This window comes from Carcharhinus amblyrhynchos, chromosome 24, assembly GCF_965287045.1.
Source record: "Carcharhinus amblyrhynchos chromosome 24, sCarAmb.v2.hapA, whole genome shotgun sequence".
NCBI lineage: Eukaryota > Metazoa > Chordata > Chondrichthyes > Carcharhiniformes > Carcharhinidae > Carcharhinus > Carcharhinus amblyrhynchos.
This window is the reverse complement of record NC_137347.1, coordinates 31,843,077-31,987,255: the sequence shown is the minus strand read 5'-3', so window position 1 is coordinate 31,987,255 and position 144,179 is coordinate 31,843,077. Positions and strand designations below refer to the sequence as shown.

Sequence of the window (144,179 nt, the reverse complement as noted above, 5' to 3'; positions counted from 1 at the left end):
GGAGCGGTCTGGCTACAAGGGCAGTTTAGGGGTATCAGTAATGGGGAGCTACCCTGCCTGATGAGGCATAAAGACACTCTTACTCGGTGGAGGGTGACTGCAATGAAACCTACAACCCTCATTTGGTCAATGCTGTGAGGCCAGAGGGGAATTACTGGACTGGAACTTTAAATCAACTTCTCTGACACTCAGGTCCAGTAATAAGAGCGCATTGATTGCTCTCATGCAAAGCTGCTTAACTGCACAGCATTGAAGACTGCGAAAGAACAAGGCTGCCCTCCAGAGAGTCACTTCAAAAGCTGATTGCATACCTCTCAAGAATCAACTATGTCTTGTCAAGATGAATGTTGTTGCCAGAGTGACTAACTGATGAATCTTGGAGGAATCCAGCATGCCAGTTTAATATCCAGAGTTACATCTTGTTGCACAGTCTGGGGACAAAGGTTAACCCTTTGGAAGACCAAGGCCCAAAAACTTAAGACGAGTCTTTCAATTCAAACCTTTAGCAGTACACAGCACACGTTGTGGAGAATCTCTAGGCAAGGTATGATAGCTGGAGACACTCTCTATGTTTAGAATCATGTCTGGCTCCATGTTTGATGCACTCCATCCAGATGCAGACATTTTTTTCATGAATTCTGTTGGGTGCACTTTAGCATAGGTCTTTTGTTCGGAGGTGTGGAATGGGGTGTCAGGTGTCATGAGACAATAGAGGCTCAGCACTATTCATCTTTCTGGAGTACAGGGGAAGTTATGTGGGGATGTAGCTTAATGTCAGAGGAGGTGCTGTGAGGGAGTACAGAGATTCACAGGTATTGGGAAGCACTGGGTCTGAAATCACAGATATATGGAGCAATGAGGGTCAGAACTCTGGTACAACTCCTCAGTGCTCAGAGTAGTGTTCTTTCTCTTGCAGTGCAAGATTCATTAACATTGAGCCTGTTGAATTGGTCTTTCTACTGATCTGAATTGACCAACAGCAGAGACAATGACACACCGTTGTGTGTGGCCAGGACCAGCAGTGTACAGCTGCTCAAGGGGTAGAGCCACAGAGGAGCAACATAGGAGACAGTACCAGCCAAAAATCTTCTAGCGTTGATATTCCTACTTTCAGTTGTCCAAGTTAGAGTTCTGGAGAAGACTGTGCCTGTCCTGGGGGTCAATGGACCACTTCTGCCACATACTGTATGAGCTGTAACTGCATGGAACTGGAGGATACCCAATGCCTGTGGCCTTTACAGCTACTCTGAACTTTTATGTTAGCGGTTCATTCCAGGCCATCGATCTGGCACCTCCCAGTCAGCCACTCACAAATGCATTAGGGAGGTGACAACTGGCCTTTATGCCAGATGTGATATGTTTATCAACTTTAACTGGGACCAGGTGAGCCAGGATGCCAGGGTAATGGCCTTCACCCACCTAGCAAGGATGCCCCAGGTGCAAGATATGCTAGACTGCACCCACATGGGTCTTAAATCACCATGGCAGCATGCGGTGTCATTCAAGAACAGCAAGGGATCCCACTCCCTCAACATCAACCTCATCTGCGATGACATAATGTGCTTCATGCAGTGCGTGATCAGTTCCCGGGGAGCGCCCATAACACTTACATCTTAGGCTGTTCATAAATCCCAGCTGTCTTTGAGGGAGAGGTCTTCAAGGACAAGGGCTACCCACCCAGGAGGTGGTTGATGATGCCAGTAAGGAGGCCACAAACAATAGTGGAGAATTCTTCAACATGTGGAGAGGGCGATCAAGCTGTTCAAGATGCAGTTCCCTCGGTTTCTGGGATGAGTGAGAACAGCAGGTGGTGAGGTGATCCTTCACCAAAGTTATAAGCTGGTCAAAAGACTTCATCCAGAGTTTCTGGGATGTTAAATTTCTAAATCGGAGGATAACTCAAACTAAATCTGAGGTACTGTAAGCAGAATGACTTTTTGCTCATCTTCTCCAGTAATTTCGTTAGTGAAGGAAGAGCAGAGACTTTCAAAATATTAAGCCCAGTGTTTAGTCTCTGGGACAAAAGGATCAATTGTCCCCAGAAAGGGGCTTTTTTTAAACTTACTGTTGCTGCAGATTTTAAAAAAATAATCAGACCCTTTCCCCCTTGATTCCAGGAGTTGATGACTGTCGTCCTCATTTACCATGTTGCCAAATGTAATAATTGCTAGGCTTCACAGGTGAAAGTAATTTATTTATTTGAAAACTATATACAAAGGAGCACAATGAAGAGCTCCATACTCTTCAACTCACGGGTGCCAACTATCAGAGCTCAACTGATGATCTTGAACTGCTGGCCTTTAACTGCTGCAACGCAAGCTTGGACTTGTGCTCCACCTCCGCAGAATGAGAGTTTGGACTTGCTTACTTGTTTAACCACTGCTTTACATTCTTGGCCCCGCCCTCCACCACCACTCTATGCTCCCAAACTTGGGCCCAACTGCTATGGATCACGCTCTGCTGCACTATCACATGGGTCCTCACACTTTGAATATTAGAAGGCTGGGGAACAGAAACAACAGGATTAAAATGCCAGTGAAAGACCCAAGAACGAAGAAAGCTTCCTTTTCTCCCTGATCAGAGAAGGACGAGATTTCAGGCAGTATCTGGCATATTTGAAAAGAGGGAGTGTATGGCTGAGGCCATTTGAAAGACACAAATACATCAAATCAATGATTTCTAGAGTAAGTGTACTAGGAAGACAGTAAAAAGAGAAATGGTGGGTCAATTAGGATCCATATGTCCTTTCAAGGAAGAAAATGAATCACAAAATTCCTCTGCTGAGTGTTTTCCGTACTTATACAAGCAAATAAAATTGCAATCAAGTCGCTTGTACCAGCTTTTCTTAGATCAATAGGAAGTAGAACTTTTAACTTGCTCTGGTGTTTGGTTCATGTAGCAAAGCCAGAATTAAAATTCAAAATGACTTGATAAAGAACCTCTGGGTGGGGGATTTCCAACCAGCTAGTAAGATTTATAGGCAGAATGCAGTCTTTCAGAGGACGAGGAATCAGTAAAGAGTCAAACAATTATTGGGCATACAAACCAACAGCTTACACATATATGAATGCAATTAGTGAATCAAAACAAGTAATTATCATTTTAAAACACATATGCTGATATTTTAACCGTATTTCAAATGTAAATTTAACAATTTGGTTCAGCAAGGATACAGAAAGGTATGGCGGCCGGAGTCAATAGTTTAAAATCAAAGGTCTGAGAACAGGTCAATCAGCAAGTTTTATTACAGTGGCATTCCTAAGAGGGAACAACATTATGCAACATTAGGAATAGTTCTATTCATTGCCCAGACACAGAATAGATATGAAACCTAGACACAGGAACACATGTCTATTCAACTTGGCATGAGCCAGTGGGAATATTCATGTTGACCTTGCAATAGCATCTGCTGTTACCTAGCGACAGGGAGTTAGTTAATGCCAAGAGGGGAGTATACGTCTGGAATCAGCTGGACGAATGAGATATTGCCATGCTATTAAGTATCTTATGATTGGCCAAGGTGCTTGACAGAGATTTGTATTGATGTATAATTGTTAAATAGAAATTGATTTTAAGCTAATAGAAGGCGGAATTATTGATTATGAGAAAGTATAATTGATCTGTATTTGGCTCTGTAATTCGGTTCTTCCGGAGAGGCTCTGTAGCTCTGTCTATAGAGCTGTTGAACCCTCCGTGAAACTGCAGTTGGCTATATGTTTGTATTGTATTTCATGTTTTATGTTTAATAAATTTGTTACATCTTTTAGATAGAGATACTTGCCTTATGAGTTTTGAATTGTCTTGGTTTAAGATATAAATTGGCCACCTCTTGAAATTTCCCCACAACAATCCTTGGAGAGCATTACTCTCTAAAACAACTGATCATTGTGGAACAGTTCAGATTCCACTGAAGGAATCAAGTAGAAAGTAATCAGTTTGTGGCAACCTTAAAAAGGCTGGCATATCATTGAGAGTTTGGTGAGTCATTTGAAGATAGTCATTAGAAGATCTTTTCACTCAGAGGGTGGTGAGTGAATGGAATCGGCTGCCGTCAGTGGTGGTGGAGGTGAACTCGCTGGGGTCTTTTAAAACACTTCTGGATGAGTATATGGGATTTAATGGGATTGGGGGTTATAGATAGGTCTATGGATTGGTAGGTATTGATGTGATCAGCGCAACTTGTGGGTCGAAGGGCCTGTTTGTGCTGTAGTGTTCTATGTTCTATGTTCTAAGATACTCTGAGATTGTCTTGTTTGTGGTCTCCAAAATGAGGATATACAAAGAAGATTGCCGAAGGTACATGCTTTTAAACTAAAGTCAGAAGTATAAATCGCAACATCAATGGAACTGGTTGCATTGATTGGTCAATGTCAAAACAGACCATCAGCACCTTCTGGATAAAGGCAACAGTGTATTCAGAGACACTTGGCTTAACAAAGGAAGTTCAAGGTAAACTCTAATAATCAACCAAAAGGTCTCAAAGCAACAGCCACGCTATATGCAATTAATCCCAAGGTTGAATTACAAATATATCAAAGTTAGTTTAGGTAATTAGTATATTAGTACGACTTGTACCGATGTGTCAAAGCCAGTCACAATGAGTGACTGGGTTGTCCCCCCATTGTACCAGCCATGAAACCAGATGGTTCAGGTTGTATTTGTGTTAATTTTAAAACCACCATAAATCCATTTTGCATGATAAATATCTACTTCCTTTAATTGAAGATTTGTTTGCTGGGTTACCAGATGTGAAGAAATTCAGTAAGATTGATCTTTCACAAGTCTATTTACAGATGAATGTAGCCACTGTATCTCAACCATAGCTTACCGTCATTATTCATAAAAGGTCTTTTTTAGTATAAAGGATTGTCTTTTGCAATAACATCTGCACGGCTCTATTCCAAAGATCAATGGATCAGATTTTAAGTGGTCTCTCTGGTGTACAATGTTACCAAGATGGCATTCTAGTTACAGGATTCAGTGAACAGGAACACCTGAATAATTTAGAAGCAACATTGGAATGTCATCAAGCACATGGTCTGCGTATCAAGAAAGTGTGACCTTTTCTGGTATCAGTCCAGTATTTGGGTCATTGATAGCAACGGCCTACATAAAGCACCTAAAATGATTTTAGAAGCACCAAGTTCGCCAAATGTGACACAGCTGAGGTCCTTTATAGGATTAGTAAATTATGAGCAATTTGGTCCTAACTTACTACTATGTGCGAAACAATCATGGGACTGAACAACAGGGCAACAACTGATGGCAGCAGGGAAAAAGCTGTTCCATGATTTCAGACTTTTGTATCTCTTTCCCGATGGAAGAAGGTGGAAGAGTGTACATCCAGGGTGCATGGGGTCCTTGATTATGCTAGTTGCTTTTCCAAGGTAGCAGGAAGTGTAAACTAAGTCAATCAATGGGAGGCAGATTTGCGTGATGGACTAGGCTACGTTCACAACCCTTTGTAGTTTCTTGTGTACTCTGACTAGTGCTGAATCTAACTATGCTCAGCTCAAAAAAGCAGTACAGAGTATAATTTTTAGTGTAGAAAGGTTTCATCATTATTTATATAGTTGTCAATTCACATTATTGACTGATCATCAACCCTTAACTACTATTTGTGGGCTGTAAAAAAGCATACCCTTTATTAGATGCTAACTGATTGCAAAGATGGTCACTAGGCGGCATAGTGGCAAGCACTGCACCAGAAGCCAAGGTTCAATTCCTGGTTTGGATCACTGTCCGTGCGGAGTCAGTTCTCTCATGTCTGCGTGGGTTTCCTCTGGGTGCTCCAGTTTGCTCCAACAGTCCAAAAGATGTGCTGGTTAGATGGATTGGCTATGCTAAATTGTCCCTCAGTGTACCTGAACAGGTGCTGGAATGTGGCGACTAGGGGATTTTCACCTCAACCTTATTGCAGTGTTAATGTAAACCTACTCATGACTAATAAATAAACAGTAAGTGTTATCTGCACACTCTTACAATATAAAATATCAGTCAGAGTACTTTGCTGATGCATCATCATGCTTACCTTTACCTATTGAGTAGATACCACCACCTAGTTTTGCTAGCATTCTTTATTTTTCACTTGTAGATTATGTGCCTATGACAGCTTTTCAAACATACCCAAAATGATTCAGTGATGGGGATGGTATTGAAAACGAACAACAGCTGAAACGCATGGTCTCAAATCAGGATGCGGACAATGTGTGTCAAGAAAGTTTGAATTAATCATTCAAGATGGGAGTCTATTGTGGGGAACCCAAGTGATCGTTCTGCGTGGCTAGTCTGCGTGGAAGTGTTCTTGAACAATTACATGAAGGATATCCTGGTATAGCCCGGATGAAGGGATTGGCACCTTTGTTCTTTTTGGTGGCCAGATCTGGATGCTCAGACCAAAGAAAAAGTAGGATAATGAATAAGACATACACCTGCATTGTCTTCTTTACACCTTTGAGAGCGGTGTAGAATGTCATGGCAACAATTGCATGTAGATTTTGCTGTTCTGTTTGGGGGTAATATGTTCTTAGTCATAATTGATGCATGCTCAAAGTAGCCTAAAGTTATCATGAAATCAACTACAACTGAACAAACGATTGAAAAACTTGACAACATTTTTGCAAGATTTGGTAAACTGGAACAAATTGCTAGCAATGATGGTTCACAGTTTGCTTCATAAGAGTTTGAACATTAGGTCAAATTAAGAGATATTCAGTACATAAAATCTATACCTTATATCCATCAACCAATGGATTAGCTGAAAGATTTGTACAATGCTTGAAACGTTCTTTAAAAGTTTCAAAAGATCAAGGTTCATTATCACATTGTGTGAATGGCCTCTTATTACTCATGTGACTAATCATGCATCGAAACGTGTGTGGGTTAGGTTGATTGGCTGCGCTAAATTGCCCATAGTGTCCCAGGGTGTCCAGGTTAGAGGGATTAACAGGGTAAATGTGTGGGGTTGTGTGGATAGTGCCTGGGGTAAGTCATCATTCACCTGATGAAGGAGTAGCGCTCCCAAAACTCGTGATAAACCTGTTGGACTTTAAGCTGGTGTTATGAGACTTCTTAGTGTGGCCACCCCAGTCCAATGCTGGCATCTCCACATCATAGCAGAGACAGCAGCACGAGAGAGAGAGCACGAGAGCAGACAGCAGCACGAGAGAGAGAGCAAACAGCAGCATGAGAGAGAGCGCGAGAGCAGACAGCAGCACGAGAGAGAGAGCAAAACAACAGCATGAGAGAGAGAGCAAACAGCAGCACGAGAGAGAGAGAGCAAACAGCAGCACAAGAGAGAGAGAGCAAACAGCAGCATGAGAGAGAGTGCGAGAGCAGACAGCAGCACGAGAGAGAGAGCAAACAGCAGCATGAGAGAGAGAGAGCAAACAGCAGCACGAGAGAGAGAGAGCAAACAGCAGCACGAGAGAGAGTGCGAGAGCAGACAGCAGCACGAGAGAGAGAGAGCAAACAGCAGCACAAGAGAGCACAAGAGCAGACAGCAGCATGAGAGAGAGCGCGAGAGCAGACAGCAGCACGAGAGAGAGCGCAAGAGCAGACAGCAGCACGAGAGAGAGCGCAAGAGCAGACAGCAGCACGAGAGAGAGCACGAGAGCAGACAGCAGCACGAGAGAGAGCTTGAGAGCAGACAGCAGCATGAGAGAGAGCGCAAGAGCAGACAGCAGCACGAGAGAGAGCGCGAGAGCAGACAGCAGCACGAGAGAGAGCGCGAGAGCAGACAGCAGCACGAGAGAGAGCTTGAGAGCAGACAGCAGCACGAGAGAGAGCGCGAGAGCAGACAGCAGCACGAGAGAGAGAGCAAACAGCAGCACGAGAGAGAGAGAGCAAACAGCAGCACGAGAGAGGGCAAACAGCAGCACGAGAGAGAGAGAGCAAACAGCAGCACGAGAGAGAGAGAGCAAACAGCAGCACGAGAGAGAGAGCAAACAGCAGCACAAGAGAGAGAGAGCAAACAGCAGCACGAGAGAGAGAGAGCAAACAGCAGCACGAGAGAGAGAGCAAACAGCAGCACGAGAGAGAGAGCAAACAGCAGCACGAGAGAGAGAGCAAACAGCAGCACGAGAGAGAGAGCAAACAGCAGCACGAGAGAGAGAGCAAACAGCAGCACGAGAGAGAGAGCAAACAGCAGCACAAGAGAGAGAGCAAACAGCAGCACAAGAGAGAGAGCAAACAGCAGCACGAGAGAGAGAGCAAACAGCAGCACGAGAGAGAGAGAGCAAACAGCAGCACGAGAGAGAGAGCAAACAGCAGCACGAGAGAGAGAGCAAACAGCAGCACGAGAGAGAGAGCAAACAGCAGCACGAGAGAGAGAGCAAACAGCAGCACGAGAGAGAGAGAGCAAACAGCAGCACGAGAGAGAGAGCAAACAGCACGAGAGAGAGCGCGAGAGCAGACAGCAGCACGAGAGAGAGAGCAAACAGCAGCACGAGAGAGAGAGCAAACAGCAGCACGAGAGAGAGAGCAAACAGCAGCACAAGAGAGAGCAAACAGCAGCATGAGAGAGAGAGAGAGCAAACAGCAGCACGAGAGAGAGACAGCAAACAGCAGCACGAGAGAGAGCAAACAGCAGCACGAGAGAGAGCAAACAGCAGCACGAGAGAGAGAGCAAACAGCAGGACGAGAGAGAGAGCAAACAGCAGCACGAGAGAGAGAAAAAACAGCAGCGAGAGAGAGAAAGAAAGAGAGAGCAAACAGCAACGCATGAGCAAACAAATGAAGAGAGCGAGACCTCTTGCTTCTTTCAAAACATGGTAGTAACTGCCTGCTTTTCCCTGTAAGCTTAGCTCCTCAAGCACATAACTCTGTCCATCAACCTAATCAAAATGCTACTCAGAAACATCAGGAGGAAAACCAAGTAAACAAAGGGATTAAAAGATTAAAACATACCCACTCCTTGCTAAAATCAAGCATTAGCTTGGTGCCCAGACAAATCGTCAACATGTAAAACAGAACAGAATTTTAAAAATATCCCTCACAAGAAACAAGAAATGAATACATTTCTTAAAGGCATAGTATCATCACAGTAGCAAGAAAAGTTTTAGCTGAAACAGGTTAAATTTCTTACTTGGACCAAACTGAAGACGAACTGATTTGGCAACGTCATGCTGACCAACTGAAATGATGCCTCAGAATCATCTCCAGAAGTACCCACTTCTCTATTCCCCTGTATTGTGAATATTACTATGGAAGGCTCAGTTGAATCTGAGTTGCCTAATGATTGTGTCTTAGCTATTATACCATGTGAGAATGATGCAGAATTAGTTCTAAGACAAGTGTCTGTTGAAGTTCCAAATCATGCTCCCAAGGTCAAGGGCAGCCAAATTCTAGAACATCATATACAACCAAAGAGGGATAGACATCTTCCTGATTAGCTTTCTTATTGTGTATAATGATTACTGATGCAAAGTATTGTATTATTGTTCTTATGCAAAACATTGTAGTAATTTGTTGTCACGACCACAGAAGTAAAAGGGGAGGGATGTTATTTACTTAAACGGTTGCATAATTGCTTTCAAAGCTGATCACATGATTTGATGGTGACATCATTTGAGTCTTGTGCAGGCTGCTGATTTTAGTTTCCATTTGTACGGAGAATATCTGTTTCAAGATAACTGATGTGTGTTACTTTGAATCTGTGCGTTCAAACCTCGTCTTTTCTATTTGTTTAAAATCCACAACCCCTACATAGTCAGGACATTACAACAAAACATTAATCTTAAACACCCTTACAGAACCATATACTAACCATATACTAACATTTAATGAGGACTCATGAAGGTGATTTCTCCAAGCTTGGTCAAGTCAATGGGTGTCAAAGGCAGAAATAGTCTCAAGTAAAAACACTATCACTCCTTTGTACCATTTTCTTTGTGGTCTATTTCCTGCTGGATGCATCACTATATGAATCTTTACGATCATCCAGTTGTTCAAACTGATTTCCAAACAGATGAGAAGCCCATGTCTTTTTTCACCATACTGATATTTCCTATCACTGTTTTTTCCCATGTCATAACTTTGTCATAAACAACCTTTAAGGAATGTTCTCGTAACAGCATATTCTCATCTATATTACAGTAATCCCTTACTGTTACATTAGCTACTGCTGTAACAAAAAGCATATTAAAAGTTTGTTTCAATCTAATAACTAATTCTTTTCAAGAAATAAGCTTGATGTTTCTTGTCTGATTTACAGTGTAATGTACACTGGATGTGGAATTGGAAATTCATTCTCCTCTAAATGTTATCAGCACCATTGAAAAGAAAAGACAGACATTTGAAGAACAGATTTAAAACAATTCTGTTTACAACTTGGTTGCATTTTCTGCCAATGCCAAGCAGGCAGTTTGAGTCTGTTGTTTTGTGACATCATTTGATGTGATAGAGGGGCAGTGGTCAGAATCAAAGATGGTGCTTCAGAAATCATCACAATTGGGTGACAGCATTCTTTTAATGTGCACTTAGAGCAGAATTGTGAAATGTATGAATCTGTAATCATCCAATTTGGTTTTGCAATTTTTGTACTTTTTGGAAGGTACCAAGGTCACAGGAATGTACAGGCAGACAGGATGGTGGGTTGAAGTGTATCTACTTCAATGCAAGGAGCATCAGGAATAAGGTAGGTGAACTTGGAGCGTGGATTGGTACTTGGGACTATGATGTTGTGGCCATTACAGAGACATGGTTAGAACAGGGACAGGAATGGTTGTTGGCAGTGCCAGGGTACAGATGTTTCAGTAAGAGTAGGGAAGGCAGTAAGAGAGGTGGAGGAGTAGCATCGTTAGTCAGTGATAGTTTAATGGCTGCTGGAAGGCATTTCGAGGGCAATCTGCCTACTGAGGTAATATGGACTGAAGTAAGAAATAGGAAAAGATTGGTCACGTTGTTAGGCCCCCAAATAGTAATAGAGATGTGGAGGAGGAAATGGCAAAGCAAATTATGGATAGGTGTGGAGGTCACAGGGTAGTTATCATGGGTGACTTTATCTTTCCAAATATTGACTGGAACCTTTATAGGTCGAATAGTTTGGATGGGACACTTTTTGTACAGTGTGTGTAGGAGAGTTTCCTGACACAGTATGCGGATAAGCCGACAAGAGGTGGGGCCACATTGGACTTAGTACTGGGTAATGAATCAGCCAAGTGTTAGATTTGTTTGTGGGAGAGCACTTTGGAGATAGTGACCACAATTCAGTGTCCTTCATTATTGCAATGGAGAGGGATAGGGTCATACGACAGGGCAAGGTTTATAATTGGGGCAGGGGCAATTATAATGCAATTAGGCAAAAATTAGAGAGCATAAGATGGGAGCAGAAACTGTCAGGTATGGGCACAAACGAAAAGTGGAGCTTGTTCAAGGAACAAATACTGCGTGTCCTTGAGAGGTATGGCCCTGGCAGGCAGGGAGGAAATGGCCAAGTGAGGGAACCATGGTTCACCAAGGAGATTGAATGTCTTGTTAAGTGGAAAAAGGAAGCAAGCATATGTAAGGATGAAAAAGCAAGGTTCATTGGGTCGCTTGAGTGTTACAAGGTAGCTAGGAATGAGTTAAAGAAAGGGCTTAGGAGAGCTAGGAGGGGGCATAGACGTCCTTGGCGGGTTGGATAAAAGAAAACCCCAAGGCTTTTTACTCTTATGTGAGAAATAAAAGAATGACCAGAGTGAGGTTAGGGCCAGTCAAGGATAGTAGTGGGAACTTGTGCATGGAGTCAAAAGAGATAGGTAAGGCATTGAATGAATACTTTTCTTCAGTGTTCACTAAGGAGAGGGGCCATGTGTTTGAGGATGAGCGCATGATACAAGCTGATAGGATGGAGGAGGTAGATCTTCTGAGGGAATCAGCAATTTTGAAAAACCTGAGCCTGGATAAGTCCCCTGGGCCAGATGGGATACATTCTAGGATCCTTTGGGAGGCAAGGAATGAGGTTGTGGAGCCTTTAACTTTGATCTTTGGGTCCTCACTGTCCACGGGGATAGTGCCAGAGGACTGGAGAATGGCAAATGTTGTTCCTCTCTTCAAGCAAGGAAATAGGAATGATCCTGTAATTATAGGCTAGTTAGTCTTACTTCAGTGGTTGGTAAGTTAATGGAAAGGGTCCTGAGAGATCGGATTTATGACCGCTTGGAAAGATGCAGTTTAATCTGGGATAGTCAGCACAGTTTCTTGAGGGGTAAGTCCTGCCTCACAAATTTAACTGAATTCTTTGAGGAAGTAACTAAGTGTGGGGACGAAGTTGATGTCGTATACATGGATTTTAGTAAGGCGTTTGATAAGGTTCCCCATGGTAGGCTGATGAAGATAAGGCTGTGTGGTATAGAATGAAATTTGGGCAATTGGATAAGTAACTGGCTGTCTCATAGAAGACAGAGGGTGTGATGGAGGGAAAATTTTCAGACTGGCGGCCAGTTACCAGCGGTGTACCACAGGGATCAGTGCTGGGTCCTCTGCTTTTTGTGATATTTATCAATGACTTGGAAGAGGGGGCTGAAGGGTGGGTTAGTAAATTTGCTGATGACACCAAGATTGGTGGAATAGTGCTTGAGGTGGAGGGCTCTTGTAGACTGCAAAGAGACATTGATAGGATACAGAGCTGGGCCGAAAAGTGGCAGATGGAGTTTAACCCTGATAAGTGTGAGGTGATTCATTTTGGTAGAACAAACTTGAATGCGGATTACAGGGTTCTAAGGAATGTGGAGGAACAAAGAGATCTTGGGGTTCATATCCACAGATCTCTGAAGGTTGCCACTCAAGTGGATAGAGCCGTGAAGAAGGCTTATAATGTGTTAGCCTTTATTAGCAGGGGGTTTGAGTTTAAGAGCCAGGGAGTTATGCTGCAACTGTACCGAATGTTGGTGAGACCACATTTGGAATATTGTGTTCAGTTCTGGTCACCTCACTATAAGAAGGATGAGAGAGCATTGGAGAGAGTGCAGAGGAGATTTACCAGGATGCTGTCTGGTTTGGAGGGTAGGTCTTATGAGGAAAGGTTGAGGGAGCTGGGACTTTTCTCTTTGGAGCGGAGGAGGATGAGAGGTGACATAATAGAGGGCCTGTACTGTGCTGCAATGTTCTATGTTCTAATAAATGCTCGTTCTTCTTGATAGCGTGAGTCTTGAAAACAAGAGTTAAGGAGTTTAATTCTAGGCCTGAGAGAGCTAGCAGCTAAAAACACAGGTGCCACTTTAGGAGCAAAGAAAGCTAAAGACGCCAGAACTGTTGAAACATGCAAAACACAGAAGATTTTAGGGATTGGAGGATGTCACAGAGATGGGGAAATGTATGGAGTCTGGGGCAGGTTAATGAGACTTGTAGAGGCTGGAGAAAGTATCAGTGATAGGGAGATTTGTAGAGGCTGGAGAGGATGACAGAGGTCAGGAAATAGAGGAGGGCTCCATGTGGAGTGTCAGAGTGCATCATAGCTGTTCATTGTGCCCATTAACAACTGCATTGTTCAGTGGCCTCTTCTGTCATAAACTTGTGGACAGTCAGTCAAGAAACAGAGAGAGAGCAGGCTTTTCTCCCTCTAAAGCAAAAAAAGGCCAAATTTTGAAATGCATGATCCTTACACTGCCAGCACATTTGTACATGCGTCACTGGGGCACGTGAAAAATGGGTCTAGCAGGCTGTGTGCAGCAGCAACAACATTAGACTCCTGTAATTGTGTAGAGTAGTACACATATTCAGAAGTGCCTTTGGTGGCCATTTCGCACTGGCAGGAGTTAGTGTAACAAATTCTGTTCTGCCTTTGTTAGAAGTAGAAGCAATGAATATATCACTATTCTTATTGACTATCAGTTTCTATTTTAAATTTTAAAACTGAATTCAAATGGTCATTGTTCTCTGGATTATTAGTAGAGGCTTCTGGATTATTGATTTAGATATACAAGATGTAACAGTGAGCCATTAATCCAAGGGGTTTGTTCCTTACCTCCAAGATCTCAGGGTTAGTCTGACAACTGATGGCAATACAGCTTCCAAGAAGCAATGCTGTGATAACTGACCGCAGCAGAATATGGTCTAGCAATCCGCGCAAAACCTTTTGAGAGATTTTGTTTTCCACACTCCACTCATCCTAAAAATGAAACAAACTGAAGTGAATTATCAGAATCTTCTGCATCAATAAGCAATGGAGGATTGCTTCACGCATCTGAATTGTAAGCTCCAAAATATTTTGTAATGTAGTTCTGAATCAAAATGGAGATGGGCTATTTTTGAAACATAATCTAGATCAAGCAATCTTGCAACAAACCAGGAAGTGTACACATGAGAGGACAGATACAGTATTACATCTAATTTAGTTTTCAAATCAGTAAGATACTGAACACTGAATATCAGTTACAGATGTATTAAGTATGCAGCAATAAAGAAATAATAAAAGGTAATACTAAGGTATCACAAGAAACCTACTGGTAGAGTGTTGGAAATTCAAACCTGTTTCAGTCTGAGCGTGACATCTGTATATTTCAACATTACATAATATATCTTCATATAAAGGTGAATTTTAATGACTTACTTCCCATAATTTGTATTAAATAATTTTAGGGTTTATAAATTATTTTTCTATACATCAGTAAAGCCAGCCACACCCTCACATTATCTTTCCAGTAATGTCACTTTTCCTATAAATACTACTTTACCAAGTGAAATCTCTAGTTATAAATGTTTACCAATATGCACCATTCTCTTCTTTCAATAAGGACAGTATTTTTGGAGATGTCTGCTTTTGCAGAGCAAACTACCCACTTTCACCGATAAAACTTATTAACATCTTGAGACATCTGAGGAAGGGGTATAGTGCACATTCACAAACAATAGCTTTTAAAGGGATAAATTATGAAGACAGATTGCATAAACCCAGATTGTATTGCCTTGAATTTAGATGGTTGCGAAGTTATCTAAATGGTATGTTTAAAATTATAACAGGACTAGATAGGGTAGATATAAATTGGGATCATGATCAAGGGGCCGCAATTGTAATACCAGAGCTAGGTCATTCACAAATCAGGAAACAATTTTTTTTTTCACACAGGGAAGTTGAATTTGCTCTCTCAAAAGGTTCTGGATAAAATATTCAAGGCTGTGATTGACAGGTTTTTGAAAAGTATAGGCATCTAGCAATATGGGTAAAAGGCATGTGTGTAGAGTTGAGGTTACTTTGGATAGGTTTTCTTTGATAACCAAAGTTCTCAATGGTGGTTGGATGTATTCTGGAAGTTTCAGAACATGAAAAAGTGCTACCACTGGGTTAGTAATCAAACCATTCCAGCCTCACCCTCCCACCATTGATTACCTGACACACACCACATTCAGCGCCCCAACCTCCCACATCCAATCGAGAAGTGAGCAGACTCTTGTTTGAGTATCTAGGTTGCAGTTCAGTAAAAGACATGAGTTCTGCTTCTTCATAAACTACCTTTGTTTATTTGATCCAACTCCACATACAATTCTCCACCAACACCCAGTGCCACCTATAGCCCTTTTATATATCAGTGATTTCTATTGAATAATTTACATCAAATAAGGGTTTAATGGGAAGGTCTACGAATCCAGTTGCCCCTTCCTGGGAGGAAAAACTGTATTTTGATGAATACTGTTTCCACAGAAAAAGAGAAGACACCAAACACATTACTCCCCTTGTTTGTACTTTGAGGAATGCACATTGTCAATGTGACTCTCAATGGGTACTTTACTCCAATCTCCAAACCCCAAAATTTCTGTTAATATCTGGGATATATAAAAAGCCATATCCACTGCCTCTAGAACGCTTAGTGTCAGCAACCAATGTAGTTTTTGCCACTCCTTATTTTCTCTGTTTCCCACACAAGGAGGCAACATTTTCCATTCTCCCCCCAAAAGAAATATTATAAAATCTCCCATGCTTAAAAACCATCACACAAATTGGCATAGAATGCCAAGTTTCAGCACCTGAGATCACCCAAAAACAGGAACCTCAACACACACTGCTGTATTTTTAATTTGGCCAACGTTTTGTTTGCTCTCATTATGATTTCCACTGTAGGATCATTCATTTTTGTTCTCAACTCTAGGACATCAAAACCAATGTCCAGTCTGGTTTGTCTACCTAGCTAATTCAGTGTCCAAACTTTGGAGTTCCTTTTTTTCCATCTTAAAAACCACTGTGTCCTTTTGTAAAGCCCTACCACAACTAATTGCTATTGAGCTGATACTCTTCAAATAAGATTGCTGACGTAAAGTTACATCTGACTCAGTCTGTCCAATTTCTAGCCTAATATATTTGAAGCCCTGAATTCCTTCCTCAGCCCAGAACTTAGTTTCAAAATCCCTACTACCACCCCACAAAAAAAACATCGACACACATCATAAAGATACCAGAAAGATTTCCTTCATAGTGCCAGTAAAATGTCACAGGATCAGCTTTCAACTGGCAACAGCCTAACTTTAACAAAACTGACCTTACTGAAAAATATCAAACTCCAGATGCATCATTTAGCCCATATATACATTTATTTAACTTTCAGACTACCCCCTCCTGTGTTAGCTGCCTCTTTAGGAGAATGGAGAAAAATGTCGCTCTGTCTGTCCTGCAAAAAGACAGTTTTAATATCTATAGATTTGCATTCCCATTCCTTTGTAGCTAACAGAGCTGCCATAAGTGAACCCACTCTTAAATCCACCTTTCTAAATTCTCTTCAAATCCCCTTGCCACAAGTCTGCCCTTTGCCTTATAGTTCCATCACGAAGCACCTTTTCCATGCAAATTCATCTGTGAGCTAAAGCTCTTTGTCCTTTGTCTGGTACTTCCATGGATACCCCAAATTCACTCCAACAAGATGCTGTTTGGCATCTTTTACAACATTTTCATCTAATTTATCGGAAACCATCAAAATCTCGCGAGCGTGTGGACTTCTACTCCTAGTAGCATTCGTAGTCTTACCCATATTCTGAGACCTTGTCAAGCTACGCTACTATCCCATCTGTTATCTCATTTTGTACTACCACTGCTTGACTTTTCCCTCCCATTGTGGGATGTTCTTTCAATTGTTCTCGATCTCTTCTAGGTTGCAGTTTGGTAAAGGAGACAAGAGTTCTGCTTCTTTATAAACTACCTTTGTTTCTTTGATCAAACTCCACATACAATTCTTCACGAACACCCAGTGTCACCTGTAGCTCGTTTATATATATCAGTGACTTCTTTTGAATAATTGACATCAAATTAGGACTTAATTGAAAGGTCAGATAACTCATTCCTAACATTGCGGTGGGTGGACCTGGATGCTTTGCACCAGAAAGCAGGCACACTCATAAGGACAGGGTCTTCTGATTTTAATCAGTATTCACGGACAGGAGGGTGTGACCATGGAGCTATGTGCTCATAGTTTTATCCTGCTATCCTGAGATCCCCCCAACCTTTCTGGTATGCCTTCTTTATTCGTACAAGATGTGATGTTGTCTACAAGGATTGCAATGACTGATAATTTGAGACACTTTAACCACTGCCCCTTGACATTCAATGGTGTTGCTATCACTGAATCCCCACTGTCAATACCCTTGGGGTTACCATTGACCAGAAATTCACCGGGACTCACCACATTAATACAATGGCTACAAGAGCAGGTCAGAGGCTAGGAGTACTTGGCGAGTAATTCACCGGACTCCCCAAAGCCTATCCACTATCTACAAGGCACAAGTCAGGAGTGTGATGGGATACTCCCCACTTGCCTGGATGGGTGCAGCTCCAACAGCACTTAAGAAGCTTGACACCATTCAGGACAAAGCAGCCCGAATGATTCGCACCACTTCTACAAACATTCACTGCTTCCACCACTGATGCTCAGTAGCAGCAGTGTGCACTATCTACAAGATGCACTGCAACAATTCACTTTAGATAGCACCTTCCAAACGCATAACCATTTCCACCTCGAAAGACAAGGGCAGCAGATACATGTGAACACCAGCACCTGCAAGTTCCTCTTAAAGCCACTCATGATCCTGACTTGGAAATATATCGCTAGGTCAAAATCCTGGAATTCCCTCCCTGATGGCATTGTGGGTCAACCCACAGCACATGGACTGCAGCAATTTAAGGAGGCAGCTCACCACCACCTTCTCAAGGGCAACTAGGGATGGGCAATAAATGCTGTGACGCCCATGTGTAATGAATGTAAATGCACTGGAAGCAGTTCAGAGATATTGACTAGACTAATACAGTGAAACCCCAATTTAGTGCGAATTTGGATATAACACGATGAATCATTGGGCCCTTTTTTTGTTCTTTGATGTCTGCTTCAGTCCAGAGGGAGAGCTTGGACTTCTTTTCTCTGGCTAAATCAAATGCATTCTGTCCATTGCCAAGCTCATTCAATCGCCCACAAGCCTCAGCACCAAAACATCTTTTAGCCCTGTTTGACAGCCCCTGCCACCACCAGCTGGAGGAGGAAGGCTAACAAATGCAAATCCCTCTAAAGGCAAGTCCAAAGCACAGAATGGGACCCGGACTGGAACAGATCCGGGACAAGTTAGGAAGTAATACCCTTAAACTTGACAGCACCTTTGGCGATCAACCATCTCTGAAGTGAGCGATCAGAGTAATAATCTCTTCCCTTTTCACCCCAGCTTCTCAAGCTAATGTTTTGTTTATTAAAAAGCTTTACCCCGATTTAGTGCGACCTGCTTTTTTCATGATAACATTTCATGGACCCCAACTATTGCGTTATAATGGGGCCACACTGTACCTGGAATGGGTGGGTTGACTTTTGAGGAAAGGTTAGTCAAGCCAGACTTGCATTTGCTAGTGTCTGGAAGACTAAGAGATAATTTGATGGAAGCACCAATCCTAAGGGGTCTTGATAGGATGGGTGTGGAGAAGATATTTCATTTAATGGGATAATCAAGAACTAGGCATCACTGTTTAAAAATAAGGAGTTGCCCATTTAGGAAAGAGATGAGGCAAAATGTCTTCTTTTTCAGGGTAATGGAATCCTGTTCCTCAAAAGGCAGTGGAAGCAGAGTTTTTGAATATTTTAAGGCAAAGGTGGGTTGTTGATAAGCAAGGGGGTGAAAAAGTATTGGGGACAGGCAGAATAGAGTTGAAATTACAATCAGATCAGCCATGACCTCACTGAATGACTCAACAAACTTGCCAGCTGAGTGGCTTACTCCTGCTTCTAATTAGAATATATGTATACTGAAAATACTTCAAAGGTGTTCAACAGGAAATTACAAAGCCCAAATGACAGATGAGCCCAAACGAATAGATAGGAAAAATGGTATTTCACACAGGAAAGTAATTGTGAGAAATATTAAAAACCGAGGTGGATTAAACACAGGTTAAATAAGTTCCAACTTGGGATAAAAGGGTGTTCTAATGGAAGGGACCCAAAGGATAATGACATATAAAAAATAAGTTGCGTATTGGGTGATAAGGCAGAAATAAAGTCTCCGGGCCTGCTAGTTGCAGTTGCGAATTGCAATGGCGTGAAAAAATTGGGCGTCTACTCAAAAACAGATTTTGGGCCAGGTGCCAAACCCGTTGCAATATGCCCAGCCCACCTTGCCGGCCCCAATCAGATTCCCACTCATAGTGGACAGGAACTTGATACATATTCACATTCACTACTTTAAATACAATTATCAGGTTTGAAGCCCAATTCAAACGGCAACCACTATTCACCTGTTTCCCCAGCAGGACCTGCACCAGGCAGCCTTTTGTACGGGTGTGTTGAACTCCCGAGGCCTCCCTTCAGGCCATGCACCTTGGCCTGTCAGAAGCTGCTGGTGTGATCAAATTCACCTGGGGAGTGGCTGAGGGGGAGGGGGGGGCGGAGCGGGTGGCGGCAGTGGCGAGGAGAGAGATTCTGTTCTGCATAGGTGTACAATCAGCCCCAATGTATACACACACCTTTGATTTGAGGTTGCTGAGGCTTCCAAGTAAGCCAAAATATTGAAATCTTCTGCTGCGCTTAAAGCCTTTGACCCGTACCAAATTCAATGTGCAGTGCCTGTGAAAGATTCAGCTGCCAGCTCAATGGATTGCTATCAGTCAGTACTTTTTATTTCCCTTCATGGTTAAATGCACCCCATTGATTCTAATTGCAATATTGACTAGTCTAAGCCTGATTGACAGTCTGTGGTTTAAGTTCCTCTTTGAAGTGGTTTGCAAAAGGGTGGGGAGGGAGGTTAAAGTGACCTGGCCACTTCAGAATTTGCACAACAGACAGGTGGGAATGCAGATATTGATCACAGGGCTGCCAGAAATCACCATGCCAGAGTGATCTTAAGTCTGCGCGGGCTAGAAGGGACAGTCCAGCCATGACACTCTCATCCCAGCAGACAGCGGCCCTGCCCCCAGCCTGAGCACCAATCCCCAGGACTCGAGGGACCCTTCCTCTCCAGCATGGCATCAGCAGAGGGGAAAATGGCCACTGGACCTACCTCCTTGAGCCCCAGTGGAGCCCAAGGCGCCATGTCAGGGGTACTGCGCTGTTAAAACTGCCAAGGTGCATGGCCTGAAGGGGCTGAGTGGGGAATCTGAAGTGGAAAGGTGCGAGGTGGAGGGTGTTTGAGTAGGGGTCTAAGTAGGAGGGGGGAAACTAGTAGGAGGTCTGAGAGGGAAGGCTGGGCTGAGTGGGGTGGGGATTGGGACAGGTCACTCTCATGCTGGTGGTATGGGGTGGGGGGGTGTTTACCTGTTACTTGTGAGTGGGTATGGGAGGATTTGGTAGTCAGTGTGGAGATGCCCATCTCTTTTTTTGTGGGAGGCGTCAGAATTCCACCTGAATTAATCCACCTACTATTAATGTCAGCAGGCAACCCTCTAGGTTTCCACTAGCGTGGGCATAAGTATTAGAAAGGTGAAATGATTAAATACAGCCTGCATTGGGAATACTTAACATATCCCAAACCAGTACATAATCAATACTCTTACAAGTGTAGTTACTGTTGTAATGTAGGGAAACATAGCAATCAACTTACAGACAAGGACCCATAGCAGCTTTGAAATAAATGATTAATTAACCTGGTTTGGAGACAAATATTGGCCAGGACAATTCTGCTCTTCTTCACATTGTACTTGCAGGCTTTTCCATTCACCTGAATAGCCAGATGGGGGTCCAGTTTAATGCTTCACCCAAACGACAACACCTCCACCAATGCAATATTTTCTATTACTACACTGGAGTGGCAGCCTATATTTACATTCAAATGTCTTAAATGGGACTTCAACCCTTGACTGTCTGACTTAAGGCAACAGTGCTAATGCTGGGCCAAGGCTAACATCAAACAGAACAGAAGATTAGAAAAGCAAAAAGAGAATATACTTTACAGGAAACTGTGGATGAACAGATAACCTCAACAATTCTTTCCCTGCAACTTCTATATTTGCAACCTCTTCCGACTGTACAATCTTCCAAACATTTTCTATTACCCCCAACTCTGATCTCTTGTGCATTCCCCATTTCCTTCATTTCACCAATGGTGATTATTCTTTAATCACCTGTGCTTTAAGTTCTGGAATTCTGTCCCTAAATTTTCCAACTCTCTTCTTTAAAAAGCTCCTTAAAACTTACCACCTTGACCAAGCTTTTAGTCACCTGTCCTAAAATCTCCTTTAGCTCAGTATCGATTTTTGGTTGATTTGGGTTCTAAGAGGCAACTTAGGATGATTTACTATTGCTGTTATTGGTTCAAATACATGACTCTCTGAAAGTGAGAGTGCAGAGAGATAAAGCCATGAAAAGGCAATTGAATTTGGATTTTTAATTCAAGGTATAGGGTAGAATAAAGAAATGACAATGAATTAACACAAAATATTGGCTGAGCCATTATTAAGTTAACAGTTTCATGCAGTTTTGGGTATCTAATTGCAGAATTTACATTAACTCAGCGTATGCAGCATGGATTCAGCTGGATGATACAAGATACGGAAACCTGTAGTGATAAGAAGATATGAAAACCCAGAGAAAAACAGAGAAAGCCAAGAGAATATTTAATAGAGTCGCTTTTAAATTATGAAGAATTTTGATTATTAAAAAAGAAAGGTTATTTTCTCTCATTGGGAAGTTGGTGACAAGAGGTCACTCATGATTTTTAAAAGGTTACTAGGAATCTGGAATGGGTTAGGACAGATTTTTTTACATTGTGTATTTTTGGACACATTAAGTGTTTAAGACCTAGGATGAAATCTTGTGAATCGACAGTGTCTTGGTCGCCAGCTGGAGAACCAGCGAGATCCTTGTGTTGCTTGTTTAGGAAAGGTCCATCACATCTTGTGCCACTCGTTGACAGGCCAGCAGCAGGCCTTCTCTTGGGATCAAGATACCCAGGGACAAAAATCTCACCTGCAGAGAGCTGCCATCTAATTAGAGGCTGCCAGTTCTTCTGGACTCAACAGCACAACAGGGAGGCAGTGACTGCGGCTGACACTACACCCACCTGAGGCTCAGATTGTGGTGGTACTCAGGCATGGTGAGTAATGATTGGACTGGAATTACAAGATGAGCACCATGGGTCTTTACTGGGATGATGGCAGGAAGGTGGATAGATGCCGATCCACCAACCTTCAGTTCAATTAACTGCTTCCCTAACATCAAACTCAGAATCCTTACAGTGTAGAGGGAGTCATTCGGCCAATCGAGTCTGCACTGACACTCAGAGAGCATCTTATCCAGCCCACCCCATCCCCATAACACCAATAAGTCTCCTGACCTACACATCTTTGGACACTAAAGGGCAATTTAGCATGACCAAGTCACCTAACCTGTACATCTTTGAACTATAGGAGGAAACTGAAACACCCGGAGGAAACCCATGCAGGCAAGGGGAGAACGTACAAACTCCGCAGTCACTTGAATCTGGAATCAAAACCGGGTCCATGGCACTTTGAGGCAGCAATGCTAACCACTGTGCTGCCCATCACCATGGGGAAATGCACAGGATTCCACCCCTAGACCACCGTCACTTTGAAGAGAAATTGGATAAATGATAGAGGCAGAGGAAGATAAAGAGCTATGAGTCTATCATAACTTTGGATTCTTCCAACAAAAAGCCAGCAGCCAGCGTGGGCTCGATGACTTTCATTTGAGCAATAAATGTCATGAAAGTTCCATGTCTTGAAATTACTTTGTGCTTATAGTCAAAACAGTTTGCTTTCATCAGTATATAATGTATTTGTCAAAACTGTAACAATATCAGACTGTAACACATTAATGTATCTATCACATTACCACACTAGAGCCAGCAGACCTTGGAGTGGTGACATACCTTCGCCTCGACGACATCATTGAAATCTATTTTCAACTCTGTGATAATGACTTTAGGTCCCTAAAAGAGATAAGAGACAACAATTTTGCTGTTGTTAAAATGTTAATCACATCCTAAAATAAATATTCCATTGTGCTCTAAATTTCGACAACTTTAGTTGACTATCCATAACATATATCATAAAGTACCTCAATAGCAACAGAATTCCATCCTCCCTTGTGAATCTGCAGCACCTTGAACAGCCTTGCCATCTAACATTCCCATCTTGAACATTAGAACTGAACGAACTGCAAGTCGTGTGTAAGATATGAGCCATAACCTTAACAGAATGTATAAAACTTCAATTCAGTGCAGTAAAAAAATTGTTACCCAGTGATTACCAAATCACAAAGAAACAGGTACTTGTGTGTGGAGTGCGCTACATGCAGCGTGATGGAGAAACAGTTGATCCATGTGGAGTTTGCATTCTGGCCATGTAAAGACATTGGCCAGGAATTGTTGCTCCTGGTTTCGTTGGGTGGGTTTGGTGATGGGAACAGAAAATCTCAAGATGTTCAAACTACATTTCACATTGACATAAGTGCATCACACAATTGATCCTGCCACCACCACCTCACTCCCTGCATCCCCCCTCCCCGCGCGCCCCCCCCCCCCGACAAATATGTAATGGGATTCCTGACGTTTACCATTTGGAACATCATTTCCATATATTAGCATCTCATTATCAGTCCTCTGTGCCTAAATGGTTGCCCAAGGCATGCAGCTGGCGAGCAAACTTCTTGGAGGAGCACAGGTGGAGAGCGGGAGCAAAGGGGCCTTTGTAAATGATATCTTGATCTTCATAAAAACTAATTTGCTGGCGGGGCAGGCTCAATCATTGCCACCCTTTGCCATTTTCTTTTCAAAGTGCCAGACGAAATGACAGTGAAAGTCACTGGTCAACGCCACTTTGCCTGCCCACTATCGGTCTTTGCCAATATTCAGGAAATTTCCATCAACTGGCTAACCCACTGGATTACACAGACCAACTAAAGGAACAGCTGCTATGCAGCCAGACACATCACATTGGTCCTTTATTCATTCATTCATTCATGGTAGCTGGGCCAGCATTAGTTGACCAACCGTAATTGCCTTGGACTGAGTGCCATTTCAGAGGGCATTTAAGAGTCAACCACATTGCTTTAGGTGTGGAGTCACATGTAGGCCAGACCAGGTAAGGATGGCAGATCTCTGAAGGACATTAGTAAACTAGATGGGTTTTCATGACAATCATCACTGGACTAGGGCGGCACGGTAGCACAGTGGTTAACACTGCTGCTTCACAGCTCCAGGGTCCTGGGTTTGATTCTCGGCCTGGGTCACTGTCTGTGTGGAGTTTGCATGTTCTCCTTGTGTCTGCGTGGGTATCCTCCAGGTGCTCTGGTTTCCTCCCACAGTCCAAAGATGTGTGGGTTAGGTTGATTGGCCATGCTAAGAAATTGCCCCTTAGTGTCCAGGGTAGCAGAGGTTAGACAGATTAGTGGGTATAATATGTAGGGCTATGGGCATAGGGCCTGGGTGGGATTGTGTTCGGTACAGACTCAAAGGGCCTTTTTCTGCACTGTACGGTTCTATGATCTATGACTTTTAATTCCAGATTTAATTAAATTCAAAGTTCATAACTGTCATGGTGGAATTCAAGCTCTGGTCCCCACAGCATGGGCCCCTGGATTACTAGTTGACAATACCACTATGCCACTGCCTCCTTGTGGTTTCCAGCTTTACATGTCTCCTGTACAGGATGTTTTACTTCAGTGTTTCCATAATGTAAATCAATTTCTAATAATTAAAAATGAAACAACGTCTGACAGCATTTATTTAATATGTTGTAAAACTGCATCCTACTTTGAAATGCAAGCAAAAACCATTTGCTTTTTAACAGCTTATAGAAAAATAATTACAACAAAGAGGTCAGGATCAATCAGTACAGGGAAGCCACAGTTACTTTTAAAAATTTATTTTAGAGATTTCTCCATCTGTTCTGGTTCTGCCAACAGTACTTTCCCACAATGGGTTTCCCGGTGGCATGGGGTGGAGTCAATGAGAAATCCCATTGACAGTAGCAGGGACCAGAAAATCCTGCTGCCGGCAAACAGCACACCGACTCCTGCTATGAGAAACACGCTGCGGGAGGCCAGAGAATCCCTCCCCCACCCTACGTTTATTGGCCATTCTTAGTGGAAAGGTAATGGTACGACTCCTTTTGAAGCAATTGCCTGTGTATTTGCATTGTCTACCAAGTCACTTCAGAGGGATGTAAGGTTCTGACAGCTAGGTTTTCTATGGATCAGACTGGATAGGGCCGAAGTACTGCAGGACATTCCAAGAACTTTCATAATATATTCTCTTGTGGCAATATGCATGTTATCAGACTACTAGATTCAATTTCACAATTTATGGTAGGATAATCTGAACTCATAATCTATGGAGTTACAATACCACAGACAACTGTATAAGTGGATGTGTTTTGAATATGTTAAAATCAGGCTCAATGAAGTCGAAAGCACATTACTAGTGACATTTAGCTCAAGGAAGGCCACAAAAGATTCAAGGACACAGTTTGAGAATGGTGCGGACCACAAAGTGATTGTTGCAGCATCCAATTATCTTCTTTGTTACAGCTTCGTGAACAGACTGAATCTTAATAAATACATGATAACAAAATATAACAAGAGAAGCTTGAAATTTCCCCCTTTTGCAGGGGCATCAGAATTCTGTACTGCTAGCCACTATAAGCTACAATGTTGTCTATTAATACCCACACCTACAGCTCTCGTATCAGTTCAGATACCAACACCTCAAAAAGTACAGTAAATTTGCGGAATTACTACATGAAACATGATACCCAACACAGGCTTGATGCCAATCAGGCACAGCCATCATGGGAACTGATTTTAGAAAACAGATGTTGGTAGAGAAGTGTTTCTTATTGATTTGAGAAGAAAATTATGTTTCTTATCCTTGAAAAATTAGGTATCACTGATTTAATAACAATATAGCTACATGTAATTGTGTTAGGGACCAGATCAGAAACTCCAAGGTATACTATGAAGTTAACCCAGACCCTAACTTTTCCTTTTGATTTTGGCATTGGGGTGAAAAAGGAGGCAGAAAGCAGAGAATTACAGACTGGTTAGCCTAACATCAGCAGTAGGGAAAATGCTAGTGTCTATTCTAAAGGATGTGATAACAGGAAATTTAGAAAATATCAATGGGATTAGAGCAAGTCAACAAGTATTTATGAAAAGAAAATCTTGTTTGGCAAACTTGCTGGAGTTTTTTTTAAAGAGATAGCTAGGAGGATAGGTAAGGGAGAACCAGTGGACGTGATGCATTTGAATTTCCAGGAAGCTTTTGATAAAGTCCCATATCCTAGAGGTTAGTGTGCAAAATTAGAGCACATGGGATTGGGGGTAATATATCGGCATTGATTGAGATGGGTTAGCAGACAGGAAACGCAGTAAGATTAAATGGGTCCTTTTCAGAGTGGCTAGCTACTGCTGAATGGGGGACTGTAGGGATCAGGATCCCAGCTATTCACAATATACAGCAATGATTTGGCTGAGGGAATCAAAAGTAACATTTCCAAGTTTGCTGACAACCCAAACGTAGGTGGGAATACAAGTGGTGAGGAGGATGTAAAGAGGCTTTAAGCTCATTTAGACAAGTTGAATGAATGGGCAGATACAAGACAGATGCAGTAAAACAAGGCTAAGAATGAAATTATCCACTTAGGTAGGAAATACAGAATAGCAGTGTGTTAGTTAAATGGTGATGGATGGGGAAATGTTGATATACAAGAAGGATCTGGATATCTTTGTATACCAGTCACTGAAAGCTTGCATGTAGGTGCATCAAACAGTTAGGAAGGCAAATGGTCTAAATTTCACCTCTGTCCCATCCATCTCCCCCTCACCCAAAATCTTTATCTGTCACAACTTATCCTCTGATTTTAGCTTCTCTGCTTTTGACCACTCATGCCCTTCATTCTCTTTGTGGACTGCCATTAGCAGTCTTTTCCCATAGTTTTTGTGGCTATGACTCATCTTTCATTCCCTCACCCTACAGTACAAATATCGTCCACAAGGGGTCTTGCTACTAGATTGCCGATTATTCCCTTCTCATTACCCATTATCCAGTCTAGAATGGCCTGCTCTCTAATTGGTTTCTCAATGCATTGGCCCAGGAATTCCTGTTCTACAGTATTGTGACTAATTTGATTTGCCCAATCTATATACAGATTAAAATCACTCATAATTACTGACATTCCTTTATTGCAGGCATCTTTAATTTCCTGTTTAATGTCATTCCCAACATCACAGCTACAGTGTGGGGGTCTATATACAAGCCCTACAAACATTTTTCTGCTCCTTGGTGTTTGATAATCTACATTCCAGAGTATTGAATGAAGTGGTCTGAAAAATAGTGGATGCATTTTGATTTGATCTGTCAGATGTATTAGTATACAGCAAAAAGTATTGTTTCTTGCGCTCTATACAGACAAAGCATACCTACATAGGAAAGAAGACAGAATGCAGATTGTAGTGTTACAGTCATAAACTAGGGTGCAGAGAAAGATCAACTTAATGCGAGGTAGGTCCATTCAAAGGTCTAATGGCAGTGGGGAATAAGCTGTTTTTGAGTCAGTTGATACATGCCCTCAGACCTTTGTACTTTTTCCCCTAATGGAAGAAGGTGGAAGAAAGAATGTGCAAGGTGCGTGGGGTCCTTGATTAGGTTGACTGCTTTACTGAGGCAGCAGGAAATGTAGAGAGTGTCAATGGATGGGAGGCTGGTTTGAGAGATGGACTGGGCTTTGTTCACAATCCTTTATAGTTTATTGTGGTTTTGGACAAAGCAGGAGCTATACCAAGCTGTATTACAACCAGAAAGAATGCTATCTATGGTGCACCAGTAGAAATTGGTGAGTTATAACAGATATGCCAAATATCCTTAGTCTCCTGAGAAAGTAGAGATTTTGGTGGGCTTTCTTAACTATGGCATCTGCATGGAAGGACCAGGACAGATTGTTGGTGATCTGGGTATCTAAAACCTTGAAGCTCTTGATCATTTCTACTTCATCCCCATTGATGTAGATAGAAGTATGCCCTCCACTACACTTCCCAAAGTCAGTGACAATCTCCTTCGTTTTGTTGACAATGACGGAGGGATTATTGTCATCACACCAGTTCATCAGATTCTCTTTTTTTCCTTGTACTGTGTCTTGTCATTCTTTGAGATCCAACCCACAATGGTACTGTCATTAGCAAACTTGAAAATCAAGCTAGAGGGGAATTTGGCCATACAGTCAGAGATGTATAAGGAGTATAGTAAGGGGCTGCGGACACTGTATTACGGAGCACCAGTGCTGAGGATGATGGTGGAGGAAGTGGTGATGGCAATCCTTACTGACTGCAGCCTGTGGATTAGGAAGTTTAGGATCCAGCTGCAGAGAGCGGAGTCGAACTCCAGGCCACGAAGTTTGGAGATGAGTCTTGAAGGAATAATGATGTTACAGGCTGAGTTGTAGTCTACGAATAGGAGTCTGACATGTGTCTTTGTTATCTAGGTGTCCCAGGATTGAGTGTAGGGCCAGGGAGATAGTGTCTGGTGTGGACCTGTTGCAGTGGTAGGCAAACTATAGTGGATCCAGGCAGTCTGGGAGGCAGGAATTGATTTGTGCCATGACTAACCTGTCGATAATAAGTACCAGTACCACCAGACGAAATGCTACCTGGCTTTTCTTTGGTACCAGGATGATGGCCATTTGTGGTCATCTTCCAAGATTCTAGAACTGTTCCTCCAGGCTGGTGGGTAGTTAATACAACCCCACTATTTAAAAAGGGGAAGTAGAGAGAAAACAGGGAATTAAAGACCAGTAAGCCTGATGTCGGTTATGGGGAAAATTCTAGAATCAAAGATTTTATAGCAAAACACTTGGAAAACAGCAGCAGGATTGGACAAAGTTAGCATGAATTTGTGAAAGCAAAATCATGCTTGACAAATTTACTGGAATTCTTCAAGGATGTAACTTGTAAAGTTGATGAGGGGGAGCCAGTGGATATGGTTTATTTGGAAATTCAGAAGGCTTTCAATGAAGTCCCACATAAGAGATTACAATGCAAAATTAAAGCAAATGGGATTGGGGTAACAGTACTAAAATGGCTGGCATACAGTAAACAAAGAGTCAGAATAAACAGATCATCTTCCAAAAGGTAGGTAGTGATTTGTAAATAAATGAATTAGATGAGGGAACTAAATTTGGATTCCCCAGTGCTTGTGGGAGAAGGGGGAGGGATTGGGGGGGTTGAAAAATTGTTTCAGGTGTCAGTTTTCTGAGGAACAGATGCAATATTTCACTGGTAAAATCATGTGGACTCTAGAAACCTGAACAAGGCAAAAATTCTGGAAACACACAGCAGATCAGGCAGCGTACTATTCCACATGAAATGGTTTTATTGTCCATCCCAAACTACCTTTGAACTGAATGTATTTCACAGGGCATTTTAAGAGTCAACCACTGTGGGGTCTGGAGTCACATCTAGACCTGATCAGACCAGGCAAGGACAGCAGATTTCCTTCTCTAAAGGTTATTAGTGAACCAAATGGGTTATTACAGCAACAGTTTCATGGTTTCCATGAATCAAATTCCATCATCTGCCATGGTGGATCGAATATAGTAAGAACCAATGATGAATGGCCTGAACACAGTTTCTCTCTTCATACGTGCTGCTAGGCCTGTTGAGTATTTCCATTTTGTCTGTTTTTGTTTCAGATTTCCAATACTTGTGCTCTTACAAAGTTCAGGTTTGATCAACTCAAGTATTAACACAAATTAAATCATCTTGCTAACAGTAATTTAACCACATATAACTGGGTAAATACTTTGATATGCTGTAGAGACAATCAGCAACTACTAAGAATGCACGACATTATACTATTCAGATATGAAAAACAATTGAACGTAAAGTCACAGGAACTTTAGATTTGTTAGACCAGTATATGACAGGTGTTAAAACCCAACAGAGGAAACTAAAGCTGAGCTTCTTGGAATGAAATCTCCAGTGCAAATTTATATGTAGAAGTATCTAAAATTGTCAGAATATTATCAAACGTACATAAACAAAATCATGTTGAGGATTAGTTATTAAGAGTTTTGATTTTTCAGGAAAGCAAACATCTGAGTTCAATTCATCATTATAATAATTGCCCTGGTTTTATTCAGCCCCCTCTACAATATTTATATTTGGTAAATGATGAGCACTCCAGGGTGCTTCAAGATTAGCAGGGAAAGAGACAATAATGTATTTATTTAAAACAGTACCATAACTTTATATTTCATAATACATTGGGCAGCACAGTGGTTAGCAGTTTTGCCTCATAGCTCCAAGGACTTGGGTTCGATTCCTGGCTTGGGTCATTGTCTGTGTGGGGTTTGCACATTCTCCTTGTGTCTGCATGGGTTTCCTCCAGGTGCTCTGGTTTCCTTCCACAGTCCATAGGTGTGTGGGTCAGGTTGACTGGCTGTGCTAAATTGCCCCTTAGTGTCCTGGGATATATAGATTAGCAGGATTAGTGGGGTAAATGTGTGGAGTAGTGGGGTTAAGCCCAAAGTGGGATTGTTGTCGGTGCAGACTTGATGGGCTGAATGGCCACCTTCTGCACTGTAGGGTTTCTATGATTTCTATGATTAAAAAGCTTCCTAAGATTAAACCATCTTTGTGTTTGTTCCAACAGCATAAATTGACATTTTCTTTCAATCAGCCTGCCTAAATAGCAAAAATTAAAAATAAGGTTCTGCTTGAGATAGTGTTTACTGCAAGTAACTAAACCTGATTTTTCAAACTGAAGGAAATTGGAGCATTTTCAGAGCAGACGGTGTCCCCACTTACACGTTGTTAGGTAGCATACACCCAATAAGTGAACACAGTGTTTCAGCCAGTACCCACATGTCAAATCCTAAAGACACATCGAAAACAGCCATGGGGCAAGGACCAACAAATGTGTTGGACATTCATACTCTCAGAAAAACTTCTGAATCCACAGTTAATGTGACCAATGCATTTTAGACCAATGATGGCCTTTTATCTTCAGCCCTATCTGAAGACTGGCATTGGGACCCGCACTAAGAGGCTCGGACTGGATTTATCCTCAGCAAACTACGTGCACCGGTGGGTGGCGGGGGTGGGGGGCGCGGCCTCTTCACACCTTCAACAACAATCACCACCACCATCACAGAAAGCTTGGCTGAAGCATGGGGTCGGAGATATGCAAATTGAAGGACGGAGAGTGTAACACTTACTACGAGGACAGATCGTCTCTTCAGGTTTTGCAGCCCGAGTAAGTTCATGATTTCGGCGGGTGGCTTTCCGTGGCCTGGAGCACAGCCACCGGCCTTGTCCTTCCCGGTGCTGCGCTCACATCAGCCGCCCACCGGAGGAACATGCCACACTCCCCATGACGTCACACAGCCTTCCCTGTGACGTCAGATGCCGCACGCTCTAAACCCAGCGAGGCTGCGCAAGGCGCGAGTTCCCACTGCGCGTGCGCAGTCTCCACGCCGTCTCCCAGTCCGCCCATTTTGCCGAGAAATTTAAAAGCAAAAACCGTTGGTGACGGTTGGCGGGTCGGTAATGTCTGCTGACTGAACAGTAACGTTTCATTCATTGATTTTTTTCTATCTTCCTCGCCCCGTCTTTCCTAATTCAAGCGGATGGATTACTCGATCCCACCCTCCACATCTCGATCCAGTACCTTCCGAGGCAATTCCGGGTTGAACTGGTGAGTAAAACCTCCCAGTTGAGAGTCAACCTCATTGCTGTGGGTCTTTGGTGTCACACGTCGACCAGGTAAGGTAGTGAACAAGATGGGATTTTACCTCAATGGGCAAAGGTTTCATGGTCATCAGTAGATTCTTCATTCCAGATATTTTTTATTATTGAATTCAAATTCCACCATCTGCTGTGGTGGGATTCAAACCTGAGTCCCCAGAACATTAGCTATGTTTCTGGATTAGTAATCTAGCAAAATACCACAAGGCATCACCTCCCTCTGTCAGCTGCAACCAACATTGACAACTAAATGTATTTTAGTCAAATTAATTTTCAATATGTGGATATTGCTGGCAAGGCCATCCCTTATTGCCTCAGAGGAGGTGGTGCTGACCACCATCTTAGAATCCTAATTGTGAGTTCCTGGATTTTGAGTCAATCACAATATTTGTTCAAGTCAGGATTGTGTATGACAGCGGCAATTATGTTACCATGGACTTGCTGCCATTGTCTTGTTAGTGGTAGAGGTTGTGGTTGGGAAGATGCTGCTGAAGGAGCCTTGGTGAGTTGCTACAGTTCATTAATGACCTTAGGAAAGGAAATCTGCTGTCCTTACTTGATCTGGCCAATAGGTGATTTCAGACACTCAGCAATATGGTTTACTCTTAAATGTTCTCTGAAATTGGTTTAGCAAACCATTCCATTGTATCAAACTGCTACAGAAAAGTCATTAGGAATGAAACAGGGCAGACTACTCTTGATAATAGCCAATTGATGAGGAAAGGGAGGTTCTAAGGGTCAACTCCTTTTCCTGCGTACCGCCTGAATAGGGAAACAGCAGCATGCCAGGGCAACTGGGAGGATACTCCTGTAGTTTACTGTGATGGGCTAGCCCAACCTGCATATCACCCAATGCGTTCTTAACCTTACTCCGGCATTTCGTCTCATGATGCTTCCTATCCCAAAGCTCACACTCCAATTTCAAAGTTTCCCAATCCTTTGATTTCCCATCCACACATTTATCAATCCCTCTTCTACTTACATTATCCCTCCAACTCATTAATAACGATTGCTTGTGGCGCCTAATCGACTCTTTTTTCCATTTTGAAATTAAAGTTTTCCACAATTACAAGTACAATTTTCCAATTTTTATTTAAGGTCTGTATCAAACCCACTGTAGTAAAATCACAATTAGGGGAAGAACATTAAAGCAAATAATAAGGAAATATCCACGCAACCACTTTATTAAACACACACAGAAACACATGGAAGCTTCCAACATGCATTCCAAAATGGATTAAGTTGTCTTCATTCGTCTTTCTTCCAAACTGTAATTAAGCTCAAAACAGAAGTAAATTCAAGAAATCTTATACTTTAACAGTTTTAACAATTTCTCAGCTCCTTTGAAGTTAAACTGAAATGTAAAGCATTGCATTTATTCCCCACAATAAATACTCCACAAAAACAAACAGGCTTTAACAACGCGTGCTCTCAATCTAATGCAACAACAATCACCTACATTTGACAAGTAACCAGAACACACAACCACACTGAAATACAAAAACTAAAATTGCAACAGGGTGTGCTTTGTGATTAGCTCTCCTCCAGGTTTGTAGTTGATTCACTACTTGCACACGCTTTAAATACACGCTCCTATTCTACCTTATGTAACTCCCTTTTCTGTTAGTTTTTTTGACTTTATGTCCTAAAATTACTGCAAGTCTTATAACACTAAGATCCATTCTGTCTGGGACAGAATGGGATTATTCTCTGCTTGTTTCAGCAGAAGGTGGGGGAGTAAGTTCACACAGATGGACTCTTCAAACACTTAGGAATAATTCTTTCATCATCAGTTCTATCAAGAATACATTTTCAAATTAACAAAAGTCTCATCCAGAAAATCCAAAATAAGATTTATTTTTATCACCTTTAAATATCCCTACTAAATTAAGACCCTTGCACATTCTTACAATTCTGGCACCGTAGAACAAAACATTTCACAAGAGCACACAACTGGATCTTATCATTTGGAGCACAGATGCACAAAGAAATACTGAAAGCATTCTAATATGCAGCAATCCACATGATTAATTATTTCTACAGCTCTGCCTTTGCAACCAACACAGGCAAGTACAAAATCAAATCTACTGTGTGCCTAAATGGTTAACTCTCCTTATAACTTTTCAGATGCAATGTAATGCCATCTTTCCCACATGGCATGGCTCAAATCTGTGTCCAATCCCTACATAATTTATTAAACTCTAAGCAATTCACTTTGGCTACACCACATGAGGCTCTCAATCGCACAATTACGCCCTCTCTCTCTACCATACCGAGTCAGCCTGCTTGTTTCTTTTTAACCCTTTACTGATGGGAGCTCACTGGGTTCTAATAAATCTGGCCATGTTTGATTCGGGTGCCTCCTGTTGTGACAAATTCCCCTTCTCCCCCAAACAGTTATATAGTCATGCACAATTCCAAATACATATCCACTATTGGTGTAAATGTTCTCCCTGCACCTCAGTAAAAGCCTGTGTCAGGGCTACCAGTTCCGCCACTTGTGCTGACATACCTCCCTCTACTCTTCCTGCTCGGACCACTTGTAAGTCCATCCCGTTCGCGGTGACCCATCTATATACTTTCGTGACCCATCCGCAAACAGGGTCTCCTCCGGTGTCTCTAGGGACACCTCTTTTATTCTAATTTCCTCTGCTCCCTCATCTACGTTCCCACATGTACATGGTCTTCCTTCACCTAACCTTCCTTCAGTGGGGTTCCCTCAAATTTCCCCTTCAACAGCACCTCCTCAGCTGATGAATCAGTACCTCTCCATGTTGAACATCTCATGATAAGGTCACAATATATTCTGGGTGGGGAACTTCAATGTTCATTCACAAGAGTGTCTCAACTGCACCACTATTGACTAAGCTGTCAGGGTCTTAACGGATATAGCTCCTAGACTGAATCTGTGGAAGGTAGTGAGGGAACCAGCCAGAGGGGAAAACCTATTTGACCTCATCCTCCCAAATTTACATGTCACAGATGCATCTGTCCATGACAGTATTTATAGGAGTGACCACTACACAAGTCCTTGTGTGGCACTACCACCATGCTAAATGGGGTAGATTTCAATTGACTCTAGAAACTCAAAACTGGGCTGTTGGGCTATCAGCAGCAGAATTGCATTGAACCCTGGTTCAATAAACAGTGCAGGAGGGCATGCCAGGTGCAGCACCAGGCATTACTAAAAATGAGGCATCAATCTCATTGAAGTTACAACACAGGACCACTTGCATGCCAAACAGTGCAAGTTGCATTCAGATGAAGCAAACCGACAACCGTAGGATCAGATCTAAGCTCTGCAGTTCTGCCACATCTGGTTGTGAACAATTATGCAACTAAGTGGAGGAGGAGGTGCTACAAATATCACCATCCTCAATGATGGTGTACAAATATCACCATCCTCAATGATAAGTACAGAAGACAAGACTGAAGCTTTTTGCAAGTCTTCAGCCAGAAGTCCCGAGTGACTGGTCCATTTGGCCTCCTCTTGAGCTCCCAGCATCACAGATGTCAATCTTCAACCAATTTGATTCCATTCCATGTGAAATCAAGAAACTGCTGAAGGCACTGGATACAACTAAAGGTTAAGACAACATTCTGACAACAGTGCAGAAGATTTGTGCTCCTGAACAAGCATTGCCTCAAACCAAACTGTTTCAGTGTAGCTACAAGATTGGTACCTACCTGACAATGTGGAAAACTGCACACATATAACCTGTCCACAAAAGCAAGACAAATCTAACCGAGCCAATTACTGCCCCATCAGCCTACTCTCAAAATGGTGGAAGGGGGTCATTGTCAGTCCTATCAAGTGACACTTTACTCAGAAACAATCTGCTCACTGATGCTTATTTGGGTTCTGCCAGGGCCACTGAGTTCTTAACCTCATTACAGCCAAACATGGAGAAAAGAACTAAACTCAAGAACTGAGGTGACACTGACTGTCTTTGACATTGTGACTGCATTTGACCAAAGCATGTCACGAGTGTGATGGAATATTCTCCAGCTCCAACAATACTCATCAAGTTGGATACCATCTCAGACAAAGCAGCTTGCTTGATTGGCACCCCAGCCACCACTGACACATAGTGTGCACCATCTAGAAGATACACTGAAGCATCTCATCAAAGCTCCTTTGAAAGCATCTTACAAACCTGCGACCTCTACCTCCTAGAGGGACAGCAGAAGCATAGGAACACCGCCACCTGCCAGTTCTCCTTCAAGCCACATACCATTCAGTCTTGGAGCTATATCAACATTCCTTCACTGTCACTGGGGTCAGTGTCCTGGAATTCCTTTCCTAACAACAGTGTGGGTGTATCTATATGAGATGGACTGCAGCATTTCAAGAAACTGTTCACCTGCACCTTCTAAAGGGCAATTAGGAAATGGACAATAAATATTAACCTAGCCATTGATATCCACATTGCATGAAAAAAAAACATTTTTTGAATATTTGTGAATAGTTAGAATTGTAGATGAGATGCTGGTCAAGTTTAGCCATATATCCTGAATAGTGTGAACTTCTTGTCTGTTCATGGGGATGGTACAGCGATTAGCACAGCTACCTCACAGCTCCAGGGACCCAGGTTTGATTCCCAGCTTGGGTCACTGTCTGTTCGGAGTCTGCCGTTTTCCCCGTGACTGCATGGGTTTTCTCTGGGTGCTCCAATTTCCTTCCGCAATCTGAATGGCATGCTTGTTAGGTGCATTGACAATGCTAAATTCTCCCTCAGTGTACCGGAACAGGCGCCAGTGCGTGGCGACTAGAGACTTAATTGCAGTCTTAATGTAATGCTAACAAATAAACTTGTGACACTAACAAATAAACTTAAATGCATCCATTCAGCTAAATGAAAAGTGCATCACACTTCTTACAATTCAAAAATACTTAAATGGAGAGTTCTTTGGAACGTGTTGACATTATGAAAGAAACTATGGAAATGTAAGGTTTTTCTTTCCTGACTTGTATTTTGTAGTTAGAAACTTTGTGGAGTTAACTAATGAGCCACCACAGCATACCCAACCTCTACCAATGTTTTCACTAAGTGCAATTTCTCAATGCTGTCAATGGTAGCCAGCACATTTGCTGGGTAACTGAGCGAATGCTGCCATTTACAGCTATTTTGCTTTAATTACGATGATGAATATTTTCTTCTATGTAAAAGTCTGGCTGTGGTTTTCCAATTTTTTCAACATTAGCTGATTTGCTCATAGTGAGGTGTCAAAGTAATGTGATAACAACCAGAGTTTGTTTTAAGTCATGTTGGTTGCAGTAAAATCATTGAATATGATAACAAACCCTTCGGCCCAACTTGTCCGTGCCGCCTTTTTTTTGAAACCCCTAAGCTAGTCCCAATTGCCCGCATTTGACCTATATCCATCTTACCCATGTGACTAAATGCTTTTTAAAAGGATAAGATTGTACCCACCTCTACTATTACCTCTGGCAGCTTGTTCCAGACACTCGCCATCCTCTGTGTGAAAAAACTGCCCCTCTGGACACTTTTGTATCTCTCCCCTCTCACCTTAAACCTAAACCCTCTAGTTTTAGACTCCCCTACCTTTGGGAAAAGATATTGACTATCTACCTTGTCTATGCCCCTCATTATTTTATGATCTCTATAAGGTCACTCCTCAGCAAAGTCTCAGTCTATTCCGTCTCTCTTTATAACTCAATCCTTCAAGTTCCGGTAGCATTCTAGTAAATCTTTTCTGCATTCTTTCTAGTTTAATAATATCCTTTCTATAATGGGGTGACCAGGATTGCACACAGTATTCCAAGTTTGGCCTTACCAATGTCTTGTACAACTTCAGCAAGACGTCCCAACTCCTGTATTCAATGTTCTGACCTATAAAACCAAGCATGCCCAATGCCTTCTTCACCACTCTGTCCACCTGTGACTCTACTTTCAAGGAGTTATGAACATGTATCCCTAGATCTCTTTGTTCCGTAACTCTCCCCAACGCCCTACCATCAACTGAGTAAGTCCTGTCCTGGTTCAATCTACCAAAATGCATTACCTCACATTTGTCTAAATTAAACTCCATCTGCCATTCGTCAGCTCACTGGCCCAATTGATCAAGATCCCACTGCAATTGGAGATAAGCTTCCTCACTGTCCACCATGCCACCAATCTGGGTGTCATCTGCAAACTTACTAACCATGTCTCCTATATTCTCATCCAAATCATTAATATAAATGACAAATAACAGTGGGCCCAGCACTGATCCCTGAGGCATACCGCTGGTCACATATCTTGGACATCTCCCCTGCTCTTTGAAATATTTTATTTTATAGGATATGTTATGGCACTCTGAGGGCTGACATGACCTTAGTTTAATATTTCATCTGAAAGATGGCACCTCTGACAGTATAGCATTCTTTCAATACTGAACTGAAAGTATTAGTTTAGATTATATATTGAAATCTCCAGAATGGGATTTGAACCACACTCTTATGACTCGGAGGTGAGAATGTGATCCACTGAACCACAGGTATCACCTTTCTCCCTCATTTGATGAGGGTTGTGCATTCCTTTCAGCCCCTCAAGCCATGTGCTCATCCACTAGGGGCTGGATTATAGAGCTATCAGACACCACTATGTTTCCAAAAAAAATTGCTTAAAGTTACAATTTAGGCAGCTTCTTTTCGAGGGAACAATGCACATTTCTTTGAAGGATTACACCGCACCTGGATGAAAATGAAGCAGGGCACTAGTCATATAACTGTGATTTCCTCACGAAAAAGGATTGCTTGCACCTACTTTGGTTTGATGGATTCTGAGGCAGCTGATAAGTTCAACACATGATCTACAGATTCTGTCATGTGCAGGGCTGGTGGTGCTTTAAAGTTCAAGCAAATGAGGTGCTGTAGGTTTGTGCGCTCTCTCTGAGGCCTTGACTTCACCTCTTGCATACCCTTGACAAAGTCTGTTATTGTGATTGGTGTCTTCATGGAAGAACCTTCTTCATTTTGGCTGGTCACAAGCCAGGAACTCCCATGAGTCAACATGGATGTTTGATCACTTCAGGGATGTTTTTAGGGCATACCTTAATCCAAAACTAGTGTTGCAATCATGAGGTTTGCAAGATTTTTATGTATTGGGAAATGTCTTTAATTCAACATAAAATGAAGGTTGGGGGGGGGGGGGGGGTGTCATGTGACCTGTGCTGAAGTTTGCCTGATAGCAAGCTTGGGTGGTCTGATCATTAAAGATTAAAGGAGATGCTGATTGTCTTCCCTGGAAGAAGTTGCAAGGTCTTTATACTTGTAAACAATGATAGTAGCGTGTGTGTGTGTGCTATCAATGGATAACTGTGAGTCTCAAGTCCCAGAAGTGTTCAGAATATCAGGTTTTACTTTAAACAGTCCACTTAGTTCCTAGATGAAAGAGAGTGGAACTTCAAGGGTAGCTAAGCACCTGGATGCAAGACCTATAATGATTTGCATTGTCATAGAAATATTTTTCCTCTCAAAGTCCAGTTCCAAGATATCCCTGAAATATTCATAGATCCAGAGACAGTTAGGCTGCCAGGGTGAGGAAGAGAGCAAGAGTATAGCTGGTGGGCAGGAGTGCTATGGCTCACCATACCAAAATGCAGCTGGGATCTAGTAACCGGATTAAAAAGATCAGATTCATGGAGAGCTAAAATAAAGTTGGAAGATTCATCTAGCTTCCGATAGAGGGATGATCTCTCAATGAGAAACCTCACCATGAAGGACATCCCCACCACACTCCCCTCCACTGACCAACAACTCAACACCCCTACTATCTGGCCCCCTGAACATTCAATCCTCACTGACCACCCAACCCCAATTCCCATTAATCAATGCCCTCTCCTCTCCCCTGACTGATCAACCCCACCCCTCACCAATTGTACCTACTTACCTTAGCCCAGCCTGTACATTTAAACCACAAAACTTAAGGAACGCATTGCACTCGCCTCAGTGAGTCAAACGTTCAGATGAGAATGGGGAGGTTGGATTTCCAGGTAACAAATTAGGGGCAGGTGGGCAATTTGACTCTGATTGCCACTCCATGGAAGTTCAGGTTCAGTGTTTAGTCAATAATGATTTTCATTTTGTTTCATACTACAGGTCTTAAAAACAGAAGAAGTTTGTTGCATTATCCTGTCAGTGGTTAACAAGATGTTCATATTTCTTTATTCAAACCTATCAGTCTCTGTGCGAGTAGTAATACTGAATGAGTCAATTTGGTGGAACTGAAGCTGAGTACCTAGCTTTCCTTAGCTCAAGACTTTGTCTTTTATAAAACACTACTTATTGTTCATTCTGACCCACAAAGTACAGTAGAACATATCAATTGTACACACAAATTATGTTTCATGAGGTTGGTTACAGATTTAAACAGGCTGAGAAAAAAAAAACACAACTGCTTTTATTTCTTTACTCCCAGCAAATGAAGGCTTCACTGATATATAGCATAACAAGGTTCAGATATGTTATGAATCCTGGTCATATAAATCACACAAAATGGCTGGTTCCTGTTGTTGTTGAGTCTTCTCTCAATGACCAGTTAGACTCTGTCCTTGAGATCTCAGTTCCTTGATTATTACAGGGCTGAGAGACCACTAAAGATTTTCCTTGTGTTCATCAGCTTTTTTCCACAGGATTAACAATAATATAACAAGAATCCAGAACCAACATAAATTTCAGAAAATATAATACCCTGCACGGACATGATGCTCCCACCACCCCCCGGCCAGAAGCCTCGGCTGTGTGTCAGGCAGGGAAGGGTCCAGTAAAGATTGCAGCCAAGGAACAATGAGTTTAATATTGTAGCTTGAGGAAAAAGTGCAGTCGGGGCCAGATAGAAATTATGTCAGTGATGGGGAGGGGATTCACAGATCTACTTTAATGAGGGTTAATCTCTTGTACAATTTTCTGGGCAGCTGTGTGAATTTTGATTCTAAAACTCTACAAATATAAAACATGAATTTATTTGACATGATACATTGAAGTTGAAACAATAAAATGTGTTAGGATCACATGCAATTACATAAAGATCAACATTCCTGTAACCGTTAATATTACAGTTACTGCCCAATTTATTACTTCCTACTTGCAAACAAGAAGTTGTTTCACACAGTTAAAACTAAAAGATGGTCAAAGAAGTCTACACCTTCTGGTTTCTATGCCATAACCTCATCCCATGCTCGAAAACTGACCCAGGGTAAAACATTAGAAGTGTACATACATGGCCTTAGCAACAAATGCAGGCATTCACAGATGGCCACAGCATCCTCTGAAACAGGCTTTGTTTAAACCACGAGTTGGATTTGCCCAGAAAGCTGTCCAACTTTCTTTCACTTTCTCCATTAAATGAAGACCCTTTGAAACAATTTTCCAGAAAAAATGCATTTAGATGTTACCAGAACAACATGCTTCACAGTATTTTAATACAAAGTGAAGAATCTCTCACAGGCCTGTATCATCTATGTTACTTTTCTTGACAATTTGTTTTCATCTTGGCCTGCAAGTTCAACAAGTGTAAATTCAAAGGGCTGACAAACAAACATCTCCTGCATCGCACTTTTCCTAGTTTCCTAAGGCATTTTGGTTGAATGTCTGGCTTAGCTTTGTCAAAGGACTTTTTTGTATTTACTGTATTGCACACTTCAATGCTCAAAACACAATGCTAGAAGACTCAGCCTCTTTAACTTTGAGAACTAGAAACAAAACACAAGGTAAAATAATTTCAATAGTCTTGTTTATTAAATAAATGTCAAATAAACACAGAGTTATGCCTCATTTATTATGCATATTTGTTTGAAAAGATGAAAAACATTAATAATTTTAAAGACCTCTATTAGATTACTCCTCAACCTTCACAAGAGGCCCATCAATGTCTAATATGTAAACTCACCCATTTCTGGTAACATCCTTAAAAATCTTTTCTGCTTTCTCTCCAGTAACTCATATCTCCCTTCTTATCAATGTGTACTTTTTTTTTAATGGGCGAGGGAGGAAATAAGAGAGATTGAAAAATTGGAGAATTAAATAGGAATGAACAGACAGAGTACTCAAAAGTTAAAGTTATCAGAAAATATTGAGAGTCTTGGAACTGCATGAATCCACCCAGTGTCTTTCAGAGATATTGTACAGAAGTTCACACCAACAAAACTAAAGTTCTCTTTCCCAGTCCCACATTCTTCCTCTCCCATCAGTCTCCTTAGCTGCCTCCTTGAGTGGAATCTAGTGGCACAGAACATCAGTATCTTGTTTGACTCCATGGTGAACTTTTTAACTGCACTTTAAGTCCATCACCAAGACCACCACCTACCTCCTGCATATTGCAAACAATCCCACATTAACTTAAACTCTGATCCATGCCTCATCACTTCAAAGACTCTTGGTAGTCTCCTCACCACTTTCATACTATCATTCTTTACAAACTCTAGCTAAGTCCAAATTGTGACCGGTATACTCAGCACACAACATCCCTTAAACTCCCTCCAAATACTCACCAAACTGCAGTGCCCACCGAATCAATGAGGCCTAGTTTTCAACTCTGAATAACAATCCATCCTATCCAAATAATCATCACCAGCTATAGATCCCACACACAGTCCTCTATTCCAGGACTACATGATTATGCCATATGTTTACTCATTTGATTTTTCCACAAAACTTACAATTTGGATCTTCAGTGTTTCTCCTGAACTCCTTAATTTCCTGTTCAATGGCCACTGCATCCCTTGTAATGCTCCAGGCTACCTGATTAATGCTATAAATGCGCAGTTATCATCAATGATTGTTGTAAATTAGCCCTTTATATACCAAAACGAACAATACTATTTACTTTATGATTCGCTGTTGTATTTGTGATTACACAATCCACATTTCTTTAAACTTTAAATGATAACTAAGGTGCAGCTATCAAAAGTAGGGAGAAAATGTAGCTTCCACACAGAGGTATGTCCCCAACTTAGAGCCATACAATCCTGAAAGGACAAAATTTGATTAATGTTTTGTGCTGTTAGCTGATCTCAGCTGTTTTAGTATTGTGGATGCTATAGTTGACTTTAGTCCCTAAGATTAAGGGGAGGGAAATCAGCCAGGGTTCCCTCTACTAAATACAGTCCAGCAGTGTGCACTAGAAGTGCCCGCATGTGGTTTCCAAGTGAATATAGGATTAGGCTTGATAATTATATGGTGCTCACAAGACACAGAAGAAAGGTTACAAGTTGGCCATTTTTTAAATGAATCACAAGACAACTACTACCTGTGGAAGCATATCCTGTAGAAGGAATCATTGTACTGGGGCAGGGACAGAAGAAAACCTTGAAATCTTGAAGATTGTAGGAGGAGGGCACACAGAGAAAAACTTTGATTAAATAGTCTTGAAAAGCTGCTTACCTGTGGGAGGCAGTCACTGCCTCATACTCATGTAATGAGAATCACTGAACACCAAGATAATTTTCCTAATTGGCGGGAATGGGAATAGCTATCTAATCCACACTCATTTTTCTCAGCTGACTGTTCTTATTTGAACTGAAACTGGCAGAAACATTACATTTGCAAAACAGAACTAACCCAATAAGATTCATATGTTTAGGGAAAGGACAAGCAAGAAAACAGTTTGCAATCTTAAACCATGTCCCATATTTCTAAATACATTCCTCAACAGCACAGTTACACAAAAGTTAGATGCTACTCGACTGAAACCATCTGTATGTGATTAAACCTGTAAACACAAACATGAATCTGATTAAGGATTTATATATCACTGCACAATTGGATCATCCACACCAGGTTACTGAGAAACAAGTCCAAAACCAAGTGTACACAAAACCACCATGCTTGAAGACAATAGGACTGGAGATGAGATAAATTAGACCAAGCTTAAGTTTTATAAACTGTAGATTGTAGTGAGAAAAGGGAGACTGAAAGAGATGAAATATTCACTAATATTGAGATCCTGTGAAAAGTGAGTTTGGATAAGAAATGGCACAATGGGTCTTCGTACAGTGCAGTGTGTAGGATGGAGTAAAAAGTCATGGGAAAAGTTCATTACATTTGAACAGTGACATCTCTCACTCTAAGAATGCAACTTGATCACACAAAGACTGTGTGTATTTCTAGTCTTTTGATCAGGATACATCGTATAGCAGACACCCTATGAGTAGTTGAAAAGGAAATAAGGATGCCTGTCAAATCTCTTTGGTAGTTGATCGTTTTGGACTCCTGTGTTTTCAGTATTACATTCCAGATTTAACACACTGCTCTTGTTAACATGTCTGGTATTCATATTGTACCATTGTAAACATTTAAAAAACTTGGATCCTTATATACATTTTACATGATGCCATAACTAAAATGATACTTCTGCTTTTTGTAACCATCCAGTTTGATTAATTTTGTTGAATTATTTTTATAAGAGTTTATATTTCTAGTAAGATATTAAAACCATGGAAAATGTGCTAGAAGATTGACAAATTTGTTGAGAAGGGATGATGACTTACAATGCCTAGCTCAATTTTTATACTTAGGGATTCATTTCTTTTGACATTAATCTGTCCTCAAGGCTGCCACGGGTCAGATCTTGAACTGTTCAGTGATTTGGGACAGCTCAGTTTCCCATCTGCTCCCAAGTCCTGTTGGGAATTCAATCCTTCAATGCAGTCTTTTTCTCCAATTTCCAACTGCATAGATGCAGTATCAGACCAGGTTCCTTTGCAGTTCTCCAATTCCACATTTGACATGGAGATTGAGCTATCTGCTGATATCCGCCCCATATCAAGCCAAGGTGATGGATTTTCTAGGGCTCCCAGTCCCATTTCTGTCATAAATGCTCCTGGTTCAGAAACTGATGGTACAGCTTTCTCTTCCCATCCTTCACTGGCAAGTTCCCGAACCTTTCGGATATCTGCAAGCAGCTCCTGATTTTCATCTTTCCAAATTCGGAACTTCTCTGTTGTCAAACTAGGATCATCGAGAATCTTATTAATGGATTGCAAATCTACCATCTTGGCCTACAAATATTCAAACAATCAGGGTTAATGATTACAGTAACAAACTTCAAAATCACACAATGCAGATAAATCACACAATGGTACAAATTTAATCACATGCCTTTAGTGTGCTCTGCAGTGTTCGCAGATAGTGTGCCTTCTCATTGATGATCGGATTCTTGTTTCGTCTGATGAACGACCAATGATAATCTTTACGAAAGGGCTGCTCCTTACCAATCAGTGACACGCCCCCCTGTTGCAAGACTTTTATTAAAGTCTCCAGTTCATCATTAGAACTCTGAGGATCTGAAAGAGATGGACAGAAACATCACTGAACTTCTATAAGAGACACAAATGATTTCCTGTTCCTTAAAAGTCATAAAATGGGAAGAGACAAGATTCTTGCTTTCCTTAAGATTTTTTGACCAGTTTAATTGAGGTTTAAATTGGTACATAAACAACTGACTAAAGTGCAAAGTGCCTGTACCTTATTTTCATATGATCAATAACCCACTTATTTCAAATAATTAACGGCTGTATTAAATGACTAACAAATAAACTTTATTTCAACAAGATAATCAGTCACTGTTAGAGGAAATTAAATAATATATTGCACAGCATGGTGGCATAGCACTGCTGCCTCACTGGAGACATTAATAAAAGTCTTCCAACAGGGGAGCAAGTCACTGATCTGGGTTCAACTCTAGCCTTGGGTGACTGTCTATGTGGAATTTGCATGTTCTTCCTGTGTCTGCATGGGTTTTGTCCAGGTGCTCTGTTTTCCTCCCACACTCCAAACGTTAGGTTGATTGACTATGCTAAATCTGTCCCTTAGTGTCAGGGATAGTGATAGGGTTTGGATGGGATTGTTGTCGTTATAGGCTCGGTGGGCCAAATGGCTTCCTGCACTGTAGGGATTCTTATGAGGATGTTTTTCAGCAAAACCTACAAAGGCTAGAGTGGCAAAAAACATGTGACCCTAAGCCGCTGTCTATATATGAATCCAATGGAAACCTCCACTCTGCCTGCCCTGGGACTGGTCCTCACTCCACAAGCAGTGGTCCTGTCAAACAATTTTGTCCCAATCGCCTCAAATGGGCTAATTTTTTGTGGCACATTTCAATAGGCCGTGACCAATTAAGAATCTCACCCAATAACAGCAGGAAACCAGTCCACTACAGGGGAATTACAGCTCAATCCAATCCTCTCTTTATCCAGGGCAGCATATAGGTAGGAAGTGGAGGAGGAGGGGTAAAGATAGGTCTTTAGGGGCAGAAGCAACAGAAAAAGAAGAGCAGCTATTGCTGAGATGCTCTGGCTACGATGGTAGGAATGAAACTAATTGAGGGGCAATCCCACTGAGCTTGATAATGGTGAAGGGTCTTTCTCTCATTCATTCTTTCATGAGATGTGGGCAACATTTCTATGGTCAGCATTTATTACCCATCCCTAGTTGCCCTTGAAGGTGATAGTGAGCTGCCATCTTGAACCACTGCAAGCCAAATGCTGAAGCTAGTTTCACAGTGGTTCCAGGTTTTTGACCCACAAAAATTGAAAAAAAGTGATACAATTCTAAGTCAGAATTGTGTAATTTTCAAAGGAACTTAAAAATAGCATTTCCATGCATCTACTAACCTTGTCCCTCTCAGACGATAGAGGGCATAGGTATGGGAGGTGTAACTGACGAAGTCTTGTTGGGTTTTTGCAGTTCAGCTTATAGAAGGCACACACTGCAACCACATTGTGCTGGTGCTGGAAACAGCTTTAAGATGCTAAAAGGGGTATCTATCAAGCAGGCTGCTGTGTACTGGATGGTGTCAGGTTTCTTGAATGTTGTTGGAGCTGCGCTCATCCAAGCAAGTGGATAATATTCATTGCCGGTGGTGGGAGGTGAGTCTCTCACCACAAAATACTAGACTTTCATTTGCTCTTTTGAACATAAGAACATAAGAAATAGGAGCAGGAGTAGGCCATCTAGCCCTTCGAGCCTGCCCCGCCATTCAATAAGATCATGGCTGATCTGTCATGTCTCAGTTCCACATTCCCGCCCTCTCCCCATAACCCTTAATCCCCTTGCCTATCAAAAACCTATCAACCCGCGTCTTAAATATATTTAGCGAGGCAGCCTCCACCACTTCAACGGGCAGAGAATTCCAGAGATTCACCACCCTTTGGGTGAAGAAGTTCCTCCTCAACTCTGTTCTAAACCGACCCCCCTTTATTTTGAGGCTGTGCCCTCTAGTCCTACTGTCCTTTGAGCGGGAAGAGCCTCTCCACCTCTATCCTATCCAGTATTTGTGTCTTATTCAGTTATGTTTCTGGTTAGGGGGTGATCCCTGGATTGTTGATTGTAGGGGGTTCAATGATGGTAATGTCATTCAATGTCAAGGGAATTTATTAGACTTCCCCTTTGATTGGGAGGGGCATTGCCTGACACTTGTGTAGTATAAATTATACTTGCCAGTAGTGAGCCCATCCATGCCTGGATTAGTCCAAACTTTGCTACATGTGGGCATAGACACAGATTGCTTCATTAGCTGGGGAATTGTGAATGGAACTGAACACTTTGCAATTGTCATTTCTGACCTTATAATGAAATAAAGGTAACTGAGGAAACAATTACATCAAGCAGCACGGTAGCACAGTGGTTCACACTGCTGCTTCACAGCTCCAGGGACCCGGGTTCAATTCCTGGCTTGGGTCACTGTCTATGTAGAATTTGCACATTCTCTGAGTCTGCATGGGTTTCCTCCCACGTTCTGAAAGACGTGCTGGTTAGGTACATTGACCCAAACAGACACCAGACTGTGGTGGAATTTCACAGTAACTTGGTTGCAGTGTTAATGTAAGCCTTGCTTGTGACCAATAAATAAATAAACTTTAACTTTAGATGTTTATGGCTAGGCCTAGGACACTGTTTGCAGAAACTCCTGATGATTGGTCTTCAACGCCACAATTATTTTCCTTAGTGCTAGGCATAACTGCAACCAGTAAAGTGTTTTCTCTCAGATTCCATTGATTTCAATTTCACTCACAATCCTTACTGCCATCAAATACTATCTTGATGTTAAGGAAAGTCTGTTACCAAACCTCTGGAATTCAATTCTATTAAATCTTTGCTTGAGACATGGATAAGAGTGTCTGGAGCCTAGTGTGCTTGATTTAATCAAATCAGAACATCAGCGAGGCTCATTATTTGTGAGCAGGTGCTGTTTGAAAGCATTGTTGATGACTCGTTCCATCATTTTGCTAATGTTTGTGAGTAGACTGTGGCGATATATGATCAAATAGATTTATACTTCTTTCCTGGACGGGACATTCCTGGACACCTGTCAGGTAGATGCTGGTGCTGTAGCTGTACTGGAATAATTTGTCTAGAGGCAGGAGTTGCTAATTGTGGAATACAGGAGCAGTAATACTGATTCTGAGGTACAGAGGGAAGGAAGAAGAAATTGATTGATGAGAAATGGGAAATGCTTAATTCAACAAAAACATCCCTACAGTATGGAAGGCACAGGGGAGTGCAAGTAAACTCTTGGAGCTTACTTTGAAAAGATCAGATTCTTGTGTAGGACAGATTCTATTATTTTCAGCAGCTGATGAGGATTTCTCTAATTGTTCTTACCTGGAAATGGCTTCCTCTCCTTGCTGGGACTGGATGGCCCACTAAGGCGGCCAGTATCTCCACTGCGTCCAACTTGTCCATAGTTGCCTGATGAATGTCTGATTCGCTCTATGGATGAAAGGTCATTGTTCCTCTACAAACATATGGAGGCAAGGTTCACAATGGACAATGATTAGCTACAGTTTTGGCTTAATACTCCTGAAGGGATGTTATTTTTGATTTCCTAACCATCAGTTCCTTTCTTGTACCCTCTGCTTCCCTTCTACCTCAAGATCAACGGTCTCATAAAGGGATGGCTACATTAGCAGCTAATCATGATAGCTATGGAACATTCCTATGTATGGACTTCAGGCCACAAACGCCTGTAGTAGAATATCCTGTCAATACTCACTCTCTAGACTGACACATGGAGATTGATTACAATTGGAAACCAATTGGCACCCTCAGAACAGTACCACAGAAGGGAATAAGCCCTTTCAGAATAGGAAGGGGAGTGTGGGGGGGAGGGGGGAATGAAGGGTCAAAAACCATAATGTACTGATAAGTCAGATCAGTATGAGATTAAATTCTGTACTTACACCATGTATTTCCTCAACCTACAGTTCAGTGCTCCGTGCCACTTTGCCTCCCTGTCACCCCTTACACCAAATTCTAGGTTATTGCATCAATTGATAGTATTTGGGGCTCTTCCCCACTTTTACTGAAACAGTTTAGAATTTTTTTTGCCCATTTTCTATTCATTCCAATACTGACAGTACTTACAAGGTAGGCAGGATCGTCACATTCTTCAGTCTCTGTCTCGCTCCAGCAGTCTGAAGTGGTACAGATTTCAGTTTTAACAAAAGCAGAGTCAAACACAACAGTATAATTTCACTTTTTATACAGTTTGTGAATGAAGTACCAAGCTGCCCTCAACATGGATGGTACTGTATCCCCCTCCTGAGGCAGGCAGTTGTATTACAATAAAGAAAATAAATTTTATTCCCACTCCCCATGAGAACAGTAACACTGATTCAACTTATCTAAAATAAAAAGAAAACCAATTCAAATATTCCTAGTTGGCCTCCAATGCTCAGGGAATGTATTCAATGAGAAGATGATGACCAAACAGACCAAGAAAACTGAGGTTTGAATTAGCAGAACCTAGCTGGAGCAATGTGTCGGGTTGTTACCTCAGAAAAAAAGTCAGGATTTGGTTAGACTTTGCTGCCCTCACAAGTCTAGTAGGCTCCCAAATTTCATTATTGTGTCTCACAAAGGGTGAGGTATTGGAGAGGGTATCCGATACACATGAAATCTAAATCCCAGTCAGAATCAGTATTTTCAGGAAAAAAGGGGAGGAAAACAATCCAAAAGGGAATTTGCATCACAAACTAAATTTAAAAAGACTTAATTTTGAAGAGGAAATAGACTGCAGATCTGCATTTGCTTTGTGACATGATACTGTATGATTAAGCATGCCTGGGAAAGATTTCAGCTTGTTTTCAGTAATAGCAGTCAATCTTTGGATTAGAAAGTCATGGGTTCAAGCCCCACTCCAGTGACATAAGCACTTAAAATGTATGCTGACACTTCAGTGAAGTACTGAGGGGATGTTGCATTGTTGAAGATGCCATTTTTGACGCAAAATTGAGGGGGTGCTAAATCTTCTGAGATGAAAATTAAACTTCTATGACTTTTGGTATAAGCAGTCTTCACATGTGAGTGGAAACTTCACAATCATAATTTGTTCCTCGAGACATCCACATACAGACTTTCCAGTTGAGATGACTGGACAGAGGCAGAAGTATTGGTTTCCCGGCACTCTTATCTCTAATTCAAGGGCACTCTGAATAATTGCAGCACTCCCTTTGATAAGCTAATTCAACACAAACTTGAGGCAGAATCTAGCATCTTGTGCTCTATATTTCAATACCAAACAGGCAGTGTATTTATCCAGGGAGGCACCAAGAAAGTCATATTGCATTCAAGGCACACTAGCAATGCCATTGTTTATAACTTGCAATCTGTTATGGCACAATTTGAATACTTGGAATTGAACTGGTTCCCCATTACTCTGTTTGCAGCACACACTCTGCAATGAGCCAAGCATGCTATCAATTATAAATTCAGTTAGGTTGCCTTTTCCAGTGTATGCTTGCTTCTCAAACGAAGCACTATCAGTGTCAGTAAATAAAAGATTGTGCAGCAGTTGCCTGGCCCCCGTTCCTGCTGCATTCAATGCCCTATATTCTATAATTCTATTTATTCTGGGTTGGGATGGAACTTTGAAATTTGTCTTGTTTAGAGCTTCTCACCTTCCTCTTTGTTTTCAGAGTGTTTCTCAGTTTTGTATTTTTGGATGGCACTGATGAGGCTGTTAATCCACCTATAGATTAAGAGAGTCAGAATCAGAAACACGGCAACAAAGGACAGCAAGGGATGTGACATGTGTTAATATTAACAGGAGGCATTCTTTCCCCAGGTTACAGGGCAGATCGGGGAAAGCTATCTCTAGCTTCACCATCAAGGGTATAAACCCAGGCTGCCTTATATTATTCTCCAGGAGGGGGAACCAGAGAACAGCTATTATTGTCAGTTCAAGTTAGTTTTTTTTCAACATTATGTACAATATGAAGTGTTTTGTAGCAATACTGGTGAAGCTGTTTCAGGGCTTTGAGCCAATATTCAGTGTACAGTTTGCAGGGGGAACTGAGAAATGAGCGGCTACTTACTTCCTCATTTCATCTACATTCTCTGCTGAAAAGACAAAAGACTTGAACTTCTGGTGACATAGCTGGAATACACTGCAAACAGAGGGGAACATAAGCATGACTAAAAAGTTAAAATACACTGGATTATTCTCAGTCATCCAACCATCCCTGACAAGCTGTTTATAATGATAAACAATTATATTGAGTTCACTCCTGTCCCCCATCAATGCATCTTGGACAGGATGCAAGAAGATTGACTTCTGATACCAGAGGCTTAAATTATGTGGATAGCTGAGAAAAGCTGTGATTGCTCCCCTCATAACAGTTAAAATTATAAACAGGTTTTCATATACTATGGAGGAACTTTCTGCTGATAGATTAGTAATCTTAGGGAGATGATCGCATAGTGATAATGTAATTGGACTACTAATCCAGACCTAAAGCTCTGGCGGTATGACTTCAAATCCCACTATGGCAGCTGGTAGAATTTGAGATTTTTTTTTTCCAAAGCTACTCTCAGTAATGGTGACCATGAAGTTATTGTTGTTTCTGGTAAAAACTTAACTGGTTCACTACTGTCCTTTGGAGAAGGAAATCTGTCATACTTTACCTGGTCTGGCCTACATGTAACTCCAAACCCATAGCAATGTGGGTAACTTTTAACTGCCTTCTATAATGGCCTAGCGAGCCACTCAGTTTAAGGATAATTAGGGAGGGGCAACAAATGCTGCCCTTGCTAGTAACACCCACATTCCAAGAAAAAGATAAAGAAAAAAATACAGATTTAAGATAAATAGAAAAAATTCAGTCAGAAATGAGAATTTTTTAATGCAGCAAGTTATTATGACCTGAAGTGCACTGCCTGAAATGACAGTGGACACAGGGTTATTGGTAACTTTCTAAAGAGAATTGGATATATTTGTCAAAAAAGTGAAATTTGCAGGGCTTTGGAGAATGAGCAGAAGAATGGGAGTATCACAAAGTTGCCACAGCACAGAAGGAAGCCATTTGGCCCATCATGTCTACATCCGCTCTCCAAATAATCATTAGTGCTATTCTCCTGCGTTCTCCCTGTAACCCTGCACATTATTCTGTTTCAGCTAACAGTCTAATTTGCTTTTGAATGCCTTGATTGAACCTCCACTACACTCTCAGGCATTGCGTTCCAGAGCTTTCAGCACTTGCTGCATATTAAAGAACTTTTTTGTCATATTGCTATTTTTGAAAACCAAGATATTGATGTGATTTAAAATCAAGGATGAGAGTTTTAAAATTGCAGATTTCTTAACTGGGAGAAAATGGATCAAGAACCTTCCCCTTGCATCTAGATCTCGGTACTCTTCTGCTCGGCCTTCACTTGGGCCAGTCTAAGACTTCCAAATGGGTGGTACCTTCGTAGATGCTGCTTCTCCAATTTGGATGATCTCAAGCAAGAAATTCCCACATATTGGTAGGGATGTTGCAATTTCTCAGAGTGGCTTTGAAGACATCCCTGAAACATTTTCTGTGGCTGCCTGATAACCATAAAGCTCGGGGTACAGACATTGTTTTGAGAGTTTTGTGTCAGTCATGCAGACAATGTCACCCACTCACCATAACAGATTAGCCATGACAAGTGCCTCCATACTTGGGAGGCTGGTTTATGAGAGGACACTGATGTTGGAATACCTATCCTGCCATTAAATTTGCATGAATCTTCAGTCTTAGAGTCGAAACGGCTCCTTTTCTCTCTCCACAGATGCTGTCAGACCTGCTGAGTTTTTCCAGCTTAATTTTTTGAATACTTTGTTGCTCAGCACGGTTTGGGATTCACTGATCTATCAGTTTATGGAATGCTTTCCACAGTTCTCAGTGTAGAAATTAGACTGATTTAGACCAGTCCTACCATACAAAAAAGGACTTTTGGCCCCTCGAGGTTGCTCCGCCATTTTATAAGATCATGGGTGATCTGTTTATGTAGAGTTCCACATTCCCCATCTACCCTCAATAACCTTTGATTCCCTTGCCTAACAAGAATATATCTTCCTCCACCTTAAAGGTCTTCAATGACCTCACTTCCATCATCTTTTGTGACAGAGAATTTCAAAATTCTTCTCACGTCTGTCCTATGATAGCAACTCCTAATTTTAAAATCGTGCCCCAGTTCTGGACTCACCTACAAACAGGAAACATGCTTTCAAAGTTCTAACTTCATTCCAGTATCTTTCTGAAAATGGTACTGTTGTCTAGTTTTCATATAAATCCTCTAAATAATCAATCATTCAGTTGATCTCAGATTAACCACAAGAAAAAGGAACAACCCTCAGCCCCAGTTTTCACTGTTGAGATACATAATGTCAGCACAAGAAGTTGATATCATGACTATTTTGGTGGCTATTTTGTGTTGTTCTCTCTTGTTGCTCTTTTTTTGGAAATTTTTGGTGGGAAGTACTCAGCCCCCTCTCCTACCCAAAATTCAATCTGTTGCCATTTTCCATCTCTCCAAGTCACCTATTAACTGTGGTCAAGGCAACAATCAGCAGCTTTCCACCAGAGTTACTCCGACTTGGTACCAACTATTCTTCTGAGCAATATCCTCTCACCCACTGGAAAGAGCCTTCCACAGTTTACATTCAACAGTATACTCAATATGAAGGGAATGGGGATCTCAGACACTTACAATTTTCTCTTGTGTTCTCCAGCTGCCTCCACAGAGTATGATAACAATTTGATTAATCCCTCCGCTTTCTCGTCCTATCAAGAACCACAATCAATAAGTTATTCAGCAACACAGAGAGATTTACCACAAGCATTAATTAAGAGTTGTTTCATCTTTTTTTCAGTCCTTCAGTTCAGATAGCAGATCTTCCTCTAATGCTTTTAACATGCATAATCTCATTTGTTTACCCCATACTGCCAGAATAAAGTCCATCCCCCAATCCAATTAAAAATCTCCTCAATCCTGTTCCAGCCAAGACAAATACTCCAATCCCAGCCAAAACAAATTATCATCCATACTAGTCACTTAAGTGTAAGCTCCCATAATTTAATGAGTTCCAGTCTCAGGTGTAACTGGTCAGTGAATAAAAGGAGGGAAAATAACAAGAAAGGCGTCAGATGTCAAGAAATGAGAAACCATGCACTGAACCACAAACAGCACCAAGACAGTTCCCGTCTTGTGTAGCCAATGCCTGCAGTGATCTCATAACCCTACTGATCCTGTGAGGGTGTAGTGAGAGGATCAGTTGCCCTGAGCCATTTTCACACTCTCTCTTGGCTGTAGAACTACGTGGAGCTATTGCTGACCACGGTCTTTATCAAAGCTCGCAAGGAAGATGCTAAAAGTGATTAGCTCCAGCTACAATTGCCAAGTTATTCAGTTTCCACATTCACTAATTAGTGTTTGTTGACTCTATTTCTTAATTTTATTCCAGAATTGTTCCCCCTCAAACCATGCTTGAGGGGAGAATTTCAGGGTCAGATCCCCACCCACAGTATCACCCACAAGTCTTCATCAAGAGCTGCCCTTATCCTGCAGATTCAATTGTTCAAAGTCCCAGTTATTGTAAATTTAAACATAGGCTCAAAACAGCCCCTTCAGTGATCTGGGTTTATTAATAAACCCGTTTAAATAGAAATACATTCTGAACTGGGCCTGATCCACACTTCACTCAAGATGTTCCTTTAAACAGGCAACAGCATTGTGCCAGTAGCACATGTATTATCTAGGACTGGAAGTCAGTGAGGCAGGTTTTGGCAAAAGCGGTTTGCTTGTATTTCCCAGGTGAGTCATGTGTCTCACTGGGCAACAGGCAGGCTTGGTTGAATTTCAATAGCAGGGCCTCATTAGTACGCCCCTTGACACCTTCCTAATCAAAAAGGACCAGAAATCTGGGGCGGAGTGGGGATAGAATAGGCCAGATGAGGTCTGAGGTTTTACTTCTGGAGAAGTAATTTAAAAACTTTACTCCTGGATGGAGAAGCCCTCATTACCAGCCCAAATCAGGCCTCAGGTTAAAATCTCAGATGAGGTTCCAATCGTATTATGGAAGCCTGATCTGCATATTTAAAAGAAGCTCCTTCTGACTTGGGGCAGGCTTTCTTGAGACCTGTAATTTAATATTGGAATTCCTCCACCAGTCCAAGCACAAGACAGGCAGACACATGCCTCTCCCACCAGCTCCATGCCCTTGCACACTCACATTTTCGCTGTTGTACCAATATAGAGTGGGTCCCTTCAGCACAAACCAGCAGCGTTTCCATTTCTGTGACATGAATCTGGAATGTTCTTTCTTCTTCCAAAGCCAGCCATAACAGTCGCCCAAACCGAGATCCCTGCAGGATATCCGTCTACGGCTTAGTGCAGTCGCTACTCCTGTCATAGAAAAATATGCATCATCAGGAACATCCCCAGGAAGAGATTAACCCCATGAATTGAACTTTCTCTTTACAAGGACTGTGTGATGGTCACTCCTCCTACCAATAGTGTAATGGACAGGTAGATTGATGAGAACGAGGTAAAGTAGGTTTTTTGCTCATATTGGTTCTATCACCACCTGGTGCAAACCCAGTCTAGCAGTAATATTCTTTAGAACCTGGCCAGGAGAGTGCTGTCAAGTCACCTTTGGTGATTAATATTTAAATTTTACATCAAACTACCTTCTATGCTTTTGTTAACTTCAATGTTTCTTCCATATATGTTTAAAATGGAGGAATACAAATTCATCAGTTGTGGGAGGATGGTGGATAGTGAGCAGGAGGTTTCCTTGCCAATGTTTGATGGGATCAAATAAGAGAGCGGGAATGGGTATGTGTGAGAGAGAGTGGGATGCGCGAGCGTGGCATGCATGCGCAGGCAGGCGCGTGCCAGCAACAGCAGCATGCATGTGTGGGCAGGCGCACACCAGAGGGCAGCGCGTGCCACAGCGAGGGGGGGGTGGTGTGTCAGAGTGAACGGGAGGGGGAGGCGTGCCAGAGTGAGCAGGAGGGGGGCGTGCGCACACCCGAGCGATAAGGAGGGGGGTGCACGTGCGCAAGCAAGAGAGGGGATGGATAGGTGTGGGAGAGAGGGGTAAATGTGAATGTAAGAGAGAGCCATGAGTGTGTGTGAGAGTGAGATGAATTTGTGTGTAAGGAGAGAGGAAGATAAGTGTGTGTGTATGTCTCTGTGAGAGGGAGAAAGAGGTGCACGTATCCGATATGAGAAGCAACTTTCCAGCATCTCCCATTAAAAGTGACGGGTTAGACTTCAATAATTTTTAAATAAAAGAGCTTTTTATTATTTCAGATTATCCACTCCTAAAGTGGGTACTACTTCCAGGAGTTAATGTTAAGGGGCCATGGGAGGATAGCTTGGCCAGGGGTTAACATGACAGAGTAATGTAGCTGGCAAATGTATGTGTCTGTTCCTAATTCCTGTGCATCAATATAGCTAGAAAAGCCATGTTTACATTTGATTTCTGTGTTTGCAACTATTTTGTGGCTAAAAAGGGGCATTAACATTAGAAGACATGGGGTTCTTGATGCTCTTGGGAGGTCACTTGAGGTTCCACAGCTCCAAGTTTGGAAAACACTGCTCCATCGTCTCATCTCATTCTATTTGCAACCTATCCCAAACTTAAAAACTCAGCAGCCTACAATAACAGAAGAGGCAGTACCCATATCCAGCATAATTTGGTGCATGTTAGTCAGGGTCAGTTTACGCCCTGGAGTCTAACTCTGGAATGAGTGCAATAAGATAAATAAGTGGGAGGTAAAGGCTTCAGACAGCAGCACATGAACTCACCTTTTTTCTTCCGTCTGTTACGTAATTGCACCTGAAAAAGACACAACACGCTTATTTAATATTTGAAAACAATTACACCAACCACAGTTACAATATATTGGCAAGCAGGGAGTAAAGCTCTCCAACACTCTCAAGCATCCAAGGCAATCAGAATTCCCCAGTCTTGGATGTGCACAGAAAGACTGATTCAATTACAGAGGTATCAACATCGTGATATATGGGCCAGTTAATCACAAGGAAGCAGTTGAATTAACAGTTTTAAGGTCACTAATTTTAAAAAAATGATATAGCCAGGGAGGAGCACGAACAGAATACCCACAAGCAGTGATGTTTGCTGCCCACCATGACACCATAATTGGGATGCTTGGCATTAACTCTCTGAACTTTAGCCCAGCTACTATCTTAATTTCACACAAGAACTCAACAACTTCTCCCAAACTTACACTGAAGTGCTTGGCACCTGTCTCAGACCAGGGAACTGACATCTGTCCACAATCCTGAGATCGAATTTTTGGTAATCGACTCTCGTTTCACATCAAGAACCCTCATGGGAATTAATGCAAGGAGTCAGAGGAGGGAAATCAAAAGATAAAAACAAAACACAGTAAGGGGAATAAGAAAAATCAAGGGCCAGAATCAAACAGGGCCACAGTGAAAAACAGTAGGATTGGGACAAGTAATGTTTAAAAAGTCAAACCCTTAAGGCTTTGTGCCTAAACATGTGGAGTATTTGTAATAAAGTGGATGAATTAATCGTGCAAATAGATGTAAACATGTATGAAATGGTTGGGATTGCAGAGACATTGCTGCAGTGTTACCAAGGATGGGAACCAAACATCCAGGGATGTTCAGTATTTCGGAAGGACAGACAAAAAGGAAAAGCAGTGGAGCTGCATTTCTAGTTAAAGAGGAAATTAATCCAATAGTGAGGAAAGATATTTGCTCTGACATTGTGGAATTTGTATGGTAGAGCTAAGAAACACTAAGGGGCAAAAAACGTTAGTGGGGGTTGTATATGGACCCCCAAACTGTAGAGGTGATATTAGGAAATGGCATTAAACAGGAAATTAGAGACGCTTATGATAAAAGAACAATTGTAATTATGGGTGACTTTAATCTGCATATTGATTGAACAAATCAAATTGATCATAATACCGTAGAGGATGAATTCCTGGAGTGTGTAATGGATCGTTTCCTGAACCAATAATTTCAGCAGCCAACTAGAAAACAGGCCATCCTAGACTGGATGTTACATAATGAGAAAATAGTAATTGGGTGTCTAGTTGTGAGAGACCCCTTGGGGATAAGCGACTAAAATATGATAGAATTCTTCATCAAGATGGAAAATAATGTAGTTGATTCTGAGGACATTGTGATGGTATGAGGTGCAAGTTGGCTATGATGGAACAGGAGATTTTACTTATAGGGATGATGATGGATAGACAATGGCAAACAATCAAAGAGCAAATTATTAAACTGCAACAATTGTTCATTCGTGTCTAGTGCAAAAGTAGAACAGGAAAGGTGGCCGAATCATGGCTTACAAGGGAAATTAGAGATAGTAATAGATCCAAGGAAGAGGTATTTTAATTGGCCGGAAAAAACAACTGACTTTAGGAATTGGAGCAGTTTAGAATTCAGCAAGGGAGGACCTAGGGAGCAGTTTAGAATTCTGCAAAGGAGGACCTAAGGATTGATTAAGAAGGGGAAAATAGAGTATGAGATTAAGTTTGCAGGGAACATAAAAATTGATTAAAAGTTTCTTTAGGTACATGAAGGAAAAAGGATAGTCAGAAACAGGGGAATTTATAATGGGGAACATAGAAATGGCTAACCGACTAAATACATACTTTGGTTCAGTCTTCACAAGGAAGAACATAAATAACATACCGAGGAACTGAAGGAAATTAGTATTAGTAGAGAAATGATGTTGGGAAAATTGATGGGATCGAAGGCAGATAAATCCCCAGGGCCTGATAATCTATATCTCAGAGTACTTAAGGAAGTGACCCTAGAAATACTGGATGAATTGATGGTCATCTTCCCAGATTCTATAGTCTGGAACAGTTCCTACAGATTAGAAGAAAGATAATATAAACTATTTAAAAAGGGAGTTAGATAGGAAATGGAATTGTTGACCAGTCAGCCTGATGTCAGTAGTGGGGAAAATACTAGAGTCCGTTATCAAAGATTTTAAAGCAGAGAACTTGGAAAACTGTGGTATAATTAGACAGCACGGATTCATGAAAATGAAATCATGCTTGACAAATCTACTGGAATTCTTCAAGGATGTAACTAATAGAGTTGATAAGGGGATCTAGTGGATGTGGTATATTTGGACTTTCAGCAAAGTCCCACATAAAAGATAAACAGGTAAAATTAAAGCACATCGGATTAGGGGTACTGTACTGAGATGGATAGAAAACTAGTTGGCAGGCAGGAAATAAAGAATAGGAATAAGTGGTTCTTTGTCCAAATGGTAGGCAATTACTAGTGGTGTACTGTAGAGATCAGTGTTAGGTCCCCTGCTATTCACAATATACATGAATGATTTAGATGAGGGAACTAAATCTAATAGCTCTAATTTTGCAGATGACACAGAAATGGGTGGGAAGAGGATGCAGAGATCCTTCAGTGTGATTTGGACAAGCTGAGTGGACAAATGCATGGCAGATACAGTGTAATGTGAGATTATTCACTTTGGTAGCAAAAACAGGAAGGTAGATTATTACCTGAATGACTACAAATTGAGAGAGGGAATTGTACAATGAGATTTGGGTATCCTTGTACACCAGTCGCTGAAGGTAAGCATGATGGTGTAACAGGCGGTGTATGTTGGCCTTCAGAGCGAGAGGATTCAAGTACAGGAACAGGAATATCTTGCTTCAATTATATAGGGCCTTAATGAGGAATATTGTGTGCTGTTTTGGTCTCCCTCTCTGAGGGAGGACGTTCTTGCTATTGAGGAAGTGTAGCACAAGGTTCACCAGACTGATTTCTGGGACAGCAAGACTGATGTACGAGGAAAGATTGAGTTGGTTAGGATTGTATTCGTGGAGTTCAGATGAGTGAGTGGGGATCTCATAGAAACTCGTACAATTCTAGTAGGATTAGACAGGGTAGATGTAAGAAGAATGTTCCTGATGATGGTGGAGTCCAGAACCAGGGGTCCAAAACCCCCTGAGTCCAGAACTAGTGGTAGATTCCAGAACAAGGATACATGATAAACCTTTTAGGACTGAGATAAGGAGAAATTTCTTCATTCAAAGAGTAATAAGCCTGTGGAATTCACTACCACAGAAAACGGTTGAGATCAAAACATTGTATGTTTTCAAGGAGCTAGATATGAGTTTTCAATTGACTGGAACTTATGCAATTTGAATTGAAACAGAGCAAACTGCTTCAAATGCAAGGTCACATTCCAAGTTGGAGGTAAGAAACAAACATATCACTTTCAAGGGAGTGTGAAAAGAGAGACATGTCCTGTCATTCAGACACTCCATTCATTTAAATCAATTATGCACAGGAATGGACAGACAAACACGAACCACATAAAACTGTAGCTGTGAGGAGATTGTCGTTTTAGGGAGGGATTCTGATAGTGAAACACTTAAAATAAAGCTGAGGAAACAGGAAGCCTGGAGCTGCAGAGCACAATACAAAAGGATATTGAACAATGACCCAATGATTCTATTCATTTAGTTGTGAGCTTTTGTGCACAAAGTAAAATACATCAAAACTATCTAATGAACAGACATTAAAATGCAAAGTACTGGATATTGAAACAATGGCCGCCACAGACAGACCCACCCAAAATCTCCAGGAAATATACAACAGGTGAAGCATTTGAAGATAAATCTTCTAGCACTAATGAGAGATTGCAAGTGACACACGTGTTGTCAACGAAGTCTTCAGCAGAGGAAACAAGATGAGAGATTTCTCCCTGCTTTTTCTTTTTGAATAAACCAATTGCCCATATTGAGAAGTCAACTTTACCAGAAAACTACTAGCTAACCAAAATCTTCTAATAATTACAACATCTTCTACATTTGACTCCCTCCAAGAAACCAGTTAACCTAAATTGGCTGCAGCATTTAAAATCTATGCTTTAAAGGACAATCAAAGAACATTAATCATATATCCTTTCACCTTTTTTTAAAAAACAGAATCCTAGCTTCCCTTAAGTCTCACATGCTTGTGCCTCCTAATGATTGCATGAGGACTGAATGCTTGATTATCAGATTTAATGATTAATAAATTTGCTCTTTGCTTACAGCTTAAACAATTAAAAACATTCTGATTCAGGAAAGGGCATACGCTCGTGAAAAAGAAACCTAAACATCTGTTGTCACCAACCAAGGAAATTGAATAGAGGGGAGCTAATTCACCCCATCCTACCTGGTCACAGCAGTATTTTATAAGAAACAGGAGCATGAGTAGACCTGCTATTCAATACAATTGTGATTTGTCTTTGACCTCAAATTCACTTTCCCTTTTGTTGCTCTTGTCCTTCCAGGTAGTTGCGATCACAGGTTTGGAGGTGTTTTAAAGTAGTCTTGGTGAGTTCCTACACTGTACTTTGCAGAGGATACACACTGTACCCAAGTTTTGCCAGAGAAGAAGGGAGCAGATATTTAAGTGGGTGCTAATCAAGTAGCCTGCTTTGTTCTGAATAGCATCAAGTATTTGAGTGCTATTGGAGCTGCCCAGATCCAGGCAAATGGAGCGTAATCCTGACTTGTGCCTTTTTAGGTGGTAGAAGGACTTTGGGAAAGCAGGAGCTGAGTCATTTGCTGAGGAATACCTAGCTTCTGAACATTCTCTTTGTCACAGAATTTATGTGACTGCTTAGTTAACTTTCTGAATGTTGGATGTGGAGGATTCAACAATTATAATGGCATTTAACGTCAAGAGGACACACAGGAAAATTCTTACTTGTGGGAGATGATCATTGCCTGACACTGATGAATGTTATTTGCCACTTACCAGCCCAAGCTTGGGCATTGTCCAGGTCCTGCCACATCTGGATATAGGCTATTTTGTTATCTGAGAAATTGTGACTGGAAATAAACATTGCAATCATCAGTGAACATCTGCTGACCTGGGAATGTTTATTGTTGACACTAGGTTATAGCAGTGTTGACTTTAACACTTCTTTGAATAAAGGGTTTAAAAGTGTACAAATCTCATGGTAAACATTGACACAACACAACACTTGGTCCTCACCTCTCTCTCATCATCTGCTAATGATGATTTTGGTGTTCCCTCATGGTCAGAATCATTTTTCATTCTATCTTCAACATTGTGAGGCTCACTTATTCTTGGAGATTGGGGAGTTAGTGTTTCATCACTGACTAACTCCCTTCTGTTGTATGAGGTCACAATGTTCTCTTCAGATATCTGACTCATTACTTGCATGCACTCATCTGCAAAAACAGAATACACACATTCCTAACAAATACTGGGATAGCAACACAGTGAATTACATAACACAGAAAGACATTCTGCCAATAATGCACTGCATTATTGTAGAATATATAATGGAATGAGGTCTTGTGGTGCAATGTCCTTGCCTCTGAATCTGAACTTCTGGGTTCAAGCCCAGTCTAGGACTTGACGACCAAGGGAGGCATGTTTATAACAAACCAAACACATTGAGTGTTAACCTCTAAATCCTTCCAACATATGCCAACGGTAGATGCCAACAGCATGGGGTAGATGCTCCAGCTGGGTAGATTCTGGACCTGCTCCCTTGCCCTACCCATGGTTTTGGTCAGAGAACTAAAAGAAACAATATATTGGAACGTACGATGCATTACAGATTACTTGCTGAATACAGTGTGTAATGGCAGTGCACTATTCACTTCACTATTGAGGTTGAGTTGCCATTATTATCATTAGTCAAATAGTGTAGTACTATTATATAGCACTACCCGGGTTCATTAAAGAGTAATCATTGTTGTTGGGAAAATTTGCTTGTACATTTCATGTAATCATCCATTGTTGGCTCCAAATTATAATAAAACAGTATGCTTTTTAAAAAAGAAAATCATTGGTAGTGTGACATTTGAAATGCAAAGATTGTGCATTTGAATGCACAATGTACTCCTCTGTGTAGTGTGCAAGCATAGGGTATATTTTCACCAACACTTGAATGCTCATCTGGTGGGGTAAATCACATGTCTTTATGGAATCTACCTGGTTTTCATTGCACTAAATCTGATGGATTCTGTAAAGAAGATGAGACCTATCCTTCCAGGTTAATCATTTAGATGCTGAAGATGAAATCTACTCCACAGATCGATATGTACTACACCAATAGTGAGTGCACAAATTAGGTAAGCAAGCAACTGTTTTGTCATATAGTAAGGAGGTATTGCAAATAAAGGGGTGAGAGTGATCGTAATGAAAGTTAATTAAGGTCTGCTCAACCTCAAGCTGCATCTGTTCAAGTATAACACCAATGAATCTTAGCAAAACTGAGGTCATTACAATTTAAAAGAAATCCTCCAAGCCATTGAATTCTAACCTGACACAGATAAGATGGCTGGGCTTGTCGGAGGTCAATCACTGCGATCTGGGACAATACAGCAGGATTTCCTCATGGAGGAACTGAGTGAAGTAGGCAGATACATGCCAGTTGAAATTTAAGAACAAGAAATATGAAGTGATGCTTTTTGGAAAAAAGAATTGGGAGTGGCTAAATTGTAAACTTTTAAAAAGGGTGCAAAAGAGACCCTGGAGATTAAAATACACAATCTTTGAAGGTGGCAGAACAAGTTAGTAAAGCTGTTAAAAATGCACATAGATCCTTAGCTTTCTGAGTAGAGCCCAAAAGCAAGGAAACAACCCCTCATGGTTTGCTTGTCATGTTCCTCAAACTGTGAGACTCTACCCATTTCTGGGTTAGTACCAGTGGTGGGATGAGGCCCTCAATGGGTATTAATCAGCTGCTTAAGGCCTTCAATTGGCATTGGGGTGGGAAAGCAATCCAGGGACTTCCCATCACGGACTTAATTCAGGTGGAGATTGGAAGTGGTGATGCCCCTGCTTGCCACCCTCACACCAAATTAAATTCCCCCCCACCACCAAATTCGTCAATGGGGGTGGCCAAAGATTTTGGCCACAATGTGAATTGTTCAAAATTATGAGGGTCTTTGATTACAGAGAGAAACTGTTTACACTCATGGAGAGTGAATAACCATAGGACAGAAATTTTCGATAATTAGAAAAGGAAAGCCAGGGTGGGGAAAAGATCTTTATTTAGACTGAGCTGTTATGAATTGCCTGAGAGGTTGGTGAAAGCAGATACAGTAGTAACTGTCAAAAGGGAATTGGGTACATGCTTGAAAAGGAGAAATATGCAGGGTTATGAGGAAGGACAGTTGAGTAAGAGTATTTATATGATTCTTTCAAAAAGCCAGCATAGGAACCAAAAATCAAATTGTCTCCTGCTGTGTTACATTATTTTGTAGATATCCACTTCCATAACTGTCCTTGGTCCACCTATCTTCAATTGCTTCATTGATGGTTTTCCTTCCACCCTCAGGTCAAAACTGAGGCTTTTCACCTAGGGTTTTCCAATATTCTGTTCCATTGACAACTCCTCCAAAAATGAGGTGGCTAATGTCAGCCTACAGCAGAACCCGAATAACATCCATGATTGGACTGACAACTGGCAGATAACATTTGCACTATACAAGTACCAAAAAATGAACATCTCAAGAAACAAAAGGACTATCCATCTTCCCTTGACATTAAAAGTAAATATTCTAAGTGGGTTGTTGAGAAGGGGGTGGTGGGGCGATAGGGCATCATCATTGACTAGAAGCTTCATTGGACCAGCTACATCAACAGTTTGGTTAAAATGAGCAAGATAGAGGCATGATTCACCACATGATGTCACAATTTCACCATCTGCAAAGCTCAGATCAGAAGTGTGATGGAATATTAACCAGTTGCAACAACATTAATAAAATTCAACACTATCTAGGACGGAACAGTTCCTTTGATCAATAATTCAAAATCAGGATTGAAGATGGGTAATCTGCTCTACCACATTACTATTCTATTCAGCAGGTGCTCAAGTATAAAAATTATCACCCTCAACTCTTAAGAGTCAATCTTTGATTATTTTCCACTTTTTCCAGAACTTCAAATGGTCAAGCCTTTTCAAATTGCTGCTGGCTGCTTCTGATATTTGCCTTGCTTGTCGAATTACTAAAGTAACTGACTCAAAAAGAACCGTCTTTTTAATATGCTGGAAATGAATTACTATGCTATTCCCGACTTTGAACTAACAAAATCAAAAAGGAACCATTGCCTATAAACAGAACCAGGCCAAGCAATTCTGCTTATGCTTTAATGATACCTCTCAATACTGTAACTAATGAAACTTGCAAAATTGTATCAGAAAACGCTGATTACAAAAAGTATAACGCAAACTGACTAGCAAATTCCACGTGCATAATGAATGTATTTAAAGAAGACAGCTACCACTAACACAAAGAGGAACGTCAGGGTACAGTTTATTTTATAAACAATTGAGAAATTGTGGCCAACGTGCTCTCAAAATTGTGCTGGTATATTTCAAGTTTTCAATTAAACCAATTTGCATAATCATTAGCTTACAGTCTTCACTGACCTGGCAAAATTGGATAGTTCAACAGAAACTTTTTAAATACTTTTTAATGGAATTTATTTTTTGCTTAATGCATTTAAGAACAGCAACCTGGTGCAATTTTACTAATATAATTGAAAATGGGTTTATCATTAAACATCAATCTTTTTAAAAAGAAAGTTATCCTCCACCTGCAAAACCACACCTACCCAAAAAGATCCAAGCCACATCCTATTCAGTGAACCAAATACCCAGTAGCACTGAAGGCTACTAAGGCAATTCCTGGAGGATTATCCAGTCACTTTTTTGCACACCAACAGTTATAGAAGTATGAAACAATAACCAGCTGACTTTAGCCATCATATACTTTGCAACTCAGAATCTAATTTGAAACCATGCTGGTGAGTAAAGCAGAAAGGAGCACATCAGCAGGTCACTGTAAAAGTTGCTTTGTTCACTAATGTGTGTTTCTCCTTACCCTCAGTGCTGGAATGTTGTGCTGGCTGCATATGATTTCCTTCATCAGCCACAGGTCCAGTTTCAGAGTAGGATTCAGATAGCACTGACTGATCCTTTTCCGCACAGCCTGCATTAGATTTAAGCGTGCCAGAGTAAAATTGTGTACCCTGCTGCAGCCCCATCTTCTCCTTCTGAGACAGTCTGAATAAAAAAAAGAGGAAACAGTCTTTGAAGCTTCTGGTTTTAATTTGAGAGCATTAGATGTGTGATTGTTCGCTGCAATTTTTTGAACATCAAGAAGCAAATAAGAATGGCTTACTAGAGACGAAGGGGCATGACTGACTGAAGGGGATCAAATGAAAGTCAGGATCATACTCACCATGACAGCATCGTGAGAATTAGGGCTACAGTATATAATCAATGAAACAGAGTGCTATAAACACAATCTGGGAAGTTTGAAAGGCGTTTAACGGTTGGGCCCGAATTTTTTGGATGGTGGGGTTTCGCTTCCTGCCATCTAAAGAGTTAACAAACACATCCCCACCAACTCAGTCTCCTACAGCCACTTCTCGCTTAAATGAGCATAAACTGGCTGCAGGTGAGACTTCAACCCCCTCATTTGGGAGGAAGTCTTGCCTTAGAGAAGCTAGTCAGATTGCAGGTATCTCCAATCCCTGCAGTGACAAGAGCTGTGGTGAACTGAAAAGGAACTAAAGAAAAGAGCCTGAACCGAAGTCTCAGGACCAGAGGACATGGTAAGTTTAAGGGGTTTTTAGAGAGTAGGGAAGATCTGGGGGTGATTGGCTTATCGCTGGACAGACTCTGTGTGCAGGGGAAGGGCAGGTGCACATAGTCAGGAAGGGATTTCTGAGGGGAGCGCCAACAGCCCTTCCCACCTGAGATCTAAGCCCATTGTTTTTCAGACAGCCTCCCCGTGCCAGGTAAATCCTCTTGCCAGTCTAAAAATTAAGGAAACAGCCCTTAAGTGCTCCGTAATTCAGAAAATTAATGCACCTCCAAGAAATTAAGTGGGGTTGTAATGGTTGATAAGTGACCCATGGGCTCCATATTAACTCCCTAGTTTGTGACTGGAAGGTGACTATTGCAGCTCATTCGCCTTTCTGTTCGATGTTTCTACAGACACAAGCTTCATGGATGCAGTAGGCAATGTTGTGTTCATTGTGGCAATCAGGCAACCAAGGAGAAGAATGGCCTATCACCGCCTAGCTGGGCAAAGAGAAGACCTCCCCTTAATGAGGACAATCATCACTCAATAGTTTTCACCTTCATATGAGAGGTTGATTTTGAATCCATAAAGGCAGTTGTGTAAGACAAGTGTTCAGGCCTCATCATCATAGACCCCAGCATTAACTATAGCTTCAGGACATAACCATAGAATCCCTACAGTGTACAAAGAGGCCATTCAACTCATCAAGGTCTGCACTGAATCTCTGAAAAAGCATTCCATCCAGGTCCACCCTTTCACCATAATCCCTTAAACCCGTATGTGTACCATGGCTAATTCACCCAACATGTCTTTGGACACTAAGGCCAGAATTTTACACTTTAGTCTAAGTGCTGGGCAGGCATGGAACTGGGCAAGTTCCAGATCCGTTTTTAGGTCTCCTCATATGCACTTTAGCTGCAAAATTTTGAGCAAGACTGTTGCTCGCTGTAGAAGCCAGTGGGCAGGGTTTAACGTGGCTAATAGCCTGCAGTGGGAGGTAGTGTGCATGTGCAGACCTCTGATGCTGCACATGCGCAGTAGAAGGGATTTGACAGACAAAGGCAGGCTACCTCAAGAAACCACACCTACATCCTGCAACGTGGGGGCCCTCAACCTGATATGCAGCCTGCCACCCAGACCGTTCATGGATCCGTTCCCTCCCCTCCCCCAGCAACTGCAGTCCCGCAGCCTTATCCCAGCAATCGCGGCTCCACTGCCCTCTCCCCACACCAATCGCTGCTGAGTTGCAGTGGGCACACCCTCCCCCATTAGCACTGCCTCCCTCAATGTCCCTGTCATTGGACTCACCTGCTAGCACTGTCCACATGCTAGGCTGATTGTGTCAAGATGGCAAGGTGCCACTGTCAGCCAGACACTGCATAAAAGGCACCACCACCTTGCCCATGGCCTCCATGGGGGGGCCTTATTGGCCTCTGGTTCCATCGGTGAGATCAACACAACTGCTCCCCTTTCACGTGGAGCATGTTTATTCCTCGCTGGAGAGAAACTCTCCCAGTGAAGCCATAAAGGCAAGTGAGCCTGGACGATTGAGCACCTTGCTTGCTAATCAGTATAAAATAGCATTTCCATACTTTGAAATAAATTATTCAGCCTTGCCCATTTTGGGCAAGAGGCTGACCGCGCTGGAAATTCTGGAGTCCTTAAAATGGTGCCAGTCGTGAAAAGTCAATCACACTACTCACTTTACATCCCACTTTTCGATCGTATTGCAACTGTTTTTGGGCACAACACGATCGTAAAATACTGCCTTAAGGGGCAATTTGGCATGGCCAATCTATCTAACCTGCACATCTTTGGACACACTTGGATGAAACCCATGCAGTCGTGGGGAGAATGTGCAAACTCCATACTGACAATCATCCAAGGCCAAAATGGAACCCAGGTTCCTGGCACTGTGAGGCAGCAGTGCTAACCACTGTGCCACTGTACTGCCCTATATCTGATTTGTAACTCTCAGAAATGGATGAGAGATTGCACTTCAGCTCATCTTTCAGTGGATTGCGAAAACTTCATGAGCATCATATCTAATAGTTGTCAAGTACTCATGACCATGCCTCTGTTTGAAGTCTCCCAATTTTCCATGCTGCCTAGCCATGGTATTTGTGGACCTGGAAATGCTGACGTTCTGTCCACGCCTTAAGGATCAAAATTGTTGATAATAAAAAACACATCTATTGGAGTCTCACTTTGATCCCATTTGAGACCCCCACATTTTCATTCCAACGCATGACAAGTCTGACATATGCAATGGAAACTAGCACACTGATACGATTGTAAGCTGTGCATTACCATGTTGATTGACATTTCAGAATTGGCAGAGGGTTAATGTGACTAGATGCTAGCCAGACCTGGCCCATATTGCATCCACTCATGTCCAAGTCAGGCATCTGAGATCTCTGCACACAATTCCTAGGTTGCAGTTTCAGCCATTTAGCAGGAATCACAAGAATCAACATGAGTGAGGTTCATAGCTCTAAGTTATGGAAGTGGGAAGATGGAGACTAATATTGGGGTAGTGTTTGGATATACATTTGGACATGAGATAATGCTATAGGCAGACAGAAACACATAAGAACTCTGAGTTTGGGTTCACATGTAAAGCGCACTCAAGATTTATGGAAAGTACACGGATGCCAATGAAAGCTGCACTGACTCCATGTGCATTATGATGTGGAGTTGTGAGACTTGTTTCCATGCGCGTTGCCATCAATCCTGTAAGATCCACACTTAGCACTCTACAGTGTGGAAGCATCAGGGATTAAAGCAGCCTCCAGCTTCTAAACTCATGAGGCAATATATGAACCTATGAAGCAGGTCTCAGGAATGCCTTGGCCAACCACAACTTATAGTCAGATGCTTCACTCATGTTGGTACCGCACAGAGAATGGTCAGGTAGTGTAATGAGATGGTTCTAGATACCATAGAGCTGAGGCAGATGATGGGACGTCTGGGAGGAGACAACAGCCATCTATGATACTTGACTGATCACAGAGCTTATCATTAGATAGAAGAGACATGCACAATATGAGAAGCAGAATGAGGCAAAATCTATTTACGTTTGGGCAAATTATATACAAATTGTAAACACCCATGCTACTTTTGTGCTCCTAATATTGCTTAATTTTCCATTCCCTACTGCTACGCCTTGGTGCATCCTCAACATCTTCAGCACTGCCACGCGTTGTTGTTTGTGACGACCTTGGCAAGTGTCCTAGCCTGTTTTGGGTCTCCTGCTGTGGTGCAAGTGCATCCTTCTTGCTCTGTAGATCTATAGCTGATAGCATCACAGGCAGAAGGAATTGGGATCAGCTGGACAATCACGGAGTCACCTGAGTGGATAGCTTGGGATGTCCAGCTAATGGTCCTCCTCCCTATGAGTGTCCTGCCTGACTCTTTGACTAATAGGAGCATCTGGAATGAGATTGAGTTCCCTGTCCTTCTCTTGCCTGGCTACTGATGGATCCCACGTATGCCTAGAGTGCAGATTCTGGCTCAGTCCTGGACAAAGGTCTCCATGACAGTCACCATCCAGAGTGTTGACCTCTGTACGTTGGCACATTAACATAACATCATACTGAATGCAGATGGACCCTTCATCGTCTGTCGCTATCTGGTGACAACATCTGACAACCCTGCCTGATGTTTCCATGTCTGTCACAGCAGCTCCAATGTCTGTGTTAGGGCCGAGTCCACAGCCTGGTTCTCTGACTCAGACTCTTCAGGAGCTTGGCCTGTAGCAGTCCTCCAGATGCCAGTAACCTTGGATGTTCCTGTCTCTGCCTGCTGTGCTCACCTGAGCCTGGTCTACTACTGAGGTGTGTGAATGCATGCTGGTGGAGAGTGTGGGTGAATGCTGTGATGGAGTTTCATCCAGTGTGACCTCAGGATCCTCATCTGAGGTGGTGTGAAGGCAGGAGCTGATGGACTGGCTGACGCTGGACCTCTTTTTCCTGCTGGTGCCTGCCAAAAAGAGAAGAGATAATTAGTGCTTGGCTGCATAGTCAACAACATTACAAAACAGTCACGCTTTTGTCAGGTGACCAGCAAGCTGTTGGTTGGTCCTCGCTGGCTTCAGAGATGTCGGTCTCACCCTCAGCACAAGCACAGTCCTTGTCGTGTTCTCACCGGCCAGCTCTGCTGCACACTGTTCACTTTGTGCAAGGGCCCTCAGCTCAGGCGTCCCGCCTTCAGTCTGGAGTCTCTCCCTTTTGCTGTGGGCGAGCTTTTGCACAAAGGAAAATGGACAGACTATGAGGAGGATGGGTGTCAAGACAGATGATAAGGGTATCTGCCTCTGTGTTTGCTGAATGCACCAGTGTAAAGTGCTGAGGACTAAGGACATAAGAAATAGGAGCAGGAGTAGGCCATCTAGCCCTTCGAACCTGTCCCGCCATTCAATAAGATCATGGCTAATCTGAAGTGGATCAGTTCTACTTACCTCCTGCTCCCCATAATCCTTAATTCCCTTATCGATCAGAAGTCTATCTACCCATGACTTAAACATATTCAACGAGGTAGCCTCCACCACTTCAATGGGCAGAGAATTCCAGAGATTCACCACCCTCAGAGAGGCAGTTCCTCCTCAACTCTGTTCTAAACTGACCCCCCCACTTATTTTGAGGCTATGCCCTCTAGTTCTGGTTTCCTTTCTAAGCGGAAAGAATCTCTCTACCTCTACCCTATCTAGCCCCTTCGTTATCTTGTAAGTCTCTATAAGATCCGCCCTGAGCCTTCTAAACTCCAACGTGTATAGGCCCAGTCTATTCAATCTCTCCTCATAAGCTAACCCTCTCATCTCTGGTATCAGCCTGGGGAACCTTTTCTGTACTCCCTCCAAGGCCAATATATCCTTTCGCAAATAAGGGGACCAAAACTGCACACACTACTCCAGTTGCAGCCTCACCAGTGCCTTGTACAGTTGCAGCAAGACCTCCCTGCTTTTCTATTCCCCTCACGATAAAGGCCAACATTCCACTCGCCTTCTTGATCACCTGCTGCACCTGCAGAGTGAGTTTTTGCGATTCATGCACAAGGACCCCCAGGTCCCTCTGCACAGTAGCTTGCTGCAACTTTTCACCATTTAAATAATATTCCATCCTCCTATTATTTCTTCCAAAGTGGATAATCTCACATTTGCTAATGTTATACTCCATCTGCCAGGTCCTTGCCCACTCACTCAGCCTATCCAAACTTGAGTTGCACAGGACGTGATAAGAGATGAAAGCGTAAATGTATGTGTACAAGGGAGGCAGTGGGAATGTCCCTTGTGCTGGTAGAGTGTGATATCCCTCTGGATTATAACTCTGAATAATGCCCAATGGGCTGGTGTGAGTTATGAGAAGGCTGACTTACCCTGGCGGAGTGAATGAGATCATTCATCCTGCACTGGATGGTGGTCCTCTTCTGAGCAGCATTGATACCAACTGTGCGGGTGATCTGCTCCCAAACTGGCACAGTAAGTTGGTGGCCTTCCTCCTATAAGGGGTGTCAAAGCGTACCTCCGCAGCATCCAGAAGTGCCCCCAGCACATTGTCGCTGAACTTGAGGGCAGTAGGCTTTCCGTTCCGGGCCATCACTTATCATAACCAGCCCGCTGCAGGCGTGCACGAGTGCAGTTTAAATATGGTGCCCAGAATGAGTGACAGCAGAGCAGACGAATCCCAGCCTGGCCCTCAACAAAATACATCTTTCACATTCATGCATAGGGACGATGTTGCAAGGAAACCCACTGAACTGCTTTTCCTGTCTGCCACAGTCTCCAGAGTGAAAAATTCTACCCTACCTTGTTACTCGCTTACATTTTGTTGAGAAACATAATGCCAATTAAGTTAAGTTTACTTATTAGTCACAAGTAGGTTTACATTAACACTGCAATAAATTAACTGCAAAAATCCCCTAGTTGCCACACTCCTGCGCCTGTTTGGGGATACTGAGGGAAAATTTAGTATGGGCAATGCACCTAATCAGCGCGTCTTTTGGACCGTAGGAGGAAACCAAAGCACTCAGAGAAAACCCACCCAGCCTTGAGGAGAACATGCAGACTCCATACAAAGTGATCCACGCCAGGAATTGAACTCATGTCCCTGGTGCTGTGAGGCAGCAGTGCTAACTACTATGTCACTGTGCTGCCCTTACTGAAGAGTGGCTCAGAAATGCTAGACCATGAATGTGGCATGTATTTGCACCTGCAGTTCTCCATACATACAGAGCTGTTTCAATCATTGTGGATAGTTGCAAGTGAAGGCTTGTCCCTGTCCCACAGGTTGTGGAAAAAAAATATTTTAATGGGACCTTTTTGCTTGTTACATGAAAGTTAAGATAACCCTGCAACACAATAGCATTATTTTACTGAGGAATAAGGAGAAGGAATAGCATTGCCTTACCCACTTAACCAAAATCCTACAATAGAATATGTTGTTTGTAATCCATGTTCAAAACACCTCTGGATAAAATATTTGATATCTTTGTCAGGGAAGTAAGCAAATTAAAAATTTGGGATTTGGCCCATCTGTGTAGATGAGAAACAAAGGGCATTCAGTCAAATAGAACATAAAACTAGAGATCTGGCTCATATACATGGGGATTGCTGAAGGTGAAAGTCATACTGAACTTCAGGCCCAGTTTTTCTTGTCAGGAGCTCACAATTTTACTACTGCATCTAGCAGAATGCTCAAACCAATAGCTGTACTAGATAGAGACGTGATCCAACAACTCATTTGGAATTAACCAATTTAGGAATGAACAGGATTACAACAATCACTATTGTACATCCGTCCAGCCTGAGTTGAAAGACAGCCAATACTAAGAAAAGCAAAATGGATTGTTAATTTGTCAATGGCTTCAATACTAAGCTCTGCAATGCTAACAAGCCTGGATCACAAACCAGCCTGGTCATCTGAGAACTGAACCAGGTTACTTTTGCAAGAATCAAATGAGGTACAAGTTCCCCAGAGAAGAAAGGAATTAAATTGAAACTAACTTGACAGATTTCTCAGAGAATGCACTCAGGTCTGGCCACGATGCTGCATCTTCTGATATGCTTCCCACTTCCTACAAGAGAAAGCAAATAATGGAGATACAAGAACATGAAAAAGTCAAAGATGGTAATTTTTACTTTAAATGATTATATAAAATGAGTGACAATGAAAGTCAGCAGAAATGAAGATCAAGAGAGGTTTCTAATAAGTGCTGAGACACTTTCATGTTTTACAGATATTCCAAAGTCACCATTACGCTGAAGGATGAGAAGAGGCCATTTTTTCAATGAAACTCATGTCTCCAGTATTCCAATTCTTCCAGCCTGACACCAGCTGTTTTTCTAGTGTTCCTTAAATCTGTGGCTCGGCTTCCTGCTCAACCAGCCTATTGTAAACATTTTTCATTCTATCAGTGAAGGAGTTCCTCAGATATGTGATTTAAATATCTTATTTGTTCATTATCTTAGCTCTGGCTCTAGATTACATTTAAAAAGACCTTTCCCCTTCTTCATCCCATTAAATGTAAAATCACCTTTGTTGCTCTTTTTACTGCCTCCAGCACTTTCATATTCCTCTTTTACTGTGGTACAGGGGAAGGTATTGAAGCTATCACTAAATAATGTTGAAGATACAAGTTGTAGACAACTTTCTAGGTGGTGTTCCAAATAGGATCAGACAATGCTTCGTACAGACCCTCTTAATACAGCATATTTTAAATCATCTCGACATTGAGAATGATGACTTCACCAATAATCAAGGTCCTATGTCTGCCTGCATTAATTCTGTTTCACCAATGAAAAGAACATCTCAAAACTACTTTTTTTTTACTACCCCTTTTGGTCAACCATCATTCTGTCCCAACAAGAATGTTCATATGGTAAGATGGGTTGTTTGTATTCAACATAAATGCACCAATTCAGTGGAGAGTCAGAGGACACATTGTTTTTCTGCCCTGGTTGCACTTCCTCCTTGTCATCTGGCACTCTCATCAGAACTGACTGAGCCAAAACTGGGAGCATGGACAATGGGCAACTTCAACAGAATTCCTTCATTTATCAAGTAATAGCCAAGTGATACTATCAATAATCTCGTAACAGGTTTGAGGAGCTGATTGACTTATTCCTTTTTTTAAAGAGGGAGGAAGTGTTTTTCACAAGTGGGTTTAGGAGTTCTTGGGGGATTAAAAACACTGAAGTTGACAACACATCAGGAAGCTTGTTTCAACGACTGGCTTCCATATTTAACAGCAGTGCATTTGTTTTTCTGCAAGCCACTCCCAGGGGGTTGGTGGCTTGCGAATTTTAATATTAACATTGCTCATTTAGAAATCGCCAGTGAAAAGAGAGAAGACAACACACAACAGTAATTGACGCAGCTGAAGAAATGAAAAGCAAAAATTTCTCCCAGGTAATGAAATCTCACAGCAGTTTTCCTGCCCAATTGCGTAAAACGTTTTTACTCATAGTATTTTCTCTAACAGGCTACTTCACTATATAGGTTACTTATTAGTTTATAATGGGGCATCTTGTGAAAATACAGATACATTTCAATTACTGAATTATCATTGCTATTCTATTTACCTTCTCAAAAAATTCAATAAAGCAAAATTTTCCCTTTTGAAAGCCACTCATTATAATTCTCATTTCTACATGTTCTTCTGTCCTCTTCTTTTGTAAGGATTCCATTATTTTGCATCTCACCAATGTTAAGCTGACTTGGCCTGTAATTCTATGGACATGTCCTGTCCCCCTTCCTAAATATAGGAATTACATTAATTATCTGCCATCTTCTAGCATGACACCCTTTTCTAACAAATTATTAAATATGAATTGTAATGCCTCCACTGACTCTTCCATGGATTATTTTAAAACATGGATGTAATCCATTCAGACCAGGGGAACTTTATCCTCTATGAGTTTGTTTAGTTTATTCAACATGTCCCTTTTTAAAAATTTTAAGTGCACTTATCAGATTATTCATCTTCATCATTCATTGTCATGCCTATCTGTTCTATCTCCCTTGTAAATACTGAAGCAAAATAATTATTTAATATTTCTACCATTTCTTTATCATTGCCTGTGGTATTATCCTGTCTATCTTTCAGTGGTCCTATTCTCATCGCAGCCATTTTTTAAAAAAATTGACACACCTGTAAAATATTTCACTGCTTTATGTTCCTTAATAATTTAATTTCACAGTTTCTCTTTGCCTTCCTAATTTTTTTCTACTTCTCTCTGAATCTCTGTATTCTCTCACATCAGTAGGTATTCAGTAAGAGACTATCCTCACCTGTGGTTGAGGGGGTTGCAGCAGCTGTACATTCTCAGAGAAACAGAAGGATGGTAATATATCAAGAGGGACCTTTTTCATAATGAGAACCACTTGATTCGGATTCTCCCGCAGTTTGGCAACCAGGTTATTCAATGTCCACCCAACCTAATGGTGCAGGAAAGAACAAAAATTAAGAGTTTCCAAATGGAAAGCCCCATAAATACAATGTTAGACCAAATTTTCCCTTTGGTATCAGTGTCAATAAATAAAGTGAGTGACTTCAGGAGACTAGCTCTAACAAATATTTCAGCACCTCTGTGCAGTAGCACACTGCCTTATCACTGAGCAATAGATCGGCAAATTGTACACGCAAGTTCTATCTCAGTCAGATGATTTTGGTAGGAGAAGGAGATTAAGAATGCTAAATTGCAAAATGACAGGTCATGTACAAACAGAGGATGACAGCCGGCTGGGAGCAACCCTCCTGCCCTACCCTATTTGTGTGGGGATTAGTGAATAGTTTTGAGGAGAGGGATAAAATATTTTTGGATCCATAATTAGTAATGAGATCTCGGAGAGTGCAGCATAGGTTTCCAATAAAGATACCTGGACTCCAAGGATTAATTTACATGGCGATGTTACACAAATTAGAGTTGTATTCCCTGGAATTTAGAAGGTTAAATGATGATTTAATCAGTGTTTTCAAGATATGAAGGAGAATGAATGGGGTAGATAGAGATAAACAATCTGCCTGATACTAATAGTCAATTTAGCAAGGCCAATCAACCTAACCCACACATCTTTGAAGTGTGGGAGGAAACTGAAGCAGAACTGAGGAGAAACCCATGCCGACATGGGGAGAACATGCAAACTTCACACAGACAGTGACCTGAGGCTGGAAGTCCCTGGCGCTGTGAAGCAGCAGTGCTAAAAGCTAAGCCAGCGTGCCGCTCCCAATCATTATGCCACCGTGAACCTCCCCATTATAGTATTAAAAGGAACACAGTTGAATGGATCGAGAGGAAGCTAAAGGTCAGCTCCAGTTAAAGAGTTAGCCTTGGCAATGATGAGATATTCTGTATGGTTATGTTGTGTGATCGAATTTCTATACCTATCTCATCCCTGCATCATCAGATAACCAATATACTCCATCCCATTATCCATCCCCAAAACCGATATTTACATACCTCCAACTCTTGGCCCACACACCCCTTCATTCATTTATGGCACAACTACCTCATCTAATACAGATGTCTGATACTAATACTTACTACAACTGTATCATTCACTTGAACCACCTCATCTCCTGGCCGAATCTTTTGAGAACGATGTGCTGGAGACTGAAAAAAAAGTGAAGACAAGTTCATAAAAATACTCACTTAATTATAAAGAATTCATGACAGGGATATATATTTTGATAGGAGATAATGGCGCACTGGTATTGTCACTTGACTCATAATCCAAAAACCCAAGACAAGATCCAGGGACTTGGGTTCGAATCTCACCATGGCAGATGATGGAATTTGAATTCAATGAAAAAAATCTGGAATTAAGAATCTATTGATGACCATAAAACAATTGTCAATTATCAGAAAAACCCATCTGACTCACTAATGTCCTTTAGGGAAGGAAATCTACTGTCCTTACGTGGTCTGGCCTACATGTGACTCTAGAGCCACAGTAATGTGGTTGATTCTCAAATGCCCTCTGGAATGGAAGACAGTTAGGGATAGGCAAATAAATGCCGTAAAATGGATTTTAAAAAAGGTGAGCACATCGCTTGAGTTAGAATACAATGCTCCACTCTCCCACTCAGCTCCATAAAAGTAAGAGATATTGGCCATGATTCTCCCATCCTACTGTGTTAATTTTTTAGCGCAGCAGGCCAGGAGAATTGCGCATTTATCAATTTGCTGAGTTCCCACAAACATTTGCACCATGCTTGCATCTCCCAGGCATCTGTGCAAAAATCAGCTGGGAGACGGAGCGAGCATTTAAATAATATTTTACATACCATTTAAATGCTATTAGTGGGTCCAGGACTGCATTTTCTGGGTCTGCTAGCATTTGCCACCCTGCCAGAGTGTTTCACTCCAGCGGGGTTCCCACTTTCGGGGAGCTAGCGGCCTGATCTCGCTGGGCTGAAGGTGGGGGGGGGGGGGCGGGGTGGGTGGGAAACAATCAGGGCCCCAGGTGGTTGGGCAGTGGGGATGGTGCCCCCTCGGCATGAGCACCATGGTAGTTCCAACCTGTGCTCCATGCCTGGGGGCACCTTGGTAAAATGCAAGGGGGTGGGACTGGGGGGGATCCTGCTGCCACTCTGCCATTGCGATTGATGTGGGCTGGAGGGAAGCCAGTGATTAGGGTGGGTTGTGGGGGGGAGGGGCGGGGTGTCAATCAGTGGGATGATGGTGGGAATCGTCATTGTCTGGAGGGGGGAGGAGGCTGAAGATCGGGGCGGGCCTACAAAAGGATGGTGGGGCCACAATCAGGCAATTTAGGGGCAGCAGTGAGGGGGTTCTGAGCTGGCCAGCAAACAAAAGACTGACATTTTGGGGCCATTGCACATTTGCAGAGGCCCACTGATTTCAGCCTCTCCAGTGGCAACAGGCCTCACCGCCTGAAATTTAATCATATTAACACTGGTGACCTCTGCATTGCACAGAGTGTGGGAGATTCTAGCGTGAAATCCCACTGAAAAACCAGCATGAATTACTCCAGTTTTCCCGCAAGTTCGGCACTTAGAATTTTTTTGGGAGAATTGCACCCACCAATACCAAACATTTTGAAATAAAAGCCAGAGAATCTTGTGGAATCTCCATCACCCATTCTCCACCTTCCATGGAATTCTGCAGCAAAACCTTTAATTCACCAAGGACATATTTCATTTTCTATCAAATTAAGTCTGTATGAACCTATGCTTGAGATTCTACTACCTGGGTTTTTATAGCAAAATTTGTTAATATTTAACAGATACTTTTTGATGGATATTCAATTCCTAATAGTTAAAGATAATAAGGAGAACATGTTGTGTATTGATTAGTTAATTATACTCAAAATGTATAAATAAGGAAGACCCAGCCAGCACTAATGGCCTGCTGTTAGGTGGTGAAGTAGACTCTGTGGCAAGGAATAAACAACCTTCACCAAAGCATCCTAGTCTCAGGGCCCGATTTTACCACTGCGTCACGCCTGTTTCTGGGCACAAAAACGTGGTAAAGTCGAGTGTGAGGCCTTTAATGTGATCCACGCCCACGTCTGCACAGATTGCCATTTTACTGAAACCCGGGAATGGCGGCGATCTGTCCGAAACAGGCACAACAGAGATTTAAATGCATTTGCATGCATTTCAATTGAATTAATGAACTGCCCGCCAACTTTATCAGCATTTCCCCCTTTACCACTGCATTCGCCGATCTGGAATGGTGCCAAAATGAGCCTGCTGAATAAAAGTCTGAATGAGGTGCTCCAGCTATTGAAGAGTGAGTTCAGTGCTTCCAGAGGATCTCTGACTCAGTTCAGGAGTTGGTTTTTTGTTTGTGTGTGTGTGTGTGTGTGTGTGTCGGGGTGGGGAGTGGTTGTGGAGGGAGGCAGGTCACATCATTCTCTTGGTGGGGGAAAGTGGGCAGTGAGGCCAGATCATTATCTGGTTGGGGGTGGAGGAGAAGGAGGCGGGTCAGATGTATCTCTGGTGGGGGGGACGGTTGGGGAATTGTTATCTGGTGGAGGGGGTGGGGGAGGGCTGATCATTGTCTGGTGGCGGTGGAGGGAGGGGTGCTTATCATTGTCTGGTGGGGAGGGAGAAGGAGGCAGGTCAGATGTTCCTCATGGGGGGGAAGTGGGGATGGTGGTTCCCTGAGGCGGGGGGGGGGTGGTGGGTGAATGAAGCCAGACCATTCTCTGCAGGGGGAGGAGGGGGGGCCCCTCCTCCCCCTGCAGAGGCCAGATCATTCTTTTGGGGGTTGGAGGTTGGTGAGGCCAATTCTTTCTCTGGGGGGGGGGGGGGCGTGTGCAGTGAGTGAGACCAGATCGCTCTCTGAGGGGGGGTGGGGGGGGGGTGGGGGGTGGTAAGGGAGGTAAGATGTATCTCTGGTGGGGGGGTGGGGGCGGGGCGGGGGGAGGGGGAGGCCCGATCGCTCACTGGTGGGTGGGGGGAGGGGGCAGATGGATCTCTGGTGGGGGAGCAGGGGGCATCCGCTGCCACTCTGCAGGTGATCAGTGGAGGGGAGGAGGGGGCAGAGGTTCATGATCTCTCTGGGTAGTGGGAGCTGTGGGTGGATAAGGGAGACAGTGATGCGTGTGGGGTCCATTGCTCCTGTTTTTCTCTCCCAGGCTGTATTATCCGGTTTCTGTGGCCTGCGAGCGATCTGACATGGGTGTGCTTTTTCAAATATTTCTCCAACTGCTCATGTGCAGTTAAGAGCGCAGATTGTTTTGGCCGCACTAAGCTCCAACAACAGCGCGAATGAGACTGGCGATTGTTTTTTCAGGCTGAGTGCGTATGGGGGTGCCTGAAAGCAGATTTCTGAGTTGGATCTGCATTACGCCCAGATTCAGCACTTAGAAGGAAAATAGTAAAATCAGGCCCTCAGTGTCTTCACATCTAGGCTTGGGAATACTATTGACATATGTTGCCAGAAAGTGAAAATTGGGGATTGAGATTTACTTCCAGCTAAAAGGCCAGCATTGGAGTTGTTTTTTTTCAAAAAGAGAGACTGCAACTGGAGATTCTGTGAAGAAAGATGATTGAAACCAGTTTTAAAGGTGGCATGTTATGATCTTTCACCACTGTGTTGTGACATGGAATCTTCTGATCAGTGGAAAAATGAAGGCAAGGCATAGGCTTGGCTTACGTTTCCTTTGAAAAGAAAACTCTACAACTTTATCTTCCTGTCAGGAGCAAGATCCAATGCAAAGTGTTCTCAGAACTAAAGTGAGCAATGATAAAGGTTTGGACACTGTCTCAAAATTCATGATAAAATTTATATGGAAGATTACTTAAATGCTTATGAGATTTGGTTGGACTTTTATAAATTTCAAAAATGGATGTTTCTTCCAAAAGAGAATACACCATAGAGTTTAACTGACTATATATGAGATTGTAGTGATTCCACTTTGAAATTCCTAAATCAGAACTTGCCTTTTATTGGGCTGTGCTAGGATATCAAACATGGGTAAGCTCTTGGTTTTAACCAGAGTTAGATTCAAAGAAAAAGATGTACTTTTGGATTGAATGTCCGAAGCCTTAAAATTTTTTTAGGAAAGCATTCCTTTCAAGCCGCTTTTATGCTGCGAATGGGCTCTTCACAGTAGTGACACCAAAGATGAAGGATACATTGCTAGCAGCATTATAAGACTGTTCAAATATAGGCCCGAACGTCTGTACAAAAGAATTACAAACTAAAGGTATGGTGGCTGGCCAATTATGGAAGGAGGAACCCCAGAAATAATCAACAGGTGCTTCAGATGTAGCCCTAAGTATCATTATGTGTTGAATTGCTCCACAATAAAAGGCTGCAATTTTATCCACACGTCCCACTGGTCGATTGGTGGGATGAGCTGGTAAGATACCTAAAAAATTAGGATCACACCTAGTTTTTCACTCTCACGATCTTACCGGCACTGATTTGCCAGTGAAATTAGCTTCACACCTGGAAAGCGCGATGACGTTAATGACACTATTTAAATGGCATTAATCCTGGGCACTAATGTCTGGCTTACTTGGACTTACCCGTTCACCGGTCAGGGTCCTCACCAGCGAGAATCACTATAGTGTCCACCAATGGGGACCAGATATGATGGCCTTGCCAGTGGTGGGGGTGGAGGGTCGGAGGCCATTGACGGCTCTTGGGTGGTTGGGGGCAGGGCTGACCAGTGTGCCTTGAGCTGTGCCAGCTTGGCACACTGGCAGTGCCCACCAGGTACTACGGCAGGGGCAAGACCTGAGTGAGGAGAGACCTGAGGAGGTGTGGAGCCATGATCATCAGTGATTATGGGGATAAAGCAGGAGAATGGGGATGAAAAAAAATCAGCCATGATTGAATGGAGGAGCAGACTTGATGGGCCAAGTGGCCTAATCCTGTTCCTAAGGCTTATGGTTTTATGACAGGGGGAGTTCCGCAGGAGGGAGAAGGGGAGGGAAAGAGGAACCCTGCGAAGAAGGGGGTTTTATCGGTAGCGCAGTGATTGAATTGATCAGTGGACAAACTCTGCAGCAGTGGTGATTGGGCAGTGAGGTGAACTCTGTAGTGGTGGCGATCAGTGGGGGAGGGGTATTGAAAGATTGGCACAGGGAGTTATCAGTGAAAGGGATGACAGGAGATCTCCCAGAATACTGGGAGATCAGAGCTCTTGCGCAGTTGTACCCCAAGAGTTCAGCAGCTTACCCTGTGTGTGCAGAAATGCTTCCTACCATCTCTATAATTGATAAATTGGTAAAGGAGGCAAAACAAAAAGAACTTGATAGTGGGACAGCGTTTGGAATTTACACTCAGGTGCCAAACAAAGGACAGCTAGTATTGTTCCACAGACGGATATGTAGAGGAAGTACTTCCCGGTGATACATATAAAGTGGCTTGCACCTCAAGTATTTCAGAAACAGCTGGACAACTAGAAAGTTGGCAGTAGACTGCCCAACAGCAGAAAAGGTAAGTTTGAGCATTTTTCTAACACTTTTTAATGACATACTCATGGGAATGTATATCCTTTGGCATCAAAGCAGCGGTTTTGCAAGGGGAACAATTTCAAAAAAAGTATTCTTAAACAGCTCCGAAAGAAGCTGGAGACATAGATGGGAAATTGTGGTTGTTAAATTGCTTTTTAGGCTAAAAGATGCATCCATGACATTTTCAGTCATTCCAACCTACTAAAAGATGGTTGTCTTCAGCTAAAAGCAGATCTTGCAATGTTTTATTAATATGATGAAGGAACACTAGCAGGCATTCTGTTGGTGGATTGAAGCAGGGTGGGGGTGGTGGAATCTGCTACACTTGAGAAATGTGCAATAGAATTATAAAATTATAAATGATATGGACCTTAAGTATAGAGAATTGAGCTTTAGCAGATTAAGTTGGGAATAATCCTAACAGTCTTGCCTAAAGAATGTTAATAGGATCTCATAAAATGGGGCCAGATCCTCTCAAAAGGAAGATTCCACAACTAAGGAATAAACAGATCAATTAAGAAGCTTAAGTGGGCAATTAAACTGGTTAGGTGCACAAAACTAGACCAGATGCTAAAATGGATTAGAATTGAGCACGATATTAAAATATGCTACTGTTGGGGAAGTGCTGAAAGCAAATAAGACATTGAAAAAATTAAGTTTACATGAATATACACTCAGATTTCCAGACCTGGGTGACCCAGGAGAGATGAAATTCATCATTTTTAATGATGCCTCAAATGCTAACATTCCTGATGGTTGTTTGAGTACCATAAGACTCATTATGTTTTTAGTAGGAAGAAATAATAAATGTCCATTAGCATGAGAATCAAAATAAAGTAGCCAAAAGCTTAGCTGTGGAGACATTTGTGCTGGTAGAGGCAACACTATGGCTATATATTTATGGAACATTTTAACTTAATAATTTAATGTGCCTTTAGAATTCTGTATAATCATTTGCTCTTCCATTTGACAAAAGTGTTATGGAAAAGAGGTTGAGGACTGATTGAGTATAAAAGGGATGTTGGATAGGAAGATGATTTTAAAAAAAGTGGGTTGACACAAGTTATTAGTAGTTTGGATTGTTTCACAAAAAGAACTCCTTGTTCTAAGAAGTTATTGGATATCCTCTAATGGTGTTATAATGGAGTAGAAGATCACGGAAACATTCACGTTTTAACCTTGTCAAAATGTTTTGTTTTCAAGGTGGGGTGAAATATGAAGTGTATTCAAGATTGTATTAGAAGATATTGTGTATTAATTTGTACTTTTTTTTGTGAATAGTTTTTGTTTGCAAATCAATTTAATTTGAAGAGGGGAATCTGTTCTGTTTCAAGAATGTTAAATATCCAATAGTTGAAGGCAATGAGGTGAATGGGTATTGTGTATTAGAATTGAGCACTATATTAAAATATGCTGTTGGGGAAGTGCTAAAAGCAAATAAGACATTGAAGTAATTAAGTTTACAAGAACGTATGTTCAGATTTCCAGACTTGGGTGACCCAGGAGAGATGAAATTAGTCATCTTTAGTGACTGGGGGAAAAAGCAACACTTTCAGAATTTAATTGCTCTTTGACAGCTAGGGTGACGTGGCCTCTATATTTTGTACACTGCACATGGACACATTTGTACCAGGACATAGTAAAGGTTGTCTGCAGGGTTTCACGAAAACAAACAGGAAATTTAAATTATTTTTTAAACCTGTTTAAAAAGTGATGTAAACTCCAATGAACATTTAAAATAATTGTTCAGAAAATATGGGTGGTGTTGGCAAGCTGATATTTATTCTCTACCCTTAGTAGCTATGTGTAGATAGCAAAGGGCCTTCTTTTTAAACTGCAGCATTAAACTGTGATGGGGCATTCTCATAATGACACAAAATCAGGAATGTTTAGGAGCAGTGATATGTTCAAGGCACAACAATGTGTGACTTTGAACAGATCGTGATGGTGGTGGTGCAGTGGACAGTCAGGTAAGTTGATCATTTTAATACGAGGGGGACTACAGACAAAACACTCAAAGCAAAACGGGAGGGAAAAACTGAGTCACGTACCCACAAATACAGAGCAACAGAAACATGTAGGGAAGAAGCATAAACAGGACAGCAGCAGTTCATGGAGGCTCTTCAGCAAAACTAACAAAAGGCAAACACAGCTTTACTAGGGTCACCTGTATTACAAGAATTTAAAATAGAAATGACTCATACATACAAGTACATGTTGAGATGAACAGATTATCAACTAACAGAGAAACACCGAGATAACGAACAGGAAAATGTATAAACATGTACAAAGTGAATAATACAATGAAGACAGAGTGGAATGAATAAATTTCACTTACATTTACTGTGGTTCCTGTTATAAAATGCAGCCCATTATTCGACTTGATTTCAATTCCCTGAACAATGTAAAGGAACAGTTTTTAATCCGGGCAAGGGCAAACAGAAGTGGCCAGTTGCTTGCAAACTGTTTGTCAGAACTGAAGTCATAAATCTCCAGCAGTTGCACGCAATATACCAAAATACTTATGAGGTTTAACATCTTGGTCATCTGCGATATTCTCAGTGAATGTCCATGTCAGCTCTGATCACAGCTGTCACAACCCTGAATCGTTCAGCTTGTAGAATAACCCACAATTTTCTTTTTAATTTGGCATTAGATTTTAGTTTATAATTTTCAACCAAAGCTGTAAAATAGTTTACTTTTGCGTAAATGTCTTATGAGGTTTAAGACTTATTCAGTTATTGTAAATTAGCAGAAATTCCAACCTCAAGATGTCAACATTGGACAAGAAATCTTTATGCTGCACCAAACCTGCTATCAACACCCAGGTCAACATTTGTTTCTTCAGGGTATTCATAAACCATGGTGTTGCCAGTCAGTTACACAAAACTGAAATCTCCTAAAGGATCTTTAAAGTTTGAATAATTTAAAACAACATGTACCCAGGTTGGACACTCGATATGGTTGCATTGCCTGGCACCAAGGCTAACTTAGCACATAGACATCTAAATATAGTTAATAGCAGTGTAAAGAGAGTATCTGATGCAGTTACAGTGACTTGCAGCTGTATAAGGTGCTGGTGAGGCCACACCTAGAGTACTGTATACAGTTTTGGTCTCATTTGAGAAGGGATATGCTGACACTGGAGGGGGTGTACAGGAGATTCATTTAGTTGATTCCAGAGAGGGTTGGTTTATTCAACTCCTCAACTGAGGAGAGACTGAATAGACTGGGGCAAAACTTATTGGAATTCAGAAGAATGAGGGGAGATCTTATAGAAACATAAGATTGTGAAGAATATAGCTTAGGTACAAGCAGGGAAGTTGTTTCCACTGTCAGGTGAAACTAGAATTAGGGGGCATGGCCTCAAAATGAGGGAGATCAGAAGTAGGACTGAGCTGAGAAGGAACTTCTTCACACAAAGGGTTATGAATCTGTGGAATTCCCTGCCCAGTAAAGCAGTTGAGGTGACTTTATTGAATATTTTTAAGGCAAGGACAGATAAATTTTTGAACAGTAAAGGATTAAGGGTTATGGTGAGCGGGTAGATAAGGGGAGCTGAGTCCACGAAAAGATCAGCCTTGATTTAATGAATGGCGGAGCAAGCTCAAGAGGCCAGATGGCCTACTCCTGCTCCTAGTTCTTACGTTCTTATAAACATCTAGCTACATATAGGCACCCTAAAGTTTTCAAAATTTATTTATTAGTGTCACAAGTAGACTTACATTAACCTTGCAATGAAGTTATTGTGAAATTCCCCTAGTTGCCACACTCCAGCGCCTGTTCGGATACACGAGTGAGAATTTAGCATAGCCAATGCACCTAACTAGCATGTTCTTCAACCTATAGGAGGAAACTGGATCACCCAGAGGAAACCCACACAGACATGGGGAGAATGTGCAGACCCTGCACAGACAGTGACCCAAGCCAGGAATCAAACCAGCGTCCCTGGTGCTGTGAGGCAGCAAGTCTAACCACTGTGCCACCATTTCCCCTCTCTCTCTGTCCTTGAACTTGGTCTAGACCGTTTTTAGCTGCTACATGCAATGGGCTGGGCTTAATCTGCCAGCCTGCAGAGGAACTAATGCACATGCACAGATCTCTCTGTCTGCACATGCGCAATAGGAAGTGCAGTGGGTGCTACTGTGCATGTGCAGACCTCTGAATCTGCATGTGTAATAGCAGCAGCAGAGGTCTGACAGAGTGTGTTGTCAGGCCCCTGCTGCTGTGGGCAGCCTCAACAAACTCCTCCCACACTCTCAGCAATCAAAATGCAGCATCTGTTGTCCAGACTGATCAAGCCCCCCCGTGCAACAATTGCGATGCAGAATAGGGACCCCCTCACACCCCACATCAATCACCTGCAGAGAAGCCATGGACCCCCACCTACCTGATCTGATCACTTGCAGGGTAGTCACGGGCCCCCTCTTTCCCCCATTGGTCGCAGGTGGGGTGGCAACAGGCACCCCCTCCTCCACTCCTGCCATCTGATTGCAGGCAGAGTGCGCAGCAGCCCCCCTCCCTCATGGGGAGGCCATAAAGGCTAGTGAGCTTGGATGATTCAGCGCCAGGCTTGCTAAAGACATGTAAATTATTATTTCAATAAATTAACATAATTTATTCAGCCTCTCACCTAGTGAGAGGTGACCTCACCGGAAATTCGGCTCTTGTAAATCACGTCAAGAAATTGGGCGTGATCCTGATTTCTCAGCTCGCTCTGCCCATCAATGGGTGGGGTGAATCAGTAAAATTCTACTGAGTCTGAGAGAACAAGTGGGAACATAAGAATTAGTGTTAGAATGTAACCAATGATAACATTGGATCTGTTATAATGTAACCAATGGTAACATGCTGTAAGGGCCAGATGACCTGGTAGACAATAATGTGGTAGACAACTGACCCAATATAAATATGAAGCAGTTTGGGAATGGGGGGAGTTTGCATGGTCCATGATGTGACTTCAAATGTTGGAATAATGAAGTTAAACCTATTTCTTTGGTTTACTTTCTGAAAAAAAATTCTTTTTATTGCCTGCAACTGAAGAATTCCTTCAGCTGGGAGAACAACTAGGAGCAGAAGTAGGCAAAGTCGAGCCTCTTCCGCCATTCAATCAGTTTACAGCTGATCTCTCTCTGGTCTCAAATCTACGTCCCAATCTGTTCCCCTTGTCCCTCTTTCCCCTTTTTTATTAGGAATATGTCAATATCTCACAGTGACACAGTGGTTAGCACTGCTGCCTCACAGCACCAGGGACCTAGGTTCGATTCCGTGCTTGGGTCACTGTCTGTGTGGAGTTTGCACCTTCTCTGTGTTTGCATGGATTTCCTCTGGGTGTTCTGGTTTTCCCCTCGCAGCCCAAGATATGTGGGTTAGGTGGACTGGCAATGATAAATTGCCCCTTGGTGTAAGGGGGACTGGCTAGGATAAATGCATGGGGTTACGGGGATAGGGCCTGGGTGAGACTGTGGTCAGGGCAAACTCAGTAGCTGAATGGCCTCCCTCTACACTGTAGGGATTTTATGGATTCTACGATTCCCATTCAACAATTTAGACTCTACCGCGCAATGGGGCAGTTGAGTTCCCCAAATTTACCACCCTCTGCTAGAAGTAATTCCTCTCATCTCAGTTTTAAATCTACTGTCTTGAAACCTATACCTGTACCTCTTGCTCTGGATTGCCCCATAAGAGGAAACATTTGGTCTACATTTACTTTATCAATGCCTTTTAAAATTTTATATCCTTTGATCTGATCCCCTCTCATACTTCTAAATTCCTGTGAGTACAAGCCCAAACTGTTTAATCTCTCCTCATGTGTCAACCCCTTCATACCCAGAATCAATCTGGTGAACCTCCTCTGAACTGCGTCCAAGGCCAGCACATCCTTCCTCACTGGACACAATACTCCAGATGTGGTCTCATTAACACTCTATGCAATTGCAACAACACTTCTCTATTTTTATACTCCAGTCGTTTTGCAATAAATGCCAACATCCCAATTGCCTTTTTTATTATGTGCTGCATCTGCATATTGACTTTCTATGATTCATGAACATAGACACCCGGATCCCTCTTCCTGGACACATTTTGAATCTGCTTTCCATTTAGGTAATAATTTGCCTTTCTATTTTTTTCTGCCAAAATGGCTAACCTCACACTTATCCACATTAAACTCCATCTACCAAATTTTGGGCCCATTCTCCTAGCCTATCTATATCTGTCTGTAGAATCTATATCCACTTTACTGCCTGCTTTCCCACCTATTTTAGTATCATCTGCAAATTTTGCTATGTTACACACACACTGTCCCTACTTACATCTATCATAAACAGAGGGAGAAAGACCAACTGAGAGACAGCTCCAAAATCCCTGTGTAAGAGATAATTCTTGCTCTGTCATGAAACTTAAGTGAAATTAGATCATGAAACTTCCTTAAACTTTAACCGAGAAACTCATTGATGGGCCTAAGTCCAAAGAGCAGGAAAATACCAGGTTTGACAAAAGGGAAGAGAGTATGAGGGAAATCAGACAGTAGCAATTGTTTGATACCCAGACTGCAGATTGTAGGCAAATGACTGAGGCAGGTTGGAAATACCTGAGTTTTGGGCAACATCAAAAACAGCAAAAAAAACGAGGGAAAGCACATGGTGGCAATTCTTGGGAGTGCACACAGCAAGACTATGTAGCTGTATATATTGGAAAGCGAGTGATTGTTCATGTAACTGAGGTAGTTGGGGCGTGTAGAAAAGAAAGAAAATAAGCCATCCTTCCCTGGGCTTAAAGCTAAAAATACACCTTTGCTGAACAAAGAAATATGATACTACAATATGACTGCCAAAATTCACTCTCCAGAGTATCCATGAGCGCTCTTATGTCTTGCTCCAATCATTTCACACTTTGATTACATTTCAGTTTACTTGAGAAGCCCTAGTAGAAAATACTATTGAGCTGGATCTGCTCACCAGAGATAGTGGCAGCATATGGGTCTGCTGGACCTCTCAAGGAATAAGAGAAAATATTGCTCAGCTATAAACACCATCATTCCATATACCATACACAAACACATATACCACTCTTCCCACACCATACCATGCATACACAATACACAAACATATATATGACTCTTCACACACCCCATATGTATATTTTTAAAAATATACACACACACTATAAACCACACACATAGACTACCAGTATACTATACTATACTCTGTACACAAATGTACCCTACACAGACACTAGGCTTCATACAAAAATACACCATACTCAACACATCTCTCTTCACACAAACATAAAAAAATAGGAGCAGGAGAAGTTCATTCGGCCCTTTGACCACGGCTGATCATCCAGCTTAGTAACCTGTTCCCATTCTTCCTTTTGATTCCTTTAGCTCCAAGAGCCAAATCTAACACCTTGAAAACAATGTTTTGGCTCCAACTACTTTCTGTGGTAAAGAATTCCAAAGGCTCACTACTTCCAGGGTGACAAAATTTCTCATGTCAGTCCTAAATGGTTTACACCGTATCCTTAGATTGGTTCTGGATGCCCTGTCATTGGAACATCCTTCCTTTATAAGCTTCTGAGAAACCCCCCCCCTCATTCTTCTGAACTCCAGTGAATATAATCCTACCCAACTCAATCTGTCCTCATATATCAGTACCACCAATCCAGGAATTAGTCTGGTAAATCTTTGCTGCATCATTACTCAGAAAAGGGGACCAAAACAGTACACAATTCCAGGTGTGGTCTCACTAAGACCCTGCATTCCTGCTATTGTACTCAAATCCTCTCACTACGAAGGCCAACATACCACTTGCTTTTTTCATTGCCTGCTGCAACGAAAGATGTTTACTTTCAGCGGCCTAGGTCTTGTTGCACATTCCGCTCTCTCAGATTATAGACATTTAGATAATAATCTGCCTTCCTGTTTTTACTACCAAAGTGAATATTTATCCACATTATAACGGCATCTGCCATACATCTGTCAAATCACATGGAGGCATTTATGCATCTTCCTCACTGATACATTTAGTTCCCTCATCAAAATCATGAAAATATACTGAGTAGCCGGGGCCCTAGCACTGATCTCTGGGATATTCCACTAGTCACTGCCTGCCACTTGGAAAAAAACCATCTATTTCTACTGTTTCCTGCCAGCCAACCAAATTTCTATCCATCTCAATACACTATCCCTAATCCCATGCACTTTAATTGTACACACTAATCTCTTATATAGGACCTTGCTAAAAGCCTTTCAAAAATCCAAATAAATCACATCCACTTGCTCCCCCTAATCAATTCTACTTTTATGTCTTTGAAAAATTCCAGTAAATTTGTCAAGCATGATTTCCTTTTCATAAATCCATGTTGACTATGTCCAATTCTGCCACTGCTTTCCAAGTGCACTGCTATTAATTTTTTTTATGACGGACTCTAGCATTTTTCCTATTACCGATGTCAGGCTACTCACCCAATACTGGGACCCCTTTCATTTACCTGGGTCTTCAGTTCCCAGGACTTTAGTATCAAGTTGGATGGTGCAATTCCTCTTCTGGCCATAGCAGCACTCTTGCAGGAGGAATGGAGAGCTGCCAACCAATCAAATCTTGCTTTCTTGGAGGAAAAATGACTCACATTGGGTGACAGTAGCACAAGATGTACCAACGTTGGACCTGGGAGGCAGATAACACGTAGGTACAGTGGAAGGCTGAGTGCCCATTAAATTTGGTACCTGGACCTTTGATCCCAAGAGGTAGCAGTGGGGAGAGTGACTTAATGTCTGCCCCCACCAGGAGATTCACCATTCTCCACATTAATGTATAAGTAATGAGCTGCAGGGCGCAAGATTGTATCTGGTCAGTCCCCAAGTGGAAAACATTCTGACTTCCACTTCCACTCCCACTACTGAACCTAAACTTCAGAACAAAAGATTCTACCCAATGGATCCACAACAGTCCGTCTTTGCCTGTTGAAGCCTCAACTCATGGACTGGATCTGAAAGTTGGTAAGGATCAAATTTAAAAAAAAACAGTTATTCTGGCTGTTGGTACAGTATGTGGAAGTAGCAGTATTCAGGACCAAAGTGTGATGCTTGATTGAAAATGTACCTGGCTGATTTGAAGGGCTTTATAGAAAACTGAAAAAAAAGGGCTGACATTTTTGGAAAAAAAAATGTTAAATTTAAGTCTACTTGAACCAGAGGCCTCAGGCTAATTTCTCAAATGAATAATGGTGCTTCTAGCACTCTCTCAATATTGCACAAGAAAGCCAACCTTGAATTTATGCTCAAATTCGCAAGTGATGTCTGAAGTACTTCAAAAGAAGATATATTACCAACTGATATACTAACCAACCTGGGCAATAAATGTCTTAAAAGTGTCCACATAACATACATACTATAGCTTAAGATATACACTTGAAATTCTGTCAGACACACAAGATGGTCTGAACACTAGGTCAAAGAGTTTAAAACTTAAAATGTGCCTTTCTGGGGCTGCACAGTGGTTAGCATTTGCTGCCTCAAAGTACCAGGAACCCAGGTGACTGTGTGGAGTTTGCAAATTCTCCTCGTGTCTGTGTCAGTTTCCTCTGGGTGTTCCAGTTTCCTCCAAAAGTCCAATGATGTGCAGGTTAGATGGATCAGCCATGTTAAAATTACCTCTCGTGTGTAGGTTAGGTGGATTAGTTAAGACAGGTGTGCTAGGTTGTAGGGGTGGGCCTGGGTGGGATATTCTTCGGAGGGTTGGTGCAGACTCGATGGGCCAAATGGCCTCCTTCTGTACTGTAGGGATTCTATGATTCTCAAAAAAATGAATCAGGAAGAATATTGTTTATATAAAACCCTAATCTACAAAGCCCATTATATGGATATTTAAGGAAAAATATAAAGTCCACAGACAGTAAGCCTGCCATAATCATCTATATAACTGAACACCTGCAGTACTCACCAGACTCTGCCCTGGTGAAGTAGTGAGTAGATGTATAGTTTCCAGGCAAGCACACTGGTTCACCAGCACCTCAGGGCTGCCCATTACCATATTCTCACAGAAACTGGAGAGTTCCCTGCACTGAATGAGACAGAATCCATAAATTCAAACAGAACCAACCACTTGCCTGGAAACATTGCCTTACCTGCAACAGGTAATAACAGGATATGCATTTGGCAATATGACAGTACCCCAAAGGCACAGCACCATAGTCAGTTTCTAATATTAAAATGTGGGACAGACACTCAGGCAGTAGTGCTTGTGAATTCTATTGCATCCTGTGTTTTTGGGAAAGTGACAAACAAAAGCAAAGCCACAAGCAAGACTTCCAAAGTAATCTTTACACATTTGACCAGAAGCTTGAGAGTGGGACTTGACAATCAGCCCATCCCTCTAAACACAGACAGTGTGAAGGGGAGGGGAATCCTAAAAATAATAAGCTAAAAATCAGGCATGTGGAATTATCCACTCAAAGGGAAAACTTGACTGATCTTAAAGAAGAACTCATCTGTGAAACATAGGAACATATTTGGGGTAATTTGGAGCTTAATATTGGAGTACAAAACTAGTGTTGTGGGTCTTGCTCACTAGAAACTGTCTATTTTCACTTTCCATTGGTTTCAGGTGCTTTCTAGAACAAGTACTAGACTTGCAAGGTTAATTTTATACTCCAGTAGTAGAAACTGGTTCCATAAATAAATTTAAACAGAGATTGTATTTTATTCATTCAAGGATGTGGGCTTCACTGTGTAATTGCCCTTGATAAGATGGCGGTGAGCTTCCTTTTTGACAGGTACTGGTGGATGATGAAGTAACATGGTTATGGACAAAAAGTGGGAATGTGGGACTAAGCACGACCATTCTTGCAAAGAGCCAGTATGGTTACGTTGGATTGTACGTTTCTATAACATCTGATAAAAACAAGGGAGTGAATGTTGTTAAACCAGAAAATATTGGAAATGTAAAGTTGGTAACTGAAATAGAAGTAGCAAGTTGTATTTTGGGTATACAACTGGCTGGGCCTGATTACAATGCATGTGATGTACAAATGACTATGCTCTAATATCCTTCCCAGCTCATTTAAAGTGACAAAGTAGCTTAATTGAAGCAGACACATTCATACCAAACAATTTAAGCAGAATCAGACAGTGTCACCCCTTCCCTCCAACCCGTAATTAGTTTTGACAAAAGGTTATTGACCCAAAATGTTTGTTTCTCTCTGTATAGATATTGCCAGACTTGCTGAGTGTAAATTGTATATAAATTGTGTTTAATTATGTGAAGGTAGTGAGCATTAACTGGATTCACTTGTGTTCTTGTGAATAGGGACAGACTGAAACTGATTATTGGGGTGGGAGGTGCATACTTGTAATGTGTATCTCAGTAATTAAATACTTACAAAAGTATGGCAGGTTTGACCCCAATTTTCTCTCTCACCATCTGGCTTTCTGGGATATTTCACTAACTATTTCCAGTAACTACTTGTTGGCAATAATTATGAATAAGTCCTAGAGATAACATCAGTCCCAAATCCTTATCTGAGGTGTACATCTGTTGCTCACAAGTCCAAAACTCTTTGTGGTCAATATTAAACATTCAATGATAGGATTTTATTATTTTAAAAAAACTCATATTTAGATAACATGTTTCACAAACTCAACCTTTACCATACTTCTAAATTTTGAAGTATTATTGTAATACAGAAAATATTGTAGTCAATTTGTGCATAGCAAGCTTACACAAACAGCAATGTAATGGTGACCAGACAATCTGTTTTGGTGACATTAGTTGAGGCATAAATATTGGCCCACAGACTGGGAAGAACATCCCTGTTATTCCTTGAATAAATTTATGGGATTTTTTATGTTCATCTGAGGGGGGCAGACAAGACATCAGTTTAATGCCTCATCTGAAGGAATGCACACCTTTGACAGCCTAGATTATGAGCAAGAGCTGATACAGCAATTAATATTTGCTAAACAGATTCTGGGAACAAGAATTTGCTGTATTGAATCATTATGGTGTAAGAGAAAAGCAATTGATTCATACTTACAATGCTAAGTATCCAATTTTCTTTCTCAGTCTGGCTGCATTCCTAAATAAAACAGATGTCAAATCTAAGATTTCAATGAAAGATCATTATTTAGCCAGGCAAACCGCACTGCAGGACTCAGTATCAGCATTACATCTAGGAGGCCGAAAGAGCTGACATAAGATTCCAGAATTCAAGTCACTGCTAAGGCATTAAATGGGAATATTGAGTGCTGTGGGCTCATTTTGTCTATGTCTAGCATTGCTATTCCAAATACATAAATATATATTTTATTGAAGTTCTACAATCTACATAAATGGTCCCATGTTCCACCTCAACATTTGTCAAAGTAGCTGATCTCAATGTGAAGGGAACACAAATATTACAATTGTAATTCCTTTAGGATTAAGGAAGGATATTGCTGCTGATTCTTATCCAGTGGCCCCTATTGGTATGTGCATTTTTCTGGCTTTTGGAACTTAGATATGGTGTCTTCCATGTTCAAACGATCACTCATGCATGACAAATGGACAGCTGGGTGAGTACTAGAAGATGGGCCCTATGAAACTGTAGCTCAACAACAATCTGGGAATAAAGCAATCCATGTATCCATAAACCCAAGTCATATAAATGTAAACCATCCTAGTATGGAAATGTCAGATGTGATGGCAGTGGACCATGGAGTGGGATGAGAGACATCAAGAAAGCTAAGGAGCTTAAGCAGGGAAGGAAAAAAAACCTGCTTTTTCTTCCCTTTCTCCCATACCCTTGTCAACAAGGACTCCACGCTGGTTCTTCAGTGTGGTAAACATGGCAAAAAAGATTCACTAACTCTGGAGAATTCATTCATGTGCCTCAGCCAAAGCACCTGGCATTCATCAACTACGTTTATAGTAGCAACTGAGGGCATGATGCCAACTCTTCTTGCAGCATGCATGTGAGCAGTTCAACAAGGATCTCAAATGTAGAGATTATGAATTGGGGGAGAATAAAAGCAACGGAATCTAACTGCATCTTACTGTGCACGTGTATGTGTACACACACACACACCCACACCTTCCCCCCACCCACACCTTCCCCCCCACCCCCTCAAAAATGTATTTGCATTCTTTCTTTTTAGCAAAGTCTGTCCAGTCACATTGACATTGACAGACCACAGCTCCTTACTTCAGCAGACTCCTCAGCCATGGACAATTTTTTTAAAACTCAGTCGGTTGGTGCTCGCTGTTCCCCCTCTCTGCTCAGGATGCCCAGCTGGCTGTCCCTCCCTGCAGTTCGATTCCTTATTCCATAAAAGTAATCAATCCAGCATAACTTCACAAGGGAGGAGTTGTGTTTTTTTGTCTCAGACTTCGCTGCACAGAGTACTGCATCATTGGTTTGTTAATATGTCACAGAGCTCTTCTTCTGTGACTTTCACCCTCAATTCAATGAATTTAAAGTACAATCATGAACAGATCTTTGACAAAACAGAGGAATCTTGTAGAAACCTACTTCCAATCCCTTCCCACATCTTCTGTCTATCCTGGCCTCAGTATCTCATGGTGACACTCCTACACCTATACTCCACTTTTAACAGAGCAAACTATTACTATTCACAGGCTAGAGAATGAGCACTAGTTGGGGAAGAGATGATTGGACATAAAAACATAAGGAATAGGACGATGAGTAGGGCATACAATCCCTTGAAATGGCTCCATAATCCAGGAACATCATGGCTGATTTTCTACCTCAATTCAATTTTCCTAAACCGTTCCCATCAATTTTGATTTCTTTATTTTCCAGAAAGAGATTACTTTGGAACATTGGGAAATGTAAGAAGCAGAAAAAATGAGAGAGGAGAGCCCAGAAGACTAAAGTTGCTGACATTGAATATGGACACTGGGGGTGTTGCTATCGTAGCACCTTCGGGAGAGGAGAGGAAATAAATAGAAATGCAAAAGGAAGTTATGGTATCTGCTCACATTAGTACCTCAAAGCTTTTCATATGTATACAATTCAGTGGAAGCTAGGTGAAAAAAAACTAAGGAGAAATGAAGGTTTATGAGGTGTATGGACAACTGCGTAGACTTGTTGGAATAAAAGGCCTGTTTCTGTACTGTAAATTCTAAATAATTAATTCTAACAGACTAAGTGTATTTGACAAACCTTGTGAATGGTTTCTGCCAACTCCATACATAACCTGATGATCTCTTTCTTCATGGAAGAATAGTTGATTATACATATAAATGGGTACCTGGATTGGCAGAAGAGAAGCACAGTCAGAATTTCTTTAAGGTCTCTGAATCCCAAAACTGATAATCACCAGAAACCTCCACATACATCAGCATACCCACTACTTCCCTGCTGCAACATAAGTGCCCTAAGCCGCACTTGCACCACACACTTTGTTTTTTTTTAAAAAAAGACCTGTTCTATCTCCTACCCCACCAGTGGATCAAGATTAAAATCTTCTACCTCATTCATGTATCCTTCTATGGCTTTACTCCAACCTAGCTCTGGAGATTTATTCATTTTTACTTTCCCTTCTCTGCTCCTGTGCATCCCTTCCTTGCAGAATCTTTACAGTGCAGAAGGAAGCCATTTGGCACATTGAGTCTGCAGCGGCTCTCTGAAATAGTCTCACGCCCTTGCCATATCTCCAAATCTTTGCACATTCTTTGTTTTCAGGTAGCAATCCAATTCTCTTTTGAATACCTCAATTGAACCTATCTCACCACCCTCTCAGGAAGCTAATTCCAGACTCCAGTCACTCTCTGGGTAGAAATATTTTTCCACACTTCACTTCTACTCCTTTTACAATTATTTTGAATCTGTGCCCTCTAGTTGTTGATGCTGTCTTGAGAGGGGACAGTTTCTCACTATTTACCCTGTTTATATCTCTCAGCACCTTGAATACCTCTATCAAGTCTCTTCTCAGCCTTTTTCCAATCTAATCTCATAGTTCACAGATAGTGATAAAGATAGGGATAAAGAATCATTCTTGTGCATCTCTGATGTACTCTCCAATGCTTTCTTTAAGCATGGTGCCCAGACTAGACGCAGTACTCCAGATGAGGCCAAGTTACCGTATTATACAAGTTCAGCATGACCTGCTTTCATTGCAACACTTAGTTCCTTGACTCTACTCTCTGGAAATCCCTCCTCCTAAACATCACCATTCACACCATCCCCTTTTAAAAACTTTTAGAACACATTTCTTCAAATATTGTTTTCAACTACCTCTACTAATCGTCCCTCTAAGGGACTCTATTCACTCTGTTCTCTCACAGACACTTCAATGTTCAAATTATATTTTATAAATGCAAGTTGCTCAGAGTTAACTCGTCATTCAGTGCCCTGTAAACCACACAATAAAAGCCTCTCTGTAAATAATGGCACTGTTGGAATTCAAATTGTTGGTAAGCCTATGTAACTAAAACTTTTCTATGACAGTTAATGACATTAAGGAGGAAGAATTGGTAATCTCCTGACAGACCATTCTAATCAATAGGAATAGCATGCAGCAGTATTTATCCAAGTACCTGTTTAACCAGGAAAAGATAGCTTTGGTCGTTTGAAGGAGATCTATGACAGAGGTGAGGAGATCTCCAGGAGGTCTTTGTGGACTTGGGCTGACCTTCCTCCGACTGACAATGAATGACTGAAGTGTTCCAGAGACAGCTTTCAGCTTCTCCATCAGAATTTTCAGATTCTCTGTCTCTAGATCATAGGTCTGAAAGTTAAGATCATTTAGAAAAAAAACTCAAACAACAGTTTCAATAGCCAGAAACACAGGGCCTTAACAGACTAAGGACTAATTTTCATCTACAAAATTCATGTATAAGCCGCATTAATTATTGGGCTGTAACTTAAGAACATAAGAACATAAGAAATAGGAGCAGGAGTAGGCCATCTAGCCCTTCGAGCCTGCCCTGCCATTCAATAAGATCATGGCTGATCTGTCCTGGCTCGGTTCCACATTCCCGCCCTCTCCCCATAACCCTTAATCCCCTCTCTTATCAAAAACCCATCAACCCGCATCTTAAAAATATTTAGCGAGGTAGCCTCCACCACTTCAACGGGCAGAGAATTCCAGAGATTCACCACCCTTTGGAGTGAAGAAGTTCCTCCTCAACTCTGTTCTAAACCGCCCCCCCTTTATCTTGAGGCTGTGCCCCCTAGTCCTACTACCCTTTCTGAGCGGGAAGAGTCTCTCCACCTCTATCCTATCCATCCCATTCATCATCTTGTACGTCTCAATGAGATCTCCCCTCATTCTTCTAAACTCTAACGAGTACAAGCCTAATTTATTCAGCCTCTCCTCATAGCTCAACCCCCTCAACTCCGGCATCAGCCTAGTAAACCTCCTCTGCACTCCCTCCAAGGCCAAAATATCCTTGCGTAAGTATGGCGCCCAAAACTGCACACAGTACTCCAGCTGCGGCCTCACCAATGCCCTATACAGTCGCAGCAAGACCTCCCTACAGAGTGGCAATAAAATTACTATTCCATGTTGACTTACCTGCACCTATTCTAAAGTGCCTGGCTTGCCCAACCTTCCTGACTCGGGCCAGGGGAGATTCAGGCAGCAAAGCACAGCCCTGGTTCTGGTAGCAAAGTGTAAAAGAGTGGAGCAAAGGAGGACATGTCCCCTTTTATGGCACCAGCTGCTGAAAAGCAGATGAGTTGAAAGGTCTTACTGAAAGGGTAAATTTCCAAGGACATGGAGGGGTGGGAGGTCGGTGGCTTTGGCAGAAAATGGAGTTGGACAGATCAGATTGGGCAGGCAGGTGCCCAATCCTGTGCAGGTGGGGAATAACAGTGGGAGGATGCAGTGCTTAGTTGGGCAATCCCCAAGGGGTACCGGGGATGTGGGGCTCAGTCTAGTCTGCAAATAGTTACTCTCAAGTTAGGAATGCTTTTTTTCTTCTCTTTCAGAGAAGCTATGTGGGTAAAACTGGCAAAACCATCCCAAGTTAGTGATCTAAATTGCTTTGTCAGGTGGTCCCCAGTACAGCACAATTGTTCAGGGGAAGTTAGCATTTCTGGACAATTGCCAGGTAAATCCTTACCTGGAAACTTACAAAAAGGATTTCCCAGCAAATTGTTGGGGTAACCCCCAATCCATCATTGGGGAGCCAGGGAATTATGATATAAAAATACTGCAAATTCTGTAATAAACTGGAGTGATGAGTAGAAAGCATTGCAATTCTAAACCTTACATATTACCTGAACTGCAACGCAATTGACAATGCAAGCAACATAAGCACTGGGCAACCTGTAAACAGCAATCAAGGAGTCAATGAAATGTATACTGATAACCCAAATTCATTTGAAATGTATACTGACAACCCAAATTCATTTGAAATGTTATATCCCATATTCTCTTGGTTGATGATGGTAATAGACCAGAAATAGCAATGAATGCATCAAAATTAATAGATCCAAACCAGTCCAGCACATTTTGGTTCCATCAATTACTAATATGAATTCTGACAAATTAATTCCAAAACTATTGGCCAGGATAGAATGAGCATTTAGGGCCAAATAGTAGCAAGTTTCTTACTTCTGGTATGAATAAACCAAATGGGAAATGGGTATCGCTGGCTGGCCAACATTTATTGCCCATCCCAGGCCAGGTGAGAGTCAAACACATCATGGCTCGAGAGTCAAACACATCATGGCTCTGGAGTCACATGTAGGCCAGACCAGGTAAGGATGGCAGATTACCTTCTCTAAAAGGACATTAGTGAACCAGATGGGTTTTTCCTGACAATCGACAATGGTTTCACGGTCACCAGTAGATCCTTAATTCCAGATATCTTTTATTTATCAAATTCCATCATCCACCATAGTGGGATTCAAACCCAGGTCCCCAGAGCATTTGATGATTCTGGATTAATAGTCAAGTGATAATACCACTAGGCCTGCGCCTCCCCTCTTTGAATATGGGCTGTTGGAGGAAGGGGAATCTCTTTGGGATCATTGTGACTCCAAGAGGACATGCCTGATGATGGAAGCTAGGATACCAAAGTCAGTAATAGTGCCAATTTTGGGGCAGTTACCTGGCTAAGGCAGTCAGTAATTTTTTTCTTGTAGCACATACCTAGGCTATATTCAAGCCTGGTCAGATGCAGAATGCCAAAAGTACAGTAGATGTACAGACAATATTCTAAATCAATATTACCCAAATCCTCTCCACTCTGGTGTTATCAGCACAGTTTCTGTAGTTTGAGAGCTATGTTTTGGAGCATGAACTCCTTCACTATAATACAGTAAATTGCATTAGCAAAGACAAGTTTCTGTTGCTCTCTTTACACCTTCTGACTCAACTTATTAGTCAGCCACTTCAAATGCTCCCCTTCTATTAAATGCCTTTCTTCCTTCTAAAGTATTGCACAATGTAAAAAGTCTTGTTAAAGCCAAAGGACTCAAATTTGCTCACGAAGTAGAACTGATAAATTTTAGGCTGTTACTAAAACTAAGATTTACTAATATTTTGAAAACAGTATGGAAGACGAAAAACAAGACATCAGGAGAAACATTGTATAAGGTCAGCACAGCTTTACAACAGAGATTTTGTTTGATAAATAGTCTAGAGGATACAACCAAAAACAGAAACACTAAGTAAAAGGAGTAAGTCATGTAGCCTATCAAGCCTGCCCTGCCATTCAGTGTGATCATGGAAAGTGACAACACAGGTGGAGAAGGTAGTTAAGAAGGCATACGGCATGCCTGCCTTCATCAACCAGGGCACTGAATTTAAAAATTGGCAAGTCATGTTGCAGCTTCATAGAACCTTAATTAGGCTGCACTTGGAATATAGCGTTCACTTCTGGTCGCCACACTACCAGAAAGATGTGGAGAGTTTGGAGAAGGTATAGAAAAGATTTACTAGGATGTTGCCTGGTATGGAGGGCATTAGCTATGAGGAAAAGTTGGAGAAACTTGGTTTTGTTCTCATTGGAACGACGGAGATTGAGGGATGACCTGATAAAAGTCTACAAGATTAGGAGGGGCATGGACAGAGTGGATAGTCAGAAGCTTTTTCCCAGGGTGGAAGAGTCATTACCAGGAGGCATAGGGTTTAAGGTGTGAGGGGCAAGGTTGAAAGGATATAGAACCATAGAACATTACAGCACAGAAACAGGCCTTTTGGCCCTTCTTGGCTGTGGCGAACCATTTTTCTGCGTAGTCCCACTGACCTGCACCTGGACCATACCCCTCCACACCCCTCTCATCCATGTACCTGTCCAAGTTTTTCTTAAATGTTAAAAGCGAACCTGCATTCACCACTTCATCTGCCAGCTCATTCCACACTCCCACCACTCTGTGTGAAGAAGCCCCCACCCTCCGAATATTCTCTTTAAACTTTTCCCTTTCACCCTTAACCCATGACCCCTAGATTTTTTCTCCCCTAGCCTTAGTGGAAAAAGCCTGTTTGATTCATTCTATCTATACCCATCATAATTTTATACACCTCTATCAAATCTTCCCTCATTCTTCTACGCTCCAGGGAACAAAGTCCTAATCTATTCAACCTGTCTCTGTAACTCAGTTTCTCAAGTCCTGGCAACATCCTTGTAAACCTTCTCTGCACTCTTTCAACCTTATTAATATCCTTCCTGTAATTAGGTGACCAAAACTGCACCAATGTCTTATACAACCTCATCATAACATTCCAACTCTTATACTCAATACTTTAGATTTATAAAGGCCGATGTACCAAAAGCACTCTTTACAACCAATCTACCTGTGACGCCACTTTCAGGGAATTACATATTTGTATTCCCAGATACCTCTGTTCTACTGCACTCTTCAGTGTCCTACCATTTACCTTGTATGTTCTACCTTGGTTTGTCCTTCCAAAGTGCAATACCTCACACTTATCTGCGTTAAACTCCATCTGCCATTTTTCAGCCCATTTTTCTAGCTGATCCAAATCCCTCTGCAAGCTTTGAAAACCTTCCTCACTGTCCACTACACCTCCAATCTTTGTATCATCAGCAAATTTGCTGATCCAATTTACCACATTATCATCCAGATCACTGATATAGATGACAAACAACAATGGACCCAGCACTGATCCCTGTGGCACACCACTAGTCACAGGCCTCCACTCAGAAGCAATCCGCCACTACCACTCTCTGGCTTCTTCCACTCAGCCAATGTCTAATCCAATTTACTACCTCTCCATGTATAGCTAGCGACTGAACCTTCCTAACTAACCTCCTATGAGGGACTTTGTCGAAGTCCTTACTGAAGTCTACGTAGACAACATCCACTGCCTTCCCTTCATCCACTTTCCTGGTAACCTCCTCAAAAAACTCTAATAGACTGGTTAAACATGACCTACCATGCACAAAACCATGTTGACTCTCCCTAATAAGTCCCTGTCCATCCAAATATTTGTAGATCCTATCTTAATACTCCTTCCAACAATTTACCTACTGCTGACGTCAAACTTACCAGCCTAAAATTTCCCAGATTACTTTTTGAGCCTTTTTTTAAAACAACAGGACAACATAACCTATCCTCCAATCATCCAGTATCTCACCCGTGGATACCGACATTTTAATATATCTGCCAGGGCCCCTGCAATTTCAACACTAGTCTCCTTCAAGGTCCGAGGGAATACCCTGTCCAGTCCAGGGGTTTTATCTACTCTGATTTGCCTCAAGACAGCAAGCACTTCCTCCCCTTTAATTTGTATAGGTTCCATGACCTCCCTACTTATCTGCCTTATTTCCATAGACTCCACGCAATTTCTTTAGTAAATACGGATGCAAAAAACCCATTTAATATCTCCCCCATTTCTATTGGTTCCATATATAGCCGACCACTCTGATCTTCAAGAGGACCAATTTTATCCCTTCCTATCCTTTTGCTCTTAATATACCTGTAGAAGCTCTTAAGGTTATCCTTCACCTTAACTGCCAAAGCAACCTCATGTCTTCTTTTCGCCTTCCTGATTTCTTTCTTAAGTATTTCTTGCACCAAGGTTCCTTATTCTTATTCACTTTGCCTTTAATCCTGGCAGGAACATACAAACTCTGCACTCTCAAAATTTCTCCTTTGAAGGCCTCCCACTTACCAGTCACATCCTTGCCAGAGAACAGCTTGTCCCAATCCATGCTCTTTAGATCCTTTCTCACTTCTTCAAATTTGGCCTTTTTCCAGTTTAGAACCTCAACCCAAGGACCAGATCTACCTTTATCCATGATCAAGTTGAAACTAATGGTGTTATGATCACTGGAACCAAAGCGTTCCCCTACACACACTTACATCACTTGTCCTAACTCATTTCCTAATAGAGGTCTAATATTGCATCCTCTCTAGTTGGCACCTCAATATATTGATTTAGAAAATTTCCCTGAACACATTTTACAAACTCTAACCCATCTAGGCCTTTAACAGTATGGGAGTCCCAATCTATATGTGGAAAATTAAAATCCCCTACTATCACAACTTTACGTTTCCTGCAGTTGTCTGCTATCTCTCTGGAGATTTGCTCCTCCAATTCTCGCTGACTTATTGGGTGGTCTATAATATAACCCCATTATTGTGGTCGTACCTTTCCAGTTTCTCAGCTCCACCCATGTGGTCTCAATAGACAAGGCCTCTAATCTGTCCTGCCTGAGCACTGCTGTAATATTTTCCCTGACCAGCAATGCCACCCCCACCCTTCATCCCTCTGCCTCTATCACATCTGAAACATCGGATCCCTGGAACATTGAGCTGCCGGTCCTGCCCCTCCTATAGTCAAGTTTCACTAATAGCTATAATGTCATAATTCCATGTGTCAATACACACCCTCAGCTTGTCTGCCTTCCCCACAATACTCCTGGCATTGAAATAGACACACCTCAGAAGATTATTACCACCACACACAACCCTTCTATTTGTGATTTTGCATGAACTATTGACATCATTTCTTTTCACCCCCGCTCCATTATCTGCTCTGGCACTCTGGTTCCCATCCATGTATGAGGCAGGTTTTTTTTTCACAGAGGATGATGGGCACCTGGAACTCACTGCTGGGGGAGGTAGTGGAAGCAGATATGATAGTAACTTTTAAGGGGTGTGTTGACAAATACATGAATAAGATGGGGATAGAGGGGTATGGTTCCCGGAAGGGTAGGGGGCTTTAGTTCAGTCAGGCAGCATTGTTGGTGCAAGCTTGTATGGCCAAAGGGCCCTGCTGTAATTTTCTTTGTTCCCCATATCCATCGATGCCCTTAGAGTCTAAAAATCTATTTCGTTCTTAAATATTAAGCATCCTGGCCTCCTCAATCTTCTGCGGTGGAGAGTTCCATAGATTCACCAATACCTGACTGAAGAAGTTTCTCCTCAATGCATTCCTAAATGGCCTGCCCTGTAATCTGAGGCTGTAACCCCTTTGTTCTAGAACCGCCTACCAGGTGAAACATCATCCTTGCATCCAGTCTGTCTAGTCTTGTCAAACATTTATACATTTCGATGAGAATACCCCCTCATTATTCTAAACTCCAGTGAATATAGGCTTGGTTGACCCAATCTTACCTTATACAACAATCCTGCCATTCAAAAATCAACTGCGTTAATTGACAAGGACACTGAACGGATTCAAGTCCGAGGCTTTTCACACAGCACAGTACTTTAAAAGGTAAAAGGACATTTCATAGAAGGGGACCTTTTGAAGTAGATCACTAATTGGTTGGGTCAGATGATGTAAAGAGAGCAACAGAAAATTATCTTTGCAACCATAGGTGTTACCAGCAAAATAGAGCTGCCACAGGACGGAAGAAGCTGGGCAGGTTTGGTGAACTGGGCCAAATCAGGTCGGCAGTCGACAGAAGCAGGATGAGGGTTCAATGATGGACTACGCTCAAGAAGAATATACCCATACCCTGAAACCAATGTTTTCCAATAGCTTAAACATTCTAGATTCTTTACATCAACCATCATAGTTTTCCTGCACTAGACCATGATATGAACATGATGTTGTCGTCGTAACTTCACTGGACTTGTAATTCAGAGGCTGGGAACACAGGTTTGGCACTGGTGGAGTTTGAATTGAATTAGTGCAATGTGAAATTAAAAGCTAATTTCAGTAATGGCGACCATTATATGTGATTGTTGTAAAAACCCATAAAATCTGTCATCCTTATCTGGTCTGACCCACATATGGCTCAAGACCCACTCAAGACTCTTAAATACCCATTTGAAAAGTCCTATTAATCCACTCAGTTCAAGAGTTAAATAGGAATGGACAACAAATTCTGGCCTTGGCAGCAATTATCACAACTCAATAAAGAATTTTTTAAAAATTAGTTAAACTTTATGGAAAGGAAAATAGCAGCACAATGCATCTGTTGCAATACAAACAAACATGAGAGTGTAGCACAGTCTGGAATTTTTTCTGGTGAGGCACCAGCTTATCACTGCCAGAGTTAAATATCAGCAATCAAAGAGATTCAGCAACTGATTGTCGTAAATATGTAACATTCCCAATGCAAGTTAGAGTCCTGGGCCATAGAGTAGGTGGAGTCAGTCCACAGGCTTCCTCCCTTGACATCTGAAGTATGAGACACAAAATACCCTTTTCTTACCAGTGCACACAGTAGCTCTACTGCCTCCAGAATCAGTTCCTGGTGTCCTATCCTTTTCACGCCCAGCTCTTCCAGATCCTGCTGTGATAGTCGCAAGAGTTTCTCTCCATTTACCTGCCACTGATCAAATGGATACTTCTGCACACTGTTGTCCAGGCCTAGGGAACAGAGCAACAGGCAGAGTCTGGGTCAGGGAGTGTTAAATAGCTCAAGGCCTGCCTTTGCAGATGAGAAACAAACAATCAGCTCCCCCAGCTGTGCAATGGACAAGTCGCAGGCTGTGAACTTACTGAGGTTTATAGATCTATATGGCAATTCAATCTCTCGTCTGATGTGTGACTGCCATCCTCATCCATTCTCAGTGGGTGACAGCCCACCCTCACTGTACCCAACAGCCTACCCTCATCCAGCCCTGCAGAGTGTGACAGCCTACCCTCATCCATGTGGGGCAATCTTACTAGAATTGGCAATGTTTTGGTTCCAGCAAGAAAATGGCGTATTTCTGTTAAAAAAAAAATCAGAAATGGTCGTGGCAAATGCCACAAGAGAAAGCCTTTGCAAACATCAAACAATAATTACTATCAACACATATACTAGCCCATTATGACCCCATGAGACCACTTTTTGTAACCTGCGTTGCCTCTTGTGAGAAACACAGCTCACAGTTAAACAATTTAGTCAAGTCAAGTTCTGAAGGAGCAAGATTTTATTTGACGTTCTTGCAAGACCGGGTGTCTAGCGAAATAGGCACACCTCACATAGATTTGCAGCACATTTTATACCTTTTTTACAAGCATTGTGATGGCTTTGCAATGTGATGTTCTCTCTTAATTGGTGGTCCCTGTCCCATCTATGTGTTGACATTCTCCTATTGGCTCAAGGTGCCCTAAGTTCCTATCACCTCTACTCCCCATCTAACAATGTCTCCTGTTATCACAAGAGTGCATTAGCAAACTCATCCATCTTATCCAATACTGTTACATGTCCAGTTCAGATTGGCAGTAATCAATCCTTTGCCAACTTAATCACTGCTGTCCCGAATATCTCAGTGACCCCTTCCCCCTTTTATGCTTAGTTGTATAAACAACACATCTTGCAGACCATTTGCTTTTTATAACGTGGGCCTCTTACATTCCTGCAGGATGTGGTGTATGCTTCACTGCACATCACATCTCTGATGTTATCTCTACATTACAGGCAGTCTTTTTATTATCCCCAAGTATTGCTGTGTTAGCAGCATCGAACCTTATGTCCTATGTTTGTGACTAAACTCACAGTTGTTTCCATAAAGTGGGTTATCAATATGCCTAACTATATCCAATCTATTTAACTTTAAGCTATTTCTCCATGCTCTACAAATATATGTGTTAACAACATCTTTACCTATTGCTCACACTCTCTCTACGGAATAGGAGTAGTATTATCATGCTGTTGAGATGGTGGGAAGAACATCCATCACGTACGCATCATTAATCCTGGCTGATGTAGAGTGGAAGTAGCCCAGATTGAAAAAGAAGGTTTGGCCATGCTGCTTGTGGTGAAAAAGTTTCATCAATACTTCAGGCATTTCGTCACAGTAACTGACCACAAACCTCTGTTGGACCTCTTCAAGGAAGACAAGATGATTCCTCCCATCGCATCAGCCCAGATTCAATGCTGGGCACTGTTATTAAGTGCCTTTTAATATACTCTTGAACATCATCCAGGGAGACATATAGCCACTTGACCCGCCTGGCACTACACACCAGCCTACCTTGTCCTCTGAGAAACAGATGAAATCGTCAAGACTCTGAACTTCATGGACACTGCCAGATCCACCAAGCATATCCAGGCATGAATTAAAAAAGGACCTATGTTGGCAAAACTATGCCACATTGCCTAAGTAGTGTACCACAAGGGTGTCTTATGGAGGACTTGAAACCTTATCTCTCTACATTATCAGAGGTTGAGTACTGAAGATGGTATCATCTTGTGGGGAACCCAGGTGGTTGTTAACTAGGTAGGAGTTCACTAGGCTGATACCGGAGATGAGGGGGTTGGCCTATGAAGAGAGACTAAATAGACTGGGTCTGTACTCGTTGGAGTTTAGAAGGCTGAGGGGGGATCTTATAGACACGTATAAGATAATGAAGGGGATGGATAGGGTGGAGGTAGAGAGATTCTTCCTGCTTAGAAAGGATAGCAGGACTAGAGGACCCAGCCTCAAGATAAGTGGGGGGGGGGCAGTTTAGATCAGAGTTGAGGAGGAACTTCTTCACTCAAAGGGTGGTGAATCTCTGGAATTCTCTGCCTGTTGAAGTGGTGGAGGCTATCTCGCTAAATATATTTAAGTCACAGGTAGATAGGTTTCTGATAGACAGGGGAATTAAGGATTATGGGGAGAAAGCGGGAAAGTGGAACTGATCCACTTCAGATCAGCCATGATCTTATTGAATAGCAGGGCAGGCTTGAAGGGCGAGATGGCCTACTCCTGCTCCTATTTCTTATGTTGTTTTGCATCTAGGCCAGTGACCAATACTTCAAGAATTGCACAAAGATTTTCCTGGATGGCCAAACATGAAAATGCTCGCAATAGCACTGACAGTGACACCGAAAACCGGTCAAGCAGTGGAAAACTTGCCAGGAAAATCAGAAGGCCCCACCAGCCGCATCATTATACACTTGGGAATGGCCAGGGAGTACCTGGGTGCGAATACAAGGAGCCGCTGTATCTATTATTGAGGAGCAAACCTTTAGGCACTCCAATTGGGCATCTTGTCTTTAAGGCTAAGGGACACCAAGGCTAGATTAGCCACATACAATGAGGAGCCCTTATGTATTGTTGATACCACTGTAACCCCAGTTATGCACAGACAACAGACAGTCCTAATGTGGTGGGAGAACCGGGGCCCAGCCTTTTTGGAAGGGACTGGCTTCAAAAATCCACCTGGATTGGCAACAGATCTTTAAAAGGGGTACTCGCAATTTATAGGAAGTCACTGGGAAGTATCCGAAAATGTTCCAAGAAGGTCTTGGGAAGATTAGAGTTGCTGGGACCAAGATCTACATGGACCCAGAGGCTCAACTTAAGTTTTTCAAGGCACAATTGATCCCCTATGCCCTACATGCTAAAGTAGAGGCCAAATTGGAATAAGTAGAGAAACCTGATATTATACACCCAGCACAATTTGTTGAATGGGTTGTACCAATAGTAGTCCCAGTTTTAAAACCTAACAATCTGGTCTGTCTCTGTGAGGGTTATAAGTTGACAGTCAACAGAGCCTCCCACTGAGACAGGTACTCTATGCCATGCATAGAAGACTTGCATGCACATCTAGCTTGTGCGGGGGGTGGGTTCATACATTTTCCAAATTAGACATGAGCCATGCCTACCTCCAACTGGAGTTGAGATGTCATCCAGGGAATATGTCACCATATTTCATAACGGACTGTACGAGTATACTCGTTTGCTTTTTGGGGTGTCTTCAGCTTGTGCCATTTTTTCAAAGGGAGAACAGTTCGGTATGAATTCTCCACAGTAACTTATGAGACCTGGGAAAGACTACAACTCCATTGTACTCATTGGAGTCAGAGCCCCATTTATGGCCTTCACATTTTCTTTGACAAGGTCTGTTCTATACTTGTGATCTCTGTACCAAGGTATTTTAACTCATTGACCTGGAACACACATTTTCCTCTTTTTAATTGGATGCCAACATCAGTAAAATGCTGCAAGATCTCCTCCAAACTCTCCAAGTGTTCCTAATAGGGGAATTTCACAGTAACTTCACTGCAGTGTTAATACAAGTCTTACTTGTGACTAATAAATAAACTTGTACAGTAACTCCTGAGATTAAAACATCATCCAGATAGCCTGTCACATCTGCATGGCACCCTAACACTCATCCTCAAATGACCTGGCTGACCAGGGGGTCCAGACGTTCAACATGGCATGAAGAAACAAACTACAGGTTCTTTAGAAACAAAGCTCGCAATAGGACTATGCTACATATGATCACGGATTAGCTCTGGCTGAGTTACTGGTGGGCTGGCACCTTTAGATTAGGCTGAGCCTGACATTTCCAAATTTGGCCAGCAACATCAAGTTAAAACAAGGGGCCATGATGGTCAGAGATGGATAAAGACTTCAAATTGGGAGAAAACAGAACTGGCGACTTCTCAAGTAAAAATGAAGGAGAAGGCCTGAAAGGAGCACATAGATCACCTCTATCACAGGGAACACTTCACAGAGGCAACTTTTGCTATGGACGCTCCACCTTCGGCATCCTTCACACCAGCCTGTGAACAGGAAACACTACCCTCTAAAAAAAAACTCAAGAGAAGACATCAGTCAGAGGTCAGACAAGGATGAGTTCCTTATAGTTCCTCTTCGCAGCAGAGACATTCACCCATCTATTATCCACCTGACTAGATCCTACAAGCAATGGAGATGAGGCCACGTGCAAAGAGATGGAAAAGGTCCTCATTGTCATGGGAGTGAGGGGGAACACTTGCACTTGGTGGGGGAGGGGTGTGATAACCCCCAAGAGGTCCACGGGGAGTCACTGATTGAGCCCCACAGGGAGATCATTGAGGATGACTTGTCCTGGTAACAGGAAGTGGCCTGCCCAGTTGGAACTCATTATAAGGCAGACCCAGGGTGTCCGTTTACCCTCTCCCATGACCAACCTCCTTCTCCCACAATCAAAGCCAGCACTTCCCCCTCAAAAGTTAATGCTAGCACCACCCCCCCTCCCCCCACCTTGCCTCCGAACATCACTAGCATCAGACCCCTTCCAACCAACAGGCATTGCCGGCATCCCCAGCTCCCATCTGCACTTCCTTTACCACAAATAAATGAATTCTCCCTCCCTCATGAGGCTCCGACTGGGGTCTGCCATGACATTGCCCACTAGCACAGGTTGGCACTGCCAAGGTGGCTATACTCACTTTTATGCCTGCAGGGGGATCCCGACATAGGTTCACATTTGGGTGAACTGTTGTAAATCTTGCTGGCGTGATATCAGCGAAGTTTGAAAATACACTTTGGGTTCAATATATGGTGAGGGGGGTGAATGTATTAAAATCAGGTTCATACTCACTGTGGATGTGAACCCAATTATGGCACCAGCAAAGAGTTTTGAAACTCTGGGAAGATTTGCAATTTCCAGATTTTGCCACACCTTGAGCCATGCTGGCATTCTGAGAAGCAAAGAGTGGGCTTGGGATCCCGCCCACAGTGCTCAACAACTCACCCTCACTTGCCCAAAACAACGTGCAGCAGCTTGCCCTCCATGCCCTGCAGTGTCAGATACAATAACATAAAGAGCAGCAGTAGGCCATACAAGCCCTGGCATTTGATAAGATCATGACTGATCTGAACGTGGCTTCAAATCTACTTTCTTGTCCTTTCCCCTTAACCCCTGACCCCCCTAAGGTTCTATCATTTGTCTATCTGAATCAGCCTCCTCATGTCTGTAGGGTAGAGAATTCCAAAGATTCACGACCCTCACAGAAGAAATTCCATTTTATCTGTTTTAAATGGACAATTCATTTTTCTGAAACTGATACTAGATTTAGATTTCCAAACACCTACTCTGTCAAGATCTCAGAATCTCATCTGACCGTCACCACATGAGACAGCCCATCCTCAGTCACTTTACAGTGTATGACAGCCCATCCTGTTCATCTTACACTATCGTGGACACTCTCTTCAATTACTTAATCTTTTGAAGGTGTGAAGTAAGGCATCAATAAACCTGGCAAGAAACTAGGTTCCGAACTTCTATATCTTAGGACCGAGGACCAGGAATATACCAGGCAGGTATGTTATCTTAGAACCAAGGACAACAGTATATACTAGCCGGGTATATTATCTTAAAACAAAGGGCCATGTATATATCAGGCAGGTATATTGTCTTAGAACTGAGGACTTGTTATATTATCTTAGATCTATTCTGATGCATGTTAAAGATACCGTGGCACTATTCAAAGATGATCAGGGGGGATTGTTTTGACAAACATTCTTCCTTCAACTAACATCACAGTTTTGACCAGTCAAAACTGCTCAGTTAACCAGCACGGAGCCTGGTTACCATCTTGTCCCTCGTTCAGACCATCTGAAGCTAGTTGGGAAAAGTTCAGACTCCTGGAGCAGAACTACCATGTTCTATTGGCTGTGTTATTGCACTAACATTTTTTTTGATCTTGCTGCAATGCTTCATCTTATCCACAGAAAGCTCCTTACTGGAGTGGAGTTCAACTACAGAACAAATGGAATCTATTCAACCTTCGCTGTCTGCTGGCCAAATTCAAGGTCATCTATTTTCTGTTATTTAACTACAGTATGCAGATAATGCCTGCATCTGCACACACTCAGAGGCTGAGCTCCAAGTTATTGTCAACACCTTCGCTGAAGTACACGAGGGCCTTACATTAAACATCTGTAGGACAAACGTCCTCTATCAACCTGCCCCTGCCACACAGAATTGTCAAAATCTACAATGATGCCTTGGATAATCCCTTTCCATACCTTGGGAGCCTACTGTCAACAAGGACAGATATTGATGATGAGATTCAACACTGCCTTCAGTGTGCCAGTGCAGTCTTATGTCATCTGAGGAAGAGTGTTTTAAGACAGAACCTCAGGCTAGGCACCAAGCTCATTGTCTACAATGTAGTACTGATACCCCCTTCCTTTATGGCTCAGGGTTGTGGGCTTTGTACAACAGACATCTCAAAATTCTGGAGAAGCACCACCAATGCTACCTCCACAAGATCCTGCAAATCCACTGATAGGATAGGCAGACCAACATCAGTGTTCCCACTCAAGCCAACATCTCCAGTATCAAAACATTGAACATGTTCAATCAGCTCTGCTGACCAGACCACATTCTCTGCATGCCTGACAGGAGGGTCCCGAAACAAGTGCTCTACTCAGAGCTTTGATAGGGCAATGAGCCCCAGGAAGGCAGAGGAAATGCTTCAAGGACATCCTCAAAGCCTCCTTGAAAAAAGTGCATCGTCCCTACTGACTTCTGGGAATCACTGGCCCAAGACCATCTGAAGTGAAAGAAAAGTACCTGAGAAGGAACTGAACATCTTGAGTTTCATCACTTGGAGCAAGCTGAAGCTAAGCATCAACAGCAAAAGGAATGCCCACTCATGCATTTCCACTGTCTGTCTCACCTGTGACAGAGACTGTAGGTCCAGCATTGGACTACTCAGTCACCTGAGAACCAATTTTCAACGTGGAGTCTAGATTGACTTCAAGGAACTGTCTAAGAAGAAGTTTTACTGTCCACTTTACAGGTCTCAATACCATACTCATTAATTAAGCACTGATCAACCAGTAGCCAATGAGATCACCACATGAGTATTTTGACTGTATTTTGGTGGCATAATTAAATCAAACATGGTTACATGGTGTCATGGTATCTTTAACATGGTCGCTCAATTTACCATCTCTTTAAAATACAGCATCTCATTCAGTGCTGCAATCCAAAATTACTACACGGACTTTCAGGCTTAATTATGTGCTCACAACTATCTCAGAGGTGAAGGTTCTACCAACTAAGCCAAGCTGACATACAAAATAATTTAGAATATAAAACTCCAGTCTGTGATTAAACTGCAGACATTTTAACAATCAAACTGCTGCAAAAACAGGGAACGAATGTTTGATACACTAGCTGTAGAATCAATGATTGGAACCTCAGGTTGTTACATCAGATGATTTACACCAGAGGATTTAAGGTGCTGTCTTTTGGAACTGGATGATGCTAGGAGTAGAATTTATAAGTTAAAGAGGCAAATATTTAACTCACAAGCCTGAACATGTGCAAGCAAGGTGAAATCTTTTCTATTAGTGAGTCATGCATCAGACTAGAAAAGGTGTTTCATAAGAACATAAGAAATAGGAGCAGGAGTAGGCCCCTCGAGCCTGCCCCGCCATTCAATAAGATCATGGCTGATCTGTCGTGGCTCAGTTCCACATTCCCGCCCTCTCCCCATAACCCTTAATCCCCTTGCCTATCAAAAACCTATCAACCCGCATCTTAAAAATATTTAGCGAGGCAGCGTCCACCACTTCAACGGGCAGAGAATTCCAGAGATTCACCACCCTTTGAGTGAAGAAGTTCCTCCTCAACTCCGTTCTAAACCGCCCTCCCTTTATCTTGAGGCTGTACCCCCTAGTCCTACTGTCCTTTCTGAGCGGGAAGAGTCTCTCCAGCTCTATCCTATCCATCCCATTCATCATCTTATATGTCTCAATGAGACCTCCCCTCATTCTTCTAAACTCTAACGAGTACAAGCCTAGTTTATTCAGCCTCTCCTCATAGCTCAACCCCCTCAACTCCGGTATCAGCCTAGTAAACCTCCTCTGCACTCCCTCCAAGGCCAAAATATCCTTGCGTAAGTGCAGCGACCAAAACTGCACACAGTACTCCAGCTGCGGCCTCACCAAAGCCCTATACAGCTGCAGCAAGACCTCCCTACTTTTATATTCAATCCCCCTCGCTATGAAGGCCAGCATCCCATTAGCCTTCCTGACCACCTGCTGCACCTGCAGGCTGGGTTTTTGCGACTCATGCACAAGGACTCCGAGGTCCCTCTGCACCGTCGCCTGCTGCAGTTTTTCGCCACGTAAGTAATAGTCCTTTCATGTCGTGTTCTATCTTCACTCAGCACTGCCTTGAACTAATTTATTTATCTTTCCACAGTCCTAAGGGCTGTGAAATAGTCAACTAACTTTTGTTTTAACTGACGAAGAACCATACTTTTTTATATCCCTTAAACACCTGGGTTCTTCAACCCAGTTCAAGAGCTCATTTTTCCCTCTTCAGCTGCTTTAAGGGTTTTGTCCTTTCTCATCACTGACAAAATGGAACTTATCAAAGTGAATCTCATATGTGTGTCTTTTAAAAATGTTGGTTAGCTAGCTCTGAGATTCATTCGAAGTGCCATGTAGATTTTCAGAAGGCTACAGAGCAAAATCTTGGGTGTGCTCCAGATTGGACTGGAATGTGCTTATGGAAAATTGGCTTTCTGAGCATCTGAATCACAGCCCGCTAACATCTCAAGCATGTAAAGAGAAGTTAAACTGTTTACTTTAATTGTTGTGAGCTAGGCTATCAATTGTTACAATGGTATTGGGAATGCAGAGTATGTTTACCTCATTAAAATTCTGTCATCTTGACATGATGGGATAGAGTAATTATCACATAGCATTTGTGCATTTGAAACATAGGGAACTTCGAAGGATAGAACTCAACTGTTAAATGAATTACCCAGGTGTTAAAGCTAATGTGATTTGCTTTACAATTTTGGCAATAAATATTATTGTTCAGTTTTGAGAGATCTTTTGGTAATTTCAGTCAGAACTGTTAAAAAGAACTGCATTTCAAATTTATATACCAAGTTTATGTTAACACAATTCTAAATGTTTTATCAATTACATTTTCTTTTAAAGTGAGTCAAACAGCAACAGGTTATTTTACAATGCAATGGTAGAAAGATCCTGGATGTCCCAGTAACTTTTACCTAGGATATAAAAGGACTTGTTTGGTTTGAAATGCAGATCGAGATCTTGGAGGAGTTGGAAATTGAATCCAAGGAAAAGTGTGTGAGCGAGAGATCAAAAGCACGAGAGAGAGAAATATATGACCTATCTCTAATAGTTTAATTTGATGTAGCCGCATAATAATACAAAAGGAAACATTGCATCTGAGAAAAAAGAGCTAGTTTGGAGCTTGAAATTATTGTCCTTATGGTGTTTTTCCACTTGAGTTAGGTGTAAGGATTTCTACTGTAAATATTTGTGTGTTATTAGTTACTTGTTTATGTTTTGTGAAATATATTCAGTTAATAGTTCTGAACTTATTGGAGCCTGCAGATGTGGTGCGCTATTCACTGAAGACAATTCCTTCAAAGGCTTGGAATAAATCCACCAGCTCAATATAACACAGATTTCTATTTCATTATCTGACTGTTAACCCACGGCTAGAATAGAAATGTTTGAAGATATAAATTGGAGCTAGCCTGGAGGGGTGATCCAAAAGCCAATGATGGCTGTACTAAGAAGATAGAAGTAACCCTAAAAAATCATATCTTCAAAGAGACTGCTCCTTCATCATGAATTCAGTCCAGAAATGTTGGCCAGACACCCTTTAGTATTAGTTTGCAGATTAGGGGGCCAGTGGGCCCTCTTATACTGATCTGTTACATTTGGATTCTATGAACCAGGCATTCATGGACTGTTATATCGGTTTCTCATCACCTTGTCGGGGTGCTAAACCCTGGCGAAACTGAATCTACACCCTCACAGCTTTTACAGAATAAAGGCTAGGAGTTAGTTCACAGATATGTACCTCACAGTACCCAGACACTTGACATCTCTCCACCTCTATTTTCACCAGGAGATTACTGACACATCAATAATCGTAATGTGAATGGCTAAAATCAATCATTAATGCCACTTCTCTGAGCTAAGCACTTAGCGAATGGGATATCAAGCCAATCTCTGAACAATGTCAGGCTCTGAATCTTTCCAAAGGTATTGTGAAATACACCCAACTGTGCATTTAGTATTTTACAATATTTTGCTTTGTTGTCTATTTCAATTAGTTATTTAAAATTATAATTAAGTCTAGTTAATATTTTCCATATTCCACATGCCTCCTGCACACTTACAGCAAGTTTTAAAATACACCTATTGCAGTGGGGAGTGAAACAAACCGGTTTGAGTTGTTAAGGGACACAGTCTGTTTGCGGAAACAAGCTGTTTACAGAAGATAAGTCTTGGAAAAAAAAATCACAAGTCATGACAGAAATTTAATTTGCACAGTTCAAGCTAACATTACATTTTCAACTAAGTAGTGGTTGGATTGTTTAATTTGCTACTTGCAGAAACTTTAAGATGGACACTTGCACATTTCATCCCAGGATGTCTCTAAAGTGCCTTTTTGTCTGACACCCTAAACATCTACACTTTTAGTGTTCAGAACACATCTTTACCTTCCTCAGGTTGATAAATTTGCTGAATAAGGAGGTTTCTCTATCCCCAACAATTTAAAGCAAAATTTATGTCCCTTATCGAATCCAAGCCCCATCACTGAATTATCCCCTTCAGATAGTTAATAATATTTCCTGGACAGATGTGGCATGGAGACAGATGTAGAGATACAGTTTGTGAAGTTCCTTTCAATGAAATACAGGCACACTTCTTAGGACTTTGACATAATTATCAGACACCTGCAGCAAACTAGGTAAAAATCTATCTAATGGGAACTTGGTGTTTAACAAACATTTCCGAGTTTTTGCTTTCTTCTTTAATTACTGATAATATGGGTGATATATCGGCAGTTAAAAAGGAAACCACAGGAGAGTGAAGGCTTTTCACTGGAATGCTGCATCAAAATGCACTGTGGCTGCAATAGGCTGCTGTAGAATACTTGAAGAATACAGTGACATTCCTTTGGGTTCCACTGTTACTCAGGAGCAGAAGGACATAATCAGTACTGCAAATTTCTTGCCATAGGCATAGGTAGTACGGTGCTGAATGGAGCCCAGATATCTGAACATATTGATGCTGTAATGCAATTCCTAGCTAACAAATTAACATAGAAAAGTCCAATAGCACGTCCCCTGCATGTCTTATTATCGAGAGATCATGGATATGAAGGGTTTTGACGGAGTTAAAAAAAGTAAATAATTTTTAAATGTTGAAGAAGTGCATCTCACTCAAGGCCCACTCCCCTGCCCTATCCCTGTAACCCTACACATTTACCATGATATATCCCCCTAACCCACACATCTTTTGGAGGGAAGTGGAGCAGTTGGAGGAAACCCATGCAAACACGGGGAAAACTTGCAAATGCCACACAGTCAGTTGAAATCGAACCCATATCCCTGGCACAGTGAGGCAGCAGTGCTAACTACTGTGCCACCATGCTGCCCTTGACAACATCAAGCTTCTTGAGTGTCCCTGAACCTCTGCTCACTCAAGCAAGTGAATGTGTCTTGTTGATGATGGACAGTCTTTGGGGAGTCCGGAGATCAGTTACTCACTGTAGACTTCCTAGCCCCTGACCCACTCTTGTAGCCACAATATTAAATAGCTGGTCCAATTATGTTTTTGGTTAATGGTGACCCCAAGGATGTTAATGTCAAATGATTCAATTGTTATAATGCCATAAGAGGAAATGGTTAGATTCTCCCTTGTTGGAGACAGTCATAACATTGTACTTATCTGGTGCAAATACTACTAGCCACTCACTTGCCCAAGCTTGTATCTTGTGCAGGTCTTGTTGTATTGATCTTATGAGTTGTGAACGGAACACTGCAATCATTAGAAAACATCCCCACGTCTTTCCTTATTGATGGAGGGAAGGCCACTGATGAAGCAGCTGAAAATGGTTGATCCTAGGACACCGCCCAGAGAAACTTATGCAACAATGTCCTAAAGCTGAGATGACTGGTCCCCAACAAACGTAAACATCTTTCTTTGTGCAAATTGTGCTCAGCGTAACTCCAGCCAATGGAAATTTCTCCACAATTCTCATCGATTTCAGTTGTTCCAGGACCCCTTGTGGCAACAGTCAGTCAAATGCTGCCTTATCAGCAAAAGCAGACATCCTCAACTCATCTCTGGTACTTAAGTGTTGATCCCAGTTTGGACCAAGGCTTTGAAAAGGTCTGAACATTGTTCCTGGTAAAACACAAACTGCGCATCGGTGAGAAGTTACTGGTGAATAATTGCTGCCTGTTGGTACTGTCGATGACAACTTCCATTACCTTGCTGCTAATTGAGAATAAACTGTTTGCATTGTCCTGGCTTTTGAGAAAAGAGCATACCTGGGCAAATTTTCTTATTGTCAAATGATTGCAAGAGTTGTAGCTGGTTAACTCAGGTTAAACCTATTTCCCACTTTGCTTTGAAAGCTTTGTTTGAACTACTGCAAACCTGATTTTCCACGTAGAATTCTCAGGCCTGATTTATTCACCCATCAGCACGCATACTCGGTGGGCCCTGAATGGACATGAAACACGCTTCAGCCACGACCAGCTCTGGAATGTTCTTGCAGACTGGCCAATTAACAGGCAGCCAGTGTGAAACATGTGCTGCCAGGGCAAGTGGAAAGAGAGTGGGCACAGTGAAGAGAGAGGGTGCAGGCTGGCACTTTTAACTGCTCTCTCAAGGGACAGCTGCTCTGAAGTTGCCTCAGGGAGCTGCAGACTTGTGAAAAATAAATAGTAACAGAAAAACAATGCAAAGAGTGTGTAGGCAGAACGTTCAAACAAACTGCAGTCCTCATACAACTCATTTCATTCAGCCTGGACTGAGGTTGAAGCTAAAAGATAAAAGCCATCTGGCCAACTGTCCTATCCACCAAATGTTAAGGCTGATAGACCATGTAAAATTGACCCCTTAATGTGCTAAAGTGCCTGCTTGATTGACAGCGGGTGAATTTCTGACTCTCGCGCATGCTGAATGCCGACTGAAATACTGCTCAAGTGCACGATTGCATCACAACATCTCATACGATTTCATGTATCTCTGGGTCAGGTGAGCCCCCCCACAAACAATGTAAAATTCTGGCTTTAACTTTTCTTCCTGACATCTGGATGTTGCAGTTTTATCAAACTCACTCCCTACCACCACACCCCTCTCAAGGTCGATCTCCTTCTTATGATTGCATATAGTACTTCAAGTGGCATCTCATCACTGCTTTGCACTGAAATCTGATCACTTTGGTTTAATGGTATTTTCAACCATAAAACCAAAGATGGGAGCATAATGGTAATATTATTAGACGAGTAATGCAAAGGCCCAGGCTAATGCTCTGGGGACACTGCAGTTTGTGGAATTGAAACTTAATTAGTAAATCTGGAATTAAAAGTTACTCTTTGTGATAATGGCCATGAAACCATTGTCAATTGTCAGATTGCCATTTGGTACACAAATGTCCTTTAGAAAGGATACGTCTGTGGAACAGAGCATATCTGCAGAGGTGGTGGCACAGTGCCATATAGTCAGGAATTCTCAACATTGATGCTGGACCCCATTAAGTCTCACTGCCTTCAGTGCTTCTCCATGTTGAATACCATTTGGAAGAAGTATTGACATTGGCAAGGGCACAGAATGTACTCTGGATTTTTTTTTATTCATTTGTGGGTCGTGGACATTGCTGGCTGGCCAGCATTTATTGCCTATCTCTAATTGCCCTTGAGAAGGTGGCAGTAAGCTGCCTTGACAACTGAGTGGCTTGTTAGACCATTTCACAGGGCAATTGAGAGTCAACCACATTGCTGTGGCTCTGGAGTTGCATGTAGGCCAGGTAAGGAGGGCAGATTTCCTTCCCTAAAGGACATTAGTGAACCAGATGGGTTTTTCTGACAATTGACAATGGTTTTGTGGTCATCAGTACATTCATAATTTCAGATATTTTTGATTCAAAAACAGACAAAAGAGCTGAACTCCAGAATTGAGAATGACTGCCCTTGACATCAAGGCAGCATTTGACTAGGTGTAGCATCAAGTAACTCCAGAAAAACCGGTCTCGATTTGCATAGTTTGTGCACCAGCAACAATGAGCTACTCTAGTGTCTTGGGTGGATTAGAAGGAAATTTGAATTTCCCGTGGAAACATTTTTCTTGTTATATGTACTATCCAGTCATCATTTGGGCTTAGTTATGCCAGCAAGCACTTGAAGCAGTTTGCGTGTACAGCAAATACCATACACAAAGAATAATCCCTTAAGATTGCAGTTTAATAGGCAAGTGTTTGAAATACCATAATTTTGGTCACTTTGTTTAATGCATTCAACAGGGGGTCTACAGGAGGAACATGAAGGAAACAAAAACAGACAATGCTGGTAAACCTCAGGAGGTCAGGCAGCAATTGTAGGTAAAGAAAAGAGAGTTAACAGTTTCAACTCTCAAGTCCATTTGACTCTTCATCAGAACTGAGAGGGAAAAATGTGTCGTATATCTTTCTGTTGCTGGGAGAGACTGCAACAAAGATGCAGCAAACTTAAGAACAAGAGACAGATGGCCTGGTATTCGGGGGTTTGTACTGAGACAAAAGAGTTTAAGATGAAAGAAAAAAGGTCACAGCCTACAGTTGTTGAACTTAATGTTGTGTCCTGAGGGCTGTAGCTTGCCTAATTGGAAGATGAGGTGCTGCTCCTCTAGCTTGCATTGGGTTCACTGGAGAATTGCAGCAGCTCAAGGATGGGTATGTGAGTATGAGAGTAAGGTGCTGAGTTAAAATGGTAGCAACAGGAAGGCTGGAGTCATGTTTGCAGACTGAACAAAGGCATTCCACAAGCTGCTTACCTAGTCTGCATTTATTCGCCCTGATGAAGAGGTGACCATTCTGGTAGCAAAATGACTATCAAAATGGCTTTTAGACAACTCAACATACCAGACGGTGGAACAGTTACTAGTTCATCTCAAAAGTATGGTGAGGTCTGACTTTATATTCATAGACCTTAAACTCAAACGATACTAATTATTTTGACTTTCAGTTGTAATTTTTCCAGACAAACTGATGAATTTATAAGTGAGGTCTACATTTCATCCTACAGAACATGACTGGCTTCTTACACAAATTTTAAGGCAACGTCGAATAGGCCATGCATTGTATTCTTCCTAATAGTCAAACAGTTAATCCCCAGCATTTCATTGGGTTGACCTATCTGGATTTCTATCGAGTCATTCCAATTTCGAAACTCTGTGGCATCAAGACCTATTATTGTGAGAATATGATTTCACTAGGCCATATCCCATTTCCTGTCCACAAAGCATCTGACATTCAGCCCATCAGTGCCAATTGGTGTCCAGTTTCTTGTACCAACCTAGTATAGTATATTTTCCCAATTTTTCCACCAACCATTCCTTGGCTCATGCTCCACATCCCCTTCTGGCACAAACATCAGACATGGAGCACCAGGAGGCATCACCGTTGGACCCACAACCAGACACTCCATCAATCCACAGCTTTCAAGTATGTTTTGCGACGTAAAGGGCAACAAATAAATAGCACAATTGTCACTAGAATGTCCACGAAGGTCAATTGGTGATTAGTGTGCTTGTAGCTGAGATACTGAACCCTCTGATTCTATATTCCAACTGAATGTAAATTAACAGTATGAACGATCCGATCTGGGATTGGAACCAGTGCAAGTATCTTGGGTTTGACAGCATGCCGTCCAAAACGAACAGCTTTATCCCTTCGCCTGTACAATATCGGGGCCTGTTTGCCCAAAGCCGGGAAGAAGAGGGAACACATGGAAATCTTAGTCCTGGTTAGATAGACAAATCATCGGGACGAGAATAGGCCGCCCACTTTGCTTATCAACACCTACAAATGTAACTATAAACAATAGCAACATTTCAACCTTTAAAGTCGACTAAATAGAAGGCGCTCGTTATAGATCTGTTGATGCGGGGGGAGTACTACACAATCTACTAATTGCAAACAGATTTCATTCTCAGTTTCAGCAGAATGCCAGCCAGAAATAGATCGCGAAGTTCAACAATACAGGATACAACGCGCTCGGTTCCTTAAAGGAGAAACACCTGGTGAAGTTGCACTTCCTTATTTCTTCCTCCCTTTTGGGATCTCTCACCTTGTAACCACACCGAGACCCTGCGTGGACTCCAAGTGTTGATCGGTTCCATCTCCTCCTTGATCTGGAGGGGACTCGGCGACAAAAGCAAAAGTTGGCCGAGAGGTTCCAACTCGTTCAAAACTTCCCGAGATTTTTTTTAACCAAACTTCAGCCGCTTCCGCCCAGCTCTGACACTCACAGGTAGGCGGCGGCGAGTCCCAGTTGGTCGCTAGACCTGTCAATCATTAAGCAACCCAGGTGTAGCCTCGGGAACCTAAGAGAGGAGAAACGGGGAGGGTGCGTGGTGGTGTGGTGGAAGTAGAAAGGGAACAGAGGAGACATGGCTAAATGTTGGCGGTCGACAATTGGGGCAGTAATCTCGCCCATTGCAGAACGCCCGATTTTCATCCCATTGAAATAAAGGCGTTGAAAATCCTATAAAGGATTTTATGAGAATCCACGCAGTAAGACCGCCCTCCCTTTTACTCTCCCATTCTGCCCCCGCCCAACCACATAAAGATCAATATCTACTGACAGCACAAATCAAAGTGATTACTTTTTATTACCTACGTGGGAAAAATTTAAAGACCATGAAAGCAAATGTAACTTCACCAAAGTTAAAACTGAGCAAACGCTGCGCCAACAACTATACAGACAAGACAGTGACTTTATTTACCTAAGTAATGAAAAGATAATTGGGTTGGTACTGTGCAAAGGTCGATGGCAGTTCAGAAGATTGGACAGAAAACAAACAAAAAGTGGCCAAAAGATTGAAAAGAAATTAAAAATTAGAGTGTGAGAAAGTTAGCTAGAAATATAAAGGCAGATAGAGATTGTATGAATATTTCAAAAAGAGTTAACAAAGAAAGTGTTGGTCTGATAGAAAGTGAGACAGGAGAAATTACTAATGGAAAATAAGAAGATGGTACATGAATCAAACAGGTATTTTGCATTAATCTTCACTGTTGTGAATACAAGAAACATCCCAGGAATGGCTGTACATCAAGAAATGGAAGAGGAGGGGGAGCACAAGAAAATTACCAGGGAAGTGGTTCTGGGCAAATTGATGGAGCTAAGGGCTGATGAGTCCCGGGTCCTGATGGACTTCATTTTAGGGTTGAAAAAGAATTGGTTAATAAGATGCATTAGCTTCAATTTTCCAAAATTCCTGAGATTCAAGGAAGATTTCATTAGTTTGGAAAGTAGCAAATGTAACTCTTTTATTCAAAAAGGGAGGGAGAATGCAAGAGGCTCCAGACCAGTTGGCTTAACATCTGTCATACGGAAAATGTTAGAAGCAATTTATTAACGATGTCATGGAAAAATTCAGAGTAATCAGGAAGAATAAACATGGTTTTGCAAACAGGTCCTGAGAGACGAACTTGCAAACCCACAACCACTATCATCTAAAAGGACAAAGGCAATAGATTCATGGGAACACCACCACCTGGAAGTCCCTCTCCAAGCCACTCACCATCCTGACTTGGAATATATATTGGTGTCGCTTCTCGGCCTTTTGGCTAAGATCAAGTGTAGTATCGACATGCTGCACTTGGTTGAAGTCATTGGGTTACATTTCAGCTTCATTTGAAGCAATTTTTTAAAGCGGCATCTCGGTCATTTGGCTAAGATGCAAATAAGATCAAGCCCTGGAGGAGGAGCTACACCTACTCCAGTCAGCTTGGATCATGTAGATCAAGCCCAAGACAGGAGGTGAGAGCCCTGTCTTGTCAGCTTGGATCGGGAATGTCCCAACTTGTTGGGACTCTGAATTGGGTTTAATTTGACTTGATTGGATTGGAATAAAGTTTAAAAAAAAAATATTGGTGTTCATTCAACCTGATCCCTAACAGCACTGTGGGTGCATCTCACAACTGCAGCGATTCAAGAAGGCAGCTCATCACCACCTTCTCAAGGACAATTAGGAATAGGTTGTGAATACTGCCTAGCCAGTGAAGCCAACATCCTTTGAATGAATAAAAAAGTCATATTTAAACAATTTTTAAAGTTCTTTGAAAGTAACATATGCTGGATAAAGGGGAACTGGTGGATGAACAGTATTTAGATTTTCAGAAGGCATTTGATTTGGTGCCACATCAAAGGTTATTGCAAAAAATAAAAGCTCGTGGTATAGGGAGTGACATATTGGCAAGGATAGAAGAATAGCTAGCTAGATAGGGTAGATATGGAAAGATTGTTTCCTCTTTGGGAAGAATCTGGAACAGTTTAAAATAAGATGTTGTTCACTTTGGACACCGAGGTGACTTTTTTTCTCTGAGTATTGTTTGTCTTTGCAACTCTCTTCCTTAAAAAGGGGTGGAAATAGAGTCTTTGAATATTTTTAAGGTATTCTATATAAGCAAAGGGGTGAAAGGTTATTGGGATAGGCAGAAACATAGAGTTGACGTTACAATTGGATCAGCCAAAATCTTACTGAATGGCAGAGCAGGGTCCAAGGGCTGAGTGACCTATTCCTGCTCCTAATTTGTATGTTCATATGTTTGTATGGTATTCTGAAAGGATGATCTCCCTTGTGTCCAAGAGCAATCTTCAAGATGGGTAATCTCGGATAGTCAAGAAATTAAAGTATTTCACCATTTTTTTCAAGTGCTTCACAAAAGAAGAAGAAGTTTCAGAATTATTGCAGTATCTGGTCGGCAGCAAGGTATCAGTGTTTTTTTTAATGTTTTCATTCATGGTGTATGTGGGCATCACTGGCTGGGTCAGCATTTATTGCCCATCTCTAATTCCTTTGAGTTACAAACTCAATGACGAAGCAGACATGTTTGGAATGTTTATAGTGATTTGTAGATCGGAATTGTGTCCACAATGACACAATGAGGTTTGGGCAATTAATGCTCATCTTGCCAGATGTCCACATCCTGCGAATGAATGTGTTTTAAGAAATGCAGGCAATGCAAAATTAGCAGCAATGGCAATTGATGAACATCAATGTATATGAAGTCAAAAGACCTGAACAAACTCAACTAGTGGGAAATTTCAAATAGAATTGGTCATGGGAGAGGTCTATGATTAATTTGTTAAAGAGAAGGTTGATGTTGATTATCTGCTAAATGAAAATGTATTGGAAGGATCAGAACAGGATAGGAATCTTGTGGTTTTAGTGGCGAGGTCACCCAAACCATTAGCACAATGTTCCCAGGCAATTACAGAAAATTGAATATAAGGATTTATAAAAGGGTCGAGGTATAATGTAGAACTTCAGACATTTCATTTCAAAACTCATGCAAGGTAGCAGGCACAGTGATAGAATCCGTCATTCATTTCCCACTCATCCCTCGTCCTGCCTTACGCACTATGACTAACTCACTGCGGCAACCTGTTATTGAATATCTTCTAGATAAGCTCCCTTACATGTAAAGAGGGTTCACCGTGCTCACTGCTCAATCAAGAGTCCAAAAGAGCAGGCTCTTTGGGAAGTGTAAGACACAAGCAGCAGAGATGTTAGCAGGGTGCAGCTTTCAGAGAGCTGCTTAGGAGTTTGAATCACACTGCAGCAATTCTGATATTTATAATGACCCAGGGAAACAAGCAGCTTTAAATAGATCTTCACTGTTGGCTGCTGAGCCTCCCAAACACAACTTCTCAACTTCCAGCAGGTGCGACGTGACCTCAGCTGAACAAGTGAGAGGGTGAACATCTAGAATCACAGCAGGAGGAGAAAAGAATAAATAACAAATTCAATAAGAGGTAGAAGCAGGAGGAGGGCAAATAAACCGGATAAGGAACACAATCAAAAAGTGCAGGTTAGGTGGATTGGCCAAGTTAAATTGCCCTTTACTGTCCCAAAATGTATAGGTGAGAGGGATTAGTGGGGTAAATCATGGGGTTACAGGGATGGGGCCTGGGTGGGACGTTCTGTCAGAGAGTTGGTGCAGATTCAATGGGCCGAATGCCTCCCCTGCACTGTAGGGATTCTATGAAGACTAGAAACGTGGGGAAAATGGGGATGAGAGGAGAGGAAATGGGCAACTAACTGCTAATTACTTCCTGTACCCTGCTCTGATTAGATATCGATACCCTGCGCCGACTAATATCGGCACCCTGCTCCGATTAGATATCAATACTCTGCTCCGATTAGGTATCATTACCCTGCTCTGATCAGATATCGATACCCTACTCTGATTAGATATCAATACACTGCTCTGATCACATACTGATACTCTGCTCTGATTAGATATCGATACCCTGCTCTGATTAGATACCGATATCCTGCTCTGATTAGATACCGATATCCTGCTCTGATTAGATACCGATATTCTGCTTTGATCAGATATGGATACCCTGCTCTGATTAGATATCGATATCCTGCTCGGATTAGATACCGATATTCTGCTCTGATTAGATATGGATACTCTGCTCCGAGGAAATAAAGATAGACTTCCCCTGCTCTGTGTGAAGCTGTGTCTCTGGGAGACAGGACTGTATTTAGTTACCCCAGTGATGCCACTCTGCTGACAAATTGCTCTATTTCTGGTAACTCCATCACGGCCAAATGCCAGGCCCTCGGGCCAATGTCTGTCATACTCGTCCAGAACCTTCTAACATTGGTATAAAGAGCAGCCCACTTCACCCAGCTCAAAACGTCGTTGTGTGGGCAGCATTCTCTCCTGTTCCCGCAGCCATGAGCTCCAAAACTACCCCGGCGGTAGGCATTGACCTAGGCACCACCTATTCGTGCGTCGGGGTCTTCCAGCACGGGAAGGTGGAGATCATCGCCAATGACCAGGGTAACCGCACCACCCCCAGTTATGTGGCCTTCACCGACACCGAGAGACTGATTGGGGACGCGGCCAAGAACCAGGTGGCCATGAACCCCCAGAACACCATATTCGACGCTAAGAGACTGATCGGCAGGAGATACGATGACCCGATTGTCCAGGCCGATCTCAAACATTGGCCTTTCAAAGTTGTCAACGACTCCTCCAGGCCTAAAGTTGAGGTTCAGCACAAGGGCGACACCAAAACCTTCTACGCAGAAGAAATTTCCTCCATGGTCCTGTCCAAGATGAGGGAAATCGCAGAGGCTTACCTGGGGAAGAGCATTTCCAGCGCCGTCATCACCGTCCCCGCTTATTTTAACGATTCCCAGCGCCAAGCCACCAAGGACGCCGGGACCATCACCGGACTTAACATCCTGAGAATCATTAATGAGCCGACAGCCGCTGCCATCGCCTATGGGTTGGACAAGAGAGTGGGTTATCCTCTTTGCAAGTAACCTTAGATATATCTGGAAGACTGGGTCACAGAATGAGAGCACAGAGATGTTACACATATTAATGAAGACAACTGTAGATATATGCGAGTGTGTTATTAGGTTATAAAATAGTAAAAAAGTTTTTGCTTTACTTTTGATGTTGCAGGAGTCTGAAATTAGAGGTCAGAAATATAAGATAATCAGTAATAACCCGATAAGGAGCTGGGGAAAATTTCTGCAGGGAGAAATTAGACAAGACATAGTTGAGGCAAACGGCTGGACAGACAATGAGGGCCAAAGAAATAGCAGGATTTGCTGAGATGAAGTAGAGTGAGAGGGGGAAGGAATATAAAACAGGCTGAATGGCCTGCCTCAACGCTGCAAACTTGCCTTTATAACAACAATTAGTATCTCTATAGCACTTGCAATGAAATAAAACATCCCTTAATTCTTCGCAGGAGCATTATAAAAAAAACTATACATTAGATCCTTGTCAGCTGAAGGCATAGCCACCATTATTGGAAGACTTAAACAACAGATGCTCAAAAGACCTCAATTAGAGGAGCTGATATCCCAGGGAGCTCTGGGGGTGGAGGGGATTATAGAGATAGGGAGGGGAGGCCACAGTGAAGTTTGAAACCAAGAATGAGAATTTGAAAATCAAGATGATGCTTAAGCAGGTAGCAAGCATAGGGGTAATGGTGATAACTTGGTTGGAATAAAGACATGGCAGTAGAATTTTAAATAATTTCAGTTTTGTGTGTAAAATGTGGGAGACATTCTATGATTACATTAGAATTGTTAAAACTGGAAGTAACCAAGGCAAGAATGAGAGTTTCTGCAGCAGATGAGCTGAAACAGGGAATTGGGTGATATTACAGTAATGGAAACAATTGGTTTTGGTGATAGTGCAGATATGTAGTTGGTAACTTATCTCAGGGTCAGGTTTGCGAACAGTCCAGAACATGAGGACATAAGAACTAGTAACTTGAGTAGGCAATTCAGCCCCTCAAACCTGCTCTGCCATTCAATAGCATCCTGCTGATCTGATCTCCATCTTCCTGCTCGCTCTCCATAACCCTTCATCCTGCTACTAATTAAGAACCTGTCTTTCTCCTCACATTTGTTTAGTGTTCCAGCATCCACTGCACTCTAGGGTAGTGAATTCCACAGATTCATGACCTCCTCATTTCTGTTTTAAATCTTCCATCCCTTAGCCTAAAACCATGGCCTCTCATTCCAGAATGTTCAACAAGGACATCTATATCCATATAGATGTAGATGTAGACTTTTAGGAGGAATATTAGAATCATAGAATCCCTACAGTGCAGAAGGAGGCCATTCAGTCCATCAAGTCTGCAGCAACTCTCTGACAGAGCATCTCACCCTTGCCCTGTTCCAATAACCCGACATATTTACCCCGCTAATCTTGTAAACCTATGCATCTTGGGACACTAAGGGGGAATTTAGCATGGCCAATCTACCTAACCTGCACATTTTTCACTGTGGGAAGAAATCGGATCACCTAAATAAAACCCACACAGACATGAGGAGAGCATGCAAACTCCACACAGACACCCAAGGTTGGAATAGAACCCAGGTCTCTGGTTAGCACTGCTGCCTCACGGTGCCACTGTGCCACCTCTTCATAAAACAAGTCCTTCATCCCCGGAATCAATCTAGTGAACCTTCTCTCAACCACCTCTAATGCATTTACATTCTTTCTCAAGTACCAAAACTGTGCATAGTATTCAAGATGCGGTCTCACCAATGTCTGGTTCAGCCTCAGATAGTTATCAGAGTGAGGGATAGGCTACTGAGTTTCTAACAAAATCAGCAAAGTCAAACCCTAAGGAACAAAGAAGATAGAAGCAGCATGGATACAAAGTTAGCTGAGTGATAGCAAACAGAGACTGGTGGTGAACAGTTGTTTTTCGGACTAAAGGAAGATATATATTCAGGTGCTCCAGGGATTGCTGTTAGGACCATGGCTTTTCATGGTTTACATTACTAAACTGGACTTGGGTGTGCAAGGCACAATTTCAAAATTTGAATGATATGAAACATGGAGGTGATCTGAAGCGTGAGGAAGATAGATGGAGTTTTTGAGAGGACATAGATATGCAATGAGTGGATACTTGGCAGGTGAAATTTAATGCTGAGAAATGTGAAGTGATACATTTGTGAGGAAGATTGAGGAGAGGCAATATAAAATAAAATTGGCTAATTGAGAAGATTTCTCTAGTACTTGGGAGAGCAGTAGAGAACAGGATATTAAAGGAGAAATGAGAAGGATGAAATAGGGAAAGATGAGCACAGAAGAAAGTGCCAGAGGAATAAGAGGACAGGCTAAGATATGATTTTGTGATGTAATTCCCACCACTATCTCTTGATGAGACAAATGGTGCAAGAGGGAGTTTCATTTCAAGAAAAATTGTCAGCATCTCTCGGTCAGATTTCCATCAGGGCCATGACATTGATGCAATCATCCACAATAAGCTCATGGATGATTAGAGCTTTGTTCGTAAGTGAATAGACACACTGTCAGGAGATGCAGAGGAGGAGGTAATAGCTGGTCTGCTGGCAGAACTCACAGTAAGAAGTCTCACAACACCAGGTTAAGTCCAACAGGTTTATTTGGTAGCAAAAGCCACTAGCTTTCAGAGCGCTGCTGCTTTGTCAGGTAAGTGGGAGTTCTGTTCACAAACAGAGCACATAAAGGCACAGAGCCTACAGTATCAGCAATGGGAGGGCTAAGTTGGATGGGGAGGAAATTGGCAAAATTAGCCCCCTAGTTGATGCACTGGGTGGAAAAGTAATTGAAAGAGTAGGAAGGGGCAATTGGTGTTACTCCTCATAAGACAGTGCCATCTGCTTTGATAGGTTTTTTGGAGGATGCCAAGAGAGGAACAGACAAAGTTGTAGACTTACTGAGAGGGAATCAATCCCTGAACATTGGTAGGAAATAGGAAGGTTGAAGGGGACTGAAAGGTTTGATGTGGGAGATATGATGTGGGAGAGTATTTGAGAGAGAGGTGAAAAGCAAGGAGGCATGACAATAGCAGAAAGGATTCTAGGAGAGGTAAACACAGAAGAAGTAGATATAGAAGTAATGGGCTAAGGTCCAGAGTGGCAGCCAAAATGTTCATGCAAATGGATATTTAAGTTACATAACAGTTAAGAGAATACATACAAATCTGTATATGGGGAAGAGATAGGAGACTGTAGGATCGGTAGGATGGAAATGGCATACGTTGATGAGTTGTTCAAGTTTGGAGATGGGCAAGGCAAGTGAATTATGTCCAGAAGCTATTTGAGGATAAAAGTATTGGAGAATTCATTATCGAATTATTTTCATAAGAACGAATATTGAAGTACAGAATTGGTTGCAGAGCAGAAAGATGTAAAGACTAAGCTGCTGTATACATTGACAACAGAACCTAACTATAAGAGTAGACAACATAATTTGAAATTAAGTTGTATTACATTGTTAAAGTAGCCTAAACAATATCATTAGCGTAAATTATATTTAACTTGAAATAGCAATTTAAGATTTATTTATTTGTCTGAAAGAATTGAATATATGTTAGCTATCCTTTGTTCAATGCTTTGACTGTCTCTCTGGACCTTTGTCTGTTATTTTTGTTTTTATTTTCTTCATTTCTGATCCTGAAAAACAGCATGCTAAATTAAAACATGCTAAGCGAAAATGATTTATCTGTAAGAAAACATGTAATAAGGATGTCAACCAAAAATCTGACCCAAAAATCCTCTTCTAATTTTTAGCAATTCTTAAAAACTTGCCAACTTTTAATGACTTACATTCTAACTCTTTCAATTTACCTCCTACTCACATCTATAGTTGGACACTATATTTTGAGTTTGCAACCATGTGCTTGTTGGGTATGGTCAGTATTTTGCCTGTTGAAAAGTACTGAATGTGCTGTTTTATATGATCTATCAGTTATGGCCTGTCTACTGGCATCACCCTGGCACTGAAATTCATATACCACATTACTCATTTGTGTGATAGGCAAAATGATATTTTGGCTTGACGGCAGCATCCTGTTAGTGGAGAATACCACACATGTTGTTACTGCATAATTACAGCATGCAATGTTACTCAAATCTTAGAGACATTTACCCTTCCAAGATAACTTGAGGTAGATTGGGCCCTTTTCAGGGCTGGGGGTAGCAGCCTTAAGCCCATTCATGAGTTTGTGTGATATTTAGCAAGCAATTATCTTATCAGAGAAGCCATTATAGAATCATAGAATCCTACGTGCAGAAAGAGGCCCTTCGGCCCATCGAGTCTGCACTGAACACAATCCCACCCAGGCCCTACCCCCATATCCCTACATATTATACCCACCTATCCTACAGGATGGCTTTGCTGCTCCCTATTTCAGCATCAAGCTTGAAAGATTTGATTTGATTTATTATTGTCACACATATTGGTATACAGTGAAAAGTATTTTTTCTTGCATGCTATACAGACAAAGCCTACTGTACTTAGAGAAGGAAAGGAAAGAAATGAAGAATGTAGTGTTACGTAGCTGGGTGTAGAGAAAGATCAACTTAATACGAGGTAGGTCCATTCAAAAGTCTGATGGCAGTGGGAAGAAGCTGTTCTTGAGTTGGTTGGTACACGGCCTCAGACTTTTGTCTTTTTACTGATAGAGGAAGGTGGAAGAGAGTATGTCCAAGGTATGTGGGATCCTTGATTTTGCTGGCTGTTTTCCAAGGCAACGGGAAGTATAGACAGAGTCAGTGGATGGAAGGTTGGTTTGTGAGATAGATTGAGCTTTGTTCATGCCCCTTTGCAATTTTTTGTGGCCTTGGACAGAACTGTGACAGAACCAGAAAGAATGTTTTCTATGGTGCATTTGTGAGCGCTGTAGTGGATATGCCAAATTTCCTTAGGCTCCTGAGAAAGTAGAGGCTTTGATGGGTTTTCTTTTCCAAAGCGATGGCACGGAGGGACCAGGACAGGTTGTTGATGATCTGGACATCTAGAAACGTGAAGCTTTGTTCCCATTGATGTAGAAAGGGGCATGTCCTCCACCACACTTTCTGAAGTCAATGACTATCTCATTCATTTTGTTGACATTGAGGGAGATTGTTGTTGTCATCGCATCAATTCACCAGATTCTCTATCTCTTTCCTGTACTCCATCTCATCGTTGTTTGAGATCCGACCCACTACAGTGGTGTCATCAGAAAACTTGAAAATCAAGTTGGAGGGGAATTTGGTCACACAGTCATAGATGTAGAAAGAGCATAGAAAGGGGCTGAGGACACAGCCTTGTAGGGCACCAGTGTTTAGGTTGATCGTGGAGGAGATGTTGTTGCTTGTCCTTACTGATTGTGGTCAATGGGTTAGGAAATCTAGGATCCAGTCGCAGATGGAGTCGTCGAGGCCCAAACCTGAGAGTTTGGAGATGACCTTTGTAGGAATAATGGTGTTGAAGGCGAAGCTGTAATCAATAAATAGGTGATAGGCAAACCATAGTGGATCTGGACAGTCTGAGAGGTCAGAATTGTTGTGTGCCATAACTAACCTTTCTGACATCCACAATGATGGATGTCAGAGCCATCAGATGATAGTCATCAAGGCAGGCTGCCTTGCTTTTGTTTGGTACCGGGATGATGGCGAGATGAGAAAATGGCGAGATGAGAAAATGGCTCAGGCCCTATTTAGAAGTTGCTGATAAAACCAATCTATAACACATGGAACTGTACGGATCCCAAGTATATATTGAACATGGCTTGCGGTACACATTAGTAACAAATCCATTGAAAGATTTCTCAACCAGCACGACGATTATTATTTGAGTAATATGGTATATGAATTTCAATGCTGGTGTGATGCAGTTATTAAGGCTGTACAACCCAACGACTGGCCATGGATCATAAAAAACAAAATGTCCCTTTGGCTATTCACAACAGGCAAATACTGACCATTCCAAACCAGCTATGCTTGCAAACTCAAAACATAGAGTCCAGTTATTGATGTGGATCCATGATTGGACAACATTTGGTGAACAATCCTGTTGGTGTTAAAAACTACACTGAAAACCAGTTTAAGATTATCAGTCAGTCGTGCAGTGTGGCTCACTTACCCATATTAGAAGCCATATATATTCACACTCAGGACCCAGTCCTTAGCAGATAGAGGAGCATGTCAATACATTATGTCTTTTCCAACCAAACAAATGCTTGGGTGTTGCCATTCCCTGGTTCATTCCCCATAGCAATGCCTTGACCAATGAGTGTCTAGTTTGAATTTGAAACAACAGCCTTGCAATTAGCAGTTAACTGTTCTCTGCTGCATTCGCCATGGCGCTACCACCATCAATTAGAGTTTACTTGCTAAATAATCAGCACTCTCTTCTCTTGTAGTCTAAGTTGTTATTTTCTTTACTGTTGGTTTATCTAGCATAGCTGTCTGTGATGAGTGCAAGGTGAAAAGCTTTGATAGCATGTCCCTTTTTTCAGCAGTTACAATATAGTCAGTGCATACATCACATGACACTACTGTGGTTACCATAATTGCAAAACAATCTCAACATCCATCATGAACCACACCAAACTGTTTATTGTATTGAATTGATTAACTCCCATAGGATTTCAAAGGACATGGTTTGAAATAGAACCCAATCCAGAAAGTGCCCTTCAAAGCATCCCAACCAATTTTCTTCACAACAGTGATAGTTATAATATACCCACCTATTGGATTCCATATTTCTTTAGAATTGTCCCTTTAATCTTACACTTGTTTACCAGTCCTCATATTGGTAGTGTTCCTTTATTATAAGTCATGATTTATAGTTTGTGATGCTTGTCTTGTTTGGTTTTATGATCATCCAACCCCTCCTCTATATGGATTTATCCTTTAAATAGTGTTGTTTGTTTAGGTGGGAAGTGAGTGCAATGTCCTCATCTTCGACTTGGGTGGTGGAACATTTGATGTATCCATTCTGACTATTGAAGATGGTGTCTTTGAGGTCAAATCCACAGCCGGAGACACGCACCTGGGTGGTGAGGATTTTGATAACCGTATGGTCAACCACTTTATTGAAGAATTCAAACGCAAATATAAGAAGGACATCAGTGGGAACAAGAGAGCTGTGCGTCGCCTCCATACTGCCTGTGAACGTGCAAAGCGAACTCTCTCCTCCAGCTCCCAGGCCAGTCTAGAGATCGACTCCCTGTATGAGGGTGTAGACTTCTACACCTCCATCACCCGGGCACGCTTTGAGGAGCTGAACTCAGATCTCTTCCGAGGAACCCTGGAACCTGTGGAGAAAGCACTGAGAGATGCCAAAATAGACAAGAGCCAGATCCATGAAATTGTGCTTGTGGGGGGATCTACCAGAATCCCAAAGATCCAGAAGCTTCTGCAGGACCTATTTAACGGGAAGGAGCTGAATAAAAGCATCAATCCTGATGAAGCAGTGGCTTATGGAGCCGCTGTCCAAGCAGCCATTCTGAGTGGAGACAGCTCAGAAAGTGTGCAGGACCTACTCCTTCTGGATGTGACACCCTTATCATTGGGCATTGAAACAGCAGGGGGAGTGATGACAACCCTGATCAAGAGGAATACAACTATCCCCACAAAGCAGACTCAAATCTTCACCACCTACTCAGACAACCAGCCTGGGGTCTTGGTCCAGGTGTTTGAAGGTGAGCGCGCCATGACCAAAGATAACAACCTCCTGGGCAAGTTTGAGCTGATAGGGATTCCACCGTCACCGCGGGGTGTCCCTCAGATAGAAGTTACTTTTGATATTGATGCCAATGGAATATTGAACGTTTCTGCTGTGGATAAAAGTACCGGTAAGGAGAATAAAATCACCATCACCAACGATAAGGGACGTTTGAGTAAGGAGGACATTGATCGTATGGTGAATGAAGCAGAGAATTACAAAGCGGAAGATGAAGCACAGCGTCTCCGGGTAACTGCCAAAAACACTCTTGAATCTTACGCATACAGTATGAAGGCCACGGTAGAAGATGATAATTTAAAGGTAGGAGTATACACTGTGATATCAAATAGTTTTTCTAAGGAAATAGGAAGATAGACAATTAGGAACAAACATGTCAGTGATGTAGATAGTCCCACTATACAAAAATCGTTACAATGTGCTGTGCAAGTAAAGTATTTTACCTGACCACCAGTATTTTGATAAGTTTTTCATGGGTTGTGGATTCTTGGACTGAAAAATAATACATTTAGCACCAAAGAATCTGTTTGCTTGAGCATGCGGTGGTGTAAAACACTCAGCTCTGCACAGTTTATCACATCATAGTTAAGTGTTGTATAAATAACAGTAGGCAGTCAAAGAGCAGACATCCAGGCCAAGTCACATGAGGATTAATTATCTGAAGCTGTACATAGCACTTTCATCCCCTGACATATCTGAGATGCTGAAAAAGGATTTCCCCAGGTGACTCATGCCAGTATTCATTATGTATAATATGTTTAATGAGATAATTTCCACCATAAAATCAAAACAAATACAAGTAAAGAATGCGAGTGTTGATACTTTAATGAAATTAAACTATATTTAATGGAAACTTTTCTGACATAACAGTACTAGCCACCATCTGACACTGGGATGGAGTTGAGTCCGTCTTCTGTGTCTCATTTTCTTAACAATTTTTTTGTTCTCTTCCTTCTCCAGAAACCTTGCTCAGATTCAGTTCCCTGGAGCAGGTTGATTTCTGCTAATTGGCCAACATTCTCATGCAGTCATCTGTGTCTGCAGGATTTGTAACCATAGTTCACATACAATACACAAAGACACACTCATACCATCATACATGCATGTACACTCATACCATCACATTCATTTGTGCTTGTATGCATGATCAAACACAAAATTATATGCACAATCATATTATACCACATACATTCACATTCGCATGCACACACTTACAATCACACATGCACACAGACTTAGAAACAATCATCCACCTATATACATGTGCATGCACCATATGTGTAGCAACAAAGAACAGGAACTATGCACATATATGTTAAACGAGCAACACCAAGTAGAGACATGGCCCAAATCTTCTGGTCTCCAGATAATCAGAAACCAATGTATGGCTGAGGATGTGCATTGGGATCTGGTGCAAGTCCTGATGTGCATACAAATGTGAGAATTGCCTGGGAAATTTCAACTTCTGATGGATCTCAGGAACATTCATGAATGTCTCTGACTCAAAGTTAGAGTTGGAGATTTGGAACACATCTGATGAATAGTTACCCAATAAATGTTAGACAGATTAAAAGATGTTCCAACTCCAGGTTAAGAACAGAACTAATTCCCCAATCACTTCCACTGACCACACCTGAACTGACTACTCTCCAACCCAACCACACTGCATCTGGCTTCCCCATTAACCTGACAACCACCACCTGACTACCACCTCCCAAACTACCCCTTACCACCTGCTACTACACTCAGCAACTTTCTCACCCACGTCTCACCTCACCTATCTGCCATCTCACCCAAGTATCCCTTACTCACTCACCCATCTCCCTAACCCTAGCCCATTACTTCTTCCACCCTACCCATACACATTCATCCAGTCACCGCTTCACTAACATTCAAACTGGACTTCTAAACTTACCATATAACAGTTAGTACTGTAAGAGGGGCCTTGTCCTTCCTTTCCCCAACTCTGCTCCACCACAGCAGAGTTCTCCCAGCGGTGCCATGCTCTACATTTCTGAGTATGCCAGGCTTGAATGGTCCTAGGAAAAGTGTAGAGCAGTGTTGAGTCAGCTCCTTAGATGGTCTGGGCCATGAAGCAAGAGGATATATTTCATTTATATTTGTAGTGGTTCTAGTGATAAAGTGCAGCCCATATAAAAAGGAACAGGCTGGCTAGGGTGAACGTTGGACCCTTAGAGGATGAGAAGGGGGACTTAGTGGTAGGGGATGGGGAAATGGCTGAGGTCTTGAATAACTTTTTTGTTTCGGTCTTCACGGAGGAGGACGTGAATAATTTGCCAGGTGTTAGAGATGGAAAGGTGGTAGGACTGGAGGGTCTCAATGACATTATTGTTACTAGAGGGGCGGTGCTCGACAGACTGGAGGGGCTGATTGTGGACAAGTCCCCAGGACCGGATGGAATGCATCCGAGGGTCTGAAAGAAATGGCGGAGGTGATAGTGGATGCCTTGGTGGTTATTTTCCAGACGTCGCTGGATTCTGGGGAAGTGCCGGAAGATTGGAAAACGGCTAATGTTACGCCGTTGTTTAAGAAGGGTGCCAGGCAAAAGGCAGGGAATTATAGGCCGGTTAGTTTAACGTCTGTTGTAGGTAAAATGTTAGAATCCGTCATCAAGGAGGAAATAGCGAGGCATCTTGAGGGGAATTGCTTGATAGAGCAGACGCAGCACGGTTTCGTTAAGGGGAAGTCGTATCTGACAAATTTACTGGAGTTCTACGAAGATGTGTCTAGGGTGGTGGATAGAGGAGAGCCGGTGGATGTGGTCTTTCTTGATTTTCAGAAGGCGTTTGACAAGGGGACATGGAGTTGGGGATAGGGTGTTAGCGTGGATAGAGGATTGGTTGTCAAATAGGAGGCAGAGAGTGGGGGTCAATGGGTGCAATTCGGATTGGCAGTTGGTGACTAGTGGAGTGCCCCAGGGGTCAGTGCTGGGGCCTCAGCTATTTACCATTTATATAGATAATCTGGAGGAGGGAACCGAGTGTATGGTGTCGAAATTTGCTGATGACACCAAGATTGGTGGAATGGCAAATTGTGCGGAGGGTGTGGAGAGTCTACAGAAGGATCTAGATAGGCTGGGTGAATGGGCCAGGAACTGGCAAATGGAATTTAATGTTGGCAAGTGCGAGGTGGTCCACTTTGGTAGGAATAATGATAGGAAGGATTATTACTTACGTGGAGAAAAACTGCAGCAGGCGACGGTGCAGAGGGACCTCGGGGTCCTTGTGCATGAGTCACAAAAACCCAGCTTGCAGGTGCAGCAGGTGGTCAGGAAGGCTAATGGGATGCTGGCCTTCATAGCGAGGGGGATTGAATATAAAAGTAGGGAGGTCTTGCTGTGGCTATATAGGGCATTGGTGAGGCCGCAGCTGGAGTACTGTGTGCAGTTTTGGGCGCCGTACTTACGCAAGGATATTTTGGCCTTGGAGGGAGTGCAGAGGAGGTTTACTAGGCTGATGCCGGAGTTGAGGGGATTGAGCTATGAGGAGAGGCTGAATAAACTAGGTTTGTACTCATTAGAGTTTAGAAGAATGAGGGGAGATCTCATTGAGACGTATAAGATGATGAATGGGATGGATAGGATAGAGGTGGAGAGACTCTTCCCGCTCAGAATGGACAGTAGGACTAGGGGGCACAGCCTCAAGATAAAGGGGGGGGGGGTGGTTTAGAACGGAGTTGAGGAAGAACTTCTTCACTCAAAGGGTGGTGAATCTCTGGAATTCTCTGCCCGTTGAAGTGGTGGAGGGTACCACGCTAAATATTTTTAAGACGCGGGTTGATGGGTTTTTGATAAAAGAGGGGATTAAGGGTTATGGGGAGAGGGCGGGAATGTGGAACTGAGCCACGACAGATCAGCCATGATCATATTCAATGGCGGGGCAGGCTCGAAGGGCTAGATGGCCTACTCCTATTTCTTATGTTCTTATTATTTAATTTGATTCTCTGAAAAATGTTGCAGAAATTGTTGGAACTGCAGCCAATTGCTCTTCCTAATCTAACGGCCAATTGTCATGCGCTAAAACTACCCTCAGTAACATCCATTAATTCAGCACAGACTTGGAGTCAAATCTGGAATCTTTCCTAGTCTTACTGGATCAAGTAAGTTTCTGTGTAATGTGAGGAGTGGAAAATACGTTTAAAATCAACACTCATTGCATTGTCTTCAAAAGAGTGAGACTCAAACCTCAGGGTTCATGACAAAGAATTTACACCACTGAATCAATTACTTCATGGTTTTGAGCTTTATATATTTAACTTTCCAGGGTAAACTGAATGAAGATGACAAACAGAAAGTCTTGAACAAGGTGAAGGAAACCCTGGATTGGCTAGATCGGAACCAAATGGCTGAAAAGGATGAGTTTGAGTTTCATCAAAAAGAGTTGGAGAAGGTGTGTAATCCTGTTATCACCCAGCTGTACCAGACTGGCAGTGCCCCTGGTTCAGGGGGATTTCCTCAAGGAGGAGCAAGTGCCCCAGGATCTGCAGGACCAACCATAGAGGAAGTGGACTAAAACTTAAATGAACAAACAAAAAAAAAGTGAATCTCCATCCGAGATGATGCAACTAAAATAGCATTTTGTTTTCTTCAAATTCATTGTTAATCTCTTCAATTCAGGTTTATTCTTCAACTAGCAAGTTATCTATAATGTAAACAGAGTATACTAAAATAGACCATGGTAGGTTACAGTTAGTAAGAGATTCTATGTTCAAATATATTTTTTCTAAAATATGCATGTTGATATAATTAGTTTTATTTGTTCAATATAGCACCAAGCTGGGAATTAATTGCTTGTTTATGTATCATTAAGTGTATTTTACTAATAGATGGTATACAGAAGTTGCATAACTGGTAAATTACTCCTGTGAAATTAAAAAATATGAACAATAAAGTACACGAAGCATGGTGTTAAGAGCAAGGCTGATGGTAAATGCCAAGACATTCCAAATCCCAGAAGGGAAATTTAAAGCAACTGCCCTCAACTGTATTTTATAATTTGATATAATGTGAGGGGAGGAAAGGTTGAAACCTAGAGAATGATATCCTGAATGATTTAATGATTTTAAATAAAATAAAGCTTTATTAAGCAATAAAATAAACAAGATAAACTAGAAATGCCCTTAACTAAGACAATGATTATACATAGTATCTCATCCAGTTCCAAACACCTTATTTCACTACTTTCAGAGCTAATTTCCCCTAAGCGTTCCACAACATTTTGGGTTTTTAAAAACCATTACAAAAATCCACTACTAGTTACCTTATCAGGGAGTTATCTCGGAGTTCCTTCTGGTTTCTGAGATAAAACAAACAACTGATCTCTCATGATAGTCTTTTTTCACAGAGCCAGCTTGCTGAGAGTAAAGCAGCAATTCCTGCTATGGAGGAGATTAGAATCAGCCAACTTTGCATAGATTTGATCTTCTCCTAATATACAGTTTTTCCCTTTTGATCTTTCCTTATTTGAATTAATCTCATCAGAAGTCAAACTTAATTATTTTCACTTCACACATCTACCTTTTAGAATGTAAATGCAAAGCTCATGCTTTCACAGAATCTTACCATGCAGGAGGCCGTTTTAGCCCATCAAGTCTCACTGACCACAATCCCACCTAGGCCCTATCTCCAAAATCCCGTGCACTTATCCTAGCTAGTCCACCTGACATTAAGGGGCAATTTGGCATGGCCAATCCACCTAACCCACACATCTTTGGACTGTGGGAGGAAACCCATGCCGACACAGGGAGAACGTCCACACAGACAGTGCTGGGAATTGAACCCTCGTCCCTGGCACTGTGAGGCAGCAGTGCACTGTGCCACTTTGTTTCCTGCTTTGAGCCTGTGACCCCTTATTAAAACCCTTAATATTGTTCCACTTTGTTGCCTTAGGTATGTATCTGTTTGCAGTGTTGTTAGATTCATCAACATATCAAAAACACTAGTACCATTAGCATAACCAAACCTTGTCCCTGCCTTTACGCAACTCACATTTTCCAGTAGTTTAAAAAATATATAACCAGCAGAAAACATTCCAATTTCCTAATATTTTCAGGTAGTCACTATATTTCCTGACAATAATTAAAAGCTTGCCATTTGGGCAATTATCATCGCATTACATAGAGGATCCAAATCTGCCCTGCATACTAAATAAGACTCATACATGGAAACTATGACCAGAGACAATGGCTGCAATTGTACCAGCTCAGCCATCGATGGGTGGAGTGAGCTGGTAAAATCACGCAAGAGCTGAGAAATCAGGATTGTACCTAATTTCTCGGCTCTTGAGATCTTACTGGCACCAGATTTCTGGAGTGGTTAGCCTCTTATCCATATCTGCGAGAGGCTGAGTAATTTAATTAAGTGTATTTAAGTAGTGATTTGCATCTGTTTAGCTAGTCAGTTGCTCATTTGTCCGGACTCACTTGCCTTTATGACCTTGCCAAGAGAGGATCTCTCCATTAAGGAAAACACTTGCCCTCCATGAATGGTGAACAGTAATGTTGCCCTCGTTGGTGGAACTGGAGACTATTGAGGCACCCCCAGGAGGTCAAGGGCAAAGAAGATGCCCTTGGTCACTGCCAGCCTGGCACTGCCCACTAGGCCAATGGACCTATGGGGGTGAGGCCTGAAGGAGGCAGGGCCATACATGGGTGGCTCGATCAGAGAGGGAAGGGGTCCCACTTCTACTCCGCTGGAGATCACTGAGGTGAAGGAGGGGGAGCCCACTGCTGCTCGGGAGTTGCAACTGGGGGGGGGGGGCGGGGGAAGAGTGGGTGGAAAGAGGGGCGAGGGGGAACTGCTACCGCTCTGCAGCTGTGATCAAGGGGCACAAACGGTCTGCACAGTGGAGCTATATTTTTGGGCAGCGTGGGGCTCACGATTGGCCACGGGCCCCTGTGATTGTGGGAGAGGATCTGAGTTTCAGGCTATCTTTCTCTCTGACTGGCCTCTGCTGTTGCAATTGCATATGGGCAGCTACAGAGATCTGTACAAGCACAATAACTCCCTCTGCTGCCTAATCAGGCTAGCTGGTGAGTTCAGTCCCACCCATTGCCACCAGTAGCTAGAAATAGTGCTTGAAAAAAAAATGGGCAAGACTAAGTGTGTAAGATTGGGAGTAAAAACTCGCCCAAGAAAACAGATCTGGATTTCTCCCATATTATGCTAGCTAGATACTTAGAATTTTTCCCGTAAAGTTCTGTCCAATAACTCTGTTTTGGATCACAGCCTGGCCTCATTCAGATTATTTTCAAAGTCCAGATAGAATTCTAAACTCCAAAAAGGAGTTACTGGAGTACCAGCCCCAGCTGGTATTTCTTCTTCTTTGACCAGAGGCCCAGAAATAAAAGCAGAACACTGCAGATTCTGGAAATCTGAAATAAAAGTAGAAAATGCTGGGAATAACGGAGCAGGTCTAGCAGCAATTGAGGAGAGAGAAGCTGAGTCAACACTTAAATCCATTAATACTTCTTTGGAGCCAACTGCAGAAGCACAAAGTGCTCCCTGGCTGACATTAGCTAGCTTAGCACAACTGGAGAACTGAAGCTGGACCTCTTTGTTAAAGAACATTTCTTATTTATGATCAGATGTTAAAAATAAAAATAACTGGCTAACGTGATGCCTCAAATCCCCATTGCACCTCTTGCCCGAAACCTTAAATTTGTGTCCCCTAGTCCTTGTATTTCAGCTGATAAGGAATAGCTTTTCTTTGTCTACGGTAACCTTCCTGCCACTGAACACACACATGGATCATCCATTACTTCTGGTCTGCTTGTAACCCACTTATGTGAATTACTATGAACTGGCAGTGCCAGTGTCAGGGATGTAGGGTGTAAATGTCAGATTGAGTCTCAGAGCTTTCCAGCAGTACTACAGGCATTTCTCTCCACCTCTGGGCTGCTGTGGCTGAGTAGGTGGCAGTTCGTGGGTGTCTGAAAACATGAACTCAGAAAAAAAAGTTGAGGACAGTGGGCTGCATGAGAAACAAGAGGTCCAAGGTCAAATCATTTGCAGGTTGCTTTCAATGGGGTGCAGTGGGAACTGAGATGGGGAATAGGGCAGGAAGATGCCAGCATCTACAAAGTTCTCAGAAACATTGGATATT

General features: G+C 42.0%; 2 protein-coding genes and 1 non-coding gene across 6 annotated transcripts; 2 read left to right on the top strand and 1 right to left on the bottom strand.

The window, feature by feature from the left end:
* Window positions 1–41,846: 41,846 nt before the first annotated feature.
* On the bottom strand, window positions 41,847–123,277 carry LOC145357817 (CNK3/IPCEF1 fusion protein-like). 3 transcript variants are annotated; one of them, XM_080211338.1, is made up of 21 exons: window positions 123,131–123,277; window positions 106,517–106,674; window positions 98,468–98,658; window positions 97,092–97,179; window positions 94,965–95,006; window positions 92,873–92,992; window positions 85,267–85,323; window positions 77,536–77,604; window positions 76,283–76,429; window positions 73,996–74,066; window positions 66,288–66,469; window positions 62,416–62,615; window positions 57,190–57,220; window positions 55,607–55,779; window positions 54,085–54,158; window positions 51,447–51,518; window positions 51,030–51,100; window positions 49,495–49,544; window positions 48,733–48,865; window positions 45,229–45,413; window positions 41,847–45,128 (listed from the first exon to the last, which is right to left on the bottom strand). In XM_080211338.1, the coding sequence occupies exons 1-21, from the start codon at window positions 123,180–123,182 to the stop codon at window positions 44,676–44,678; spliced, it is 2,619 nt and encodes an 872-aa protein (XP_080067464.1). In that variant the 5' UTR covers window positions 123,183–123,277; the 3' UTR covers window positions 41,847–44,675. The 3 variants fall into 3 exon arrangements, with proteins under 3 accessions (XP_080067464.1, XP_080067465.1, XP_080067466.1); XM_080211340.1 differs by having other exon boundaries at window positions 44,953–45,078; XM_080211339.1 differs by lacking the exon at window positions 106,517–106,674 and having other exon boundaries at window positions 123,131–123,224.
* Window positions 123,278–124,612: 1,335 nt separating this feature from the next.
* Window positions 124,613–124,804, top strand: LOC145358045 (U2 spliceosomal RNA). Its single transcript, XR_013889418.1, has one exon. It is a non-coding gene; the product is annotated as a U2 spliceosomal RNA (small nuclear RNA).
* Window positions 124,805–127,657: 2,853 nt separating this feature from the next.
* LOC145357775 (heat shock cognate 71 kDa protein-like) lies at window positions 127,658–140,982 on the top strand. Of its 2 annotated transcripts, none has more exons than XM_080211251.1 (3): window positions 127,658–128,327; window positions 135,247–136,287; window positions 140,340–140,982. In XM_080211251.1, the coding sequence occupies exons 1-3, from the start codon at window positions 127,758–127,760 to the stop codon at window positions 140,586–140,588; spliced, it is 1,860 nt and encodes a 619-aa protein (XP_080067377.1). In that variant the 5' UTR covers window positions 127,658–127,757; the 3' UTR covers window positions 140,589–140,982. The 2 variants fall into 2 exon arrangements, with proteins under 2 accessions (XP_080067377.1, XP_080067376.1); XM_080211250.1 differs by having other exon boundaries at window positions 127,659–128,327; window positions 135,247–136,359.
* Window positions 140,983–144,179: the final 3,197 nt, after the last annotated feature.

What these genes read in the sequence shown, in the direction of transcription:
- LOC145357775 (XM_080211250.1), top strand. Translation starts at nt 127,758, where the DNA reads ATGAGCTCCAAAACTACCCCGGCGGTAGGCATTGACCTAGGCACCACC. An exon ending in CCTATGGGTTGGACAAGAGA is followed by an intron (nt 128,328 to 135,246) that starts GTGGGTTATCCT and finishes TTGTTTGTTTAG; the next exon opens with GTGGGAAGTGAGTGCAATGT. An exon ending in TAGAAGATGATAATTTAAAG is followed by an intron (nt 136,360 to 140,339) that starts GTAGGAGTATAC and finishes TTAACTTTCCAG; the next exon opens with GGTAAACTGAATGAAGATGA.
- LOC145357817 (XM_080211338.1), bottom strand. Translation starts at nt 123,182, where the DNA reads ATGGAACCGATCAACACTTGGAGTCCACGCAGGGTCTCGGTGTGGTTA. An exon ending in ACAACATTCCAGCACTGAGG is followed by an intron (nt 62,616 to 66,287) that starts GTAAGGAGAAAC and finishes CTGTTTTTGCAG; the next exon opens with ATGAGTGCATGCAAGTAATG. An exon ending in ATTGGTACAACAGCGAAAAT is followed by an intron (nt 54,159 to 55,606) that starts GTGAGTGTGCAA and finishes GGTTCTTGATAG; the next exon opens with GACGAGAAAGCGGAGGGATT.